The sequence below is a fragment of the Mus musculus genome, chromosome 9, assembly GCF_000001635.26.
Source record: "Mus musculus strain C57BL/6J chromosome 9, GRCm38.p6 C57BL/6J".
Taxonomy (NCBI): domain Eukaryota; kingdom Metazoa; phylum Chordata; class Mammalia; order Rodentia; family Muridae; genus Mus; species Mus musculus.
The window spans coordinates 85,655,895-85,800,073 of NC_000075.6; the positions used below are offsets into that span (position 1 = coordinate 85,655,895).

Genomic DNA, 144,179 nt, shown 5'->3' on the forward strand with positions numbered 1-144,179 from the left:
CATATTATTGTTCCACCTATAGTGTTGCAGACCCCTTTAGCTCCTTGGGTACTTTCTCTAGCTCCTCCATTGGGGGCCCTGTGTTCCATCCAATAGATGACTGTGAGCATCCACTTCTATGCACTCACTGATAAGTGGATATTAGCCCAAAAACTTAGAATACCCAAGATACAATTTGCAAAACACAAGAAAATCAAGAAGAAGAAAGACCAACGTGTGGCTACTTCATTCCTCCTTAGAATAGGGAACAAAACACCCATGGAAGGAGTTACAGAGACAAAGTTTGGAGTGAAGATGAAAGGATGGACCATCCAGAGACTACCCCACCCAGGGATCCATCCCATAATCAGCCACCAAACCCAGACACTATTGCATATGCCAGCAAGAAGTTGTCTTTCAAAGTGACTGTTTTTTTTTTTAACTCCCAAAGCACACAAATGAGAAAAGGTATGTATTAAAATTTTTTTGATACATGGTCCATTGATTCTTGTGGCAGCTATCTTTTCTATAAATTTGGTCCATGCTGGGATAAGTACTGAGCCAAAGCAAAACATTTCACAGCCTCAGGCGATGCTCTTCTTCCTGGAGTCTTCGGACCATAAACAGTCCCACTGACCGAGACTTTGTAAGCCTTTCAGAATCGTGAATATTTGAGTGAATTTGCTGTATTATTAATAATAGAAAACCTAAGCTATTTTTCCATGGCAAAGCAAGCAGCATCTAAGAATTTGCATTAACAGTTCACTGGGGTCACAATCAGTCACCATGTCTGTTTATATATTCATTTGAAGTTACTTTCACTCTGTGAAACAATTTGTTAAAACTGGGTAATCTCTGTGGTTTTATAAAGCATGTTAAGAAATGATTCCTCGTGGATATGTTGGCATTCTTGGTGAATTTACATGATTAATAAAAATTAAAGGCTATTAAAAACAACTTGCATGAAAAATATTAAGTATCCATTGTGCTAATTATTGGCTCTTCCTCAAAGTCATGTGTGTAATGACAGATGCTCTAAAGAGTCTCTCAAACAAAAGAGAGATGTTCACAAAGGGCCTACCTCTTAGTGGAAGCCTCCTTTCAACTACTGATTATAAAGGAATGAATTTCTGATCTCACCTCAGAGTTCCAAGTCATAAAAGAAAGGTTAATAGAAAGCCACCAATCAGAGCTAGGAGAGGCAGGCACTATTTTGGGTTTTAGGCTTCTTCATTCATTTTCCTTTTTATTTTTCCTGTATTTTAGGGTCGGTATTCCAAAAATAAGACATAAATGGTAATGATAGGATAAAAATCAAAGAGAAGGAGATTTGATGATGATGATGAGAATTTTCTCAGAGAATCTAACGCTCACCTTGCTTTTCAAAATGTCAAGTAGAAACACCACACCACGGCATTAGAGCTAAGTCTCTGTTCCTCTGTGTTTAAAAAAGAAAAGAAGAGAAAAGAAAAAGAAAAAGAAGAGAAGAGAAAAGAAAAAGAAAAGAAGAGAAGAGAAAAGAAAAAGAAAAAGAAAAGAAGAGAAGAGAAAAGAAAAAGAAGAGAAGAGAAAAGAAAGAGAGGAGAGGAGAGGAGAGGAGAGGAGAGGAGAGGAGAGGAGAGGAGAGGAGAGGAGAGGAGAGGAGAAGAGAAGAGAAGAGAAGAGAAGAGAAGAGAAGAGAAGAGAAGAGAAGAGAAGAGAAGAGAAGAGAAGAGAAGAGAAGAGAAGAGTAAAGAAAAGAAAAATAGCTACTGTCCCCTTGAGTTCATAGTGCAACCAGAGCTGATTTCTTTCAGCATGCTGAGGACATACTATCCCCACACCCACTAGTTTGCAGTCTGCAAAAAGCCAAGAGGGGAGAGAGGGGACAGGAAACAATGGGAAGGAGATGGAAGAGAAGGGAAAAGGAGGGTGGGTTGAAACGGGAAAGAGCAAGGATAGCAGGCAAAGAGAAGATCAGCGAACTGGAGGTCCCAGGTAGGAACAACCTGATGCAGAAGGGCAGGAGGCAGATAGTGAAGCAGAGGTTCCAAGGGTGGTCCTTCCCTGGGGAATGGTTTCAGCAGGAGGGAGCAGGAGCATGGTTAAAAACAAAAGGAAAATGGGAACAATCAAATTGTTTTGTAGGAGGCTAGGTGTGAGACGCACTATTAAAACATGAGGACCTGAGGTCAGGGTTTGGGGATTCCAAGGACTGACTGACAAACTCCAGATACCATAGGAGATCTTGTCTCAAAAAAATTAGACAGAGGGCCCAAAAAGATGGGTCAGCAGTTAGGAGCTGTAGTTGCTCTTGTGGAGGACTGGGTTTAGTTCCCAGCATTCATGGAACCTTATAGGCATCCATAAGTCCAGTCACGGAAGATCGGTGTCCTCTTCTGGCCTCAGTAGGCACTATACACACCACATGGTGTTATATATTCAGGCAAATTCAGATTATATATTCAGGCAAAAAACAAAGTCCAGAGCAAAAGAAAGACAAAATTAGAAGTCAACCACTAGCCTCCATGGGCTTATTCACAGTTAAGCACACTTTTGTGTATGAACACACACACACACACACACACACACTGGGTTGACATACTCCTCAGACTCTGTTCTCATGACCACACCCTTGACCTTCCTCTTGACTGAGTCTCTAGATGTCAGTCAGGGCATCAGCATTTGTCCTAAGAATGAGAAAGGAAGAGCAGAGGTGCTGACGGAAGCTGAGTAAGCCCTGATCCTTTATAAGAATAATCTCTGTGCATTCTTGCAACTTAGCAACATGTTCCCTTTTTTGTAATCAAATGAATTAAAATATAATGACATTGCTCATGCACACACAGTGTTGCCTGCATATGTATGTTTCTGAACCAAAGGGGTTTGTTCCTGGAGAACATTAATCCTCCCAATCTCTGCCGTTGTTAGTTGCCCATAGGTCTTCATCTAGGCATGAGGATGGTAAGGACCCCCCACTTAGGTTGGAAGTTTGTGCTGGCTAGATTTATGTCAAGTTGATGGAAGCTAGAGTTATCTGAAAGGAGAGAAACTCAATTGGGAAAATGTAAGGAATTTTCTTAATCAGTGATTGATGATGATTGTGGGAGGTACCATCCCTGGGCTGGTGGTGCTGGGTTCCAGAAGAAAGCAGGCTGAGCAAGCTGTGATGAGCAAGGCAGTAAGCAGCACTCTTCCATGGTTTCTGCATCAGCTCCTGTTTGTGTTCCTGTCCTGACTTCCTTCTATGATGGACTAAGATGTGGAAGTGTAAGCCACATAAACCCTTTCCTTCTCAACTTGCTTTTGGTCATAGTGTTTCATCACAGCAATAGAAACCCTAACAAAGACAGATATTAACTGATGTTGGGATTGTTCAGGTCTTGTTTAGGTATCCACGTTGTTGAGATTTCATGGGTGCATCTTCCCTGTCATGGTTAAAAAGCACAATCTCACAGCAGAGTTCCTGGTCCTCTGGCTCCTGCAATCTCTCTGTGCCCTCTTCCTAAACCTCTTCGAGCTTTAGGTATGGGAGTTGTGTTGTAGATAATCATTTAGGGCTGGGTACCCCACAGCCAGTCATTCTCTGCATTTTGACCAGTGTAGTTTTCTATACTTGACTATATCAGTTAAATAAGCTTATTTGATGAGGGATGAGGTCTGTACTTATCTGTGAGCATAAGGATCGATATTTAGAATGCACTTAGAAACTGTACTGCTTCAGGAATGTGGCAGCAATAGTCTCTCCTTTAAGATCCATGGCCTCACTAACCAGAAGCAGTTAACTAGGGTTAAAGTAGCAGGCGCGAGTCCCTCTATTGCCCTGTTATCCAGGAATTGAGTCCAATTACACAGCTATTGGTTAACTCCAGGATATAAGTGTCACTATTGCACCTTTAGGGATATCTTGCCATGCTGTTTATTGTTGGTTCCATAGATGTCACAGCTGGTAGGACTTTCTTTCCTCTTTTACCAGCTTGCATATCCTAGCAATACAATAAAATAGTCCTTACTCGGGGAGGCTTTCCAGCCCATTGTAGCTCAAAGTGCCCCAAAGTACATGGGACATTCAGCAATAGAAACTTACCTTCAAGTTCTGGAAGGCAGCCTTCAGCAGCAGCAATAATATAGATTGGTTTTGGAAGTCTCTTGGACTCCTGTGACCAACAACTTGAAAAGAGGTTTCTCATGCCCAGTACAAGAAATTTTTGTTAGCTAGTTTATGACTCTTGGACTGAATGTTATCACCCCTAGTGGTGATATAAATATGTGTGTGTGTGTATATATATATATATATATATATATATATATATATATATATATACACATATATGTATATGTATATGTATATGTATATGTATATGTATATGTATATGTATATGTATATGTATATATATGCACACATATTTGTGTGTGTGGTTACATTATATGTGTGTATAGTGATATATATATATAATATGTAATGTGACAATATAATAAATATATTAACAATTCCATAAGTGTGCATATGCATGTGTGTGCATTTTAAGCATCTTAATGTTATTGTTCCCTCTTTCCTCCCTATCATTCTGGATTATCCTTCCCTCCTCCCCCATTAAAGTCACACTATTGTAGAAAGTGCTATGAAGGAAAAAAATGGGAATAATTTTTAAAAAGACTTGATTTAAACTCTCCAGCCAAGGCCAGCCACACTTGTTATAATCTGGGCCATTTTTGGTGCCTCAAGTTTACCACTGGGTGAGGTTATGGTTTCCTGAAAACTCTGTATGCAAAATTTTAGCAGAATTGAAAATTAGATGTTTATTTCCATCTTCATATCCAGGGTTCAGTTATGCATTTCTTTCCAGAAATTCCACTCGAGTTGCCCTGAAAGTCAATATCTAATATTTCAATCTTTGATGAAACCCTGAGTCCAGGTTTGCAGCAAATGTATTGTTAGTGTGTATTGTCGCCATTTCAGCAACTGATACAACCCAAGCACAGACCTGCTGAAGCCTGTAACTCATTCGGCATGAATTGGAATATCCAAAAGGGTAGCTCTCCCTGTGCTGGCTAGTGTTTGTCAACCTAAGACGAACTATAGTAACCTGGGAAGAGGGAACCTCAGGTGAGGTATTTCATCCATCTGGCCTACGTATGTCTGTAGAGTGTTTTCTCTACATTCATGTTTTATATAGAAGGGCCTAGCCTACTATAGATGGTGCCACCATTGGGAATGTGGTCCTGGGTGCTATACGAAAGGCTAAGATATTCATAAAGAGTAATTCCAAAAGCCTCTGCTTCAATTTCTGCCTTCAGATTCCTGCCTTAGCTCTCCCTAGTAATGAAGTACTACCTAGAAGTATAAAATAAAATAAACCCTTTCCTCCACAAGTTGCTTTTTGACATGATGTTTTACCATAATAGAAAATAATTAAAATGCCCTTAGAGCTCTCCTTATGAGCATGATACACCTGGAGCCTCATCCTCCATCACTGACCTGTGTGTCCTAAGTTCTAGAAGCACTCACTCTAGCAGGCCAGTCCTGGGCTGCTATGCAATGACTATGGCCACCCTTACTCCAAAACCTACCAACAGCAGCATAGCACTGGGTAAAACCAACTAGACAGACACAACACCCTACAGGCTGCCTTCTGCTGAGGCACGATCATGTCTCAACACTGCTGTGAGCAGCTGCAAGTAATTGTGTCACAAATAAAGGTCAGGTAGAGTAGGGCACATGTCTCTGCCATGCACCAGGGCTCTTCCAGTGACTCTTTTCACAAGCCGGCCTGAAGATAGAGGTCTAAGGATATGTCCTATGTGCGGTTTCACAAGCCCATCACTAAGTTCTGAAGACAGTTCTTGATGATCCTATCATCTTCTACCCAAAATAAAAAGTCTCTCTCTGCACTGTGCTACTTGATTCTAAACTGTGTCACATCTGAATCTCTGAGTCAGTACCTGGACCCTACTAACTGGTGGTAATGCAGTAAAGATCAAAATATAAGCCAGTCTAATTTTGGGTAGAGATCTCCATGCTTACGCTGGGAGCCTGTCTAGAGACTGCATTGTGAGCACTGGCCTTAGGATAACTGTTCTTTGTAAGGCTAGGGGATATGTGGTGTATTCCTTTGGCCACCAAGGCTGGTGCTGAGCTGACTCACACCTGAGGAGGAGGGATGCTCCAGGCTAGAACCAAGCACGGCAATGAATCAGGCTAAAACTTGAGTGAATCCCACAAATATGCAGGTCACTGCCCAATACCAGACAGGTCCTGAAGTTCCATGCATAAAGTTTGCCCTAAGTGTAAAGTCTTTCCATTTCTCTCTGGTCCACCCTCTCATCAGGGAGGGAACTCATGCCTGCTACTGGAAGCCTAGTCAATCTGTGGCTGCAGAGGTCACAAACTCTCAAAGAGAACCTCCTGTTACCATGTTCCTAAATCAATGTAGCTTTGAACTGAATTTTAAATACATACCCTTATACCCACAGGTAAGTGTAGAGGTCCGTCTTCATCAAAGAAGCTTCCTTTTGCAGCAAAGACTATCACAGAGACCAGAATCTGGTAACAAGTGACAGAGGGGTGCCCAGGCTCAGTCGATGTGAGATAACACAAACACTTAAAGGCTCATGGAACATTCCTGGAAGAAGGGGCAGAAAGACTGTCAGAGATAAAATCAAAATGCCTGCCACAAAATATTGTCCTCTTGACATGACAAGGTTGCTGCACTCTTGATATCTCGATAGTGTGGTTGCCTAAAAAAGACCTGCATAATGACCAGAGTTGGATGGGGGAAGTTTTACAAGGCCCCACACATAGAAGAAGAGCAATAGGTAAATCAATGGCTGATAAGAAAGAAAGAGTCTATTTTCCCAGGGGCAAATGTCCTGCTAAGTTATCCAGTTCAAGGAGACAGCCCTAAGTCCTCTCTCTGTCTCTCCTCTCTCTGCCCCTCTCTGTCTCTCTCTCTGTCTCTCTCTGTGTGTCTCTGTCTCTGTCTCTCTGTCTCTCTTTCTCTCTGTCTCTCTGTCTCTGTCTCTGTCTCTGTCTCTCTCTCTCTCTCTCTCTCTCTCTCTCTCTCTCTCTCTCTCTCTCTGTGTGTGTGTGTGTGTGTGTGTGTGTGTGTGAGACAATTATAAAAGGGTCCAATAATCCTAGATGAGGAGAGACACAATAGGAGTTGTAGGATTTGAAAGGAAACAGAAGAGGTAGAAATTATGTAAGACTAGTACTCAAGTGTGAAATTTGCAAAAAAATAAAAATTTAAATACAAAAAAAAAATCACTAAATCTTCTCCTGTCTTCTGCCTAAAACTTCAGATTGTCAGATGAGATGAGGAAGGCGTGTGCACGCGCACACACACACACACACCCCACACATTCTTCTCCCAGAAGGAAGCCGATTATCCGGTTTCCTTCTCTATGCTACCCTTGGTGAGCTTCCTGCATTCCGAATCCCCAGGGGCCGCAGGCCCTGCCTGCTCAAGTATCAGCTCAGTTGGCAGGGTGTCCCTGCCAATGTGTCACCGCAGATAGGCTTGGATGGTTTCATGGGAAGCAAACAGATTCAAACAAATAACAACTTGACTCTCAGCTCTCTCTGAACCAAATACAAAGCCAGTGAGAGGTTTGAAATCCCAGTAGTGAAGCATGGCCTTCGCTTCTTGAGAAAAATGTTTCAGGAGGCTGGTAAGGTGGCACAGCGGGTAAAGGGCTTGCCACCAAACCTATAAAGCTGAGTCTGAACCCTAGAACTCACAAAGGGAAAGGAGACATGTTGCCCTCTGACTGTATAACATTATTATTATATATATTATTACTATATATTATTTAAATCATAAATATAGTTCTTATTCAATTTGTTACAAATTATTCATGTATCTCATATGTATTTCTATAACTTCAAATAACTACATTAATAGGCAGTCATGTTTTAGCTAAGTATCTATAAGATAATTTGAATGTACACTTTTATTCTTTTATGAAGCAGCCTCTGAACACGTTAACTTAAAGACTGTTATTATTCTTAGTTCTGCCAAAGCTTCCTTGGCTGGTGGATAATGGAAATGACCTGGATTTAATAATCAGCCTACTGCCTTGTCTGGCCTCAGTGGGAGAGGATGTGCCTAGTTGCACAGTGATTTGATGTGCCAGGGTGGGTTGGTGCCAATGGGGGTCCTCCCCCTTCTAAGAGGAGAATGGGAGGAGGGGCTGTGTGAGAGGGGACTAGGAGGAGAGGAGGGCTGTGACTGAGATGTAAAGTGAATAAATAAGTAAATAAATAAATGGAGAAAAGTAAACTAAAAAAATTAAGCTCAACTTCACTGCAAAGGAATCAAGCTGATTGAAAAGGCATGTTAAATTAAGTGTCTACTTTTTCTCCAGTAAAGTAAGAACTTTTATTTATAAGGATTATGTTTTTCCTGAGATGAATTACGTAGAGAAAGTCAATGTACTTAAAAGTAAAGGTTTCCATTCCAAAAAAAAAAAAAAAAAAAAGAAGAAAGTCATTATCTTTTGTTCTCATCAGTATTTGAAGGCAGTTCTTTAGGCAAGCCTTGTGTGTGAACCAGATGGCTCTTCAGTGAAGCCACACACCAAAGAAGCTGCAATTTGAGTCCCCAGGTGGCTTTATGCAGAGCAAGTTATTTTTACATTATCTAAAATGAATACAAACACAGTAGTGAATTCACAAAACAATAGCCCACGCTTTCCTCCCCCACATGGTTTCATAATACTCTAATTAGCTTGAATTTATCTGTTAGCTAAAGTCTGCAATTGAATTGTAATGAGAGCCTCCCACTACATTCTAACTAGAAGTCACAACTGATCATCTTGAAATATCATCTAGTTTCTCAACTTGGTGCTCATTATAAAACCATCCAAAGAATTAGAATAGATATTTTACTCATCATCTATTCTAAGAGGAAATGCATTATTTTGTTATAACTTTGGATAAGTGTTATAATTATTTTTCCAACTCTTGACAAAGGTTTTATAATCAAAGAACTTGAGGAAATGTCATAAAAATAGAAAAGGTAATGATGGTGTAAAGGTGAATCCAGATGTAAATTCAGTCATAGTGAATAGATGCTCTGAGCCAAAAGAAAAATAATGAGTGTGTCCTTAGCCTTTCTGTATTGAGGTAAAAAATTTAAACTTTCCTTTTGGCTAAAATTTAATATAATTTGCATCCAGTGTCCTAATCCCTGAACTTGCAGCACAAGGAATAACTGCCATTCCTTCTTCTCCCACCCCGTTTATGCATGGCAAATGTTCACAATAAATTGGTAAAGAAATTTACCAAAAAAAGAAAAAGAAAAAAAGAAAGGGTTTTATAAACTCGTGAAGATAATATGAAATTTCCCAAGATCCTAAAAAAAGACAATTTCTGTTCTATAGAAGGGTAATGATTTAAGGGCTTTTTAAAACAAATGTATATTCATTGAATAGATAAAGGCTTGACTGTAATGTTTTCACACAAGTATATAATGTACTTTGACAATGTCTACCTCCTGTTATTCTCTTCTGACTCCTCCTACTTCTTTCTGGTTTCCCTCCTTTTCACAATTAACCTCTCTTTTATTTTCATGTCTTCTTTTATTATAATATAGATTCTATATATGAGCAACCATGTGGTATTTGTCTGAGACTGGCTTGTTCCACCTAATACAATGAGCTCTAGTTCCATTTTTTTTCTGAAAATGACATAATTTCATTCTTATGTTTGAATAAAATCCATTGTGCATATGTAATACACATTCTTTATCTAGTCATCAGTTGATGAACATCCTTTCCTACATCTTGGCAAAGATGGCTCTTGCATTCATTACTCAGAAAATAAAATAGTTTTCCCTATTTCCCTGTTACCCATGAAGAAAGTCTCTGTCGCTCTGAAAACTGTTATTATTCTTGGGGAACCCAATACAAGGATGACACTTTGGCGATTTTTTCCTATTTCCTTATAATTATTTTTCCTCTGGTTTATTCCATCAGCTCCAAGATAAGCTCACATTGCTCATGGTATCTGCCCCTGACGCCAGTGACATTCAATGCTGTCACTGGGAGATTATCTTCTTTCCATCTCTGTATTCATTCACATTCTTAGGGTCATCCTTAAGGTAGTATCCCTAATACTGAAGAAGTCACTGGCAATTCTAACTCCATATCCACAAACCATGGTGTTCAAAGAGCTTAGGAAGAGTGATTCTGGCAGCTTTCTTGGTGTTCTCAGAAGGGCAAGAAAGACTTCTTTCCTTAGAAGCTCACAGAAAATGAAACTTCAAATATTTTATATGCTGACTATTTTACAGACTTTCTTCTAATCTAAGTCCCTTGAATAAAGCAATGTCATATGAGAATGACTTAAATCTATGTCATGTGAGTCAATGACTGTGATATGACCGAGGAAAGACTATTTAATTAAGACATAACCATGAAACCTGTTAGTCTCTAAGTTGGGAGCCAGAGCCCTCCAAGTGTGACAAGTGCCACCCACGGTGATAAGGAAGAAAGAATGAAGGGAGAGGGAGCCATTACCCTGTACATCCTTTCCAGAACTGTGTGTTTTACATCCCAATGTGAGATGCCCAAACTAGAACTTCTACTCTCCTCTGCCATCTGTTATCTTCTTCAGTATCTCAGGAAAGCCTAATACGTATCACTTCGTTGATGACCAGAATTTAGAGATTCTTTTCCCAGCATCTTGTCCATCAGCGGGGTCTATGAGCCCCATATACCACATCTATACTAAAGCTATTGACTTCCTGATTGCAAGGCTACTGTATGAGGTTTCTACTCTGTAGACTTTACTCTGTTTTCTTGTGTTCTATAAAGAATTTTAGAAAATGTATTCTAACGATCATCGGAATCACTTATGCACACAAACAGCAACAAAACTATAATTGCCAATACAGAGATGAGCAAGCTTTTAATATCATTTCTCACAATGTCAACATAAAATCCACAGATTTACTAATCTCGGTCTTAATTAAGCAAATACAAAGTGTGTTCAAATTATTTTGAATTCAGGAAGAATGAGAGCTTGCTTGTTCCTAGAAATGGAAGCTAGGCTGGCTTAGTAAAACTCTTGTCTGTCTTTTTTTTTTACATGTCACATTTTTTAACATTTTGTTTAAAAAATATTTAGGGATTCCTTAAAATGGTTAAAGTTCTTCAGGTATGAAGCAGTTTAACAATCCTGCTATTTATACATTCTTGATTCATCACGTTATGAAGGTTAGTTGTCATTTGGCTTGCTTCCCCTGGGTAGGGTCCTCTTAAAATTAGGCTTCAGGCAGGGTTGGGTAGGAGCTGAGATGCAGAGACAGATGAACCCATATGTTTGTAGGTAGTCTGGCTTACATAGTAAGGTCCAGACCAGCCAAGGCTACAGAATAAGACCATATCTCAAACAAACAAACAAATAAACAAATAATCAAAATAGCTTCAATTTTATTAGAGTTGAAATTAAAGTGGAATGTGTCTTGAATTCCTTTTGAAAAGAGTTTTTAACTATATGCAGTTGAAATGAATGAAATTCTGTTTGATATGTTTTTTTTTATTATTTATATCCACTGTACAAAGTGATGAGTTCCTTAGACATTTTCAGGCAAGGTATCACATACTTTAACCATATTCAATCCCATGGGCTTAAATTTAAGATAGCCTCTTTAATTATTATTGTTACACACAAATGCTCACACATGTGCACATACACAGACAGACAGACAGAGAAACAGATACAGAGAAAGAAAATATATTTATATATATCTAAAATCAACATATGAGAAAAGTGTATTTTTTTCTTTCTGAATTTTGCTTAAAATAATGATCTCCAGTTCTACTTACTTTACTTCAAATGACATAACTGACTCTTTATCATAACTAATTCAAATACCATTGTGTGTATTTGTGGCACTTTCCTTATCAACCTGATGAATATCAAGTCCGACTTGTAATTTGAGTAGCGCAACAAAAACACAAGCTGGTGCCTCTGTCGTATTTTTAGATTCTTAAGGTTAACTCCCCAAGAGTGATAGACCAGAGTCATATGGTGGCCCTATTTTAGTTTTTACGTTCTTGAGGGAACCTACATATATTGATTGCCATAGTGAATAGATGAATTTACATGGCCCCCAACATCATCTTGACTAGAATTTGATTTTTGGTTTTTGTTTTCTTAATGATAGCCATTGTGAGGGGGTAATAGCAAAAAAAAAAAAAAAAATTAAGAAGAAAAAAAGAAAGAAAGAAAAAAGAAGGAAGGAAGGAAGGAATCAAAACACATCACAGACATTAATGCAAATCCTGAAAGTGAAAATGGTTCGTAAAAATATTTCAAGATCTCCACATAAGCCCTAATTTTCTTAAAGAATGTACAGGAAATAATAAACCAAGTGAAGATGCCTACGGAACGGGAGAGAGCTCTTTCTCAGCTGCATATCTTGACAGAGGTTAAATTTATACCAGATGAAGAACTCAAAGAGCTCCCCAAACCAGAGAGTCAAATTAATAGATCCATAAAAGAAACCTGCTGGCTAGTTTTATGGCAAGTTGACACAGGTAGAGTCATCTGAGAGGAGGGACTATCAGCTGAGTAATTGCTTTCATAAGATCAGGCTGTAGACAAGTCTGTAGTGCCTTTCTTGATTAGTACTTGCTATGGGTGATCCCAGCATATCCTGGGTTTGTGGTCTGGGATTTATAAATAGGCAGACTGAGCAAGCTGGTAAGCAACATCCCTGCCTTCACTTCTGCTCTTACTCTCCTCAGTGATGGCGTGAGACCTGAGAGTTGTACACCCAAATAAACCTTCTCCTCCTCAAGTTACTTTTGACTAGGGTGTTTTGTCACAGCAGTAGAAACCCTTACTAACGAAAAAGTGGACAGATGATTCTCGAAGGGTGAAACACGAATAGAAAAAAAAGAAAAGAAAAATGTTTATTATCCTCAGCTGTCAAGTAAATGCAAGTCAAAACTGCAAGGTGGCACACCATCGACCCCCCAAATAGCCAACACAACTGTAAGCAAGAACAGGTACACTGCTGTATCCTAATCCCCTGGCTTTAAATTACCCTACAGAGCCATAAGAACAAAATAGCATAGGGCTGGCACAAGCTCAGCCTCCTAGACTGATGAAACAGCATCAAAAACCCAGAGATCAACCCACATCACTACACTCATTTGACTGTCACCAAGGAGAAAAGATTCACATTGGAGAAAAGACTGCCTCTTCCATAGTAAATAAACTCTTAACAAAATATAGTCCCATCTAAAAGAAGGAGTAAGAAAAAAAAAAAAAACCTGATCTTTCATCATCTCTAAACTGAATTCCCTGGGACTGAGAAAGTGTTATTTTGGTATTCTTCCCTCTACAAGTGTTCTCAAGTGGAAGTCCCACTCTGGCAAATGACAGTACCATAGAATGTGTGTTCTGAGGTCTCCTGCTTAAAGATAGTTTTATGAGAGGTCGAGGGAAGAAATGGGGAAGAAATAAGGAACACTCCTCCAGAGACCCATAAACATTCAGTCTAACTCATAAGCCCTGCCACCAGCACGGAAGGAGAAAGTCCATCACATCCAAAGCCACTAAGCATCTTACTTTCCTCTCTTTCCTGTGTCAAGAAGAGATTTCTCAGGGGCTTTGTGCCTTTCAAGGCTCCAGGGATGGAAAACAGAAGGCACTAAGGCATCGTCAGATGCCCAGAGCCCGGAAGCCTCGCAGCCTCATATTACGATGGTCGTTTCCTATTTTTGTTCTCAAAAGAGAACAGAGAATTAGGATTATGTCATTAAAACATTAAAACATCGGCTTAACCTTCTATTTGAGGTAGACAAATGGTAGCAATGGAGACAAAGAACGGAGTCGCTGGGATATATTTTGGAAGTAGATTGACATATATTGTGGTTGAAGAAGTAGCAAATAAAAAAAGAACTAAGAATTACTCTGAGGTTTTTTTTTTTTTTTCCTTTCTTTTTTTTTCTTTGAGAAACTGAGTTTCTTTGGATGAATGTCATTATTGGGAAAGAGAAATGTAGTCAAGAGATATGTTTGTGGGATAAGAAATAGAAATTAGAAAGTTCTGATTTGGGCCATTTTAATTGTGCAGTGGTTGGTAGCCATATAAGTGCAGACCCAGGTCCAGCACTAACATCAGGGCTGGCATATACTCATCACATGTACTGCCACTTCTGGTCACCTTGCTTCCAGAGGGGAAACCTCACTGTCATAGTAAGCCATACTTGTATTTCTGTCAAGCTTTTTCTCCCAAATCTATCAAGCTTTCTACATTTCATTGCCCTGACGCTAACTCTGAATTTCCACACCCAGCCCACTTTGTTCACCCCAATTTTACTGCCATGTGTTCTCTGTAATCATTAGAACTAAAAAGACAGGACCGTAAACTTTCTGTTGGCTGTCTCCATCATAATGCATGAAACAACACAACAAATAATAAAACAGTAGTCATCTGTATATGGTACAATTTATGTTTCTGTAAGCAGTTCCTGCTTGTAACCTTCCTACCACACATTGGGACCAGCAGATAACAAGGATTAATGAGTAGTATCAGCCCTATAACATTTGGTTGTCTTGACTGTGGATATAAAGGATGATAACCAGGTAACACTGCAAAGGCATTAACAGAATTCTGGTTAACAAACACTCCAGTTTTAACATTAAAAATAATCCCAAATTCTAAAGCAAGCAAACAAACAAACACCCTCAGTTCACAACAATCTTTCTCCCTCAAGTTTGTTCATCTCAAAACTCCTGTTTTAGCTAATATTTCCTTCATCATTTCTTACTTTGTCCACGCTTAAGACAGTAGAAGTCAAGCCAGGCATGACGGTGCATGTCTTTAATTCCACTGCTCCAGAGGCATTGGCAGGCAGAACTCTGGGTTCAAGGTCAACCTGGTCTACCGAATGAGTTCTGGAACAACCAGGGTTATGTAGAGAAACTCTGTCTCAAAAACAAACAAACAAAAACACAAAAACAACAACAACAAAAAGAAGTCAAAGGAAAACTCAAGGGAAGGAAAGGAAGCTATGTGTAAAAGTATCTTTTATTCGCCTGATGTAATTGTCTTCTCAGAGGCTACTGCCTCAGTCTGCTAAGCTAGGACTGCTCTTGGCAGCTTGTAGCCTCAATACAATCTTACAGAGCCTAGGATGTTTTCAGTCTCTGAGACTTACTGCTGAATAGGCGCACCCCTTCTACTTCTTTCTGGGCTCTGGCTGACTTGTTCAACCTCAGCTGTTCCGATTCAAACTCCTCTCCCAGATGACACATTCAATCTGGCTTTTCTCTTGGCCCCTCAATTGCTCTGCTTGGCCTCAAACTAACTCTAGAAATCGTTTTTTGGTGTTTTTTGGTTGGTTGGTTGGTTGGTTGGTTTTTTGTTTGTTTGTTTGGTTGGTTTTTCGAGACAGCAATCTTTTCTGATCTTCTTCTGGCTCCTACTTACTCTTTTGCTGGTTCTGTCTTTACCTGTGTCTAGCTTGTTCTCTCTTCAATCTATCTCTGTAAAACTCTCCCCAGGTAAAGCTGCCTCCCCCCTCTCTCTGCTGCTCCACTCTCCCTCTCAACTCCACTGCACTGTTCTCCATGAACTTGACAGTAGTCCTGTGCTGTGCTCTCTTCTGAACTGTCTGTAGCCTCCTTTTCCTCTCTCTTCTCATGAGAGCTGAGCATATCCTACGCTGTCAAATCTTTTTCAGATTTATCCCTGTGTCTCCCCCTCAATTTGACATCACTTTCAAAAATGGGTGCTTCCTTCTACAAGCTAACTTTACCTTCGTCATTAAAGATGAGTGCTAAGGGTGTGTCTGTATTCCAGCCCAAGGGATTAAAGGTGTGTGCTAAGGGCTGAGCCACACCCTAACTAGAAACAGATTTAAACATCCTGTAACAGCTGTGGTTTTTATCTCCACCCTCTCAAACTTCATAACACTCTAACCCCAAGTGCTATTTGGAGCCGTCTGATGTTCTAAGAGCAACTGGATGGCTCTCCAGTGAATGCTATGGTGGACTATAGACATAGCTCATGTTGTTTACATGCTGAAAGAGAAGATGTGGGGATGAATAAGTAGGTATTTCTTAGATCTCTTCAGAAAAGGTTCTTGGGAGAAGAGCATTTCCATTGATGTTAGCAAGGGGCATGGAGGCACAAAACATGAAAGGAAAACAGAAATGATGCTACTTAGAAAAAATGCCTTGAAACGAGGCAGCGTAAGTCGGACTTGCAGCTCACAAGGATGCTTGCCTAAGGAGTGGACACTCTGAGGCTCTTATGTTCAACAGAAATCATTAGACTCAGTGAACAGGAATTTGAATTTCACACCTGAGAGATCCTCAGAGCAAGTGTGGTAGTTATTTTTCTGTGGTAAACACCATTACCAAACGCTCCTGGGAGACAAAAGAAGTCCTCACATCTCACAGCTTAAAGTCTGTCATGAAGACTGACAGGGCAGGCACTCAAGCAGAGGCCATGGAGGAAAGCTGATTCTTGGCTTGCTTCCTGTGACTTCCATAACCTACACTTGTATACAAGTTAGGACCAGGAGTCCAGGAGTGGCATCACCCACAGTGGGCTGGGCCCTCCCACATCCATCATTAATCAAGTAAATGCCCCAGACTTGCCTACAGGATAATCTGATGGAGGCAGTTCTCAGTGAAGTTTTCTCTTCCCAGATGACTACAGATTGTGTAAAGTTGACACACACACACACACACACACACACACACAAACCTAAGCAGCACACCAAGTAACACTAGTTCTAAGTGATGCTAATCTGGCTAGCCAGAATCAGAAACACCTCCATGCCTTTCCCCAGTGTGCGCCTCCATAAGAAATTAATTTGTGTTGCACAACTTGGTCTTCTGGTGTAGACAGAAATATTTCGTTTTTTAGAAATTACTTTACTAAAAATATTTACAGCTTGACGAAGCTAATTTAAAACACACAGGAAAAGCATGCCATTTCTCCGGTTCTCTGGGCTGCAGCTGCAGGAATGGCCTCTCATCTCTCAGCAGTGACGGCTCAGGCAGGATCTCTCTGTGGAAGCATTTCTGAACTCAAGATGACCGTTGAGCAGACAACAAGGCCTTTCTGTCCATTGGGTGACTGAGGGGTGACAAGACGAAATTGTCTCCTGTCCCTATTTCCCCTAAACTTTCCAGGCACTTGGGCCTCAGCAGCATCCTACAGTGAGGTGGTTTTTGTTGTTTCTTTGTTTTGTTTTTGTTTTTATGACCCGGAAACATATTTTATAATCTATTTCCTAATGCAGGAAAAGTTGAATCTTACCCCTGCTTTAAAAAAAAAAGCAAAAAACTAACTAAAATTTGTTCTGAAAAATACATGTGATTAAATAAAGCAACTGGAAAAATATTTTCTTTGTTTTGCTGAGAAAACTCAACAGAACCTGAGGACCCCAGCCAGCCTGGCCATTAGGAATCCTGGCCAAGGTAGGAAGGCAGCCATGGTTATCCTCTCCAGCCGAAATAGCCATAAGACATTTCTGGTCTTTTTCTGCTCCTTGGATAGAAGCAACCACTATTATAGCTTCTTTAATAGTTCCAGAGAAGACAAACTCCACCATCCCTCAGCATACTGGAGGAATTATGTTATTTTTTTTTTCTTCTCTCTCTGATGGAACTAGCAATACTTCTTGTGGAAAAACTATTTTGCCATAAATTTTAAAGAGCACACAAGGAGAAGCAATTTGCTAGCTCCAAAATGTACAAAGAAAAAAGAAAAGGAAGAAAATCGAAGGAAGATGAAGGAGAGGAAGGGAGGAGAAGGTGGGGAAGGAAAGGGAAAGAAATGGGTAGGGATGGAAAGGGACGACGGGAAGGGAGGGGAAAGGAAGGGAGGGGAAAGGTGGCTATCAGGAAATGGGAAAATCTACTAATCACATTTGTTCTGAGGACGTGCTAAGCGGATGCTGATTTCACGCTAGGCATTTGAGGCACATATGTCTCTTGATAAAAACCAAAGGGAATGAAATCATAAAGGCTGACAATGTCATCACCATAAAGAGCTCTGAAAGTTATTGTCTTAAAAATAAGTGCCTGGGAGGCCCGAGAGGCCTGGATAGTCTCACCCACACAAAAGCAATTTCTTTTGTCATCTTCTTATTTAACTACGCTAATCCCCAGCGAAGGAAGCTCGGGGCTCTGACGAAGTGCAATGTTGTGAACCCTGACATTTAACAGACGAGCATGCTGTTCCTCCACTGAGCCATTGCTCTGCGACTGGGGGAGCAAAAAAGCCTGAAATGAATCACACGACCAACATACAATGGCACAAGAGATGACTCACCGGGTCCCAAGGAAAATAAGTAGGAATGAGTGGGTTAGAGCTCTCAGGGAACCATGGTCCCAGTGGGCAGTTTATTGGCCTGCATCCCAGTGAGCCTGCAGCTGAAGGGATGCTACAGGAAGTGCTGTGAGGGCCAAGGCGTAAGGGAGATACTCCTTCTGGGATGGTGGTACTGCCATGGCTGCTCGTTTTTCGAGGCAGTCGGGGCCCACTGCAGTAACCCCTCAGAGTGTATGCAGCGGATGATTTATCCAGCAGGCTGCTCATCTGGCATCGGATAAAACATTTGGGATCATTTTACTTGTCTGATACCTAGAGGCGGTGTTCACTCCCTCTCCAATGCGAAATCTAAACCATCCCTGTCATTTCAGACACTTTAATGAAATCTGCTTCTCACAGGATGTCTCAGTCTTGGACATAGTATGTGATTCTCCTACCAAATGGAATCACCTATTTTTATAACTCCTTCTATGGGGGTGGAAAGAGAAAGAAAGATATTCAATTTAAGAAAAAAAAAATCTATGATGCTAGTGATAAGCATGTGCTATCCCGGAGGGTGAGGGTGGGGGCCCACTAGCACTTCCAAATAGCTCACACTAGAGGTGAATGCTCACTGACTCATGAGAAGTCCCAGAGATACTGGCTCCCACAGTTATCCCTTAAGGAAAGAGGGACAGCAAAATGTGGTATGATAATTGTCCCCACAGAATCACAGCTTAAGTGACTACAGGGGAGGCTAGAATTGCCTTTCTAGAGGTTCACTATGCAAGAGTATAAATAAGGTGATAGCCCTTCCTAACAAAAATTAACAGAAAACATTGAAAACCCGTCCTGCACATACACACAAGTCCAAATCCAATGGGAATGTATTGAAGGGCCGTGAGTCTATCCTATTCAATTCTGCAGCGTTAGTCAAATTTACTTCCTGATACAATTTTTAAGAAGCAAAATCAGTATTGTGACTATTACTACCCATATCTCAACTATAGGCTCCAAAACTATTTTAAGAAATTAGAAAGCAAGTTAAAGTAAGTCCCAGGAAGAGTTCCAGTTAGAAGCCCAAACATTAGCACCCTTTGCAATTGGTAAGTGAGCATCTTGCTCACATTCATTATAACCCACAGGCAAACCACATCTTTAACGTTTCCCATATGTCCTGGGTTTGCATGGTGACAATACTGCTGCTTACCACCGTTTTTTCACTTCATCTCGAAATAGCCGAAGAATTGGATGCTATTTCTAGCACGCCAGGAAGGACACCTCGGATTCTGTGCTCACAAGAGTCTACAAATGCAAGAGGGTTAGCACTCCATTTTTTAGGTCTAAATGACCTCCCTTTTGCTTTGCATTGGAGCTTAGAAAACACAGATGATCAAGCTCAAGTTCCTACAGCCCTTCTCTAAGACAGTCGGTGCACAGGTCCCCAGGAGCCCCCATCAGTGGCACCTCAGAAGAACGGAGAAGTCTTTGGTTCTTTTATGTCCAAAGAAGAGGAGCCTTTAAATCATTGAGACTCCAAATGACTCAGGCCACGTGGGCTCTTCAGTTTGAGTGGACTTTTGTCAAACTGCCAAATCTTCTACAAACTCTTTAATGAAATCTGTTTGTCTTAGTCAGGGTTTCTATTCCTGCACAAACATCATGACCAAGAAGTAAGTTGGAGAGGAAAGGGTTTATTCGGCTTACACTTCCATACTGCTGTTCATCACCAAGGAAGTTCAGGACTGGAAACTCAGCAGGTCAGGAAGCAGGAGCTGATGCAGAGGCCATGGAGGGATGTTCCTTACTGGCTTGCTTCCCCTGGCTTGCTCAGCCTGCTCTCTTATAGAACCAAGACTACCAGCCCAGAGATAGTCCCACCCACAAGGGGCCTTTCCCCCTTGATCACTAACTGAGAAAATGCCTTACAGTTGGATCTCATGGAGGCATGTCCTCAACTGAAGCTCCTTTCTCTGTGATAACTCCAGCCTGTGTCAAGTTGACATAAAACTAGCCAGTACTCTGTTTCTCACAGGATGCCTCAGTCTTGGAAATAGTATGTGATTTCCCCTACTAAATGGAATCACCTATTTTTATAACTCCTTCTATAGGAGTTGAGGATGGGGAGGGAAAAAGAGAAAGGGAGAGAAGGGAAGATAGTTCCTCTAAGGAAAACAAAACAAAACAAAACAAAACTCTCGCACAGGAGGCTATGGTATGTAGGTAGCTAGCACTGCTGCCACTTGGTAGTTTATGGAAGGTACCAGAAAGTCATAGAGGAGGATGCTGGTTCTCGGTAGGAGGTCCTGAAGTATTGCATCAGAGATCACTTTAGGTGTCAAAGTTGTCCTCTTCTTAAACTGCAGCATTAATGCTATGGCATAATTAACACAGCAAAAAAAAAAAAAAAAAAAAAAACCACACCCAGTCCTCACTACCAAAACAAAGAACTTTAGTGTTCCTGAGATTCCACTATGTTTTTCTGCCATGTTAAGTATTGCTGAAGCACGTCACCTCCTCAGACCCTTTTTGATGTAGGTTTTTCCATCTAAAGACGCTTTCCGAAGCAGTCAAGCATTTGTTGAAACCTAGTATGTGTGCATTCTGGTGAAGGCAAACTGCTGTTTGCTGTTATGTATTTCATTACCTTGCAGTGGAAGGCAATCGGGGCACAAGATCAACTGCACAAAATCGCCTATGGCATGCAATCACCTCTATGAACAACGAAGATGGTGGTAGGTTACCAAATCAAAGGGTCGCACACTGTCCATCCTAAGAACTGAACGGCTGATTGTAAGCAGTCTGCCAGGTGGGTTTAATCAAGTGAAGTTTATCTCAATGAAGACTCGTTAACAAAGCATCAGCTGTCTGGTTTTTAGACACTTTTTTTTTTTTTTAGATTTACTTTATTCTTACTTATATGTATGTAGTCTGCTTGTGTGTGGATGTCTTTGGAAGCCAAACGAGGGCATCAAATCTCCTGGGGCTGGAGGCACTAGGCAGTCAGCTGTGATACTGGAAATCAAGCTCCAGGCTTCCTCAAAAGCAGCAAGCACTCTTAACCAATGAGCACTTTCCCCAGACCCTTCAAACCTTTATTCACTGTTCAGAACAGCCTGAGTGGGATTTCTTGTTGATTTCCAGAGTGCAAACAGAACTCCTATGTTCTCTTTAGCTAAAACATGCCGTGGCTAGCACAGCCTGACCAGGCATACTCAGCCACTGAGCTACTATAAATGATTTGTAGGCAGGTCATGAAATGGGCCCATGAATGCCAAGCAAAAAACTAGACACCACTCTTAAATATATTCTCTCTCAAGTTAAAAACAAACGAACAACAATTATCTTTTCTATCACTGTGGAAATTTCAGTCTTTCTGACAGCAACTTGCAATACTGGATCACTAGTTAGAAATTAAACTTGCTTCCTTGTGCAGTGATCTTGGCAGGGTAGAGGTGGGCCACTGTGGGAGATGCCTGGATGCTGTGGACTCTGTCTTCAAGAAAGAGATGAATGGCTAACTGCAGAAGTGGCTTTCCTATGTGAGTGGGTTCTTTTCTGGCCCACCCACTCTGTCTTACCTTGTGATGTCCTCAATCATGTTAAGATCCAGTAGGAAGCCCTCACCAGAGGGCATACCCAGAATCCTGGGCTTCTCTGCTTCTAGGACCACGAGGTGGTTAAACTTCTGTTCTTAGTGCCCACTCTTGGGGATTTTATTATGAGAACAGAAATAGACTAAAGCAACCCTGATTCACTATGTGACTCATCAGAATCTTCCTCTGAAATTGAAACTAATTAAAATCCTGGCCTTTATAGTCATCAGTGTCATTGTTAAAATAGATATAGCCATTGTGATATCTATGGTCACAGAATTACATACTAACGGAAATGTTCATGAAATAAATGCCAATTTTAAGACTCCTAAAGTCACCAACAAGTGACTTTCTTCTTAAATCTGCTCACACTGTTTGGCCATTTTGTTCATAGTGTTTAATGCAGAACATGCAGATCGGCAGTGTCCCACATCAACCTAACACGGCGTGGTACTGTCTATGCAGAAGCTAATGGCTACTTCAAGAAAAATGACTGGTAATCAGAGCTTTATCTCCAGGAAGAAAGTGAAATGCCCCACAGCATTTGCACAGCCTGCATCTACTTACAAACTATCCCAATGGGTGCTTTCTGGAAGAGGTAATCGGAATGCATGTTCCGTCCATCTGAGATGGACTTTACAGATGTAGTCTCACCATAGAGAAAAGAGGCAGTTGGAGAATTATAGGATTGCTTCAGGATAGGTTTGCAGGACAGAACTGACTGTCATAACTACTTAGTGGCTCTTATCACTGTGACAGAACAAGAATGCTCCCTGTAGGTCCTGCTCCTGAATTCTCTCCATTCTGTCCTTCCTAGTCACAAAATAGAGACAGAAGTATTAAACATATTTCCTTCTGTGGAAATACTTCTCCTTGACATTCGTGCCATGCAAGGAAGTGGGGCTGGGTCCTAGCTATTCTAGTACTGAAGTCAGGATAGATGTCTGAGTTCCAGCTATATAGAATAATAAAGAGTGTGGTGCGGGCAACGGCAGGGCCATAGAGCTGTTTCTATGTGAGTCCAATGTAGAAAGGAAGGGATTGAATACAGCAATCAACATTTCCTCCCATGCTCACACTTAACGGGGGAGTGAAGGTTCATTCACTAGACACACTAGACACACTTACTCTGCCACTAGTCTCCTGAATCTTGGGATACAGGAAGGGATGAAGACAAAAACGATTCACTCTGCTTTCAGTGTCTAACAAAGGGATAAAAGAGATACTTGGTTAGAAAGAATTTAAGCCCCCATATTTAAATACGTTGGCATAGCTTGGGGTGGGGGGTTACTTGGGGATTGTTTCAAAATCTCTTTCTTCTTGCAACAACAACAACACACACACACTTTACTCACCAGATATGATTTGATCACACCCAAGTATGCCTTTACATTTCTTAGGAAATCAGTAGCTTCGTATATAAAGAAGAACAGAACTTTGCAGTTACATATTAACTGAAAGCATGTGGAAAAGATGCCACGGCAACTTGACACAAGCTAGTTACCTAGGAAGAGGGAACCACAACTAAGAAAGTGTCTCCTTGAGATTGAGCGGAAGGCTAGTCTAGTACATGTTCTTCATTAATGGTATGAGAGAGGCCAGCCACTCTGGGTGGTGCCATCCCTGACAAGTGGCCCTGGGAGGTCTAAGAAAGGTAGCTGAGAAGTAAGCCTGAGAAGTAAGCTGCACTCTGCCATGGCTTCTGCTTCAGTTCCTGCCTCTAGGTCCCTACCTTGAGTTTTTGCCTTAACTTACCTCAGTGAAAGCATAACATGAAATAAGCCCTTTGCTTCCCACATTGCTTTTGGTCATGGCTTTTATGGCTATAATAGAAGCTGAAGACACTGCCTAAGCCCAGGTTCACTCATTTGTTCCTTCAGAGTGGCCTCGTTTTCACCACTGGGGCTCTGCTTAGGTCACCCTGTGATATTTTCCATTGGTTCCCTTGTGCAGTTAAGTTCTCTGCCTACAACGACAGGTTGCCTTTGCCAACTAGTATTAAGAATGATTCCTGTCCCTGGATGCTCTCTTCAAATATACCCCCATGACTGGCTCGAGGATTCCAAGTTCTTAGTCTTTGTATTATATCCTCAAAACCGGAGGGACTATGTACCCCACAAACAAGATGGAACAACAATCATTATTATTTCACTTATTTTTTAAACAACAAACTAAACAACCTCTTAAGTTTGAAATAATTATAGTCTCACAGAAAGATGCAAAATACTACAGTCCCAGACAACCATCCACTAACTTCCTCCGCCAGTAGCATCCTAAGTAGAGCTACAGCATATCACAGATTTTGTGTCTATCGGTGCAAAATCAAACCAGACAAGTGTTATGAGTCTATTAATTGCTTTAATGTCTTCATCTCTAAGCCTATACTCATTTTAGAGCACTTTTGTGTAATACGTATTTCCATGCCACCACCTACTCAACAGAGGCAGAATCATTTCACCTCTTTTCTGTGGTTACTTTGAATTTTGACCCCTGCTGTAACTGACAACTGTCCCCTGGCAGCTACTAATCTGTTATCCTCTACATTTTTATTCTGATAATATTGTATTTAACATATACATACACACAATATTTTTATTGTATACTTTGACTTCCATTTTCAGCAGCCCTACAGCACTTAATGTCTATCGAGGTTGGAGTCATTTATGCCAACAGCTCATATCTTTTTTATGCATCAAAGTTTGCTGAGCAGCTGCTGCGATGCAGAGATTGTTTCCATCTCAGATGTCATTCTCCTCCTCTGGCTACATAAGTAAACAGTAAGAAGGGCTGAAAACAATCCACCCACAGTGCAAGGGGTGTAGGTTGAAGGAGAGCTAGGAGGTAGCTTCCAGTGTTTTCCTAGTACAGCTAATCTAAGAACATCCATGTACAAGTTTTGTGTTATGTGTAAACTTTTTTTTTTCTCTAGGAAAAATACTCAGGTGCAATTGCTGGTTCCGGGGGCGGTTTTCCAGAATGGCTGTATCAGTGTTCATTCCCACCAGCAAATAAGAAACCCAGTTCTTCCAGGGACACTGCAACATTTGATGTTTTCACTGTTCTGTTGTTGTTGTTTGTTTTTTGATTCTTTGTGAGTTTCACATCGTGAACCCCAAACCCACTCATCTCCTCATCCCTCCGTATCTGCCTTCTGCCATTGCAACCTCCCATTCTCATTATTTCTTGGTTTAGTTAGACACGGCCATAGGTATGCAATGATATACCATTGTGGTTTTAATTGTTATTTTTCAACCAGCTAATGAACATGTTTTCATGAACTTACCTGCCAACTCTACTCCCTCATATGGTGAGACAGCAGTTGGGTTTTCCCTATTTTGAAACCAGGTTGTTTTTTATGGATTTGTTGTTTGTTGTTGCTGGTGGTGGTGGTGGTGGTGGTGTGTGTGTGTGAGTGTATTTAGGGCCTGTGGCTTGTTGCTGTTCATACTTAGAATGAAGCCTTTCACTGTCACAATTTTCTATTGGTTGTTTTCTTTCTTTTGGTTTTTAGGTAATTCTTTGATGGGTAGTTGCTCCCTTAGAAGAAACTAAGGACACATCTCTCAGTGCTTGATAAGAGAACTGGAAGGATGCCTTCTGAAGCCACTGGGGAGCAGGTAGACGTGAAGCACATGTGAGCTCAGCAGTACTTTTATGAAAATTAAAGGATAATTATGAACCAAGGCAAGTTTGTGTTCTAATACAAAAGAGGCCAGACTGTGTTCTCTTCCACAGCCGCTGGGCTCTGTGCTCTAACATTCTGCTGTTCTTCCAGGCTTGCTCTGCTGAAGAATTACAGTAGCTACATTTGTAATCTCTGCTTCACCAACTACCATGTCCTTTATATAAATCAGCAGGATTTCATACTCTGGTCAAGTAGGAATTATTATTGTCCATCAAAGGAATTCAAGGACTATTTCTCCGTCTCAGAAGTGACAGTTCTCTGGCTGTGTAAATAAGTGGTAGCAAAGACTGGAAAGCATCACCTACAACATGAGAGATTTAGGCTGAGGGGGAGCTAGGTAACTTCTGGTATTCTTCTATTACAACAGAATCAAAGAACATCCGTGTACACGTTGTGTGTGAGTATAAACTTTTCTTTCTCTAGGAAAAATACTCAAAAGCACCTGCTGGTCACACGAAACACAGACCTTTAAGAGGCAGAAGTATGACTGAAATGGAAGTTTCTGGTAAGCATCCTGTGACCCAGACTCACGTGGTGTTTTGCTGAGGCAAGACCAGTGGACAGACACCTGATGTTTGAAGAGATGAGTATAAACGGGACTCAATGGACAGTGACTGCACGCTTGCATAGCTAGCTTTGCAATGGTTTCCTTGGTCTCGAGTCTTTGCTGATCTTCAGTTTGTTTCCTTGTTGCTCTTACTGATTCATTCCTGCGATTCGGAGGAAGCCTGGCTGTTTCTGCTGGATCATGCCACTGCTGCTGATTTGTGTTTGGTATCCTGACACTACTATACCGGACTGCTGGTATTTTGACAATGGAGATTGGAATTGCCTCCAAAGAACTACTCTAAACAGGTCTACATCCTCTTACCCTATTTACCATCTTTCCCCCCTCCCCCTTCCTTTGGGCAGTGGGAGAGAGGGAGGAGGGGTGAAGCATTTGAAAACCCTTATTTAAAATAGGTTTTTTAAAAATCTAAGCCTACATATTACTAGTTTGACTAGTTTCATAGGCTTCCTATGTAACCCTAATGTTAGGGTGGTCCTGAATAATCTCCCAGAGGGATTCCCCCCAAAATATGCAAATAAAAGGGAGAAATTGCACTGGCATTTTACAGGTTCCAAACAAACCTGAAAACAGAGATCTTTGTTCAGCATCATAATCTGCAGATTAACTTAACCATGGAGCTTTTCAGATAAAATCAGTATTCTTCACAATCAGCAGGTCACTTTAAGGTACAAGCCCTACGCTACACAGACATGGCTGCTTTAAAATGCCTCTGAATTGAAGGGCACTACAGTAGAATTCATGAGAATTCAGTAATAGTGGTTCACTACATGGCACGAGAGCATGTTACTAATGAAAGAAACCCTAATCAAACTTTGTAAAAATTATGCATGCAATCCAGTTACATATATGCATTTTTATGTAATTACTTACATATGTGTTATATATATATTGCATAAAGTACATCGTTGCCTTTGAACTCTGAAGATCATGGAGGGCAAATAATATTAAAGGGAACAAAAAAAAATCTTAATAATCCTGACTTTCACTTTGTACGGCTTACTAGCCTGAAAAGTGAATGACAAAAAAGTGCAAAGTGAATGTTTAACACCTACCTAGGATTTTGCTTTCCTTTACGTCCTAGTGGCCTTCTTTAACTCCGTGTTCACTGTCTGCACAGCCTGAGAGGATGCTCTGTCACTTTCTCCTAAGTCTAATGTGAGCATCAGACCCCACCCCCTTTCCCTGTCCTTGAATCCCACACTCTGTAGAATTTAAATAAAGACCTGTTAGTGACAGCAATAATGACAATTAGCTCAAGAGTATAGATTCGGGCACACATCACTGGGTCCATACTGTAAGCCATTCTTTCCCTAAGAGTTCTCCATTTCTATTACGATTGGACAATGAATCAAGGGCATGGCTCTGTTTCATAGCACAAAAGGCTGAGAAACCCTGAGTGTTTCATGGATTTTCCTCTTTGAAGAAAAAGGAAAATTCACGTTTTCTTTCCAATTTACTACTATTTCCATTTTGCTGTTCTGAAAATAAAAGGAATCATAAACTGGATGTTTCTTACTGGTAAGCAGCTCTAGTAATTTGTTTTAAACTTATTTTCAAAATCCATACAGGACTTACTCAAGGACAGGGACACACACCTTAGAGACAGATTTTTGTCTAAAATGTAAAGTTAACAAAAACCCAATTGACTTAATAACTAAGAGCATCCTGTGATACTGTTAGCAGAACTGTTACTTCTACCTTACAAAGTGCTTTCAAAGGAGCCAGACATCCTGGTGAATGCTTATAATCCCAGCACATGGGAGGCAAAATTCCAGATCTGTCAATCTACACAGTATATACAACCTGGACAGAGACCATGGCTAAAATAAACAAGAACCCAAAGGGCTGAGCTAAAGCATTTAGTAGCGTCAGCCACATGCAGTTTTATGAAGGTGCGTTTCAATTTCATATTTTTTCTTATTTTGTATTATACACTGTGCTTTCTTCTCCTGATTTTTTTTTCTGCTGTTATTTGTTTTTCAGAAGCAGTTCTTTTCAAGTTGCAGGTCCGTGTCTCTGGGCTGTCCTTCTACAGGAGTTAGAGACCACCATGCTGAAGTTCCAGATGTAGCTACACAGAGATCAGGGGCACTGTTTTTGTTCTCAACCTGTGAGTCTCAACCCCTGGAGTGGGGATGGGACAACCCTTTCACGGGGGGGGGGGGGGGGGGGGGAAGGCCATCAGAAAACACAGAAAGTTAACTTATAATTAATAACAGTAGCAAAATTAGTAACGAAGTAGCAGTGGAATTTTATGGTTGAAAACCACTGCCTTAAAGTGATCAACTGGCCAGTCAAGTGGATTTCATTAAGAAACTGAAAATGTTGGCATTTCTCTCTTGGTGTCCTCATGGGACAGTAGACAGTGGAACTCTAGAAGCTTTCTACAAGCTGTCAGAAAACCCTACGCAATGTTCGTCGACACATGGATGCATAATGAAACGGGGTATATCTACACAGCTATTAAGAAAAATAATGGAATTCATAAATAGACAGACCTGGAAATAATCACTCTGAGCGAGGCAACCCAGGTATCCAGAGATAGGCATCACATAGTTTCTCTCACCTGTGGAATTTAATTTTGAATCTTTTGATATATTTGTTTCATTTGGGACGCAATACCCACAGAAGTCAGGAAATTACTAAGAAGTGGTGGACAGGCTTTCAAGGGAGGGGAGATGGAATACACTGGCATAAGAGGTTAAAGGAGGAATTAGTTACAGAGGAGGAAGGGATAAATCGGAGTGGGGGATGGGAGGACAGAGTAGACGAGGGAAACCTGGAGGAATAAGTAACACAGAAGACATCGGAGTCCTAAGAAACCTCCTGATGCAGCAGCTTCCTGAAAATACACTATACATACACACACATAAAGTAGTAAAATGGAGTCATCCTACAACAGCTCAAGAATGTTCCTGCTACACACAAGAAGCTAACAAATAGAAAGTCTAGTTCCAGGAAAGGGTTGCATTTTGGGGGGCTGTTGGCTACTGAGAAGACAAAAGACCGAAGATGTATCTTTTTTCTCTTTTCAATTAGATGCTTTGCAGGACCTGCTTAGCATGCAGTAAGAATTCCAGTTCAGAACATCAGGGAAAAACATCGTCAGACTTTAGCTGAAAAACCACCACAGAACAAGGAAAACAGGTGTCCCGGCACCCAAATGGCTGTTCAGAACCATCTGTAACTCCAGTGCCAGGGCTCTGGTGCCCCCTACTGGCCTTTGTGGGGAACGCAGTGTACAAACCAAACACATTTACAAATAAGTAAACATTGTACAAAGGATGGTAAATGGATGCTAAGACCAAAAGTTTGAGTTTGTTTTGAAGGAGTTAGAGCACAGTAAACACAGTAGGCACAATAAGAAAAACACAGGGAAGACTAAGTAGACAACACGGACAAGAAGGCGGCCGGACAAGAAGGCGGCGTGGACAGATGCTGGAGGACCACCCAGTGTGTGGGATGCATAAACAATGAGGAAAAGGCTAGTCGCGACCCCGGGTTCTGCCTGAGTGATTTGGGCTTTTGGGCGGATGACTACCATACAAGGAAAGAATGGGACTAGGAGGAGCTTGCTTCAACACAAGTCAACAGCTGGCCAGGAGCTTGAGAAACAGCTCAGAAAATGCACAGGCAGATAACCATGTGGAACCTTAAGAGAGGACACCTGGACCGCAACATGTCTCCAATCAGTTTCCAAACTCTGCTTGGAAGATGGCTCTACTTTTTTCCTGAAAACATCTCTGTATTAACAAATCTGAAATATCTGGACTACAAACTTTTTATTCCTATATACAAAAGTAGTCTTTTATATCTCTGTTTCTTGGTAAACTGTTATAGACAAATGACAGTTTCAAAAACAGCCTGCTATAGTTGAAGAAGAACCATACTACGAAGAGAGATGGTATTCCTATTGGTCACTTTCTTCTGTATATAATGGAAAACCAATAGGGTTTCTTTATATCTACAATTTTAAGAAACAGCCATCAACCTCAGTCATTCACACACACACACACACACACACACACAAGTATCTCTCACCATGTCCTTTTTAAAAAAAAAAAAGATTTATTTTTTTAATGTATATGAGTATACTGCAGCTGTACAGATGGTTGTGGGCCTTCATGTGACTGTTGGGAATTGAATTTTAGGACCTCTGCTTGCTCTGGTCAACTCTGCTCACTCCGGTCGGCCCCGCTCCAGCCCGAAGATTTCTTTTTTATTATTATTATACATAAGTATACTGTAGCTGTCTTTAGACCTGTCAGAAGAGGACATAAAATTTCATTATGGGTGGTTGTGAGCCACCATGTGGTTGCTGGGATTTGAACTCAGGACCTTCGGGAGAGCATCCAGGGCTTTTACCCACTGAGCCACCTCACCAGCCCTCACCATGTCCTTCAAAAGAGCTACAAACAAGCTACCCACCCATGGCTGGCCTTCAGACCAGGTTGTTGTTCCCACATAAAGCAGGATTTTCCAAAAAGACATGTTTTAGAATTTAGAGACTTAGTCACCAAATTCTGTCAACAAATTCACCTGTAGTTTCCTTGGTTTCAAATCTTAACACAGTCTCCTGCTGGATCTACCTCATCCAGCATCGCCTTTCTACACAAAAGCTCTGGCCTTGTCTAGGTGATCGTTAAAGGGCCGCGCTAGCCTAGCAATCACACAAATTGATGACTCACAGATTTTCTTCAGTTCTATTGGTTTTCTTGAAGCTATGCAGCTAGAGGTGGATGGGTGACTTCAGGAAGAAGGGACTGTTAGGGGAACTCCCACCACCCTCCTGGGTTTTCAAGGCGACATATCAGCTGTCACCTTCATGGACTCGTTCATGAAAAACTGAAGTTCACGGCGGGGCTTATCTTTCACTTTCCCGCAGAAGCATTTCTTCCCATATGAAAATTTGTAAAGTAGCTCACTACACAAAACAGACCATAAAGGACAGGCAATCTGGTCGTGGTTTATAAAGGAAGGACAAGAGCCCCATGCTGTCAGCCCCAGCTTACACTCCTGTCATCCAACTGCCACAGGGATTCCAGAGGGCACTTCACAGGCAGAATGGAGGACAAGAAGAAAACCGCCATTTACAGTGTCTTCAGAGTATCAACCCTTCCAACAAGTCAAGGACTTTGGAAAGCTTCTTTACTGATATCACAGAGACGTCGTGAAATTCATTTCTTCTCAAATTACTCAAATATATAGAAAAAAATTTATATTCTATAAGTGGAATTTTTAGCAGAGTAAAAATATACAACTGACCATCAGTGTGGCCCATTGGGGAAATAATTACAGATAGCTAGAAATTCTTCCCTCCAGGTGTCTAGTGCTACACATGAAATCAAACACACGCTAGAGGAAGTGGATTGACTTTACTTTTATTGCACGTCTGCTGCTTGTGGGTGGAACTGAACTGAAACACTGAGTTTGTTACTTTCAACAATTTCCCATCAGCTCAAGTCAAGCTGCCAACCTATCGCCATGGATTCTTTCCCAGAACTTAAGCATTCACATTCTCATTTGCTCTACAGACTGAAACACACATTTTAAATTTTTTTTCCTTTAATTTTAAACATTCAAAATCAAACCAAACAGCATACTATAAAGGAATAATCAAAATGTCCATGTATACATATAATGCAGGCTCACAGAAATTCTGATTACACAGACTAAAAAGTAATTATAAACAACCACTGTGGTAAACTCTTCAGTAATCTTACGCTTGTTTGTAGAAACCTTAAGAAACCGATTCTTTCACAATTAGGAATTCAAAGGTCTGTCCTCTCTTGCTACCTTCCCAGCCCAACAAAAGAAAATCTACGAATCCAAATATCCCACAGACGCTATGGCCATAAACTGTCCAGCAACTGTAAAGAGGCCTAAGAAGTTAGCAGCCCAGTGACAAAGCAACAACAGAGACACATCTCCTCAGGCAAACACAACATTCTGGCCATCAGTGATCAGAAGTAATGATTGAGGCTCCTGCCTTAAGTTCATCAACGTCTTATTTAACATAACATCTTATGCGGCAAGCTCTTCTAGAATAATCACCCCACAGTCTCAAGTGAAAAATGTATGTTTCATGAATTATTCCTAAGCTTCATCTTTCACTCACATTTTTCTTAGGTAATTTAGAAGAAACAATCCAACCAACCTTAGCCTAACATTTTTCCTGACACATTTTCACATGAAAGTTCTAAAATCACAATTCTGATAAATTTCTCATTAGTCATACAAACATTATAAACTACAGGAAAAAAAAATCATATCCATTCTTGCTCTGACTACAACAATGTGCTAACAAATCTGTAAGAACGCTTGCACATGCGTTTTCTTCATGTGGGTGGAGCAACCACATTCGGGGAGCAGCACCCTCTCCAGGGAGCTAGCAGCCATGCTTGTTCCACATAGGCACTGCCAGAGGCCCCTGTGGTGCCCTTTCAACGACGACAAACTCCTCGGGGTTGCCAAATGCCTCATAGAAAACCAGCAAGTCTTGTATTGCATGCTCCTCGACCTGGGAGAAAAGAAAAGATTTGCCTCATTTTTAAGTAGAACAGATTATCAGGATACAGTAGTGGTCTTCTGGTTTCCTCTGGAGCAACTGAAATGTCACACAGACACAACACTGCAGAAATGAATCAGAAACCCTTGGCCTTGTTAGAAACCTCGAGCCTGAGCTAGAGTAATCAGACACTTTTTCTCACTTTAATTTGAATCTCTTCTCACAATGTTTATATGCACGTGTGTGTCTGAGTGCATGACTGTGTCCAAAGTCCTTGGAGGCCAGAAGACAATCTCCGAATTCCTAGCACTAAAGATAAAGGTAGTTGTGAGGTAACTTATGTTAGTGTCAAAAAAAACCAAACCCAGGTCCTCTGGAAGAGAATACATGCTCTAAGCTGCGAGCCATCTGCCAGCCCCTCAATTTGAATCTTAAACTTCAGGGAACAGAAACTGTATGGAACGGCAGGGATCTATCCCTGCTAGCAGTCTTACCCTGGGAGGTTTCCCTGCCACTGCACTATCCTCTACATCTTGCTTTTTGCACTCTCCAGTGTATTGAGGCTTGTCTTTCTGAGTCTGTATTCTTTCTTTCGGATATGTCTGAAATCTTCCACCTCTCAAATAAGGCTACTTTTTCCTCAGTTAAAACAAAGAAGGCCTCTGCTGTCTATAATGTAGGAGCTGAAGTGGAAGCTGAGAAGAACAGGAAACACCATCGCACTCTGATTGGCTATTTTTAAAACATCAAAGAGCACAAAGCATTGTCAGTACTAAAAATAGAAACCTGATCACAATGTGCTAGTTCAAATTAATTATCCCAAGTGTCTTCAATTAATTACTTAAGTTAATGGATGGTTCGGTCTAGTTTTACATGCATTTAAATTTTAGTCTACCAGACCCAATCAGCTGCTCTAAGCCAAATAAATAAATAAATAAATAAATAAATAAAATTTCTACAGACCTATGAATAAGCTGGGTGTGGTAATCACACCAATAAGATGTAAGGGTGGGGCTGATGCTAAGGTGCTGTTCCCCAGTTGGTTCTTGATCTGTCAGTAAAGAAGCCATGGTCCAATTACTGGGGGGAAGGAATAGGCGGGACTTCGAGGTCCCTGGAGGAAATCAGCCACAGGGGAGGAGATCACCATGCTTCTGAGAGAGAAAAAGTGACCAGCCATGTGAGATCTGTGGCTGCTCCTACAGGCGGGAGGTTGGAGGTGTTTACCTAGGACTAGATGTAACTGAGCAACAAAAGTTGAGGGCAGGTAGAGAAGTGTGGAGCAAAGATTATGGATACGGGCCACTCCTACAGGTGGGAGATGAGTAGTGTCCAGCAATTGTGCCAAAAGTTAAGTGAATTTGAACTCTGTCTCTCTCTGTGTGTGTGTATGTATGTCTGTGTATGTGTGTGTGTATGTGTGTGTGTGTGTGTGTGTGTGTGTGTGTCTTCATCCAGGGATCTAATATTCTCTGGGAGGGGGCTGGTATCGTGGTCCGTTCCCAGAGTTTAGGCAGGGTAGCAAAGCTACATGCAACAATAATACATTTGGAAGGCAGAGGGAGGAAAGAGTGCCATGAGTTAGAGGTCAACCTGGACTACAAAGTTAGACAGTGCTTCAAAAACCAAGTAACAACAAATCTCAAAGACCCAGAGTTGAAATGTACCACAGTTCTCAGTGCGAGCAGAGCAAGTATGCCATTTACCTGAATGAGAGCCAAGGGTTTCTCCCGGCTTCTGATGAGGGCAGCTTCTTGTTGCCGCTCTTCTTCTACAATGGATGCAAATGTGACTGGAGCAACTGCGGGAGAAGCCGCCAGGGAGGAAGACTGCCAGGGGCTGTAAGAATAGCAATACTGACTTTCACTCATGTCCTCCAGGTTTCGCATGTAAAATTTCCTATGACATATACTTAGCAATGCTGCTTCCCCTACCCAGGGACTATCCCATGAGAGAATGGTGAGCTGAGGACATGGGAAGGGAGAACCATCATTTCACTTGAAAGGTTGAGGTACACGTTTAGAAAAACAGGTGTAGTAGGTTAACTCTTACTTTAGGAAAGAGAATATTCAAACAATACATTCTAGTGACTTCATCTACACAATTATCCATTTCTTCATACGCATTTGTCTCCATGTGATGCACCAGCTTAGGACTCGAGGCCCACAGATAACCAATTAAGCTTACTTACTTGGGACTGTCTAGAAGTGGAAAATCAGAAACATGATTGCTTTCTAATCCTGGAGTTCCATGGGTTGAACATCTGTAAAAAAAAATTCCAAACATCAGAATTAAGGATTTCATCAATATTAGTAAAACTTCTTACTAATAGATACAGCAGAACCGCGAGCTCCTGACTCAGGAGACAAATTACCGTGTGCAGTCAGGCTCAGCTTAAGTACAATCAAACAAAGAAATCTACAGAGACTTGAACCACATGGGGAAAGTATAAGCAGTCCTTTTCTAATGATGTGCGTGTGTCATTATGTATGGTAGTCAGGCATATGTGAGAAGTACAGACGCTGCTGTGAATAATCAGCACTCAGATTTTGTTTGGTTTGGTTTTTCAGACAGGGTTTCTCTGTGTAGCCCTGGCTGTCCTGGAACTCACTTTGTAGACCAGGCTGGCCTCAAACTCAGAAACAGCACTCAGATTTTGTGGGCAACTAACACACTGTGATAGATGCAGATGACAGACAGAACAGAATAGAGTACGGGATGTGTTAGAAGTTTCTCAACTGGAACCGTAAGTCCAAATAAACCCTTCCTTCTGTAAACTGCCATGGCTGTGGCACTCTGTTACAGCAATATAAAAGAAACAAACATGCTAAGTTTGTCCTTTTATTATGTTTTAACACTATAGCAAGCCTCTGGTCTCTAGACCTGGTTTGCAAGACCTTCCCAAAGGACTTTACCAAGAGAAGTTGCATCTGGTCTCTATCCAAGTTAAATACATCAGAATATAGAATACTTTCATTTATGTTACATTTTTGTCTAGATTTAAAGGTTTCAGAGTCCATGATGGCAGAGCAGGGGCAGTATGCTCCGTGGCTAGAACAGCATGCTGAGAGCTCATATCTTCTATCATAAACAGAAAGTATAAAGTGCACTGGAAATGGCCTACATCTCTCTCAAAGTTTGCCTCCACTGACACACTTCCTCTAGCAAGAACAAACTTCATAAGCCTCCACAAACAGTATGCCCACAAGGGGAGCGAGTATTCACATGCTGAATCTATTGGGGGCAGCTCATCAACAGCCACACTTCAGATGCTGAAAATTATCCAGGCTTTCTGGGAAACAACTAGAATGTATCAGTACTTTCAACAATACACAAATACTGTAGAACTGATAACTACTTATTTGTTAGGTAAGAGCAGTTAAGTCCATAGTTACGAATTATTAAAGGGGAAGAAAGCATAGGTATAATCAAAGTATAGAAACGTCACAAAGAAACCTGTTATTTTACACAATTAATATTAGCCAATAAAGGACTGAAAATGGTGTGTTATAGACTAACAAAACTAAATTAACAGTCTTAGGAGGTTTCAAACCCAGGGTCTACTGGATAAATGCAAATTAAAGCTTTAAAAATAACCATTCTATTTTAGGAAGGACTGTGATACAGGAGATCAGAAACAAGCCGCAATGGTTTGTATGACCCTGACTTCATAAATGATGACAGTGAAGAGGGACTTCTATTGAATAATGTTTCACTGAAACATCAAGCTGGGGACGCAGACTTAACACAATGGAGCTTGGCTAGCAAGTCCCAAAAAAAACTTTTTAAATGACAAAAAAGCACAAAAATATGTTTTGTAAGATTATAATCCCACAACTCTTTCCACTAATAATCTTTAATGGATACTTATATTAATCATTTCTTTATCCAAACAACAGGGAGTCATCAAAATTTCATCATAAAGTACAGGAAAGCTACTAAATAAAATAGCTAGAAATTGCCGGGTTGTGGTGGCACACACCTTTAATCCCAGCACTTGGAAGGGAGAGGCAGGTGGATTTCTCAGTTCAAGGACAGCCTGGTCTACAAAGTGAGTTCCAGGACAGCCAGGGCTATACAGAGAAACCGTGTCTTGAAAAACCAAAAAATAAAAAAAGCTAGAATTTTTTAAGAGTTCTAAACTTTCAAATAATATAAACTTATTAAGTTTCAGATTCTAAAAACAAAACCAGACATTCTAATATGTAGTTTGTATACAATTAGTCTTCTGAAAAAGAAAAATATACAAAAACGTTATATGAAGTATTTTTAAAGAATTTTGTTTAAATTGAAAAGTACTGTCAAATTTTGATGTGAAAAGAACTAAGCTATTTTTGCTTAGACAATATCTTTTAATTTATAAGATTTTATACTAGCTTTATTTTAAAATTTTACATAATATTAGAATTAATATAATCATAATAGCAATTTTTTCCAGAAAGAGCTTTTCATGGTGATTAGAAACATGGCTCACATTTCCCAGTCCAGAGCTACAGAGCTACTTAGGTGAAAGGAAAATGAAAAAAACAGACAAGGAACAAAGAACTAAAAGAAAGAGCACAAGTCCTCCGTCCTGCATTTTAGCATCCCCTGACGACACTGCCTTTTCTGCTTGCCCATGCCTTGGGGGTAAAAAAATAATAGTAATAATTTCTTCAGTGACATTTTCTCCAATCAAGACAAAAGTGCATGTTGTATAGACGTTCCTCAGCTGTGTCCTGACCCTTGCACTCTAACCCCAAGGGCAACCAGCACTCCTGTCTTCCTGCTTTTCACCCACTACTTCCTGTTTATGCTTCCCTTTCTCCTAGTTTTTCATTTCTTCTTTAAAATTCTTAGTCCACATTTCAAAGTGTGTGACAACAAGGAGGATCAATAGTGACTGTGCTGTTCCACAGTCACACATTACAACAGGGAGGTCACGGCTGCAGCAGCTGAGGCTGTGTCCAGCACATGACTTCCTTCACACACAGCGAATTTCTCTGCACTGCTCTGACTTGTCATTTCACTCTGGCATTGCCATTCAATATCTGTATACATATTTTCATTTATTAGCAAGACTAATAAATGAATCCACTATGGGCTGAGTCTGCATATTGTATTTTTCCATATGCCCAACAGAAGCCAATACAATGCTATGCTCCTACCAGGTATTCCATTAATTTGGTGCATCTTTTGTTAGCCTATAGTGTTCTATATGTCCTTTTTAAAAACAAATTTACTTGTGAACTACAGGTTTTGTATGATTAAATAAAGCATGAAACATAATCTATGCTTTTTTTCTATATCCTTTTCAATGAGAGCAATCTATTTAAAAATTAGTTCCCATTCTAACCATCGAGCTACTGAGACATGATCTTTCCACTCAGCCTTCCAAAGATATAGGGCCGCATATACTCCTCACAGTTTAGTCCCAATGCGACAGCACACTCTAGTGACCAACTAGCAAACCACAGATCCTTAAGATCTTCTTAGCTCCACGACAAATAGCAACTTAATGAAAAATTAAAAGCCCAATGTATACTGCTAGGATTTAAAATGTAAAATACTATAAAAATAAACTTAATTTTTATACTTTCAAGTTTGTACATCAGAGATACCCAATAAAATTCACTATATTCAAAACAAATATTACCTGAAAAGGAGTTGCAGTAGTAATTTATTTTTTTATTCAGTCAAATACCAAGTACTCATTAAATGCCCATTTCCAGCCTGTGTATGCCATGCCTAGCTACGAGAAACATCATTTTTGCTACAGAGATGCCACATTCTTTCATCTGAGATGAAAACAGATGCAGCACATGTACGAGCGCCAGGTGTGGTTCTCACACCTTTAATCCCAGCCCTGGGGGAGAGGGACACGGATTTCTGAATTTGAGACCAGCCTGGTTTACATAGCAAATTCTAGGCCAGCCAGAACTATACAGTAAAATCCTGTTTAAAACCAACCAACCAACCAAACAAACAAACAAACAAAACCAAAAGAATTACTCTAAGCATGGTACAGAAGCACAACAGAACTATGTCATGACCAGAAACCAACTTACTAAAGGAAGTATGATGTCTCTAAACTATGCAACTGCAAAAACCATGAAAAGTTGGAATAAAAGGTTAAAGCAATAGAAAGGACGAAGGTTCTGAACAAAAAGTCCAAAAAAAATATAATACATGGATAACTTCCTAAGACAAAGGAAAAGAAGTTGACAAAACCCAGGCTATATATCTTGAAGGCCATATTAAGAATTCTAGCGTTTCGGGCTGGCGAGATGGCTCAGCAGATAAGAGCACTGATTGCTCTTCCAAAGGTCCTGAGTTCAAATCCCAGCAACCACATGGTGACTCACAACCACCCGTAATGAGATCTGGTGCCCTCTTCTGGTGCGTCTGAAGACAGCTACAATGTACTTAAGTATAATAATAAATAAATCTTTGGGCCAGAGCAAGCAGGGACTGAGTAAGCAGGGTTGACCAGAGGGAGCAGAGGTCCTAAAAATTCAATTCTCAACAACTACATGAAGGTTCACAACCATCTGTACAGCTACAGTGTATACTCATATACATTAAATAAATAAACAAATCTTAAAAAAAAATTCTAGTTTTTATTCCAAAGGCATAATAAGTCCTGTATTTTTAAAAGAGAATACAAGAGTTTGATGTAGTGAAGCAAGGAAGACAACTAAGCACAGAGCCACTATTATAACTAGAGTAAAAGTCCAGAGGGTATGAGAGGGGGTGAGAGCCTTGGTTACAATGTTTAGTGTATATTTAAACATTCAAGAGCTAAAACTAGCTTTATATCCTCATGACAGTGTGTTACTGAGAAAAACAAGAAACTAGCAAGCACTGCTTAGGAAGGAATGAAGAGCAGGAAGAATGGGTTGTTTATGGAGCATCTGCAGTTTGTTTGACTTTGGGTTTGTGTGTTAATTATGAAGACAACTGGTCCTACCAAGAGGACCACAGATGAAGGTAATCTATTGTATGTTATCTGATAACATATATGAAAATAGTCTATGGGATATTATCTGCTAACAAGACACATGCTCACGATACAGATAGTATAGAAAGTCTAAAAAATAAAATGAGAAAATGACCCACACTTGCAGTTCTAGTAGAGCAGACCCATCACAGGGCACCATTAATGTTAGCCAGTTTAGTAATAGAGCAGAATCCAGAATGGAACCAAGTGGGAACTGATGTCTCTTGTAGGACACATCTCACCCGACTGCGCTTTCAGACCGGTGGGGCCATGATTAGAATAAACACAGCAGAGAAGTGGGAGATCCATTATTCCACCCAGACACACTACAAAGTCCAGGCTGGCATCCACAATCCTCCCCCAGCCTCTCAGACAACAGCATGGCAGGCCTGAGTCACCACACTTACTAGGACTTCTTAAAAATGGGTTTATAGGAAGAAAAAAATTGGAAATAGTGCTTGACATTACATAAAACATTAATCTGGTCACAACTGACACCACCACCCTGCCCCCCCACACACACCCACATACACACACCCACTCTCTCTCTCTCTCAACTTTCTGGAAGGGTATATGTGTGAATCCAACCACCTGAAGTTTTTTTACTAGCCTTCTACCAATCAAGAATGTTCATTTGCAAGTACAATTAAGAAGCCAGGTGTGATGGCACAGGCCTATAATCCCTGTTCTTGGGAGGTGAACGCAGGAAGACAGGAATTCAAGGCCATCTTCAGCTACACACATACTAAGTTTAAGGCCAGCCAACTTGAACTATAAAAGACCCCATCTCAAAAAGAAAAAACAATTACATACCAAATTAGAAAAGACAATTTAATTAAAATGTTGCTACTAAATTATGGATAAATCTTCATGTATTATGTAGGCATTTACAACATGAATTGTCTTTTAAAGTCAGTATAAAAAGTGCCTGAATTAGGTAGTATACACTTGCAATCCAGCACATAGGAAGCTAGGGCTGGAGGATCCTAAGGTCAACCACACCAAAGAAGTCCCAGGCTAGCTTGGGTTATGAGATCCTTACTCAAAAACCAAGAACTGACTAAATAAAATAACTTGAGTTAAAACCAGAAACACTCAAAGTTTAATAACAGATACTTGGAGGTGGGCTGCGGTAGACCAACACCAAGAGATGTGCTTCAGCAAGTTAAGTGGAATCGACTGCTGATACATAACAGCATGGATAGGCTCCAAAATAATGGCAGTAGAAAGGTCAGATGTTATGAAAGGATGCATCCTACATGGTTCAACTGACAGGAAGTCTAAATTATACCAGCCCTCTGTTGTCAAAAATCAATGGGTAATCGGTAGGGAAAGGGGGCACGAGGAAGAGACTCTGGGAGCAGTGACGCTGTCCACTCCTCTGAGTATGTGACCATGTCATGGGTGCACACATACTGAACTGTGGCTTCAATACACCATTTATTATACTCAAATATCTCCAAAACAGTTATCAAAAGGAAAAGTGAAAAGAGAGAAAGGAAATGGACTTGCTAGCTTTTGCTAACATGTACAAGAAGCTATAATATCTGCCTTGTATACTTTTAACATCATTTTAGAACAAGAAACCACCAGAGAATATTTTAAAGTAGAAAACATATTAGTTTTAAATGTATTACCTTGCAACATTTAGGGCTGGAGAGTTTTCAGTTCCTTTAAAACAAACTTTTTTGACATGATCTCCTGAACCATAGCCAGGAACGGGTTTTTTTTCTTCTAGTAAAAAATCCCGGAATGACCTGGATAAAGGTGAGTGCAGAGGTGCCCTGCAGAAGAAAGCAGAGATCATGTTAAAACCCTGTGTACAGGGACATACAAGGAGACAATATATAGCATAAAATTATCAAAGAATGAAAAAAATGTGAAAACTGATCTCATAGATTTCTAAACAAAAACATTTAAAAACAGACCAGCTTCACGCGGTGTGTGTTCTTTCTTTTTTCGTATAATTGTCTACTCCAATAGAGTTTCAGTATGCATGGCTGAACAGGATACGCTATACTCATTATTCTTTTGTCAACTTGGTACAAGCTAAGGTCATCTTGAAAGAGAAAACCTCAACCGACAAAATTCTCCATCAGGCTGGCCTGCAGGAAAATCTGTGAGTTTTCTTGCTGAACAACTGATACACCACGGTCCAGCCCACTGCTGGTTTAAATCATGGGACCAGGCTAGTAAGCAGTTTTCCTTCATGGCCTCTACTTCAGATCTTGCCTTCAGGTTCCTGCCTTGAGTGCTCATATACCAAAGAGATAAATCTAGAGAACAAGCTAAGTGCAGAAAGCCAGAAAATGCACCCAGTTCTCAATTCTACTGAAATTACATATCATATTCTAATTACATATATTCCAATTGCAATGCATTCTAGAATAGTTAAAACTAATTTACCAGCAAAAAAGGAAATTACCAATCACTGGCTCTGGGACAAGAGGGGACAACAATTAAAGAGAATATCCCAGTGAGAATGGTCTAAGAGGACAGTAATATTCAGTAATTTATAGAAACAATATACAATTAAAAATAAATACAATATACAATTAAAAAGAGGAATTTATTCCACGAACACTAAAAACACCCCTAAAAAAGTCCATCAATACAACTCATCATATTAAGATGGCAGGATGGTTTTTTCATGGAAAAATGATATAATGGAGTCAACAGAGGCATCACAAACAAAATAATTAGGAATCCTAATATGTAAGATTTGTACACTGTTGAAAGAAGCCCTAAGAGTTAGTATGCTCACAATTCAGAGCATACTAAACTGTCAATCCTCAAACTGATGTAAAGATTTAAGACAGTTAACAGCAAAACCCCATCAGTCTTTATGTTTTTATAATGTATTTATTTTTGACAAACTTTCTGTAGACATGGAAGGGATGGAAGTACAGAAAAGTCGGAGAAGTTCATCGCTCCTGACTTCAATGCTGACAGACACTCCTCACGCTGCTGCAGCGGAGGCAAGAGCACACCCAGGCCTGAGGGAGCTCGGTATCGAGTCTAGTCAGACCCACATTCACTTCCAGCAGCACGTCCCCTTCCTTCATCAGAAGACCATCTCTACATTTAAGGCCATTTATTCTAAGTAAAATCTCAAGCAGGAGGCAAAACAAAATTCTTTACAAATTTGTATCAGAACCATTAACTATGAAAGAATCTGTGTTAAAAGAACACAAAAATTGAAAGTCCGTCTGGAAGAACCACCTTGGGTTCCTTGGGGCCCTTAACTGAGATAGGGATAGCGGGATGGACAACGATGACGAGTGACTGAGAAGCCTGCTGCAGCTCCTCCTTGAGACAAGCAGCTCGCTTCTCTACAGACAGGAACACTGTAAGGCTGACTAAGAAAGCACAGGCTATTGGCTTCACTTGTGAACTTAGGGATTTCCATATGTAGTAAACGGCATACACCCCGCCAAGTCCTTTCTAGAAAAAAATAGTTCTCTGCTTAGGATAAAACTCCTTAAAATTAATAACAGTTACAGAATAGCTTAACTCGCACACTCATTAGCTGTGCACAGCAACCACCTGTAACGCAGCTAATGCGGCCATCTAAGCAAGCCCTGCCTTTCCACTGGGCGTGCCCAGATTTAAAACAGCGTCTCCTTTTCCACATTTTACTTTCCAAACTTGGGCTTTGGCTATTTTCTACCTTAAAAGCCACAGAAACTTTATGGAGAAATCTCTGCAGACATTTATATCCATACAAAAATTAGTCAGGATTTTGTTCCTTAGCCTCAGCAAATTTAATGAATAAAATTTCTAGGTGAAAAAGGTTAAATAGCTCCAATTATTTTACATAAGCTAGATCAAAGGAATTTACATTCAGACATCAAGCCAAACCACAAAGACCATACATTTTCCACAAGAAGTGAAAAATGTATTTCTCCAAGTAAAACATTTGAAAATGAAATGTGCCCAGATCTCACATATATTCAGTGTTTCACATCACTTTTAAAATTCAACTGGCTGAAACTTCACTCTAATGCAAAGCCCCAGGAGAGCTAGTATTTTCCATTGACACACCTAATTGTAGGTAGTTAGGGTTCAACTCTGTCTTGGGAATGTACATGGAGTTAGTGCATGTGTATGTGAACAGACTAGTAAAAACACTTCTACAACCACAGTGTAAAATCTAGCAGGCTAATTTGTGCTTTAATTAACTGTACATTTAACATTAATACAAAGACAAATATAAAAACATCCACAAATGTAAATTTTCATTACATGATTCTACAAATAAAATATAAGTAGTTAAAAAGAAGCACCATCATAATACATTCTGTAAAGATAGCCTACAAGTTAAAATGCTAATTTTGGATTTTCTCCTTTTCTAAACTAGAATATACATTTTCAGTTACTACGTATACAGAATGATGTCTCAGGGTAGTCAACCTACATTACGTGTGTTCACTGCACAAGTTCTGTATTATATAAAATTATGTATTATGTTAAGTAATGCAATTGTCCTCTTTTAAGTATGCATTCTATACATAACTAATGATTATAATATAAAAGGCATCATATTATCTCTGTTTTTTTGTCTGAAGCTCAATTTAAGCTTTAAATTTATGAGGGAAAACACTCAACAACTAGTAATACTTATTTTAACTTGTATTCAATGTGCCTCAAAGCTCCTAAAAACCAACCATTTACTATTGTATATAATGTATTCCTTAAGTTTCTAAGAAATACTTTCCTGTCTGTGCCAAAAAGTTAAGATAAAATGCATATAACCTCACTGCCCATTATAATCATATACTATGTATATTATTCTATTAGGTATCTAAATATACATCCTTGAAGGTACATCTTAAAAGTTATTTCAGTTTAGTGTTTAATAAGTACGAATAGAAGCAAATATGTATCATAAAGAGTTTCACAAACAGGCAGGTTTGGAGGATCCTGAAGCAGTACTGGATGGAGTGTCGTTCAGTGGTAGACCCTGCCTGGCATACCTAAGGCCCTAGGCTCAATCTCTAACAGAAAAGAAAACAATCTTTAAAATAAAAACATAGTTGAGTCTAAAGTGATAAAAGAACATTAAGCATAAACATTTATTTATTCTTAATTATTAATAAATTATTTCAGATACCACTTCCATTTAGAAGTCAAAATAATCTCTATTTGGTCAGTTATATAAATGATCTTTTGATTAATCACTGATTTGTTTACTCATAAGTTTTTCAGTTGTCTTTTTATAGAAAAGAATGCATAATGAATATCATTTATATTTGATCATGGCATAATTATTTTTCAAAGAAAATATCCTCATGTTTCTGTCAAACTTAATGACATTTTCTCCCCATATTCCTAGAATTCTCCCTAACAAGCAACACTAGGCGCCCTCTGCATTTTAGGAAGGCACTGCTGTCCCCGGAGAGCTTAGCACACGCTGCTAATGATTACTAGGAAAAAGAGTTGGCTAAATTTGAACATCAGAATCTGAGGTTTCAAATACTTGATTACTTTTCCTTAAAATCCCATATAAAGTAAACAGAAAATAACCAGAATAAAGATGTTAAGTCTACAGCTATTAAGTCACAGCAGCCTGAGGTCAGCACGGCTGTGCAGTAGACAGCTACAGGGACAAGTGGTCTGAGTTCCCGGGAAGACAAAACTGGACTGAGAGGACAAGAAGGACCCTGAGAGTCCTATCGGCTGGAGACATGCTAGAGACCAGTCTTCCGGTGGTGTGGCTGCGGTGCCAGAAGTCACCTACCTTAGCTCAAGGGAAAGCTGAAGTCATAAATGGAAAACAGGAGTAAGCTGTGTGCTATGCACCAACACTAACTATGAAATGGTAAACCGTGAAGATCTATCCCGAACATGAACCAAGTACCAGCAGAAACCTCCTCATTCTCATCAGCGTGCAGAATGCCAGCACCTGACCACACAGACCTCGCCAGTGCAAGCAGGAGCTGCTCACTAGAAACCTAACAGCTCTGGAGAGGAGAAGGACCCCAAAGGAATCACCGACGTGGTAGGTGGGGTCCCAGAGGGAGCCTGCAAGGCATGCCTCATCAGTTACACTACACGGGCACACGGGATTGCCAGCCAGAGCAGAAAAGCAAAGTCACCACTGACGGATACTGCAAGACATAGAAATGAACCATAACAGCTACGGACGCAAACAGCAGTGCCAATCAAACGCTAGGTTTTGTGTTTCATGATTTTTTGAACTTCCTTTATCAATATGTCATAAGATACATCTACATGGTCTCCTTACTCTGTAGTATTCATGTTTAAAACATGTTTAGCCATTCATTAATGACAGATAACAAGACTGTATCAAGATTTAGTTATTGAAGTGATGACATTCTTAGTGTGTATACATAGATCGCTGCCGCATACATATCAAGTGGGAGAACATTTACAGAGTAGATTGGTGTATCATAGTATCTGAGTCGTGAACACTATAAAAAGGCACCACAGAAAATGAGAAAGACCAAAGAACACAGGGGCCAAGAAAGACATTGCCAGGAAAGGGCCTGAAACTCCCTTTCCTTGTTTACTGCTAGTAAGCCAACTGACAACACAGTAAAATCCACATTAGTCAGCTCAAAGGATCCTCAAGCGTTTAACTTATCCCCTCAGACTACAGCATCTGGCATGGTCACCCATGCTGCGTTCAGAGAAAAGCCCTCAGCGCTTTAACTGCCCCACACCAGACCTTCAACAGCTCTGAGGGGGCTCCTCCCACTTCCTGTTCCTTCGCTTCCTTGCTCACTGACCATGTTGCGCACCTACTGGTGCTTTGATAGGCAATGACAAAATCAATACTCTGCTATTCTCTTCAAAATAATTTACATTTTCAGGGGTGGGGGAAACAAAACAACATAACAACAACAACAAGTCCTTCACTTTCAGGAACAGAGCAACAGGCACGAACCCTGACAGAACGCCTAGAGCCCTTTGACGCAGGACTCTCCTGCCTTGCACCTCCCACCGTCCATGCACCTTCCTCTTAAACTGTGCTCCAAGCATTAGGGCGTGGGTTTCCACAGAGGCAAGCAAGCATCTCACAGCACTCATCTTCGGAGACGACTCCCACCCTTGCGGCCGCCACGGGAGGACTGCGATGGCACAAACTCCCTCGATGACACCGAGTGGACAGCACTGCCCAGACAACCAAGCATGCACGCAGGAGGACAATGGGAGAAAACACTAAACATCAAGTTTACTTTTGTGAAATTAATTTTAGGGTGTTCATTTCTTATCTTAAAATGAACACTAAATTCTTTCCAACAGAAACTACAGCCTGGCAAGAATGACATCAGAGTAGGAAGTCCACACACACTTGAAACCATGATTGATACCTGTCAGCACATCTAAAATAAATAATAAAACTTTTTTTAAAGGCTGTACTACACAAGTTCCAACATTTAAGTTTAAAGCCAACAAGAGAATGAAATATTTAAAGACTTTAGAAACACAAGCAGGGGAACCTCAGAGGCCAAGAACCACCACTGAAGGCACGGCAAGGCCTCTGTAGTTTTGACAACTAGAGCATACCATGCATTCGCAGGCTTGGGGGACTTGGAAGGAGCTGTCAAAATGGCTTCCATGCTGTTCGTTCCTGAATTGTTTTCTTTGGTGGTCAATGCAATCATTTTCCGTTGCTTCTGAGAAAGTTTGATTCCGTGAGAAATAATCTTTCTAAAAATTAAATTAGAGTAAACCAATTACGTACTGGCTTCACTGTTTCTTAGAAATCTTAGTTTCCTAAGAAATCATTGTACTAGAAACAAATCACTCAGAATTAATCTCTGCTTCAAGTTACCCTAACATGTTTTCTATTAAGTTTCAACAGTTAAAATGTCAGTTGATACTGTTGATCAACAATGGTTAAACATGAGCCCCCAGAATGGAAGTTGTGCATTTCTCAGAAGTAAGCCATCCCAGCAACCACTTCTGTGGTGACTGAACTCCAGCAGTGACACTGTGCGCTAATGCACTAGTGCGTCCGCCTGACCAACCATTAGCACACGGCTAGCAAACAGTACTGATAACTGTTAGCTATCAGAAGGCTCATAACTATTATATCAAATGCAAACAAAAATAACAGATCTACTATATCATCCCCAATTCTGTAGGACTGAAATACAACACAACACGGTCTTTTTTGTTCTGAAGGGTTTTTTCACCAACCCTAAGTTTGACTTTGGTGCTGCGCCATATTTCTGTCTGTTTTCTTCTGTTTCCATGATGGTTCTAAGATCCACAACAGGAGGACTCACAGGACTAAAAGACATAAAAGAAAGTAATAAAGCATTCGTTACCTATAACGCCCAACATCAAACTTAACTGAACCCATAATTACATGTAAGATTGATGAGAACTAATTGATAGTCTAAGTAATAGTTAGATTCATTTTGTTAGCTTCAGCCATCTTCAAAAGAGGCAGCCTGAATGACAGCTGTTCCCATGGATGCATACAACAACTAAAAACTTTAAAGCTCTTCAAGTTAAGTGATACCCTGAAATTATTCTATTAACAAAACAAAAAGCCAGACAACAGGAGTCCTTGGGTCATGTTATGCAAAAGAACTCACCAAGACTCTAACTTCTTATCCTCCCAGATAAATTAAGTTTGACAATCATTTCATTTTTAGAAAACAATAAGATGATCACTACCATCTATTATTAACAAAAATGGGCACTTTTCAGAAAATATGGGGGTGCTCAACAATACTGGAGACCCCAGGAGAAGAGGGCTACAGTGTAAGTATTAAAAAAAAAAGATCTGCCGGGCGTGGTGGCGCACGCCTTTAATCCCAGCACTCGGGAGGCAGAGGCAGGCGGATTTCTGAGTTCAAGGCCAGCCTGGTCTACAGAGGGAGTTCCAGGACAGCCAGGGCTACAAAGAGAAACCCTGTCTCGAAAAACCAAAAAAAAAAAAAAAAATTCTACAGTCCCTGGATATAGTTTCTGTTATGACTGAAATCTATGGTATAACTAAGAATACTTTGCATTACTACATATTAAAGGATGATATATCATTTACTTAATTTCACTAAGAAATTCTGCAGCTTGTCATGGCAGGGAAGCATACCCATGAAATCCTAACACTAAAGTTGTCTTAAGCAAGATCTGCATAAATACTACCAGGAGACATGTCAACACAGATAGAGGGACTTTCAGAAAGCCCCTCCCACAGATGAAGAAGCTATAGGCAATCAATGGCCACAGAGACAAAGAGAATCAGTTTACTCTCTGGACAAGCTCCCTAATAGGCTATCCAATCCCAAATGTTTATTTCTAATCATTTGTACATATGAGGCACACTAAATGAATTCATGTGTATATGTATGTGTGTGTGTGTGTGTGTCTATAGATACATGTAAGTATGAAGCGATAATTACAAATGAAGAGGTCGTGAGTTTGAGGAGAGACAGGAGTTAGCAGGGAGCAGTGGGAACAATGTGACTGTGATTCTCAAAAGAATAACAATATAAATTAAAAATAATTATTATGAAGATATCAGTATTAAAAACTCTTTAGGGAATAAAGTCTATGCACTGTTCTCCTAGACAATGATGTAGAAAATCTGGTGCATACACTAACTTGAGAACACTGTGAAAGCCGAGCACTTTGTGAATGTACACGGAGCTGAAGCAGAACAGCAGCTCACTGGTGACTTTATACCAGCTATTCTTTACATGTTTATCAAAACAATCACAAGATGGTTCTAGGTGTTCACAGAAACTATGTATCACTGATATTACATACAATGAGTTATATCTAGAGGAGGGCCTATTATAGCTGGTTAGCAATTCCTACACATGCAGATAATTTTCTGTGTATTAGGATAGATTTGTATTCTTTATTATAAATATTCATTTGGCTAAAAAAGAATAGTACTTTTTCAGAGACAGAGAAAAAAATGAAAATCCTACCTGCTGGAGTGGCCACACCAGGCTGGGACTCAGGGTGATTTTCACTTTCTTTCCTGACCTCCACTACAAACACCTGATTGGACTTAAGGTCCACTCCATGAGATGGAACCCATGTCTGACAACTATTTGAGAAGCCAAAAACATCAGACAAGAGAGGCCACAGGCTCTGCTGTTCTGCTAAATGAACATAGCAATGACTGCTAATGGCATTCTGCTACACTCCAGATCATCATCTCACTCAGCCATCATCAGAGACACTTCCTCCTGCAGTAGATAGGAATAATACACAGACCCACAGACAGACAGTGTGCAGAGAGGAGACTCTGGCACACAAACCCCTGTCCCCTTCAAGCTGTGAGAAGTATGTGGAGAGGAGGCAGAGATATTTTAAGAGCTCAAGAGGATGGGGGACATTAAAGAAATGGTGTCGTCCGGACACAACAGGACTGATGCACAGATGAGCTCACAGAGACTCTGCAGTACGCACAGGGCTTGCATAGGTCTAAGCCAGATGCGGTCCCAGCACCGAGATAGGGAGGTGGACATGATTTCCCATCCTTAACCCAGATGCCATCTCCAATTTACAACTGCTTACAAAAGAAAAATCCATTTTCTCCAGTGAGGTCACTGGGGAAACAAATCCCTCTTAAGGGTAGACCCCATGCCCAGGCGTATATGACCAACACAGAATGAACTCAATAGCTTTGTCCCGTATTGCTTTGTTGGGGCTTTTTCCCCTGATTTTTTATTTTTATGGGTATGTGTGTATGTGTGTTTGTGTGTGTGTATATGTGTGTCTGTGTGGATCTATGTGTATAGTTCATGTAGGGGGGTTGTTTTTGTTTTAATTCTAGTGATAATTTGTTTGGTTTTTGCCTGTTTGTTTTCTAAAAGAGGAAGAAAGAAATCAGGCATGAAGTTAGACGGGTACAGTGGTGAGGAGGATCCGGGAGGAGAGAAGAAAGGGAAACCATGACCAAAATGTAGTGTATGAAAAAAGATATTTCAATGAAAATAAATTTAAAACAAGAAAAGAATAGCCTACCTGCAAGAGCCGGCAAGCCAACTGGAAGAGGCTGCAGTGTCCACTCTGTTACTGGGGATGAACTGGGGAGCAGACTTAGTTGTTGGTGATTTCTCCCACGGCTTTACATCTTCCCTAGTACATGGAGGAGGTATACCATTCACGTATGGCTTAGCTTTCCCCTGCGAGAAAACAGGAGAGCTAAGTAGCAGTTAACAGCAGGCACTGGGCCTCAGAGCTTAGAGAGGAAGGGCAGTGACGCTCAACCAGGTAGCACTTTCAAGGTCTGCGCCTCCAAGCCCACTGCTTATGCAGCCCCACCCCTAATCACTTACTACCAGCTAGCTACTGTGGACACAGGAAAGGAAATGCACATACTAAACTTCTACTTAGACAAACAGCAAACAAAATTAAAATAAAGGTAGTACATACAAGATATGAGGCAGCAATATTAAAATATGTATTTTAGAAGTAAAATTAACTTTAGATTCAAAAATTTGGTACAAATTTCTTGTAATTCGCTTGGTGATAGAGTATGTTAAATAACGTGGCAGTAAAATACTGTTGACACTTCTAATGGGTCCTAATGTCATTGCTAGCACCAAAGGCTCAGAATGGTTTGAAATGGCATAGGCACTGTGAAGAGAGTCTTCTATTCTCACAGGACATTCATTACACGGCTTCCACCTTCCTTACACCTCCACTGTCATTCAAATTAACCAGATGAAAACAACAAGTTCCCTCAAACTTCTATATTAAACTTGAACTTTCTGTAAGAAGAATAACTTTATAGTCTCAGAAATTGTAGGTATAGCCAGGTGGTCATGGTTCGTGCCTTTAATCCCAGCACTTGGGAGGCAGAGGCAGCAGCACTTTGATCTCTGAGTTTGAGGCCAGCCTAGTCTACGGAGTAAGTTCTAGGGCAGCCAGGGCTACACAGAAAAAAGTCCAGCTTGAAAAACAAAAACTGCAACAAAAAAATGTCTAGCTGCCCCAGTATGCTTTATGAATGCGGCCAAGTCTCAGGGATGATTCCGTTTCTGAACTGCAGCTGCACTCCTTCCTGTGGAGAACAACTTCAGAGCAGGAGCTCAAGGGCACCCAAGGACGCCTCCAGAGCCAAGTGGAGGAGCCCTGCACGTAAGCCAGCCTCACAGTGGAGCAGCTTTCCGGCTGCTTGTGTTCCAATGAACAGGGTGAAAGATACCAGAATTTGAAAGCACTCTTACTTTCAAAATCATTTTTTATGATAAATTTTATCTCATTTTAATAGGCACTTTCTGAAATATTTCTGAAATTTGGCTGCAAATATACTTTTCAATGTCTATTCAATAATACTATATTCTATCAATATATTTAGCATCAATATATTTTACCTGCAAAAAGATTAGAAATGAAGTTCATAAAGGATTCAAACTACATAAAAATTTCTATAATTAGAATAACTATATAACACAGGGGAAAAAAATTAACGTTATACATATTATTTCTTTGTTAACACCAGGGGAGTATTTCAAAGTTTGACAAAATGTAACAAAAATGAAGGTAAAATGTCGGCATCTCTAACCATGAAGGTGAGGGAACAAGGCTTGCAGACCAACCTCGACCTTATCCGAATGGAATCCTGCTGTGAAGTCGGGCGACTGGAGGTCTCTGGGACTCGCCACTCCTGCATAGCTTCCTTCCGAATCTGAGGTCAACAATTCTGGAAGAGACTCCACAGAATTGGTCTTTGCAGACTTTAATAATCCTAAAATATAAAATAAAATAAATACACTTTAGCCACAGACACATTAAGCATATGTGTTACACTCAGTGAGCCAAAGGGAAAGCAAGAAGCTTTATTGATCCAGATGGTAATAAAACTTAAATTTCATAACACCACATCAGCACGCACTATTTAAACTAAGGTGACCTAACCCTAACCCTGATTACTATGAAAGAGATTGTAACTGTTTATTCATCCTAAGTACCTAATAACTAATCAATAAGAACCAATGACACAGAGCTCCATAAGATCGGCTTTGAAGGGAGTGGGGTGGGTAGATGGGGGACACCCTCATAGAAGGAGGGGTAGGGGGGATTCGGCGGGGGTCAGGAAAGGGGATAACATTTGAAATGTAAATAAAGAAAATATCTACTAAAAACAAAAAAATCTGCTTTGAAGAGGTTAACCTCCTTCCTCAGGAAAGATAAGAAGGGAGAAGAGGTGACGGGCTTCATACCAACACTACCCTGCTTGTCCCTTCTCAGAAATCTCCCTGCACAGAAGCCACTGTGCTGTGCAGGGAGGCAATGGCTCCACTGTGAAGGTGAAGCACCCCAGGGTCTCTGGGGTGCGCAGTCAGCCCCATGAGCACACCTCCTACTGACCGCAGCGGAGGGTTGGACAATGTTTTCTGTAAAATCTCTGTAATTTGCGAACTTTATGAGATGACCAAGTATCAGGGTCATCCCACGCATAGTAAACTGACACTTGATTCCAGGTGATAATTCACACATTTCAAATTAATTAGAGCCTACACGAAGTGTCGAAATAACCTTGACGATGTAGACCTTATGTGAGCTGTTATATCTCTATGACTAATTAAAACACATCAAGGGTGCTGTCTCTTATGCACTCAGAAGTATTGTTCTTTTAAGGAAATTGCCATTAGTAAGAATTTGACAGGGCTAGAGAGACGGCTCAGAGGTTAAGAGCACTGACTGCTTTTCCAGAGGTCCTGAGTTCAATTCCCAACAACCACTTCCAATGCCCTCGTCTGAAGACAGCCATAGTGTACTCATATACATAAAATAAAAATAAATCTTAAAACAATCATGGCAATAACATTTAAACTTTTCCTCACTCTCATGTATTTTAACCAAATTTTCATCTCAGATATTGTACTTGAAACTGTGTGCTTTCAAACCCCATTAAAATCAAGAAAATCAAATGAATGATTAGCACAGCAAGCAAATATCAAGTACCTTATTTGTAAAAAAAAATAAATAAATAAATAAAGGAAACAATCCTTTCTTTGCCTTGTATAAAAGCCACCTCTTCCCAAGGGACACAAGGCAGACTGCCTGTGAATGATGTGATAGAAAATACATTGTGTCAGATTGTGTCTAACTGCCATATGCTAACACTTCTACCACTGAAAGCCATACAGTAGTCTCTACAAACAAAAAGCAAGAGAAACTTAGCTAAGAGAAACTAACAAGCAAAGGCAGTGTGAAATCTTCCTAGAGCACCAGGCATCTTAGTGGCTAAAACAAAGCTCTAAAACCACGCTAAGTAGTCCTGGAAATCCGTATACAGAATCTAAGGCTTGATAAAGCTAGCCAACTGTGCCAAACACCTGATACTCATATTGGGTTTAGATGAGAGTGCTAAGAGAGTCATAATATTTATGAGAACATCACATCTGCAAAGTATTCCAAGTGGATCAGCTACAAACAGCTTCGGTCAGTACACCCCCGTATATGTGGAATGTTTAGAGAGCCAAGTAGGCAATAAGCAACTGTGTTTCTAAGAAGACACAACTTGTACAAGCTGTCGCACAGGGAACACTGGCCTGACATGAATGTGGGCCAGGGTCAGTCCTCAGAACCACACAAAGGAAAGTGTGTTACAGAGAAGAAAGAAAATGTGGCAACTAACAGTGACTCTAAATGGATTATAAAGATGCTCATAACGTGTGTATGCACATGTGTGTGCCTGCATGCATCTCATAACGTGTGTATGCACATGTGTGTGCCTGCATGCATCTTTTACAGTTTCAGTAAGTAAGTAAAGATTTTCAAAATAAGACTGAACATGGAGCAGCAATTAAAGGCTCTTGCCACCAAGGACGATGACATGAACTTGATCCCCAGGACCCACATGGTGGTGAAGGAAAGAAATCACTCATCAAAGTTGTCCTCTTGCCCTCCACACAGAGACCAGGAATATGCTAAAACACACTAACCTGCAGACGGTGGACTCTGGATAACATCTGAAAGGGTGTAGCCTCCTGAACTGTCTGAGCGCTTCCGTGGCTTCTTTTTAGCTCTTGTTTTCGCCTTCTTGAACATAGTTTCCCTAGGAAATCAAAGGTAAAATCAACAGATGAAAGAGTTTCATCAAACAGAAACCATGTAAGGCTATGCAGGCACCAGCTATACATACGCCCAGGAAGGGCTGGGCAAATCACTAACCTCACTAGACGATACATCAGTGCAATCTATTCCTTGCTTTAGTGCCAGCATTGTTGTGGAAGTTAAAGAACCTAGTACTGGCTACAATAGTCACTAAAGAGCAGCACTGAGAGTTCTGGGTGACCATGTCACCAAGAGTCACTACAAGGGCTACCAAGTGATAGAGAACACAAACGAGTTGAGTCACACCCACTTCCACAGACACTTCCCCAAGAACACAAGTACACTTGATTTGAGATGTGGGCCTAGTCACATATATACAGCATTCTACAGAGCTGCTCAGGGATTCCAAGGACGGGGAGGGGGGGTGGGGTGGGGGGGTGGTCTTTCAAGTTCATCAAGACAAGAATGAGGACACACATAAAGAGGAAGTGAGAAGGTGAGAAGAGCTGAACAGCATCCTGGCTATGATAAGGAAAACTGCTGTCAAGAAGGGCTGAGCCACCTCTACTCACAATAAAGCCTTTACAAAACAAATGGCAAAACACTGCAGTTACATGAACTATAATCTTCAAATAGAAACACAACCAGTGTGCGTGCATGTGTGTGTGTCTGTGTGTGTGTGTGCGCACGCACATGTGCTCACGCTGTATGCTTGTGAGGGCATCGAGGGTCCTGCTCCATCACCTTCTACCTCATTCACAGGAGACAAGATCTCTCATTAAATCTGAATCTCCCAATGTTTGCTTTTATTACTTCACCCCAACACCCCAGCCTCCTGCCTTGAGCCTGCAGCCTGGCTGGCCAGCAAGCCCCAGAGATCCTCCTATGCCTCACCTCCCAGCACTGCAAGATTACAAGCATATGGCCAGATTTGGTATTTAACAATGAGCTGAGGTCCCACCTCCGCTCCTCATGCTGTAGAGTAGTGTTCATTCCCATGGAGCCATCTTCCCAGCCCTTGTGGTATTTTTTAGAGCATTTGAGTGAATGTTTCATTGCTTGAATTAAGTACTATGAATCAGTAGAGGGAAAGTAGATATCTGTGAGTGGCAACAACTCTCTTATTTTAATGAAATGTCTAACATCTCATTATATACTATATCATACAAGCCAGCTTTGAACACACCATTTTGTGGCAGTTATATGACTTAATTAACTCAATGTTTATAGGTTTTAAAATTTCAATATCATATGTGTTATCCATTTAAGGATATGTCTAAATTCCATTGTTCAAAATAATATCACATATTTTCACATATTTGAAAAAGAGTTTAAAAAGTAATCAAAAGAATATTTCTGGAACTCAAGAATAATTGAGGTATTATTATAGTTGTTTGTCTAGAGTAAATGACCTTCACACCCAAGACTTTACACTGAAAATTATTTGTCCCCCAGAAATAAATAATTGTGTAACTAACTAGTGTGATCCTATAATACCAATTAGGTATTTATTCTATGTAGAGGTTGCTAAAGTTGTTAGGCAACACATTTCGTTGAGGGAATCTCAAATATCACTTTTGGGGTCTAAATATAAAATGGGGATCTGTCCTCCCACAGATTCACATATTCAAAGTGATCCCAGATGGAGCAAGGCGCATAAGCAGGGTCACAGAAAAACCCTGGATAGTAAGGAGTCCAATTTCACCAATGAATTAACAAATTTATGAATGCCCATTGTAATGAGATATTCAGAAGGACAAAGGTCACTGGGGCATTCTTGGAAGCATATCCTGGCCCCTTGAAGGCACGATGCTTCTGTGCTCTGTGTAAGAAGTATCCTTGTGCTACTCCAATGCTGATTTCTCTACCCCAATATCTTATTTCAATCCAGACACCGCATTTTAATGTCAAGAATCTCCTGTCTCAAGTCTGTATACACAATTCTTAACATTTATTCTTTCCTTTGTCAATAAGTGCTGATAATCCAATGGCTGGGCAGAAGAGAGAATAGGGCGGGACTTCTGCCAAGGAGAGGAAGGAGAGAGAGAGAGAGAGAGAGGAAGAAAGATTCAAATCTGCCATGAGGGGTAAGGAGGAAAGAGTTCTTGAGAGTTCAGCAGAGACATGGAAGGCCTAATTTCAAGTATAACTGAGATCATGGCTGGGAGGTAGCCAGATTAGTTTAGGGGATTAAGGCAGACTGCCCGGTATTGAGGTGAAGCTTTAAAATATTAAAAACACCATTTCCCCCTTCTCTCTCCTGGGCCTAAAGAGGTGAGCAGCCCCGCTCTGCCAGCTCTGCTGTGACACTCCGCAAGCAAGCAGCCAGATATGGACAAACTGCAGAAGCTGGCTGTTAAGACCTTCACCTTTACCTTTTTTTCCTCCAGGAATTTTTGTTTGTTGGTTTGTTTTTGCTTTTTTGTTATACCAAAAAGCTAGTGTAGTCACCATCGACTGAAGCAGTCAGGGTCTGTGGAGAGGGCACTAAGAAAATACCAACCCATCTATGGTTACTGCATTCCTCTCTGGATCCTCTCTTGTCCAGTCTCCCAACTACAAACCTGCAGTCTTCAACCAAGACGGCGAGGAGACGATCATTCGGCCGAACAGGACTCCCAAAGGGAACGGAATCCACTTGTCCTAACTGATGTGAGCCTGGCTGCTGTAACTTCCAAGCCCTTCCAGAACTGTTTCAGTTTGTGTGGTCATTATCACAGAGCGGCAGTGTTCCAGCTGCCAACAGCAGCCTCACCTCCTGACCACCTCTGGCACTTTCCTGGTCTTCAGGCTGTAGTGCAGCTGCTTGCTCTTTAAAATGTCTTTACCATAACTTCAGGAGGTCAGAAGACCATGAAGACAAATCCACTTACCTAACCTGTATGTCTCTCTGAAGCTTACAGTATTCTTATACTTAGGTGTTGAACATTTCAGATTTAAAATATCAATTATGTATGATTACTTGGCATTATATCAAAACTAAAACTGCACATTCATACTTCCCATATCAGAACTTCTCAATTTATAATTCTAATGTTAATATAAAAGTATCAGGTGTCCAACAGCGTAACAAGAAAAAGGGGGAAAGAAAAAAGACAATAGAGCTTACGAGTAATTTGGTTCCATGTTTATTTCTTCTTTAAAAAAGACCTCTCCGTCTTCTACTTGCATAGAGCTAATATCTGGCCCATCTTGATACGGTGTAATGACTCTTCTCTCCATTGCTGGAATCTACAGTATGAAAGATAGAACTTTGTCAATACGAGATTTGTAATGACTTCCAAAAACTGATAATACCACTCATGTCAGATAATAGGATGCCTAATGATTCACAAAAAAGAATGGGAAAAGAAAATTTCAAATAGACTAATTAAAAAGCATTATTACAGAAAATTTCTGGGGAAATTTTAATCTGTCTAAGCGCAGACTGATCCATCTCTCAGGTGTCGTGTAAGCCAATGCTCTGGACTGCCCTAACCTTTGCCAAAACTGAATCACAGAGACTTCCATTTTAGAGAAATTTTAAGAGATGGGTTAATTTTACTATGTCTTCAGTCTTGATATTTGCACTTTTCTGTAGCTCTTAATGTTCTAATTTCTAAAAGATAATGCATTTGTATTCATTATGAATTTACTCCATTGTCACTCAGGTCTAATGCCCTGTACTGAGGAATCTGCACTGAGGAAACAAATATCCTACCATTTTTCTGTAGAATATGGAAAGGTCCTTCAAAACATCCTCACTTAAAACATCCAGAGACCTGAAAAACAGGGGGAAAATCTTGCTTAAGACTCAAATGATTTAGCAGCTATCAAGATTTTTAAGCATGTTTATTTCAAACTGTCAAGTAAGTAACAAAGTTCTTTCTCAAGTTTATATATACTAGCTATTAAAATTTCTTTTGGAAATAGATGTAGTTATATTATGTATTTCGGGTAACCAGAAAACATATTCTATAAACATCTTGATAAAACTGAAGCAAGTGCTCATTTCTCAACCTTCATTTTCCACAAACTATAGCACTTGTCTGTACAGGGAGTACTGTAAGGATAGCATCTGGCTTAAGCATCAGCGTATCCAGGTTCCACCTAGCATTACCACAGCTCCAATCAACTCCTGACTGTGAGCAGCTCGCTCTGCTCCTGAGTCTTAACATCTTCAAGTATAAAATGATGTTTGGAATACATCAAGTATCTTCAAGATGTCAGAGGTTCCAACAGGAACTTGAGTCACCAATGAAAATCTAAGACAAGGTTTACATTCATTTTTATATGTGTGTACATATTTACCTATATAGTTGTTTTATACATACAAAGTGTATGTGTATACATGCACATACAAACTGTTGTTTTTGAAGCTATTTCTACAACTAGTAGAAAGCAACTTTCATATTCAAATCTGTATCATATCAGTTTTCAACAACTGTAGCATAATTAATTACATTAGCTTGGAATGCTATGTATATTTTGAGACAGCCTCCTTTTTGTAATATTTACATACATGCTGTTTTCACTCTTAGAAAACATATACCTGATGAAGAATTACATAAAATGTTATGTTTGTCTACTCCTATAAAGCTGTCTCAATAAAAAACAATTTTTAAGACGCTGCTAGAAATATTGAAGTTTCCCTGGTCCCTCAAATCCTAAGGGCCAACTCCTTAGCACTTCTCAACTCCTTCCATCCAGGTAAACACATGATTCCCTTCCATCCAGGTAAACACATGATTTCCTTTTAAGGTCCAAATGCATCTTTTATTTTATATAAAAATCTGCTTGCTCATGTCATACTGCAGAGACACCCAACCCACCTTGCTTCAAGTAAAGCTGCCATATTCAGTCCTATGAACTGTAAACAAGAGAGCTTCAACTGCCCAGCATTGTACAAGGCTGCAAACTCCAGCAGCATCGCAGCATTCTTAAGGGTAACTACAGAAAAAAAAGAGATTTGCAAAATTAGATGGAGGTGAATTACTTTAATAAGTGAAATACTTGCATTTCTAAAGTTACAAGATTTCAACATTTAAAACAAGAAAACAAAAAAATGATTGCTAGGGTAAATGTAGAAATGAGTTTCATTATAGGATGCCAAAGTATTTTAACTGGCTCATTTTGAGGAGACAAAAAAAGCTTGCACAAACAAAAAATTTAGAGAAAACAAAATAGAGAAGGGGAATTCATGTTAGCTGAAAGCTAGTGAAACCTATTGCTGTCCTTCCCAACAGCCCTAAAGAGTTCTCACTTTCATCAGTGAACAACTTTCCCTTTCATTCAGAGAGTAGAGTAGTTAATCTTTCTCTAACTCTGAAAAATAAAGGTGGACAGGGTGGCGTACACCCTGCAATCCCAGCATGCAAGAGGCTGAGGCAGGACTGTGTACATCCCCCGAGTCTAGAATGCACACAAAGACCTTGTTTTGGAACCAACTACAAGAACAAACTAAACCAAGCATTAAGTCTAAGAGAAACTGGTAAATTCATTCTAAATGCTGACTAGTCTGTATATACAAAAATACATGTACATCTTACTGCGGTATTGTCCCTGCTAGTGCATAAGATTATACAAGAGCCCAAGTCTAGTAACGTTAAGTAAGTGTTCTACATGAAGTGCTGTTTTGCTAGAAACCCTCTAAGAATATTCTACCTGCTCATAGCTACAGCTACCTAAAGGTTTCACCATCTTATTCATACAGAGTTTCCAGCCAACAGAAGAACAAAGCTGTCTTGTCCCATTTCTTTTTTCTTTCTCCCCTACACTGTCAAAACTTGCTATTGCAGTCACTATGTCTCTGCCTCCCTCTAAGCTAAAACTGGCAATGATGCTGAAGTCACCTCACAGCACAGAGCAGCTTTCCTCGACCTGCTCAGCTGAGAACGGTGTGTGCAATGCCTCGGTGAGCAGGCTCCCAGGGAACCCTTCTGCGAGGAACGTATTTACCAGTAGACACGACACAGCAAAGCATGAATACCCAGGAGGTCAGCAGAAGCCCTGAGCCAATGGGATACCCAGGCACGGCAAGCTCTCTGCTGCAGCGTCTTCTTGCTTGTGGAAAGAAAAGCTGGGCTGTTTTCCTATTCTAACCAAGGAGCAGACAGTTCACAGCACTCAAGGAAAAAAAAAATGACAGAACTTCTTCCATATTTTCCAATGCAGCCACGAAATGAAAACGTAACACTACTGCATATGCTTACATATCAGGCTATGAAAACTGCAACTTTCATATTAGACTATACAAAGTTATCCAAATGAAAAAAGTAAAAAAGGGCACTTCAAAGTCACTTTGCACTGAAAGGATTAGTTATACAGAGCTCAGTGTGAACACTGACAGCAAGATCCAAATGGTGGAAAATGAAAAACATGTGGCCATTTCCACAGCTTGAAGAATCAGGATGCAACAGGCAAACCACAAGTAAAAATTAATATTCGATTTCTAAGATGTGTTTGGGAAAGCAACTGACTTTAAGAAAAAAAAATCACAGTAAAAGATTTGAAAGAAAAGAGTCCATGCATTTTGTCGAATTAAGCTAAGGGAAGAACTTCATAAAAGTTCCAGCAAATGGAAATAGGTTGGTAAAAAGAAAGGAAAAAAAATGCAACCAAGACCATTCAATACTGAAATCCATAGACACACAAGAATCACCTTCCCTATTTAGGGTTTCATGGCATATTAATAAAAATAGTTGTTAAATCTAAGGTGGATATATTTTCAGTTATTTCTACGGAAAGAATGTGTTCAGAAATGAGAGCATATAATAATCTAAATGTCTTGCTATTTTTGTTTTTGATGCACAATCCCACTATGCAGCTCTGCAACACTAACTATGTAGACCAGGCTAACCTCCAACTCACAAAGATTCACCTGCCTCTGCCTTCCAAGTACTGGGATTGAATGCCATTGAGTGCCAATGCCCAACTGTCTTGACTTTTTTTTAAAGACACACAGACAAAACAATGTTGTTTCACTTTAAATGGAATAATAAAGTTACTACAACAAAGTCAATATACACTCATCGCATTAGGTCAATCTGGAAACACGCCAACACTCTACTCTTAAAGTACTCACGGTTTTCAGTCAATGCTACTTCACAAATCTCCTTTAACCGAGTTATGAGAAGCTGATCAGCCACGACAAGAACACTACAAACAAAGTCCACGTTTTGAGACTCTAAAAAAAGAAAAAGAAAAAAATTCCTCTGTTATTCTATACCCATTATAAGTAGTAAGAACAAACTAAGTTAAGACATCACGGTAAAGAAACTTATGATTCTTTTCTACCTGTCAGAACGACAACTACAACAAACTGTGAACACATCAAAATAAATCCACCTCTTGGCTGGGGAACCAGGAAAAATCCACCGCCAAATCATTAGTATTTAAACTTCTCTTCCTATTACTATGGGGGAAAAAAAACTAAAGCAATTCGGCAAGAAAGGGTGGATTCTGGCTCACAGTTGACTTCATACAATCCAGGACCCAGGCAGGGAGCGGCTCCATCCACAGCAGATGGTTCTTGCACGGTCTTCCTATCTCCACTAACATAATTAGGACAATCTCCACAGTCATGTGTCCAGAGGCCCATCTCCCTCCCAGTTAATTCTAGTTTCTGTCGGGTCTAACCACTCACCATACTGGCTCAGACATTCTCACAATGGGACCATGAAATGATCAACCTGAAGTGAATACACATAATTCTAAAATGAATAATTCAGTGTGACAGAAATGTACCTTTTCTGCTTGAGAACTATTCGTAATAACCTGATACTTATTGTAACTTACACCTCCGGTGACAGTGCACCTCAAAGGAGATGATGGTTCGCGGGGATTGTACCACTCTACTATATATAACCAAACGAGCTCAGCCTCCTTTCATTACCTTTTATCACCACAGCCTCATCAGTGTAGAGGTAGTCCAAAATCACTTTCAGAATCTCAGACTGGATTGGCATTTCCAGAGCTGCACAGCTGGAGGCCTATGAGCACAAAGACAGAATAAACTCATTCATCTGAAGCAATAAAATAGGACAATTTTCTAAGGTGGGTTACTACTACGCAAACTGCAGACAGGAAATCACACCAAAGACCCTTGAAAGATTTATAAAACACAAATCTGAAATGAGACATTTAATTCAATATAACATGAAAAAGGGACACAGAAAATTTCAGAAAACAAGGCATACAGGACAGTACTATTGTGTGTCTCAATAATGGTATGATTGTGAATTTTAATCAGCTTTATAGCGACTACGTTAACTTCCAAATGTTGGTATTTTCTAGCAAACTTGAACACATACACTTTAACACAAATGAATTAAAGAGCTAATGCAATAAAAAGTTCCAATTCTGAATGTCTGAGTGTAGAGCCCCACTCTATGCAGCGGGGCCCATCCACTTTGTCCTTACAGCTCACCTCAATCCACGATCTGCTAAGCATGCTGTGGAAATACTCTGAAAGAAAGACAGTGCGGTCAGAACAGGGAAGCAGAATCGAACAAAGCTCTCAGCAGCAGCGCGCAGATGCCACCTACCAAGTCTCGCACAGAGCACACACTTATGGCAGGAGAACTCCTTTCCATCCACAGACTTCATGGTGACATCATACAGAAACGAACTGGAAAAAAAAAAGAGTTCAATCAAAGATCAGTTTCTTGCATATTTGCAGAGAAGGTAGAAAAACCCAAGGATTTGGCTCAACTTTGATCTTAGTCAAATGCTGGCAAGAGTAAAACTGTGGCTATGCATGCACTCACCTCTCACTACTCATGAAAACAGTAATAGCCAAATACTTTTACATTTTTATTGAAAAGGAAACTGAATCTAAACTTTAAAACCTTCCACTTGATTTTCTTTTGTATTGCGGGCAAGGTAGGAGTGACAGTCAGTAGCATACTCAAAACTCTTTAATTCTCTTATTTGAACAACCTACTGCATGCCAAGCAATCCCCCAAAATCTTCAGTTTCTCCTCCTCCTCCAAGACTGATCACCTATAAAGTATCTACCCAACATGCTAACTATGCACGTCGGTCGAGTACTTATCCTTGGGGAAAGTGCACTAAGCAAACCCTCATCGTCAGGATGAAAACGCACAGTCTGCAGGGGGAGGAGGGCGGCGTGCACTGCCACTTGTAAGATTCAAAACTAAAGCAGCAACGGATAAAATCCTTCTCTTCATCTGAATTAAACAGAGAGAAGGGCCTCCTCCTTCAATGACTTGAGCAGTGACTGCTTTTGCTCAATGGCTCCCATCCCCTCCAAGAGTAGTAGAGGTAATCGGGTGGTGGGTGGCTTCCTTCTCGTGAGGGCTGCAAACAGCTCCACTTCCATCTTGGGAACCAAAGGTCTAACTATGCAAACCTGATCCTCATTTACTAACTTACCATTTTTTCTGACTTAGCTTCAGTTTATTGCCAGTTTTCTTCGCAATAACATTAATTTTTTCATTTTCCAATCTGACTCCTTCTAACCTATCAAGGAAAAATATAAATTAACAAAAGGTGAATAAAGTGCTTTCCTAAGACCCACACACAACAAAATCTGGCAGCTTATAGTTAAACACCGCTACATCACCTCCTAGAAAGGAACAAGAGACCTCATTCCAGGCCACAGGAAAGCATGGTTTTAATTAGAATTTAAAATATGCTTCATACCATTATTGAGAAGGCACAAATGAAAGCTCTAACAGTCTTTTTTTTATTTTCCAATAGGAATCACTGCATACATCCCTTCCTGCTCCCATCTATGACAGGTTATACTAGCACAAGCAGCTTCACGGGGCAGCCTTGTGTGGGAAACGGATACCAACACTGATTCACGATGACAGGGGCAGGGAGACACTTTATATAGCTCCATGGCAAGCCTCTTTCAACAACACAAGTCCCTTCCATACTGAGAAGCTGAGGTCCATAGAGACCTGCCCTGGCCAGGGTGAGCAGAGAAACAAAGCACACACTGTGCAGGTCTGAGACAGAGACCTTTCCAGCACACAGTAGGACTTGCCACTCTTCCCGCACAGCACTGAAACCCAGCAGCAACCTTTCTGATGAGTTTACATGAGGAAGTCCCTCAGTGATAACTGCCAGAAAGCAGCAGTGAGGGAAAGGTCCCATCCATGTACTACTACCCCAGAGGCAGAGAGAGGAAAAGGGAAGCCAGGAGAGTGAAAGGAAACACAAGAGACAACAATGCTTCAAGGGAGGGCTGAGAGGGCTCAGGAGGGCTGAGGCGGGCTCAGGAGGGAGCTCAGGATGAGGAACTGTACCTGCTACTCAAATTACTGAGGCCAAACTTCTTAGCAACACTTTGCAACATCCTTACAGGGTCGTCGTCCCCAACACCTTTTCCCTTCTTAGAAGATTTGGGTTTGCTCTTCTGCCGTTCACTAAGTGTGTGGGCCTGGTTGCTTCTGTACACCTCAAATGCTGACTTCTGTTTATCATCCACATGGCAATTCACAGTGTGCAGATGAGAATCTGGGGAGCCCTCACAGTCTTCTGCCTTTCTCTTCACGATCATTCTTGGTTTGAAGCCATGAGTTAACAAGTCACAGGTATCTGTGTACATGAACTGTAAGAGGTATTCGAACAAGTCAGGATGGACTTTCTCCACCACAAAGAGATGGCAGCCAGCAGCATCTTCGTCTTTCTGGTAAACATCCGTCAGCTCTAAAGAAGAGCCATCTGAAAGAAACAACTTCTGGAAGAAGTCAGAGCGCACGGCCAAAATGTATTTATGTGCGGGGAAGTGTCTATTGCCAACTTGAAAGGTCACATCGTGGAAGCTGTCCATTTCATCTGTCTCCCTCAGGAGCTTGCCAAATTCTTCAAAAAAAGATGATGAAGACACAACTGGAATCTCATAAAGGCTGGAAATGAAGCAAAGATAATTACTACTATGAAGAGAACAAGGAAATATATCAGAAGCTGACGCCCTTGAAAAGAAACGGTTTACTTAAACTAAACTTAGAAACATTCAATTCTGGCATTTTGTAAAATACAAGAATATCACCCAAAAAATGTTAAATATTCTGTCAACCTTTAGTGTGTTTCTATTTGTTTTTGCATAAGGTTAAACAACATACTAAAAACAATAAAAATAAGAATAGTTCCCAAGTTTTTCCTTTCTTACATAATTAATTTTAGAAGTGGAGAAAAAAAAAAGAAACTAAGCAAATAAAACTAAAGTCATAGTTACTCACACAAGTGAAAAAAAAATATATATATATCAATCAGTCTACAAGCCTGAGTGCTCCATACTTGTAACCACACCCTGTCCGTCCATATAACACCCTAGCAAGGGAGGTGATTACTGCTCTCGCTCTGCCTCGGACTTGGGCAAACCAGAATGGATGGTCACCCCACTTCCAGGTCCTCCTCCCTCTCCACCAATGCCACTAATGTTCCTCTTCTCTCTCCCCTAATATATCTCCTAATATATTTTCTGTGACCATACCACCTCTTTTTTGTCAATTATCATATTCAAAAGTCAGAAACTTTTACACACTACCTAAAAAGTATTTATACTACATCCTTCAGAGCCCGGGACTCTCAAGTACAGCATGGGCTAAAGACAGATGCTGTGTGGGCATATGCACCATCTTCAGTGTTTTCAGGTACACACTAGGGGAAGACACACTATCCCAGTGATTGCCCTGTAACATACTCATTTGCTGAACGTCTCTACAGATCTTACTAACAGCTCCTCAATTGAATATGCATCAGGAGCTACTGAAAACAAAAGAAGGTCTAATGATTATTCCTTCTAAAAATAGAATATATTAAAGACAATTATACCTTGTTTTAGGGTCTGACTGTAGGATTGCAAAGTTGCACCCACTTGGATCTGTGCTGACACTAACAGCTCTATGGGCAAAAGGAAGTTTCTCAAGTCGAATTCTTTCATACACACTATTTGTATCAGGGACACAAGACACATCTGATGAGGAATGATGGAGGTTTGGTAAAATGTCTGCTAAAAAGAAAATAAACGAACTATCATTAATCAAGGCTGCAATGAAATTAGAGTAACTGGAATAAAAATTATTTAAAAACATAAAAGTATCTTTCATACACATGAAGTTCTTCTGAAGAATTTAGAACCTCTCCATCTTCAACACAGCATTACGCTCTGTGTACTTACTACATACACAGAGAATTTTCAGTATCAGCCATATCTTCTTCCGACAAACACACCTTCCACACTGCAGCCCAAGTTAACTTTCAGAACGGCATGCCTACCTATATTAACCCTGTATGAACCCAAGTGTCACCACACGCTCCCTCCATTCTCTGCAGGCACGGAGCCCAAATGACCACACTGTGCTACTACTGAGTCAGGGCAAAATGTCCCTATCCTCAAGAAGAGTAATGAGAACATGCAATAAAAATATGACTAATAAATAGTCAAATTCAGTCTATAAAACAAAGTATAAAATGGTTCCAGGTAGATATGGCACCTATAAAAAAAATTTTCTGGCTACAGTAGAAAAATTTTAAATGAGAAAATATACACAAAGACTATTAAGTCAACAGAAATAATAAAGATGGTTTAGATTGGGACTGTTGCAATCAACCAGGAGAAGGGAAAAGGAATGATTTTTAAAAAAAAATTAAGATGGGCTGGAGAGATGGCTCACTGGTGAAGAGCATTGACTGCTCTTCCAGAGGTCCTGAGTTCAATTCCCAGCAACCACATGGTAGCTCCAAACCATCTACAATGGGATCCGATGCCCTCTTCTGTTATGTCTGAAGACAGCGAGAGTGTACTCATATACATAAATTAAGGGAATAAATCTTTAAAATAAATTAAGATAGGAGCAGCACAACATAGCAACTGCTAAAAGTAAGGGACGGTATGGAGTTTAAAGTACAGCCAGTCACTAGGGCAGAAAACACTGAGAATCAGCTCAGGGAGCCTGAGATCGCAAATTCTGTGTCAGACCACTAAGAGAATGATGTCAAACCCTTCAAGACAGACCCATGCTCTGGTTACACTCTCAAATGTAGACTATTTCAGGCTCCTGGACTTCGCTATGCTTCCTCTACCACTCAGTAATTCTAACTCCAATGCTCTTAAGAAACTCATGTGTACTTATAATAGTTATCTGCCTCAGGGAACTTTAAGTAAAAATATCTTTTGGTTCTATAAGCTGTGAGTCCCACATTTTTGCATAGTCAATACACCTTGCATGTTTATAGACTTGAGTCATCTATAAAAATATAAAACACAAGAAACCAATATTATGCAAAACTCTTCATTTTATGTTTTATAATTTTGATGCATTTATAACTCTGAGCAATCATAAATGTTAAGATATGCTGTAAGCATTTAACAGGTAGCTCAGTGACTCAAGAGGACGTAATGAAGGACCACAATGCCAGAGAGTACATTCAATGCTAATGACAGAGAGGGACACCCATGCCTTGTGCCATGAGTGACTTTACAGTCTGTAGCAAACAGGCACTGAACTAAGCACAAAGGCAAACACACAGTTTAGAGGTCAGCCGAGCAGTACCTAACACATCCAAAGCTGACTAGGGTACTAAGGGCAGTCATACTAACTGACCTTTCTTTTCAGAATTCTTTCTTTTGTCTTCAAACCATTTCCCTTTAAATCCTTCCCCATCCTGTGTGACAAACAGAATTTCATTTCTATTTAAAGCAATATCGGAGATTGACACCTGGCGAGGATAGGCCCATCGGCACTGCTTCAGAGAACTGCTGATTGATCTCCAGCAAAACACCTGTGAGGGAAGCAGAGCACAGCACAGCATAAAGCGCACAGCAGAGAGCAAGCACACTCGGAATCAAACAGTACTGTCAGAGTAAGTGCCTGAGCTTGTGTGTTTCCATGACTACTCCTCCACAGAGAAGAGAGATGCTACAAAAATCAAGACGATGTTGGACATACACCTTTTAGGAAAGTAGATTATGCCACATCACGAATTAAAATGTATGTCAGTGGCACTCCTCCGAAGGAGGTGCCGTTTCCTGCATAACTTGCTTGGGGCATATAGTCCTGCTGGAATAATGTAGCACACTAAAATGTTAGAGCCAATACTTTAATGTCAGATAATTACCGAAATCAATCCAACCTACTCTCAAGAATAACAAGAAGATATACTTAATTATAACCAAAACAAAATCTTTTTGTTGTTGTCGTTTTTTTGTTTTGTTTTGTTTTGTTTTTCAAGACAGGGTTTCTCTGTGTAGCCCTGGCTCTCCTGGAACTCACTCTGTAGACCAGGATGGCCTCAAACTCAAAAATCTGCCTGCCTCTGCCTCCCAAGTGTTGGGATTGAAGGCGTGCACCACCACGCCTGGCTACAAAATCTTAAGTAAAGGCCCCAGTGTAAGATTCCCAGCAGCCCTGGGAATGGGATAGGAAGTACTCCTAAGGTGCACAGAGGATGTAAGGGGAGGGTGCTGGGCTGCCCTGTGCAGCTCCATCTACAGCAACAGAGCCTTTGCCTGGGTACCTGTCATGTTCTAAACTTAAAACTGCTTGTGGCTGTTCACTTGTTTTAAGACAGGCACTTTCTATACAGTCCAGGCTGGCCTGAGAATTCATGAGTTCAGCCTCAGTGTCCCGTACTATGGGATTAAAGCAGTGTTCCATCATACCCAGTCAAAACTGATGGTTTCCAAAAGTATGACTCCTCAGAACCATTTTTTTTATTAAGTAAAGCACAAAATAGCACCTGCCAAAGTCATTCACACAGAAAGTCATGCTCTCCCTATGAAAATAATGCCTACAACTTGTACCTAGAAACACACCAGCAGGCGGAGCTTTGCAATTACAACTTGTGTCTGTTTATCTTTGAGGGGTGAGGTTGAAACAGGGTCTTCTAAGCAGCCCAAGATGCAATGTAGTCTACTATGCAGACAGCGCAGCCTCTGCCTCCAGCTAGGACTACAGGGAGCACCACTGTGTAAAGGCTGTGCGGTGTTTCATGAGAAGGGAAGAGGCACTCTAATACAGACAAATATGCCCAGAAGCGATTGTGCAGTTTTTAAAATGTGAAGCATCATATCACTACTTACACCTCACAAAATATTTTATATCATTATAAGAAAACTGTTTTCGGCCAGGCAGTGGTGGCACACGTCTTTAATCCCAGCACTTGGGAGACAGAGGCAGGCAGATTTTTGAGTTCGAGGCCACCCTGGTCTACAGAGTGAGTTCCAGGACAGCCAGGGCTACACAGAGAAACCCTGTCTCCAAAAAAGAAAACTGTTTTTCTAGCCATAGTGTGTAATTTTATCAGCATTACTAAGATATAATACACAGATATAATGTTAAACTTAAATATATTTAAGCCTTACAACACTATTTAAATTTAAGAGACATCTATAATTCATAATTTTGAGCCTGTATTAAGCATATCTTTCTGTAATGTATTGTAGGGCTGGTGAAAGGGGTCCCAGGTACAGCTGCCCGCTGCCCATTGGCAGGGCTCGCATGGAGTAAGAGAGGAGGAGCTCCTTACCCTCCTCGGCGTCCACAGAGCACCCAGCATCTGTGCGCACGTGTGCCTGCGCATGCCCGTGCTCACAGACATATGACTTAGAAATTAAACATACTGAAAACTAGCCATTTTATTAGAGAAATCCATTGATACATTTGCACAAGGAATAAAAATGACATTTAAGAGCTAAAATCTAGAAGCATGCCATTGCTTATACATGTAATATAGAACAAAAGGCATCATAGTCTCTGCACACACATACATTGTATATACACTTATAGAAAACCATAACTGGGGAGAATCCTTTGAATTATGGCCCAAATCTATAAATATTGTCTACTGTTAGAAAAATAACTAAATGACATTTTCTTCTATCTATGCCTTTCAACATTGTTTATCAATATTGAGCTCACACAGGAAATAATTCAAACTTGTTTTCACTTTATGAAGAAATGAACCTTTAGGCTACAGTACTGTACACACCAGTGGGTTAGAGACAGTACCGTGTGTCTCTGCAACCCTAGTTGTCATCTCTGCTCCACTAGATGTCATAGAAGGGTCGGAGCCCCAGCAGCAGCCATCAAAGCCAGGCATTACACTTGGCATTCCCATGGTCCATGTAAGTCACACTACTAGTCTTCAACATAAAGCTCCACTCACCCTTCCAGCTCCATCCATAGCGAGGACACATATTTTCTGACCTCCATTTTCTGTCAAATGTTCAGGATCAACCTTGTATTCCATACAACCTCCAGAGACAAGAACCTTTTTCAAGTTCAGTTGTCTGAGTGAAAAGGAAAAATGATAAATTAACATCCTCTAAAGCACACAAGCTTAATTTTATAGAAATGACCATTCAGACAGTGACTGCACGCGGCCCCTCCCAGGCTGCTCTTTCTTTCCTATGGCCTCAACTCACACATGAGTACCCAGACCCTACCTGCTAAGTACACATTCACTTAGAGTCTCATTCTCTGGACAGCTATCAGCTCCTAAGTATAACTGCATCCTAACAGAAAAAATAAATAAAATAAAATAAAAATGCTTAAAGCTGGCCAGACCTAAGCAGGCACACATGCCTTGAAAGCCGTGGTGGCTGCTAAAATCACTCGACCGTTGTCCACACACTTGCTACTCTCCAACTGTTTTCCCTCTCAGAAAGTTTATTTGCTTTGAAAAAACAAATTTTCAGTTGTTTTTGTAGTACTTTCATCTGTATCAAAACAATTTCTACTGAAAATTTGGAAGGCAGGTATATTTATACAATTTAAAGTGTTCAAAGGGAACTTTAAAATGTTTTATAAATGCTAATTAAAACTACAACTTACATTCCACAAGTCAGCTCACACCTATTTAATTGGATCTAAGAAACATGTGTGGTCACATTTTTATGATTTTGAAACTAAAATGCAACCTGCAACCAATGTCACTAGGGAAGATAGGATGTGGTATGCTGCTGTTGGTTGTGTTCAGATCTAAGCAAGCTTTCATAGTTAACAATGTGATGACATCACCATCGCCTTCACACACCAGCAAGAACATGTCTGCTGCATCCACATTTAAATCCCTAATTGCCTTGTAAATTAGCCACTGTTTCCAAGAGCTAAGTTATCCTTTCAAGGATATTTCCATGCTTGTACTATCTACTCTAATGAATATAATAGAAAGAAACATTGCTCAACACTCTGAAATATCAGCCTGAAAAGAAAAAGATTTACTACAAAAGATAATTACTTTAGAAGGACCTAAAACAATACAATGCTGTCAAATCAGATACAAATTAATCAACTACTAGGGACTGAATGTATCAGAAACACAAGATTACCTCCCCATTATCTTTAAACACCTATACGTTACATCATTCTAAATAAAATCGGAAGTGAAATCCTGAGTTTGTGTGTAAGTACAAGTCAGAGAGCTACAGTTGGCATGTGGACCCATGCCTAAATTTGATTCTGTATTCTTTGATATGCCAAGTAACAGCTAGTCTCCTGCACGTTACTACGGCATGCTAAACACAACGCACTACACGGGACAAGGACAAGTAGCAGCAGTGAGATGTAAAGAGTAAGCCTGGTAGAGTGTTTATGATGCTGATCTTTTTTTAATAACTAGGATATAAGATATCAAAACCTATATTTGAAATAGTGATCATGTTATAAACCAAGAATGAGGGTTAGCCTAATTATGTGACCCACATACATTAAAAAGGAAACTAAACTTTGTGGGACATATTATGTTAAATATGACTCAAAAATATTATTTTACAATTTGCAAACAAAACTTTTATATGTCCATTGGATCCTTGTCCAAAACCAAAAATTAAAGAAAACCATTCTTAGTTTTCCCTTCGATTCTGTCTTCTCACGGAGCCCAGCACACAGCTATCAGTTGATAAGCAGCTAGAGAGATGAATTCTTATTTTTTATAGTGACAGGTTCCAGAAATGCACATACTTAGTTGCCATCTTCTTGCACTGATAGTCTGCAAGTAAGTAAATGTCTCCCCTTGTGGTGACACAGACTGTGGCACCATCACTTGCAGCTACCAAAGACACAGCGATATCCTTGTGATGAAGGGCAGAGACTTGGCGAGGGGTTGTGACACACTTTTCACCATTGGGATCCAGTAAGTGACCTAAAAATTTACACAAGTAAGCAAACCGTCACATACCTATTCTAAGATCATACTGTAGCATTTGAATATTGCCATGAAATATTTCTTACCCAACTGTCCACCATTCAGTCCCAGTGTGTAAACGGCTTCTCGAGTCCACAGCACCGTATGAAACCTGCCCGCTGCTACTCCAATGATAGTCCTTCCTTTCAGATATTTTGCCTGTATCTATTTAAAATGACAAGTAAGACTGTAGTTGACTACATATTTAAAATCTAGTGCAGGTTTCTCTAAGATACAAGTACACCCTCCTCACTGCTACTGCCTTAGCAACTGCTAACGTCTCATGTCATCACTCATGACAAGTCACAAATCTCAGAACACAGTGATGCAGCCACTTCCGGACATCAGCAGTGCAAGTTGTTAATGATGGAGTTTTCTTTTAATAGATGATAAACACACTAGATGTCTTCTTATAAACAGAGAAAAAAACAAATCAGACTTTCCTGGTACGTAATAAGTAATAAACTAAGTTTTTTTTCAATTACCACCAAATTTTAGTAACATAAAAACTAACATTCTAAACCAAAGTAACATTATATAAAACCCAGATCATCAAAATTTTAGCAATAATAAGCAATATATAAAACAACCATTCTTTAAAAACTGGTGATTTTTAAATCTGAAATATCCAGGGTCTCACAATGGTAAGAAGCTTGACAGTCTGGCCCAGATGACTTTCCTCCATGAGGGAATGTCTTATGCATATCTGGACTCTACCCAACAGAGCTGTCACTGGCCTCTCCATCCCACTCCTGCTTAAACTGTCTTCAAACGGTCATGCGACCCCTGCCTAGGAAATCAAAGCTGGTTATCAACTCAGGCTCTTACGGTGGCCATAACTCCACAAAGTTAAATACCCACACGTTGACAGTAAGTTAGAGAACACAGATCTTTTTGAAAATATCCAACTAGACACTCCCCACAAATCTCCTGCAGTAATACTACTGATCCATTAGCAATCCAGAAGAGAAAAGAGGAAGACTTCCATACTTAACTAAGAATGTCAATTCAATAGTAATTCTAGAAACAGGATTGAACTAAAAAGGAATTTCGCATGTAAGACTTCAAGTGTGGTGTCCTGAAACTATCTGCCATAGGTGACAAATCTAACACTTTCATTTGGGGGACTCGGCGTTCATCTGAGTAGTCCAAGGACAAGGCTGCTATATCTGGGGAATGGGCACCTTCTGATGGTGGTCATGGGCTGGAGTGGTGGCCTGAACCACACACCCTCGGGTAAGCAGGTGAGACACCTGAGTAGACACACAGGTAAATAAGCAAAGGCTTTTCTTCTTTTTCTTGTATTTATTTATTTATTTGTAGTACCTTGCTTGTTCAGGTATAATTATATTGATAGATTTCAAAAAAATAACCATTTAAGTTTCAAACTATAAAAATCCAGGGCTGAGGGTAAACTTAGGTAGTAAAAATCTTGTCTAGCTTGTAAGAATCTTGATTTCAATCCCTAGAACCAAAAAGAAAAAGAAAAAGAAAAACGAAAACTCAAACCAGGTTTCATTTCTGCTTCTAAACACTGAAGTTAAACCCACGGCTGGTGAGATGGCTCCTGGGCTAAGATGGAGGCCCTGAGTTCAGTTTACAGCATTGGGTCAGACAGTGCACAACCACCTGTCACTCTAGCTCTAGCCAACACTTCTGACATCCAAAAGTACCTGCCCTCAGTGCACATACACAGAGACACGCACACACAAGTAATTTTTTTAAATCTTTAAAAGTTAGCTCTGTGGTAATCTCTGTGGTAACTAATCCCCAAAATGTACAATCTCGGATATGCTTTCATTTTTAACTCTGAGTGAATGTGAATGTGTACTGTAATTTTCTTATAGAAAAAGAAAAAGAGTAGGAAGCATAGGAGGCCCTGAGTGAGCGAGATCCTCAGCTCGGTGGACTCCAGAGCCATGCAGAGGAGACTAACTCCTCGGCCCCACAGGAGCAGCAGAGCCTTACCTGAGTGAGCCTCTACAGGAAAGGCAAAGCTGTCCTCAGGAGCTGAGTATGGGTGTTCATGAACAGCTGAACCAGTGTGTGCCCACATCAGCAATTGCAGCTGCCTCCTCCTCCTGGATGTTTACAGCCTGAGACTGTAGCCTACAAAGACTTCCCACCAAGACCAGCTAACTCCTCCCCTTTGTTGCCCCTAACAAACAAGCTGAGGCTCTGGGATGCTGATGATAATAGGTGCCCTCGTCAGGGTAAGCACATCACCGCTTGATTCAAGCTTTCCTGTACATATGCCTGTCTCTCCTTTCTTCATTCTCTCACTGCTGCAAGCCAGGGTTCTAGGACCCAAGATGCATGGCTAGTATCAAAAAAGCATGTATCATTGAAGATGAAGTTAACTAAGTAAATAATTACTTGGTAAATTATGTATTTTACATATTTGTCCATGTTTTATAGGAAATCAACACCTAATTGGTTAAAAACAAAAGCTTACCTGTCTGGGTACATTACAACTAGCAGGTGGAGGAATAATTCCTAATTGGTGAAACATGTTGAGACCAAATGTATAGACACATCCATCATCAGTTAACACAACAGTGTGATCCTTAGCAGCTGCCACTTGCGAACAATTGTGACCAGACAGTCCTTCCACAAGCCTGGGAACCTAGGAAACAAAGTTAACTTTATTACAATACAATAGTCTGCAGTGACCATTTATATAAAAATGCACGCAGAACCAAAATGGTATGACTGTACCGTCAAGAGTTTAAGTCTCCATCTCATCTAAGAGCAGGTGAACTCTCACGAACACAATGACCTTACGTTATGTTCGTGGCTTATGAGCAAAATAAATAAAAGACAGTAAGGAACTTCGATAAAATAATTCAAGTGAATTTTAAAAGTTTTAAAATTTTTATTCTCTCTCTCTCTCTCTCTCTCTCTCTCTCTCTCTGTGTGTGTGTGTGTGTGTGTGTGAATCACATGGGACATGTGTGCAGGTCAGAGGAAATTTGTGTATCTCCTTCTGTGAATCTGAATGATCAATCTGATAATGTCAGGCCTAGCAATACCTGCTTAGCCATCCTGTTAAGTCTCAAGTGTATCCCAAATGCAAATTTAGAGGGCATGAATAAGAAAAAAAGGAGCCCTTCACTATTTGGTATTTCAGGGAGGAAAGGAATGAATATAGCCTCCCTTGAAGGAATAAGCAAGCAACATTATCCTGTTTCTCTACACTCAAAGCTCCCCTCAGCTACCCACGAGCTATTTGATTTCAATCAAATTTTAACTTTTTTCCCCTCGTTTTCCTTATTGAGACGCTAAGCAGTCAGTAAATGACTCCTTTCTTACTGTTACTGCAATGCACAAAATGCAGAGAGATACTTGCAGCTCACAGGAGCACTGTGAGACTTACTAAAAGTAACAGCAGTGTACAAAACTCTCAAGCAGTGCACGTTGTTAATGATGGAGCTTTCTTTTAATAGATGATAAACACACTAGAGGTCTTCTTATAAACAGAGAAGAAAAACAAATCAGACTTTCCTGGTATGTAATAAATTAAGGTTTTTTTTCAATTACCACTAAGTTTTAGTAACATAAAAACTAACATTCAAATTATATATCGAATATTGCTCACTTTTTTAGATCATGTATATTTTAACAAAATAGTTTAAGGAAATAAAAGACTAGCTCTCCAGAGAAAGGATCTTATAACTTAAGACAAACCTTTAATTTCAACCCTATAATTTATAATATATGCATGTACATAAATATGTGTATATATACACATAAACATACATATGTGCACATATTATAAATACATATATTTCCTTACTCAGTATTTTCTGTAGGTCAAATATTTTCAAGATACTTTCACTTTATATCTAAGTCTTTAATATGTATGCTATATACTAAGAAACAGATTTCTTAATGCTATTGCTAATTTTGTAGATTATTTTGGTCTTACAGTTGATTAAAAGTCAAGTGATGTTTCTAATTCATCATGGCTTTACTAACATCTATATGCAATGACTCAATTACCAAGCATGTCTGTTCATCTCCATGGCCTAACCGTCCTCCGCGACCATGGCCACAGGTGTAAACCTGCCCTTTCTGGGACAGAAACACCGAATGAAATTTGCAAAGCACCACCTACGGAAAAACAGAATCATGTCATTAAAACAATCTGGAAAACAGTCCTTTTATTTTATTCCTTAAAGTGGAATATCATTCATTTTATAATTTAGGTAGTGGGTTTAGGGGTACTCACTATACTATTCTCTGTACAAGTGTTCTAAAATAAAAATAAAAAATAGAAATGCCTCACTTTATATAATGTCTATCTATCAACATCCACATGGGAAGTAAACAAAAAAATCAGCTGACTAGGAGATTAAACACTAAGCGTGAGCTTGCAGGCCTCAATGACAAAACATAGTTGCCCTTTGTTTTCCAATGTAATGATCTATCAAACAGCAAGAACTGACCAGAGTACAAAATGGAGAACTAAGATTATCATATAGACTCTATGCTATTAATAAAACAGTAGAAACATGGAAAGAGTATTTTCAGGCAGTAGTCATTTGGCTAATGCACAGTTGGGGGAGTAGTGTGTTCTTTTTGGTCTCTGTTTTTATCAACTATAGCTTCCCTATCACTAGACAGCCTTGAAGAATCCCCTGTGTTTTCAGTCTTTCCCTTTCCCACTTCCTTTCTCGGGTCCCAAGGCTCCAGCAGCCGCTGCCACACACACAGAGCACTCATATCCTCCAGAAGCAAGCATACGAACCAGGCAGGCACCATGCCTATACAAGCTCCTATTCCTGGCCTTTGAACCTTTGAAAACTGAACATTCTCTACAATTTCTCTCTCTCTCTCTCTCTCTCTCTCTCTCTCTCTCTCAAGCAAATGAAATTAAGGAGTAGAAAACCCCTCACATTCTAAGCTACTGAGTCTGGATCCTCCCAAGGATGAATAACTATTTAGTTTAAAACAAAGTTATGCCGGGCGGTGGTGGCGCACGCCTTTAATCCCAGTACTTGAGAGGCAGAGACAGGTGGATTTCTGAGTTCAAGGCCAGCCTGGTTTACAGAGTGAGATCCAGGACAGCCAGGGCTATACAGAGAAACCCTGTCTCGAAAACAAACAAACAAACAAACAACAATAACAACAAAAACTCCAAAGTAATAACAAGTAGCAACAAGAACCAGAAGTGATAACTACAAGGGAAAGATCAGTGCTAAGGAATCAAGTTAGATACCGTCCTCACTATCCACGAAAGAGCTAGAAAGAGGCTTGGCAGGGAGAATTATGCTAGAATCTGGCATGTCCTCCAAAGGCCCCTGTGTAAAAAGGCTTGGTTCTCAGGCTGGTGTCACTGGCAGGTGGTAGAAACTTAACAAGGGGGTGGGGGCTAGTAAGAAGTGAAAGATCATTACAGGAATGCCCTCCCCTCAAAGGGGACTATGGGAGACCAGTCTTTCCTTCCCACTGTCTGCTGACTGCTGTCAGGTGAGCAGTGTCCTTCCTCTACCACAGTCTCCAACAGGCTATGCTAGCTCACCAGAGCCAAAACACACAGCCAACTAAACATGGACTCTACAACTTTGATCCAAAATAAATCTTTCCTCCTTTCAATAAATCCCAGGCTTTTAGTTTTTTATGTGTAGCCCTGGCTGTCCTGGAACTCACTCTGTAGACCAGGTTGTCCTGGAACTCGGAAATCCGCCTGCCTCTGCCTCCCAAGTGCTGGGATTAAAGGCGTGCACCACCACTTCCCGGTGCTTTTTTGTTTTTTTTGTTTTGTTTGTTTTGTTTTTGTTTTTTAACAGAAAGATTAACACAGCTCATAAGACAAAGATGAACTTAAATGATGTGATCTGTAAATATTTTAGCATTAAAAATGAGGACAGAGTGAGTAGCAAAACTAAGACTTCGGACTTGTTATGTAAAGGAAGCTGAAGAGAGGAGTAACATTAACGACAGTGAGCACACACACAGAGCAAGCAGGCGCATCCTGACAGTGGCACACTCTGTGCAAGTAAAACCCGTCACTCAGCAAAGCTCCACAGGTTACCGCTCAAAGCGCACACCCACTCACATTCAGGATATCAGGACCATGCACCAAAAATCACAGCAACCTGAAACACATGCACTTGAGAAAAAAAGTGCCCTGGTACCCCTTTCAAACATTTCATACGTCAAGGGTACCTTACAGTCCTGAAATGACTAAAACTAATACAGTAAGGAAAAAGAAACGGAAGTAGGAAATTCCTGATGGATTGCATCATTAGACCTTCAAAAGAGTAAAACTGTGCAAGATCCAAATTATAAAATACAAAGTTTGCCTTATCTCTCAAAGTACACAGACGATCCCTGAAAATACCTGCTTGACATAAACCCCACTCCTGGAGAACAGGTCCAGCAGCTCGGGGTGATGTTTGCTATTCTGGCTTCCGTGGCCCAGAGTGAAGTTTGTGTTATCTCCCCAAGTATAGACTTCTGTGGGATCTGAAATAGAAATTAAGATTTTTTTATACTGTTATGGTTTAAGCAAATTTTAACTTAGCCTAATTATAGATACACAATGAGCATCAGTTTACCTGAAACAATTCAATAGAAACTGATTTAGTTCCCATATTTAGAGCAATTGTAGTAGTATAAATATGAACCTATTAACAGAATATATAATTCTAGGAAACTCTAACACTCAGAACATCACAATCCCAGTTAAAGCCTGACTCTGATGTGAGCAATCACAGCATTCGGTCCTGCCTCGGGCGGGGCCTCACTGAGAGCTAACACGCAACCTCAGTGAGCCACCACCTGCCATGTCTCCCTTGTTTCCAAGAAACTCTGAGTAGAAAACTCCTACTTCTACCTGTGTTTATAAAAGCGAGCACAGCTCCACTGGCACTGCACGTTACTACACAAGCATGAACGCTCCTTAGGGGATCTGAGGGATTGAGACAGGGATTGACAGTGCAGGACAGCCTCTGAGTTCATTATGTAACAGAGCATGGCCTCGCCCTCCTTACTCCAACGCCACCTCACAAGTACTGCACACACAAGCCTAACACTAAATTTCACAGTTCACTCTTGATACATAAAATAACAATGACTAATACAAACTGATACAAAATTTAATCAGAGGTAAGTGTGATAAGTCTTCGTTTTTATTCTGGAAGACTGAAAATACTGTAAGATGAAATTTTGAATTTCATGTAAAAAGCAGTGTGACTGTGGAGTGGGGAGAGCAGGGGGGCGGGGTGAGAACTGTGTTCTCACTTAGCTTAGATACAAACTACACAGCACTCCCATTTAATTCTCTTCTCCTTTCCTATAAATCCACATTTCCAAAACCAAGAGGGCAAGTGACACTACATGTGCAAGTAAGATCGAGGAGATGGTTCACTGGGAAAAAGTGAGTGTCATACAAGTATAAGGGCCTAAGTTCAAATCCCCAGAGTCCATGTAAAAGCCAGACATGGAGTGAGCATCTGTAACCCCAGGACTCCTACAAGGCAATAGGAGTCAAAAGCAAGAAAATCCCAGAAGCTTGTACAACAGTTAATCTGCCAGATGCAGCAGAAATAAGAGGTGCTATCTCAAACAAGGTGAAAGGCCAGGACCAACACCCAGGGCCACCTCTGTCCTCACACATGTACTGTGTGACATAAGCTTGCCCATATTCATACACAAACTCAGACATATACACTCACACACACAGACACTTAAGCTTTAAATGTGTGGATAAAACAGTTACTTCTATTCTTTGTTTTCATTTACTTCAGATGTTGATGTTGTTTCCCAAGTGCACATTATGACTTTAAACTAGTGAAAATTATAAAATGCCAACCCTTTGAGTTGTATTTTAACTCTTACAGACATACAATTTTAAAAAGACAAAAAAAAACTTTGTTAATACACAAATTTAAAAAAACCCAACAGACATGAAAGTAAAAGTTCTTTGTATATATTCAAACAAATAAATGCTCAATATTTTAATGACAATGAAATTCTATTAAGAGTTTCCAGGTGGGGGAACCCTCTAGAATGTACCAGAGACCTGGGAGGTAAGAGACTCTCAGAACTCAAAGGGAGGGACCTTAGATGGAATGTCCATTGGTGGGGAGAGGGAACTTCAGTCCATCTCTAGTAGACAGGCAGGATATCAAGTGGTGGGATGGGGTTGTCATCCCACAGTCAAAAACTCTGACCAGAAATGTTCCTGTCTGAAAGAACTACAGGAACAAAAATGGAGAAGAGCCTGAGGAAAAGGAGGTCCAGTGACAGGCCCAAATTGAGATCTCACTCAGGAGGCCCCAAGGCCTGACACTATAACTGATGCTATGGTGTGCTTACAAACAGGGGCCTATCATGACTGCCCTCTGAAAGGCCCAACAAGCAGCTGAAAGAGTCAGATGCAGATGTTTACACCAATGGGCAGAAGCTGCTGACCCCTGTGGTTAAATTAGGGAAAAGCTGGAAGAAGCTGAGGAGGAGGGTGACCCTGTAGGAGGACCAGCAGTGTCAACTAACCTGGATCCCCAGGATCTCTCAGACACTGAACCACCAACCAGGCACCATACACCAGCTGATATGAGGGCCAACACATATACAGCAGAGGACTGCTGGGTCTGGACTCAGTCAGAGAAGACTGAGTCTTCTCTCAAGAGACTCAGTGAGTGGGGAGGTCTGGTGTGGTGGGGACATCTTCTCAGAAATGGGAAGAAAGGGATATGGAGTGTAAAACAGTTGAAGGATGGACCAGGAGGGGGATAAAGTCTAGACTGTAAAAAAAAAAAAAAAGATTAAATAAATAAATGTGTTTCCAAAGCTGCACCTTGCTAGGCTGTGCTTGTGGAACGGTTCTTACCAGTGTCCTTAAATACAACATGAGTTGGCCTGTCCTTCATAAGAAGATCCAAAGGTGACAATCCTTCTTTATCTTGCATATACAAGCTAACACCATGCTAAGGAAAAAAGTACATATTATCAATTTATGCCAAATCAGTAACATCTACTCTTAAATATCAAAATCAAATGATCAACCCCATAAACACATTGAAAACACAAAATAACCATTATCCCTTATAGCCACAGACATTTTTCTCTGATATACAAAAGAACTAAAAAATATCAAATGCTCAATTATTGGTAGACCAAGAAAGAAATAACATTCTAAAATTTTGGTTTGTTTGTGTGTGTGTGTGTGTGTGTGTGTGTACACAGGTGCCCACTGACACAGAAGTGGACATCAGGTCGCCTAGAACTGGAATTACTGGTCCTGTGAGCCACCCGATGTGGGTGCTGGGAGATGAACTCCCATCCCCTAAAGTGCAGCATGCACTCTCACTGCTGAGCCATCTCTAGCCCTAAAGTAACATTTAAATCAGAAGGAGGCACGACAGATTTTCAAGGTAAATACGTCTCCACTGAGACTCCATCGGTGGCACCGCTGGGAGGTGGAGGAACAGCTGACAGGTAGAGCCGATAGGCTCTCTCCATCACTGTCCTGCACTACTGAAGGAGCCACAGCTACAGAGTTGGCTTCTTCCTCTGTTGCTTTGCAAACACTATGAGGTGAGCAGAGTGCTCCACCGCAGGCTCCAGGCCATGAAGTGCTGTGCTACCACAGACCCCAGGCAATGGGACCAATGAGAAATGGTGTGAAACCTCCAAAAACACACACCAAAATCCAATTTCTTAATCATAAGGTAATGTACCTCAAGTATTTTGTTACAGTGACTTCAAACAAACCAGAAGAGGTACATCTGATGGCCTGGAAGGACATACATCTGTATATATGGAGTAAAGCACATTTACAGACCTACTAACTTTCTAGTCTATTTCATGTCTATACATGAAAGGGTTGCAAAGATTTCACAGCAAAGGCAGCAGTAGTCAGCGTTTGTCTCCTATGACGTGACCACTAGTGCCCTGTTTCCTTCATCTCACCTGCCCTGGTCTTACAAAAGTAAGAGGGGCAGACTGATGGGCATAATATTCCAAACTATACACATGACAAATGAGAACTCGGTAATTCAGAGTACATGTAGCTTGTTATATATCTCTACTAGACCTTACTGACCACATGTATCTGCATAATCCTCTCAACAGAACACAAGACTCTAGACTCTTGTTCTCCAGAACCCATTGAGGACTTCCGTACTTCCTAAAATACTTGAATGCTAAAGGTACATATGTTGAGCAGAGTCTGTGCCACTTGTTTAAGATAATTCTCTCCGTACATATCTCCCAAATGTGTAATTTACAAAATAGTGTTTAAGTGTACAGCAGCCTAAAGAGCCTGAGAATTTTACAATAGTCTCCTATGGGTAACAGATGGACTACATACAGCACTTCATTACAGAGCACTAATGCTACTGAAAACACTAACATCTGTTTTCATCTTAACTGTATAGTCCTAAACACTGTAAGGTAAAAACGATCATTACTAGGATTCAGAGGAAGATAAAATTTCAGATCAATTATTATGTTTATAGTTATTCTATATTGGTTTGAAAAGTAGTTTTTGTTTATAGGTCTAAGGTCACTTGGAAGTCCTGGCTGTCTCTTGTATGGGTGTCTAACATCATCTTAAGATCTTTTTGCTTTATGTTACTACCACTGGTTTCTGTTATGTGCAAACCCCTAACACTACAATATTTTAAAGCTGTTTCCTATTTATATTTAATTATTTTATTTTTGCCTATCTCCCATCTGTAATGTTTCTAATGTTTCTAATGTATCACTCTCTGCCATGTATTTACACTCAAAGATATTTGTTCGAAATACTTTGCAGTTAGTGTGTCATTCAACCCGAATGACTTTGGGATTAGGTTTCCATAGCAGTAAGACAAACCAAAGCAAGTTCTTCCGGATCCATGAGTAAACAGCAGTATAAGTCAATGGCACAAAGGGTCATGACACTTGACTGCAATCCTAGCTAGGAAATAGGATTACAAGTTTGAATTCACCTTGAGCAAAATCCAGTCTCCAAATCTAAAAATGACTAAGTATAGTTCACCATGGAGTTCTGGCCTGTCGTGTGTGAGGCCCTAAGCTCACCCCAATATTACAAATGAAGCAGTTTAAAGTACACTACAACAGATGCAGTAGAATCCTATATGCATAAAGCCTTTGGCATTCCATCACATCGTGGAATAAAGCTGTCAGAGCCATGATACTTAAACTTGCTATCTATATTGTAGCTTTATGTAGGCAGAGTCTCTGCCAAGGTTTTCTGTATTCAGCAATCAAAGACTGACAATATAGGTAGTGTGGGTGTATATTTACTGAGCAACTTATTTTGGCATTTGATGTAAAAATGCTATAGTGCAAGTTTTATCAGATGCAAATTCACTGAGCCTCAATTCATGATTATAGTGTCTTGTTGCCAAAATGTGTCACGTTTAGTACTCTGGTGTACATGAGGAAGCTGACATGAAGCCCCTCAATGAAGCCTCGTCCTACACCCCTTTCTGCTGATAGGAGAATTTCGAGGTCACAGGAAGGGAAATGCTGAGCAGGTATCTTACAACAGGAGAACACTAAACAGTTTTGGAAGAATTTTTTGGTAGAAAAGTTTTAGCAGTGAACTTCACTCACTATTAGTTATCTATCAGTGGTCATTAAGTCTCTAATAATAAGACAGTCTAAGGGCAAGATGCCCAAAACACAATTTCCCAGCTTCTCATAGCCAATGCACACCCACACCACCGTGAAAATCTAAAGCAGGCAAAGTCCAAAATCTCTGCCACATCACAACTGTTTAAACTGAAGCCCTAAATACAGACTTATGACTAGTAAGTAACCTTCAGACAGAGCTCCCTTCTGTAGACATAACTGAAATTTTGGAATTATGTTTGGAAATTATCCAAGATGTCTTAAGTCAGACACTTAAGACAATTTAGCTCCAGAAAATAAATACTGCACTATCAATTCTAGAGAAATTTTAATCCAGTAACATGGCTGCTCTGGCAAGGGATCACATCCAAAGAACGTCTAAGTCTATGTGATCCAGCTGGAATGCAGACATGCTCTGGATTACAGTGTGACCCGTTGGGGATACAGACACCTTTAGTCCCTAAGACTGAAGGTAAGGTTGGTTTGTAGAAAGAAGCAGCCATGTTTGAAAGTGACATCTAATTGAGGGGGTGTGTTGAGTGTATATGGTAGTTTTACCAGGATAGTTTCACAGAGACAAAGAGAGCAGAGAGAACAAATTAGACAAAGGTGAAGACAGAATGAGCCAGAAAATGAGAAGGAACCAGAGATTAGAATATATTGCCAAAGTTAGGACAAGGCCAGGCAAAGCAATTCAGTCAGAAGCCAAGAAAAGCCAGAATCAGTCTTGCAAGATTAGACTGTTCAGAGGCTAGAAGCTTCCGGGTCTAGGCCTAAGTAGGGATGGTTAGAACAGAGAAGGAAACACTCTGGGCTCATGTATTCAAACAGCTTGGGTATGGTCTCACCCCATCCTTTCTTCTGCATAAAAGTGACATTTATAATCAATATATATAGAAATTATTTTGATGAGCATATAGTAAAAAAAAAAATGTAAAAATAAGGTTTTTTAAAAATCAAACAGATGAGGCTAGGGAGATGGCTCAGTGGTTAAGAGAAGTGACTGCTTTTCCAAAGGTCCTGAGTTCAATTCCCAGCAACCACATGGTGGCTTGCAACCATCTGTAAGGGAATCTGATGTGTCTGAAGACAGCTACAGTGTATTCACAGACATAAAATAAACAAATCTTTAAAAAAAATGAAACAGATAGGAATTCTAATGATAAGATTCCTAATTTAGCTACACGTTGCTTAAGGATAGAAAGACTTGTTTTGTGTTTTCTGGGCTGCGCAAACTTGAAAAAATTAATGCCTGTATAAACAAAGTTATACCGGGCGTTGGTGGCGCACACCTTTACTCTCAGCACTTGGGAGGTAAAGGCAGGAGGATTTCTGAGTTCGAGGCCAGCCTGGTCTACAAAGTGAGTTCCAGGACAGCCAGGGCTACACAGAGAAAACCTGTCTCAAAAAACAAAACAAAATAAATAAATAAAATAAATAAATAAATAATAAAAATAAAACAAAGTTATACATTTAGAATGCATGACTCAGTATTCATTAGTCCAATGACACTGGGTATTTCTCAAAACACTTTCTGATTTAGGTATTGACGTAACACACCTGGATAGAATCTACTGAGTGACAAAATTTCATATAAATTAAGCTGATTTTAATTATTGAATTTTTAAACTAAAATCATTTTATTCCAATTAAACAAATTGATGTACTGGAGGAGAAAACCTGAGCCTTGAGAATATGAGGTGAGTATTCTGCCCCTGAGCTACATTCTCACACTGAACCTCTCTGGTTTTAGGTGCTGTCCAATTCATAAATCATTCTTCATTCAAATAAACTCTGTTCAAGGTTCCCTCCATCCCCAGTAGCATATAGTAGTGCCCATAATATAAAATTGCACTATAGCTCATTATATACTGTTACCTTTTATGTATATTTGAAATTTTACATAAAACGTGTAAATAGATATACATGGGATTTTAACTCTAAAGATGAGGTATGACAATAAAAGTATCAAGCAAATATAAACCTCTCTTAGAAAACGCAACGTGAAATAGAGTAAGAAAAGCATAGGCCTAAACTCCAGCCAGGGAAGCAGAGCAGTGCCTGCTCAGCCATCCTTGGAGACACTTCCTCCTGCAGCAGAGAAGAGCAAGTACAGAGACCCACAGCCAGACAATGTGCACACAGAGAGACCTTGGAGCACTCAGTCCTAAACAGGACATCTCTATCAGATCCTAGGGCTCAGGGAACCCCACAGAAGAGGAGGCAGAAAGAATGTGAGAGCCAGAGGTGATGGAGGACACGCATGAAACAAGGCCTCCTAAACACAGCAGACCAAAGCACATGTGAACTCAGAGACTCAGGCAGCACGCACAGGCCTACACAAGAGAGAGTCTGAGAGCTGAAAGGACAAAGGCCCCATCCCTGACCAGAAGCTCTCTCTAATTGATAACCACCTGCAGATGACCACTTAGTTTCTCCAAGGGAGTCTCACTGGGAAAACAAACGACTCTTGAGGGCAAGCCACACACTGAGCAGTAGATGGCCCACAGACACTGTAATCAACAGCAGGACTGGAGGGTCCCCGCCTCAGAGTCACTTGCATCTGCACTTTCTTTAACCTCAATGTGTTACTATTATTCATTTATATTTATATATTTTCTCCTATCTAGATTACAGCTTCCAGTTCAGCATTTTCATAGGATGCCTGAGTGTGTGAATGAGTAGGTCTCTATTTCTTATGCCCTTCCTTGGGCTCTTTCCCTTCTGTTTGTTTTGTCTAATTGCAATGGGTTAGTTTTTATTTTATCTTATTGTATTTTATTTTATGATTATCTCAGAGAAGTGTGTTTGGTTTTCTTCAGACAAAATCTCACTATATAGCCTTGGCTGTCCTGGAACTCACAATGTAGACCATGCTGACCTCAAACTAACAGAGATCCACTTGCCTCTGTCTCCCTGCAAGTGCTGGGATTAAAGGTGGGTCTTGTTTGTCTTCTGATGAGAAACACAAAGGGGGGTGGGGGGTGGATGGGAGAGGAGGAGAGGTGGAGGTGGGAGGAATAAAGAGAGGAGAAACCATAATCAGGATATTATAATGTGAGAAAAAAAAACCTGTTTTCAATAAAAGGAAAAAGAAACGAGAAGAGCACATGCTTAAATAAATAACAGCTTTAAATAAACTAATGATGCCTACCTTCAACAGAGACCAAACACAATCGATATGTCCATAAAAAACGCTTCTGTGCAGTGCTGTCCAGCCGGACTCCTTGTCTTTCACCAGCAAGTCCACTCCTTTCTCAATCAGCCAGTCCAACACTCCTTTCTTCCCGCAGGAGGAAGCCAGGTGGCCGGCGTTCCTGCCAAAGGCATCCTTGACAGTTGCAGCATTGTAGCAGTACCTGGCGAGGAAGGACTTGATCTGGCTCTCACTCCCCTTTGTCACCACAGAAAGGACATCCAGCGCATGCTTCAGGGATCTGCATTTTGACGTGCAGTCGGGGGTGGCAGCATCCATCCTAACTGCTTTATATTGCTTACTCCTTCAGAACAGTCACCGAAGTAAATTTTAAAAGTGAAAAAGCCAAGACGCAAAGGTACTATTCAGGAAGAATTTCAAGAAGAGATGGCCCTTTGGGGGTTATAATTTAAGTAGTCACAACAATTATATAAAACTATATATCTCTGTATAATCTTTTGGCACTTAAATCAAAAATTTATAAATAATTCTATAAAGTTCATATCAAATACAAGTTCTTCATTTAAAAAATAATCCCAGTTTATAAATTATTCCTGGAGTCAAGCACCAAGGGGGAGTGAGGAGGGGAACTCCCCCTCCACACTGTCTGAGCCTTTCAAATAGCCATAATTGCGAGGGTGACCTGCAGGGAGACAAAGTAAAAGGAAAGTTACAAATCTAACTTGTAGTACTTGACAATATAAGGAATCCCACATCTAAATGCCCTTAATTCATTTAAAAAAGAAAAAAAAAAAAAAACAGAAACAAACACCACACACACACACACACACACACACACACATCAACTTTTCATCTAGGCCTCTTTTCTTCCAGACTCTTCATATCTTCATTCATTATTTCCTGTATTTTTACATTCTATATGCTCTGTCCTCAGAAGCTATAAACATATTCAAATTTGTTGTCTTCAGGAGAACCCTCTTCCAAATGTCCACCAACTACAACTGCACCTTAGCCATTACCCAAACAATCAACGCTTCATCTATTACCGCATCATAGGCAATGAGCCTTCTCACCTGAAAGGTCCCTTGTTACAGGGAAAATAACTGAACTAAGGGTATTAGAACAACTCAGAGACAAAGATAAAAAATGAGCTATGAAAACATAAAAGGGTTTATAATCGATGTGTTCAAAAAGTATGAACTGAAATCTCAAAGTATAAAATGATGATGAGACTCAATATAACTCACTGAAGTCAAAAGAAGGAAAACCCTCCCTGATATGTAGTGTGTAAACCTTCCCTTACTATCTGATCTCTGGAAACAAACAAACAAAAGCAATTATAAGACTCTTCAGAGATAGGCACTGTGTATACAGGAGAAAGTTTAGTACACACACATATATATTAGATAATATAATATAAAAGAGTCCAAATATGGTTTTTTCCACTTGAAATCACAATACGTCAGAGGTTAGCATCTAACTAACTTTTTGATACTATTATGATTCGCCTTTTAGAAATGAGATCAATGAAGCAATGAACTACTTGGTTTTTAACTCTTTCTAACTCTAGGCCTGTTTCTGAAAACCTGCAACCTTTAACTGAACACAGACCCACAAAAGCAAACAAGCAAAAATAAAAAAATAAAAATTTTTTAAAAAAGCAAACAAACAAACAAACAAACAAAAAACCAAACAAACAAAACCCCACCCACTTCAAATCATTAACTTGAACCTGAAAGAAAAGAATAAACAGTCTTGGCGTTTAACAAATCATTCACTTTGCTGTTCCAAGCTCTAAAAGCCACACCATTCTTGCTCTTTCCCATCAGGATGGGTTAGATGTTATTAGACAGCCTTTTGTGCTGCAGTGGACAATTCACATTTATGTTCAGACTCTTACAGTGTCAGGATAAGGTAATAATGCAAGACTTCTGGCGTTGGTGATGGGGTAAGAAAAAAAAAAGGTAGAACGGGGCTAAATACTTTGAAAATCAGAAACAGCAACCTATACTAGTTCGAATGAGAATGTCTCCATAGGGTCATAGTTTTGAATACTTGGTCCCCAGCCGTTGGGGACTATTCTGGGAAAGATAATGATGTATGGCCTTGAATAAAACATGTGTCTGGAGGCCAGCTTTCAAGTTTCAAGACTAGCCATTCCCTCTGCTCTTGCTGTCTCCTTGTTGCCACCATACTTTAGCTCTACTGTGGTGATGGACTCTAACATTTTGAAACCCCAGCCCCAAATAAACTCTTTTACAAGTTGTGTCGGTCATCATGTCTTAACACAGCAGTAAAAAAAGAAACTACACAGAAGTCTAAACCAAGGAACAAATAAGTTATAAATAGAATACATGACAGATGTGAAGTGTTGAAGAAAACTGAGCTAAGTATAACTGGCAATGGTTCAACCCCAACTATTGTCCCACCCAGGATTTAGCCAGTCAACACTGAGTTCAAGGGCCTTATAATCATCTGTAGTAAGAATGTAACTCTGTTTTTAAAACAAATCTGATCACCTACTCCCCTAAAATATTTGAATCCCCTTTCGAAAACAACAACAACAACAAAACAATAATCAACAGTCTTACTCAACTGTGAACTTTGTGAATTACAACAACAGTCTGACAAGGTTACACAAATAACAGTTGCACAAATGTCAGAGAAAACACTTTCTGACTGGACTTCAGGCTTGCTCCATAAAACAAAACTCACATCTAGCACCACTATGAGGACCAAGAGCCCATGGTTGGGAAGGTCACAGGCCCTATCTGAGAATCTACTATTATTCTGTTAAATGCGCACAGCATTTAACTGATTTCTAAGGATTTGATAATTTCCATAGATAAGTGCATCTCTCAGCCCTAGACATTGGATGGTGATTAACACAGAGACCCACGACTTGTCAGCATGCAGAATAAGATACTGTGGAGAACCCACCACTAAACAGGGCATCTGGGCTGGTGAGATGGCTCAGTGGGTAAGAGCACCCGACTGCTCTTCCGAAGGTCCGAAGTTCAAATCCCAGCAACCACATGGTGGCTCACAACCATCTGTAATGAGGTCTGATGCCCTCTTCTGGTGCATCTGAAGACAGCTACAGTGTACTTACATATAATAAATAAATAAATAAATGAATAAATCTTAAAAAAAAAAACTATTAAAAAAAAAAAAAAAAAAAAACAGGGCATCTGTATCATACCCTATCCTTCCCAGGTTCCAGAGATTAGTGTGAAAGAAGAGATAAAATAATTTAAGAGCCAAAGGTAGTCTACAGCAAAACAGTGTTCTTCTTAACACAGCAGGGTGCTTGGGCATATGAATTCACAGCCACTCTGATTGCATGCATAAGATCTGAATAAGATAAAGCCAGACAAAATCCTAGCATAGGACAGACAGGGAGGTGGTCAGGAAGTCACTTCCCTAGCAGAAAAACTACTGACAATTGATGGTTAATGGGAGAAAGTTAGTTTTCATCAGGGGTGTGGCTTTTGAGAGGCTACCCACAATCCAGCAGATAGCCCTACACCCAAGTACACATTGGTCACATTAAATGGTCTAAGTGTTTTTTTAAAAAAAGAGAACACATTTAAAGTAGGAGGAAATACTGGTAGAAAGGACAGGAAAGAAATTAGAGGGGAAGAAATGTGGAGTGGGTTTAATGAAACACAGTACATGCAATTTTCAAACAAACAATATATATATATATATTTGAAATATATATATTTGAAATATATTTGAAATATATATATATTTCAAAGCCCAGGTAGAATTTCAGATGGGCTAGCTGGAGAGATGGCTCAGTGGTTAAGAACACTGACTGGTCTTTCAGAGTTCCTGAGTTCAATTCCCAGCAACCACATGGTGGCTCACAACCATCTGTAATGGGATCTGATGCCCTCTTCTTGTGTCTGAAGACAGATAGTGTACTCACATACATTAAATAAATAAATCTTTTTTAAAATCACATTATTTTTTAAAAAAAGTTCCAGATGGGCATGCGTGTTTACAGTGGTATGAATGACAATGGACTCCAAAGGTTCCTATGCTTGAATGCTTGGCCCCCAGTTAGTTCAACTGTTTGGGAAAGACTGGGAGGTATGGCTGTGTGTTGCTGTGACCTTGATAGATGAGGTGTGTCACTGGAGGTGAGCTTTGAAGTTTCAAATGCTCAAACCAGGCCTGGTCAGTCTCAGTCTCTGTTTGTCTCTCTTTCGGATCAGGTGTGAGCTCTCAGCTACTGCTCAGTACCATGACCCAAGTACGTAGCTTCCCTAAGGACCCTGAGCAAACCTCTGAATTTTCTCAAAGCTTCAATATTTTCATTTGTAAAAAGTGAGATTAAGGGCTGGAGAGATGGCTCAGCTGGTAAGAGCACTGACTGCTCTTCTGAATTCAAATCCCAGCAACCACATGGTGGCTCACAACCACCCTTAATGAGATCTGACACCCTCTTCTCGTGCATCTGAAGTCAGGTGCAGTGTACTTATGTATAATAATAAATAAAATCTTTGGGCTGGAGCAGTCAGGGACTGAGTGAGCGAAGTTGAACAGAGCGAGCAGAGCCGACTAGAGCAAGCAGAGGTCCTAAAAATTCAATTCCCAACTGTACAGCTACAGTGTACTCATATGCGTAAAATAAATAAATAAATAAATAAATATTTTTTAAAAAAAAAGGAAGAAAGAAAGAAAGAAGTTTGGGCATACTCATTCAGTCTAGAATTTTATAATCCACAAGCATCTTGAACGTTTAAAATGTAATGAAATCATCACACAAAAATTGGCACACAGAAAAAAAAAATTGGCACACAGAAAGCCCTTCAAACAAGATTTACTAAAAAGAAAAAAAAAAACCGAAGATTAACATATCCAATTGAAAAACTGTAAAGCTGCGATGTGACTCAAGTTTTGCAAAAACTTTTTTAGAAAACACGTTTTAGAAAATAGTTCTGTCCTCAGGTACGGTGAAGCAGGTCTCCAAATCAATAAAAACAAATGAAAGTAACTCCACTGAGAAGTGAGGAACTGATGACGAAAAACACACACACACACACACACACACACACACACACACAAAACGTTTGGTAATTTGCATATGGAGGTAACCACACTAACTATGGGGGGGGGGGGGGAACTACTTCAAATGTTACCTACTTCGAGATAAAGGAAACAGGTGCTACTCAACTTCTCCTCCTTGAAAAATATCCCCTCTGACTAACACGACTCATGTTTTATGACTGTGTTAGATAACAGAGTTAAAGACGGCTTAAATCAGGGTTGGCCATTTCCCCTCGGATCCAAAATGCCTTTGCAACCTGATAGCTACGAACAAAAGGCCCCTCTATCCTGTCTCTGCAGAACAGACCCCAGTCCACTTCCACCCAGCAGCGAATGCTCAGAGCAAGACCTGCTTCTGCAAACTCAGCAAGGCCCGCGGGAACTCAAACTTTGTAAACTCCACCAAGGGTTTAGGGGACATGGGAGCCTCTAGGAAGGGATCCAAGGGAGGTGACACCAGTCAACCCTCGGAACCAGAAAAGCATCGTCGCTGGAGGGCGTGTCGGGCAGCTTGGCGACGTAGCACTTGGCGGGACAAGGCCATTCATTAGCTGGCAGGGGCGGCGGGGCTGCGCTGCCAGGCCACCCGCCCGTGCCACGCGGCGCGAAGCTCGGCAGCCGCCCCCTCCGCGAGTTCCCTCCCCGGGCCCCGCTCCCCTGCCGGGCTGGCAGGACGCCTTCGCCGTCGCCCTCACCAGTCGCTAGATGAAGGTGCGCCGGCGGTCTCCGCGGGGCAGGCGCGCGGCCGCGCAGGGACTCATCCTTAGTGAAAGCTACCGGGGACAACGAAGGGAGCCAGGAGCCGGGACGCCCGAGTCAGCTCCGGGGACGGCTGCACGGAAAGCGACAGCCGCGACTGTCGGCGCCGGGACCGGGTTCGGGGAAACCTGAGCTAGAGCGGGCGGGACTCGGGAATAAGACGGGCGCTGATTGGCCGGAGTTCGTGTATGCCCCACAGTGATTGGTCGGGGCCTGCCCACAAGGCCTAGCGTGGCAGTACCTCAGCTGTGGCCTTTCCCTAGTATCCCAAAGGAGCATGACCCCTGCCGGCCTTGGTGCGGTCGACACTGGCTGCCGCCCTACACTCAGAACCAGTACTGCCCCTCTTGGTGCCAGATGTCACCCTAGGAGATCTGTCTCCCCGCAGGTCGACACTCGGAAAGGAGGTTAAGGCTGGGATGGAGGAAACAAGGAACTGGCTGGATGCCCAAGCACCACTCCGTAGAAACGTGGGCATCTTAGAAAAGTTGCTTCCCGGATCACTCGTAGTGGGATAACTGGAAAACCAGAGGTGTCCTCTCCCCAAGACTGGGCCCTGCTGCTCTGTGCCCCGCCTGTTGTGCCCGGATTGTCTGAGTGTCACTCTCTTTTTGTCAGAAGGCGCCATAGATTTTTCAGATCGCCACTGTGCGACCAGCTGCTGACTTGGGTCACATCTGTCTGCCTGACGCCAGGCTTACAATAGGTTTTCCTCCCTGAACTCTTAAATCTACAAGCCATTTTAAAGGTTGCAAATTGTGTGCCAATAATCAGTCCAGAACGGAAAACATACTCCTGCTGAAGTCTGATACAGAGGCGCCTTAGTAAACATGTGTTCAGGGAGGAGTAGCATGACTCAGAGAAAAACAGCACTTGGAGCCCAGAGTTGTTTGAACCTCGGCCCTGTTTGTGTTGCTGTATGAGCCACTGACACCATCATCTATTAAACGGAGTTAAACTCAATACCCTCTTAGACTGCTTCAGCCCAATTGCCTGTTTTGTAGACTTTGTAGGAAAGTAAGTTGCTAGATCAAACTGAAGGAGAGATGGAAACAGACCTAGCTCCCCAGCTCTCCTCCCAGTGCAAGGACTTAATTTGCTTTCTTACTTCCTACTCTGACCCATTCTGTAATGTATAAACAGTGACTTGGAAGGAAGCTGTGTACACACTCATGAACAAAGACGCTCAGTGATCTGGAAGCTAGTGATGTAAATAAATGTGTTGCCCTGAGTTCACATCTTTTATCTGTCTCTTCTTTGTATTGGGTAAGTCATTTAGGTTTTCTGAAGCCTTAATTTCCTCATCTGCAAAGTGGGAATGGAATACATGTTGCTGTAGTGAAAATGTGTTGATAGACGCCCGCAGCACTTAGCAGAGTGCCAAGCACACAGTAACACCACCTAGAAGTTGCCATGTCTCAAACGCTTGTAAGCATTGGGGGTACAAAATGTCCATACGGCCATAATCATATACACAAAAATTAATTGCAACTTTAACGAATCTGTGAAAGAAAATAAGAGGTTTCATCTGACCCCCCCCCCCAAAAAAAATGACAAACTAGGGAAGAAGTAGAAAATAACTAGGTGAAGCAGAAAAAGAAAGACCAGCATCATGCCAAGGAATGAATGTCTTTGCCGTTGGAGATGGGGGACGAAACTGGTCCTGCTTCAACAAGGATCAGAAAGAGAATATTAGAAAGCTGCTTACAAAGTAAAACTTATCAGCCACAGTTGCCGCGGTGCTGACCAAACTGAGACTCTGACATAACGTTATTTATTATCTATGACACGAACAGCCTGAGTTTTATATTTTTATACACTGTTGGGCTTAAAAGGAATCTAGTTGGTGGCACCAACTGATATCATAAATGCAGTAGTGTTAGGTGGCCACATAAGTTAAAACATTCCGAGCTAATAAAGATTTAATCTTTTACTGTAGAATGAAAGCAAACTGTGCAGCTTTTACCCCAAGGTGAGAATGAAGCACATAACACCAGAGGGTAAATGGTCTGCGTGATCGCTGCTGAGACAGAAGGACCCGGCTTCACCTCCTCATCCTTTTCGTTTCCTCTTCTCCCATTGCTTCTGCTCTCCCCTTTTATGCAGGTTTAGCAATATTGGTGGTTATTATATTTAAGGTTTTTTTCCCCTTCACACCTTTTCTAAAACTTTTATGCATTTTGTTTCAATTCTGGGCAATCTTTTTCTTTTCCTACTTGTTTCTGTGTTCCTTCCTAGTGTACTTTTAGTAATATTTTGGATTTTATCTTATTAGTTGTAAAGAAGCTTATGTCTTCTTTTTTATTTCCCTTATGTTTATCTAATTTATTTTTGAGCCTTCTCGTTATTGAGGAGTTCTTTTCCCTTTCTTGCTAACTGCTTCTTCATTTTTCTTTCCTTCCATAACAGTCTTCTCCACTCCTCTTCTTTTTCCTTTGACTTAACTTTGCTTCTGCTCCAGTTTGCTAAGACCTTGACTCCTTTATCTATTACAATATTAACCATAAGTGACTGTTTATCTCATGCCAGACTCCACATTAGTTTTGCCATTTTCTGTTTTGCATCTTTGGTGATATACCGAGACTTAATTGGCTTTGGTGTATTCTTATATTGCACAGTTTGATGTTGTTGCTGTTACAATAGTTCATTGTTTCCTCTCTGAGTGGTACTTTCTCTGGGAAAGGATTCTTAATGTGAAAATACTCAGATACAGCTAAAATGCATTGAGAGATATTCCACTGAAGAGATGTAAAACTTTAACACACACACACAAACCATAAGAAACATGAAAAGGCACAGCAACATAACTCTCTAAGAACATCCTGTGAAACTGTAATTCCATGATTATTGAATCCAAAGACACTGAAATAGGTACAGTGTCAGCTGAAGGTTTTTAAGGTTTACTAGTAAAATCTAGCTTAAAGAGGATGCAAACAAGCAGATGGATTCAATCTAGGGCATAAAGAAAAAAGTAATGAGCACAGAGGGGGGGAATGTCAGGAAAAAGGATGAGAAAGAAACTTAGATCAAAAAACAAAAAGAACTTTTGAAGAATAATTCTCACCAGTAGACTTAACGGAGCAGAAGAAAGAAATCAGAGATGAAGGACAGGGTAGAGGATATACTACATTCAAGCATCAATAAAACAAAAATAAATAAGCATGAACACAACATTCAAGGGCTCTGAAACATAATCAAGAAACCAATTCTAAGACTCTATTGACAGAAGGAACTGATAGAAAAATTAAGAATCTAGAAAATTTACTCACTGGAATTATAGCGCAGATTCTCCCAATTCTTAAGAAAGTAATGGACTCCCAAACACAAGAGTTCGTTATAGCCGTGAATAGATATGCCCAGAGTAGAACTCCTTCATGACATGTTATAGTCATTCATGTTGAAAACGTAAAGAAAAGAAACAATATTAACAGCAGTTAAGAGATAAACTCTAAATCACCTACAAGGGCAAGCACAGGAGAATCACATCTGCTACCTAATGAGCAGTCCTGATACTCAGGAAAAGGAAACATAGATTCCAAGACCTGGAAGGGAAAACTGTGGACCAAAACTGTTACATTCAGGAAAGCTCTCTTTAAATTGGTAGAGAAGTAAGGATGTATCAGACAAACACGGACGAACATGGCTCTTGATCACCAATCTGCAAAGGCTACTTAAGGAAGTACTATTCATAGAGTAAGAAGATGGACTCAAACACAAAATAAAACAGGAGAGGAGTGACTTAATGAAGAGTCAGAGGGAATATAGCATGTCCAACATCATAACCATCACATTTCTGATGTAAATAGTGTAGAGAGATGGCAGGGGAGGGGCAGAGAAATTATCAAGGCATTAACCAGACAACCCCATAAGAAAGTTATAGGATTCAGTAAATGTCTCTCTATGATAAATTCCAATGTAAATGACCTAACTCATCAACAAAAAGATGCAGACTAGCTGACAGAATTTAAAATAATAATAAAAAACTAATTTCAACTATTTGCTGTCTCTAAGAAATATAAGCCGGGCAGTGGTGACACATGCCTTTAATTCCAGAACTTGGGAGGCAGAGGCAGGCAGATTTCTGAGTTCGAGGTCAGCCTGGTCTACAGAGTGAGTTCCAGGACAACCAGGGCTACAAAGAGAAACCCTGTCTCAAAAAAACAAAAACAAAAAACCAAACCAACCAAACAACAACAACAACAAAACATAACTCACTGGTAAGCCCACCCAGAGAATCTGAGTCAAAGGATGGAAATCAAGGTATCAAGTGAGTGTAAGTTAAAGTCAGCTGGTGTAGCAGTGCTGATACATGATAGAGTAAAATTAAGAAAATTAGATATTTTTAAAGGTCACTATGCATTAATAAAAAGTACAACTCATCAAGGTCTAAACACTCATCTGTATACACGCAGTTAGATGTAGCTTTTACCCCTCACCAAGGAAATCTTGTTTTGCAGCATATGGAGACCATCACAGAGATTCACATGTAGTCAAAATTCAGAGAACAACTATGTGTGCTCATACCCAACTAATACATCCAAACATAGCTCCTACTCTTGAGGCTCAGGGAACATCGTGGGAAAGGGAGAGGAAAGACTGTAAGAACCAGAGAATCAGGGAAATGCTACAAAATAGTGTCTTCTACATATAACAAGGAGTTACACCTTAACAACTGTTATATACAATGTGTTAGGGTTTCTATTGCTGTGAAGAGACAGTAAGGCCATACCCCCTAATAGTGCCACTCCCTATGGGGCCATTTTTCATTCAAACCACCACACCATGAAATGTTAACAACATACTCATTTAAAGAAGACCTGCACAGCGATAATACCAGTTTACATGTCACATGGTCAGGACAGTTCTCACAAGATTCTACCACTAGACGAAGAATTATAATACTTAGTGACTACTGAGGGAAGAATTACCACTCTTCTCCAGAAATGAGTCCAGTGGTCAGTCCTAACAAGTCACACACACATGCACACACACACACACACACACACACACACACACATGTATATATCAATAATAGGAAGAACAAGAGTTTGAGAGGGAGTAGGGAGAGACATGGGAGGAGTAGGAAGGAGAAAGTGTTCTGTAGAAACACAGTACTCTTGTATAAAAATCTGAAAGAAAGCTTAAAAAATAAAATGATATTAAAGAAGAAATAATCATTGGAGTACCTATGTCCCAAACATTGGAGTTCCAAATATCATAAAACGCATTCTCATGAACATAAAAGGCCTGGCAGGTCCTGACACAATAACAGTGGATGACTCCCTTCCCTTGCTTTCATCTCTAGACAGGGCACCCAAACTGAAAGCTCAGCAAAGGGATCTCAGACTTAACTTACATTATCGATCAAATGGGCTCAACAAACGTACACAGAATACTTCATCCAAAAGATGCGGGATACACATTTATCTTGGCAGCTCATGGAATCTCTTCTTAAACAGGCCACACTGTCACCCATAAGTCAGCTCTTAATGAACACAACATAATAGGAAGGGTGGCTTTTGGGTTAGGGGGGGAAGGCTGGTTTGTTTGTTTTGTTTGTTTATTTGTTTTTGGTATTCTATCAGATCATAGTGAAATTAAAAATAGAAACCATAGCAGAGAAGCTATTCAAAGATCAGAGACTGAGCAATGCCCTTTTGAACAGCTAGTGGGTCTTCTAAAGAACCTGGGGTGTGTGGGGATGGTGAACATTCTGAGATCAAATGAAAATGAATACAGAATTGCTGTAGTTACTTTTCAGTGGTGGTGATAGACTACCAGAACCAAGGCATCTTATAAAAGTGAGTTTAATCTGGGACTTGTGGTTTCAGATAGTTAGAGACAGTGGTGGAAGAACAAAAGCAGGGCAGCCTGAATAGCTGACAACTTCCTTCTTGCTCTGCAAGCAGGGTGTAAAGAGAAACACTGGGAACTCAATGTCCAGCCTGGAGGGACACACCTATTCCATCAAGGCCAATTTATCTGAAACAGGTCCACCAACAAGGGACTAAGTATTCAAACATATGAGCCTAATGAAGCCACTCTCATTAAAATAACTCGTGAAAACAACCACAACTTTCCAAACTATTCCAGACACATCTAAAGGAGTTCTAAGGGGGAATGTTTATAGCTACAAGTGTTTACAATAAACAAACAAACAACAAAAAGCCCTACAAAGATATGTCAAATCATCACCCATTGATGTACTCAAGAAAAACAAAGGAGGCAAGGCAAGGTCAAAGGTGGTAGATGGGAAGAAATACTAGACCAAGGCACATATTGGTAAAATGGAGCTTCAAAGAATGACTATGACGCAGGGCGTGGTGGCGCACGCCTTTAATCCCAGCACTTGGGAGGCAGAGGCAGGCGGATTTCTGAGTTCGAGGCCAGCCTGGTCTACAAAGTGAGTTCCAGGACAGCCAGGGCTATACAGAGAAACCCTGTCTCAAAAACACCAAAAAAAAAAGAAAGAAAGAAAGAAAGAAAGAAAGAAAGAAAGAAAGAAAGAAAGAAAGAAAGAAAGGAAGGAAGGAAGGAAGGAAGGAAGGAAGGAAGGAAGAAAGGAAGACAGACAGAAAGAAAGAAAGAAAGAAAGAAAGAAAGAAAGAAAGAAAGAAAGAAAGAAAGAAAGAAAGAAAGAAAGGAAGGATGACTATGAAGCTCAGCCAAAGTTCACTTGCAAAACATAAATAAGATTTTAAAAAAGCTAACCACAGTTAAAATAGAAAAAGAACTGAAGACCTAAATTAATAAGTCAGAAATGTAAAGGGGGAAGTTATTGAGTTATTAACACCCAAAGAATTGTTTGGGGGTGGAATTTTGAAATTTAAATTTCAGGAAAACTGAAAGATCAGCTTAGCAGTGATGGTGCACACCTTTAATTCCAGCACTCAGGAGGCAACTTCTCTGAGTGTGAAGCCAACCTTGTTTACGGAGCTAATTCTAGGACAGCCAGGCTACACAAAGAAACTCTATCTCAAAAAGGGAAGAGAGGGGAGGAGAGGAGAGGAGAGGAGAGGAGAGGAGAGGAGAGGAGAGGAGAGGAGAGGAGAGGAGAGGAGAGGAGAGGAGAGGAAAGGAGGAGGAGGAGAGAAGAGAAGAGAAGAGAAGAGAAGAGAAGAGAAGAGAAGAGAAGAGAAGAGAAGAGAAGAGAAGAGAAGAGAGAAGGAAGGAAGGAAGGAAGGAAGGAAGGAAGGAAGGAAGGAAGGAAGGAAGGAAGGAAAAGGAAACAAAAATTAGATGAAATAAATTTTCAGTGCATATGATTCACCAAAACTAAATTAAAAAGGCTATAAGCAACATGAATCAACAATAAAAAGCCTCCTAACAAACAAGAGATGATGGATTCCGGTCCAGTTCTACCAAGTCTCTAAGGAAGGCTAACACCAAAGCCCCTGAAATCATCCCAACAATGGAAAGGGGAGGTGCACTACCAAATTCATTCTCTGCTGTCAGCTTCATCCTGCATCCCACTGGGACACACACACAACAGAAAACGAAATCTATGGACCAATTTCCTTCCTGATCGTAGACTCAAAAACTCTAAATAAGATTTTTATAAACTTAATTCAGAAATACAAGAAGACCCAATGCCACGATCAAGTTGTTTTCGTACCAGAGAGGCAAGGACAATTTAACTTAGCAAAATCAATGTAATATAGACTCCTGACAACACAAATATCACAGGACCATCTCAACTGATGCAGAAAAGACTTAACAAAATTGAACATCTTTTAATGATAAAATCCCTAAGAAACTAAGAAGAAAAGAAACATATCTTAATGTAGTGAAGACTACTCGACAAAGTTGAGACCAACTAACTTTACACTGGGCGAGAGAAACATGGGCATTTCCTTTAAAATCAGGAAATGAGGCAAGTGTGCTGGGATAGTTACATTTAGTTTTTAATTTCACATGTTGTAGAATCACCTGGGAAGAGAATCTCAGTGGGGAACTATGTCAATCAGTTTGGCCTTTAGCTATGTGTAGGGATTACCTACAGTAATCCAATTATGTGTAGGAAAACCCTGCGAAAAGTTGGGTAGGGCCGGGGCATCATTCCTGCTTGGCCCTTTACTGTAGAAAAGTAGAGAAAGGCCCTGATTGTGTGTACATCTGGCCTGTTCTGCTTTTGACTGTGATGGGACTAGAAGTTTGGAGCCTCAGCCTTGACTACCTTACAATAAATGGATTGTAAGGCCAAACCAAACCAAACCCCTTGCTACCCAGAATTCCTTTCAGTCCAGATCCATTATCACAGCAACAGAAAGAAAACTAGAAGAGGCACCCATCTCTGCTCTTATTCAATACAGTGCTCAAAGCCTTAACTAAAATAAAAATAAAAGAGAAAGAAGTGAAAGGCATACACATAGGAAATGAAGAGGTCAATCATCCCTAACTGCGACTCGATCCTAGACTTAAAAGATGGGAAGAGTCCATCAGAAGACTCGCAGAACTAATAAACACTTTCAGCAAAGCAGCAAGATATAAAATCAACATTTAGAAAGCAATAGATTTTCTGTATGCCAATAGCCAACTTGTAGAGAATGAAATCAAGAAACATCGTATTGCAACACTTTCCAAGTATTATAAACATTAATAGTAAAATAAAAACTGCACCAGTAGGTAGTTATTTGGCATATCTGTTCTGTTTTTTTAATGTTGCTATAAACTTAGCCAAGGAGGAAGACTCCTGTACACTGGTCATTTTGAGACTTTGAAGAAGAGCTGAAGAGATAGCCCAGTGGTTAAAAGCACTTACTGCTCTTCCAGAAGACCCTAGGTTGGTTTTGAGTACTGTGTTGGCTTAAATAAGAATGGCCCCTATAGGTTTATATATTTGAATGCTTAGTCAGTCATCAGAGGGTAGCACTATTTGAGGAGGATTAGGAAGCGTGGCCTTGTTGAAGGAAGCCTTTCTTGGGCAGGACTTTGATGTTTCAGAATCCCACAACAGACCCACTGATTCTCTCTACCTATGCATCAGAATGGTGCTCTTTCATACTGCTCCAGGACTTACCTGCATGCTGCCATGCTCCTCTCCAGGATTATAATGGCTTAAACTTCTAGAACTATAAGCAAGGTCCCAATTAAATGCTTTCTTCCATAAGAGTCGCCTTACTCTTGATGTCTCTTCACAGACTAGGACAGTGACTAAGACAAGTACCTACATGGTGACTGAAAACCATCTGGCGTCCGAGGGCATCAGGCATGCATGTGTTACACATACATATATTCAAGCAAAATGTCCACACACATAAAGTAAGTCTTTGTCTTAAAAACTCTAAAGAAGATAAAATGAACACAGTTGACGATGAATACCTCACATGCTCTCGGGAAGTTTCTCAAAAAGCTAAAGCCAGAACTATCATATAAGTCTCTGTACTATCCAGTTCTTGGGTATGTACCCAAATGATTCTAACTGAGCATACTCTAGAGGTACTTGCATATTCATGTACATTACTAACTTTAAACATTAAGACTGAACTACTAAAGGATGATTTCAAAGTGGTAAACGTTATGAACTGAGTAAAAAATTTTATGGCATCTATTTAAGGCAACCATGCTAAAGGACAGGGGATACCTACAGCTTTCTATGAAATGCAGCTAGAAAACCAAGAGGGATAAGAGAATAAGTAGACGGACAAGTGCTAAAGTATGTTTAAGTGCTTATGGTGTAATCTTGATGGGGAGCCAGTTGTATATTGTAGCATTCTAAATTTCCTCTGTGTTTCAAAATGTTTAACATAGAAAGAATAAAAATGGAAGTAAATTTTAATGTATGGATATCCTTTGAATTGATTTGGACCCATCAAGTGTAAATTATTTTTAATTTGTGGGATGCAGTGAGTATGCTTGCCAGCTCATTACTTGTAGGCCTGTGTGGGAGATGCTGTTCCTTCCTTCCCAGGCACCACCACCTTCATCTTCCACTTGAGAGTGGGCTACTCTGAGCTCAGTCACTCCCAGACGAATTTCCTTCCCAGAAGGCATTCTCTTGGCCCATGAGTTCCCCAGGGCCCAGACCCTTTCATTCAAGCCTCACTTCCCCTTCTGTCCAGAACTGTTTCGACTCCTTTCTCTCCTTTCTCTGTCTCTGTCTCTGTCTGTCTGTCTGTCTGTCTCTCTCATTCTTTCTTTCTTTTGGTTATTTTATTTACTTACTTTTCAAATGTCCCCCTTCAGGTTTTTCCTTCCACAAACCCCCATTCCATCCCACTCCCCATGCCTCTATGAGGTGCTCCCCACCCACCCGCTCTCACCCCACCACTCCAGTATCCCCCTACGCTGGGGCATCGAGCCTCCACAGGACTAAGGGCCTCCTCTCCCATTGATGCCAGAGAAGGCCATTCTCTGCTACATATGCAGCTGATGCCATGGGTTCCTCCATGTGTACTCTTTGGTTGGTGGTTAGTCCCTGGAAGCTCTGGGGAATATGGTTAGTTGATATTGTTGTTCTTCCTATGGAATTGCAAAGCCCTTCAGCAACTTCAGTCCTTCCCCTAACTCTTCCATTGGGGGTGGGAGGGAACCCATGATCAGTCTGATGGTTGGCTGTGAGCCAACCAACTGTATCTGTATCTGTATCTGTATCTGTATCTGTATCTGTATCTGTATCTGTATCTGTATCTGTATCTGTATCTGTATCTGTATCTGTATCGGTCAGGGATTGGCAGAACCTCTCAGGGGACAGCTATACCAGGCTCCGGTCAGCAAGCACTTCTTGGCATCAGCAATACTGTCTGGGTTTGGTGTGTCTGCAGATGGAATGGATCCCTAAGTGGGCAGTCTCTGGATGGCCTTTCCTTCAGTCTCTGCTCCACTCTTTGTCCTTGCGTTTCCTTTAGGTAGGAACAATTCTGGGTCAAATTTTATAAGATGGGTGGGTGGCCCCATCCCTCAACGGGGGACTAGATATGGTCTCTACAGGTCCTATCTCCCCTTTGTTGGGTATTTCAGTTAATGTCATCCCTGTTGGGTCCTGGGAACCTCTTGCTTCTCTGGCATCTTGGACTTTCTAGTGGCTACCTCCAATTCCCCATACCCCACTGCTACACACCTCTGTTCAATTTCCTGACCCTCTGTCCTTCTCCCCCATCTCCTCCCACAACTGATCCTGCTCCCCCCTCTTTCCCACCTCCTCCTTTCTCCCTCCAAGGTCCCTCCCTCCCTCTACCTCCTGTGATTATTTTGTTCCCCCTTCCAAGTAGGACTGAAGCATCCACACTTTGGTCTTCCTTCTTCTTGAGCTTCATACGGTGTGTGAGTTTTTATCGTGGGTATTCTGAGCTTTTGGGCTGATATCCACTTATCAGTGAGTACATACCGTGTGTTCTATTGTGACTGGGTTACCTCACTCAGGCTGATATTTTCTTTTTATATATATATTTTTTATTACATATTTTCCTCAATTACATTTCCAATGCTATCCCCATAGTCCCCTATACCCTCCCCCCCCCACTTCCCTACCCACCCATTCCCTTTTTTTTTTTTTTTTTTTTTTTTTGGCCCTGGCGTTCCCCTGTACTGGGGCATATAAAGTTTGCGTGTCCAATGGGCCTCTCTTTCCAGTGATGGTCGACTAGGCCATCTTTTGGTACATATGCAGTTAGAGTCAAGAGCTCAGGGGTACTGGTTAGTTCATAATGTTGTTCCACCTATAGGGTTGCAGATCCCTTTAGCTCCTTGGGTACTTTCTCTAGCTCCTCCATTGGGAGCCCTGTGATCCATCCACTAGCTGACTGTGAGCATCCACTTCTGTATTTGCTAGGCCCCGGCATAGTCTCACAAGAGACAGCTATATCTGGGTCCTTTCAGCAAATTCTTGCTAGTGTATGCAATGGTGAGGCTGATATTTTCTAATTCCATCCATTTGCCTGAGAATTTCATGTAGTCATTGTTTTTAATAGCTGAGTAGTACTCCAATGTGTAAATGTACCACATTTTCTGTATCCATTCCTTCATTGCGGAACATCTGGATTGTTTCCAGTTTCTGGCTATTATAAATAAGGCTGCTATAAACACAGTGTAGTATGTGTCTTTGTTATATGTTGGAGCATCTTTTGGCTATGTGCCCAGTAGTAGTATGTAGCTGGGTCTTCAGGTAGAACTATTTCCAGTTTTCTGAGGAACCTCCAGACTGATTTCCAGAGTGGTTGTACCAGCTTGCAATCCCACCAGCAGTGGTGAGTTTTTGATCTTAGCCATTCTGACTGGTGTGAGGTGGAATCTCAGGGTTGTTTTGATTTGCATTTCCCTGATGACTAAGGATGTTGACTCCTTTCTAATGACTGTTGGCATCAAGCCTTTTCCTTGTTCCCCTGTCTCAAGAAAGACAAAGTATGGAATGGATATAATGGAATTTAGTTTTTTTTTTTTTCCTGGTTTTTCGAGACAGGGTTTCTCTGTATAGCCCTGGCTGTCCTGGAACTCACTTTGTAGACCAGGCTGGCCTCGAACTCAGAAATTCGCCTGCCTCTACCTCCCGAGTGCTGGGATTAAAGGCGTGCGCCACCACGCCTGGCTTAGTTATTTTTTTTTTTAAGACTTTAGTTTTTGAAGTTATACACTGTAATGTTCACAAATAAAATTGTACTATCTGGCTATTTGCCTCAAAATACAAGAGTTGGTAGGGAAGAGTGGGTGGAGGTATATAGAAAAACAGCCACAGATGGTGAGACTCACCGAAACTCATTATGTACCTCTGTCCACTCTTTATATGTGAGAAGAGTTACCCACAATGACTTAGGTACCAAAGATGACAAAAGATTCATTTAGCAAAGCCATTGCTGCTTGGGCTCTGCTGAGCAACTCAGTCAAGGAAGACACTGATTTTAAAAACTTTACAAGGCTGTGTGTTCCAGCCTGCCTATAAGTCCTGCACTTAGGAGACTGAGGCAGTAGCATCAGGAGATCAAAGCCAGTCTTGCCTACATAGGGAGTTCAAAGCCAGCTGGGGCTATGTAAGGAGTCACTGTCTCTTAAGAGAAGAAAATCTCCCAGAATGGGACAACACTAAAAGCTGGGCAGAGAGGGGAAGGGAGGGGAGAAAGAGAACGTGACTATAAAGGAAGAGGATGGAGGAGAGAGAACAATACAGCAATGGAGCTGTGTGGTATCCTGATTGTGTTGTGGATTTTTGAACCTATGCAGTTACACAGAACTGTACCCATGCATATACACCAACACAACTTTTCTTCTTTTATATCTGTACCATATTTGTGTAAGATGAAACCACTAGTGGGCAGGTTGAAAGGATGTCTCCGAACTATTTTTGCAACTTCCTGGGAATCTGCACTCATTTCAAAGTACACAGTAAAGCAGTGCATGTGGTTTTCAAAGACCTCTGAATGTAACTGCCCCATGAACCCAGTGTTGCAAAAGTGAGGGTGAAATCCTCACTTCCCCTTTCTAGAAGCAGGGGTGGAGAGCTCCACCCAAAGCCTCTAGCCACTCATTAGAGGCCTTCTACCTTCTGTGAGGCTCTCTTGGAAATGTGCTAAGTGTCTCACATCTTAATTAGTTACTTATCTGCTTAAGCTAGACAATGTGGTGTCTTGTCTGCTGATTTGAATGCTGACTAATTTTTATTCTGATAGCTTCAATTAGCTGTCATTATCTCCTAAGAGATTTGGGACAGCGATAAGGAAAACTAATTTATCTTCATACACTGAAGCCACTGATGAAGTTGATACAAGAAAGGAATTAATTAATGGATAGTTAATATGGCTCAGGAACGTCTTTTCTATGAGCCTAATTATAGCAGAATTGTTAACACTAGCAGCCAAGTGGACAGGAGCCTATATTGTCTTCTGGTTATTGATGGTCCTCATTCTGTCAGCCTTTTGTGTTATTCTGAAATCCTTAGGAAACTGGAATGTTTGTGTGTATATCTGTGCCAAGGTCAATGATATTTTTTGTCTTTTTGTTTTCACTAATGTGATGATAAACAGCATTGTCCTAACCTCATCCTCATTCTTGGTAGTAGATGAAGACTCTATGGACAGTTCTGATAGGACAGGGGAGTGCTGAATACAGCATTACACTTGCCCTTGGCAGTATGAGGAGGAGGAGGAGTGGTCCTCAGAACAGGCAAAATAGTAGGAGAGAAGGCAATAAGAAAAGATGAAACATGTAATTTAAAAAGGGAATAGGATTTGTACAAATTATTTTCGGGTAAGTTAAGAAAGTCAGAGTAGTATCTTAGAGGGCACCCAATCCACATTTTACTGATTTCCTTTATTATTACTTTGTACTAAATGTTTATGGAGGTAGGAATCTGTCTTAGTTACAGTTCTGTTGTTGTGACAAAACATTCCAAACACAAGAAACATTGGGAAGAAAGTGTTTATTTGGCTTACAATTTTAAGTAAGACTATCATTTGGAAGGCATTTGTTAAGGCAGAAAGGAAAGCATGGAGTCAAATCACATCCTTAGTCAACAACAGAATGAGAACAAACACACACTTTCTTACTTACTCTCAGCTAGCTTTCTCCTCTCGTGTTCAAGATACCCTGTGTAGAGAATGGGGCCGCCCACAATGGGCTAAGTCAATTAACAATCAAGACAGACAGACTTCCCCACAGACTTGCTTACAGGCCAACCTGGACTAGATAATTCCTCACTAAGAATGTCTTTCCAGGTGTTTCTACAGTGTGTCAAGTTGAAAATAAAAACTATCCAGCACAGAGTCTGTGTTGCTGTTGTTACTTTATGCCACATGAACTTAGATTACAACTATGGAGACATTAATAAACTTTACAAAAATAGAAAGACAGACACATAGAACTTAATGTTGACCCATGTAAAGTGCCTTATTTTTCCTTTCTCTTGGTCCTAGTTTTGTGTTTGTAAAATGTGTCTAGATATGCTCTCCCAAAAGCCATACATAATTGCTTCAAAGGAGCTGTGTAGTACAAGAACAATTTAAGTTTATCTCCCAACTAGCTTACAAATAAGTGAGACTCAGACTATGTTTTTGTTTTGTTTTTATTTTTGTTTTTTGGGTTTTTGTTTTGTTTTGTTTTGTTTTTTGTTTTTCAAGACAGGGTTTTTCTGTGTAGCCCTGGCTGTCCTAAAACTCACTCTGTAGACTGGGCTGGCCTGGAACTCAAGAAATCCACCTGCCTCTGCCTCCCAATTTCTTGGATTAAAGACGTGCACCACCACTGCCTGGCTAGACTGGTTATTTTATTTGGCTTTGACAATTATTGGGTGTCGCCCCTATCTACTCTTCTAACTGCTGGCCTGGCTTCCTTCCCGTTAGCGTTCCCCATATACTTGCTGTTTCTCCTGGACAGGTGCTCATTGCCCCTTTCCCTTCATTGAGCCTTCCTCCTCCTCTTCCTCCTTCTCCCTCCCCCCCACCTCTCCTACTCCATCCAGGTCACTCCAAACCCACCTACCTTTAATCCCTCCAGCAATTGGCTGTCACCAATTTTATTTAAACACTTTAAAATCAAGGAACAAGGTTTGCACAACAAAAGTCTGTAAACTTGAGAAGTCACTCCTAGGCTCAACTTTGGGTATAAAATTTAACATTACAATATATATAACAATAGACTAAACCTCTGCGGGGATGCCCGAAAATGGAGTTAGGGAAGGGGCTGCTAGATCAAGGGTAGGCACACTGTTTTTGTCTTTTCTCTATTTTTTCAAAGTTTCTACCATGGGGTATTTAAATTTTTTTGAAAAAAGACAGAGAAGTTGAAGCAACTCCCTGTCAACCAAAGGCCAATATTGGCTATGATTCTAGGTTTCTCCTAAGTGCTTTCCAGTTATGAGCTGCTTGAATTCCTGTTTTCTGTTTATGGGTATGGTTTTCTATAACAACTATGGGGAAGAAATTTAGCTTTAAAATATTTTGAAGAGAATTTAAACAATGTGAGTCATCATGGGAACTCCAGCTTTCTCCTTTTCACTGAAATTGCTTTGACCATTCAGCATTCATGTTTTGTTTTGTTTTGTTTTTTTAAGTGAAAGATGATTCTTAAATTTTTTATTGAAGAAAATTGTTAGTCTTTTGATGGGAATTCCATTGAACCTATAAATCATTGTATGTGATATGGACATTTTCAAAATGTAAAGCCATCATACATAAAACAGCATGCATCTGGAATAAAAACCAGCATGTGGATCAAATGGATGGACCAGAGAACCTGGAAATAAGCCCAAACAGCTATACTTCCCTGACCTGTGACAGTCACACACACACACACACACACACACACACACACACAGCAGCAACAACAACAACAACAAAAACATGCATTGGAGGATAGTCTTGTCAATAAACAGCACTGGGAGAAATGGATATAAAGATACAACTCAAAGTGGACTGAAGCACCATGGGTAAGACTTAAGACTATGAAACCAATATGATAAAACACAGAGAACACTTCAATTATAACTATAAGTAAACCTGATTTTACAAGATCATAAAAGCAAAATTGTGGGGAGCCTTTGTGAGGCTGCTTGGCAGGAATCTGACATTGGCCAAAGGACAAGAACATGGGCTTCACGGAGGAATCTGACATTAGGCCATGACAAGGAAGTAAGCACAGGCAGGAATCTAATTTTAGATGAGAACAGGGAAGTAAGTTCAGGCAGGAATCTTAATTTTAGGGTGGAACAAAAGAAGCAGGCTTCAGGCAAGCATCTGATTTTGGGCTTGGACAGGGAAGTAGGCTCAGATATCTTGGTCATCCTGATAAGCCCTAGAAACAGTGACCCCCGGAGCGATCACTGTGACCACAGGGCTTTGCCTATTGCCTTGCTTGTTCCTTGTTATTTGTGGTTTTTGTACTGCTTGCCCTTATTGCTTGCATGTAATTAAAATGGTATAAAAGCAGATTGGGAGAAAATAAACCTGTCTTCAGTCTCAGAATTGCCTGGGGTCATGCTACCATGTTGTCTAATTGTCTTTTTTTCTTTTTAATCCTCACTCCTGCTCTGGAGAACCTGTTGACTGTCTGAACAGGCTTGGTCACAAAATTATCATCATCACCACCAGCAATACTACCACCATCATCATCATCATCATCACCACCATCAAATCATCATGTGCTCAGGAGCCAAGACGGGAGGGTTCTGAGTTCCTGCCTGGGCCATCTATAGTGGCATGCTGTCTCTCAAGGGGAAAAAGTAGAAAATGGAGAATGAAAGGAGGGCAGGAGGGCAAACAGACAAATGGAATTACATTGAAACAAGATCATGCATGACAAATGAAATAACACAGAGTGCAAAGACAATCTACAGAATGGGAGAAAGCGTTTGCCAACTATTCATGTTACCAAATGGTTAATATACTGAATATATAAGGGATCCAAAATCTGAGAATCAGTAAAAAGTAACTTAACTAAAACCAAGTAAATGACTGAAATAGACATCTCCTCCAAAGAAGACACAAGCAGCCAACAGGTATATGCAAAAAATTCTCAGCGTTAGTAATTGCTAGGAAAAGGCAAATCAAAATCTTAAAAAGATGGCACCTCACCCGCTTAATAACCTACTTAAAAAAATACGCAAAACAATAGGTGCTAGTGAGAATGTGGGGAAAGGTAGATTTTCATAAAGCATTGGTAGGAATATAAACACATATGTAAGTGTGCAGATCCTGCAATGGAAAACAGAAATGCTATACAATCCTTGAGAAGGCAGGGAAATCACTGAATCAAAGATACTTTCATCTATGTTTATTGAAGTACTATTCACAGTAGTACAGCCAACCAAGGTGATAGGTACTGATATTTCTTATTTATCCACGAAAGACTGAAATCCAATAATTTGCAGCAACATGGACTGAAGAACTGACCATAGTGGTAAGTGAAATAAAGCAGGGTCCAGGTACAAATATTGCAACTTCTCCCTCCCCTCTGCAATCTGCAAAGGTCCCTTTCATGGAAAAGAAGAGACATCTCTAGATACTAGGGAATGAAGAAGGGAAGGGGACAGAGGGAGGTTGTATAAAAGATACCAAAACAGACAGAGTTAAGTTCAAATGTTATCTCTAGTCATCGAGGTGACTAGAGATAACAATAATTTATTACATTAATGTGAGGGAACAGTACTGTGTATCACTTAAATCTTAGAATAAAAATAATTTAAATGAGAAAGGTGAAGTTTCAAGAGGTTAAATGACTTGTTCATCAGGTCACAGAGATAGAAATGCTCCTAGCTCCCCTGTCAGAAGCAGCAAGCCCATTGCCCTCTCTAACACAAGCAGATTAACAGAGAAAAAGAAAGAGCCCTAGGGAATTTTCTGTAATTGCTCCATATTAGCTGACTGGCAAATTGCCTTCTACCTCACAAACCCCATTGCATTTGCCATCTGACAAATTCACTTAGGCTTTCCTTAATCAGTTTACTATGTACATAGAGGAGGGAGAGAGGGACAGAGAGAGAGAGAGAGAGAGAGAGAGCGCATTTCTGGTTACATAAGTAAAAGTCGAGATACCATCTCATAAATTTATTTTGAAATGGACTAGTGTTCTTAATTTTAAATTAAGTAAGTTATATGATAGCAAGGTAAGTAAGACTTTGACCTTCAAAAGATTCAAAACATCTTATCTGTCTCCTGCTGGTGGACACCTTGGTTGATTCTGTCATTTAGGGACATAGGCCAGGCACTCTGCTGTCTGTTATGTCTGGCACCATTATCCTAATCATTCCTTTTTACTATGCTTCATTTATTTCATCTTATCTTCGAGGCTTCGTGCATGCAAGTGTGCATGAGTACATGCATATGGAGGCCAGAGGTCATCTTTCAACTGGCTCTTCTTCCATCAAGTAGGTCCCAGGGATTTAACTCAGGTCTCCAGGCTTGGCAACAGTCACCTCTACTCACTCCATACAGTGATTACTTTAGAGACAACGATATAAACCATGGAATAGTGAACTTAGATTTCTTTTTTAGTAAAATGTAATTATAGTGAATATCCAAAAGTTAAAATTGTCTTCAAGTGAGTTCTAATCTTCCAGATCAAATAATGTGAACAACAGGAGATTTCACTTGGCTTTCTCTCTAGGCGTTGGCTTGCTTTCATACCAGGCCATGATGGTCTCAAAATGCCCTAACAAATTATTCTTTATTCACAATGAAGAGGAAAATGCAAACAGAATGTTCTAATAGTCAAAGTCAAGGTCATAGGTCATGGGTCCACCAGTGAACTAATTTTTATGGTGATGAAAGTAAACTGGGACTCACTCAGTCTTACACTAGTATAGGAGCTAAAAGGGAATAATTTCCTGGTCATCAGATGGATCTCATCATTTCAGTAGCCACTGGGCAGACTGAAACGATGCTGTAGCTAAGTAGCACATTCCATTGGCTTCCTTGTATCTTAGTCAGTGCACATTAAAGGAAGGCATCAAACAGGATATGGAGTGTTCCAATGAAGTCATCTTCAACAGGGTCAGTCCTACTCGAGTGATCTCTCCCTCTCGCTTCCACTCTCACTTTGGTGTTTTTCCTCAGCTGATTAATTTGATCAAATATTCTATAATAATAAAAATCAATAGAAAATTTCATGGAATCATTGTCTTTGGATTGCTATCTCACTTACACACAGCTGAACATTCCATGTCTTTATACAACATAAATCATGATAAAATGGGTCCAAAAAAAGGTTCACTATACACTCACAAAAATGAACCCAGACCCTATCCAGCTAATAGATGTAAGATTTATTGAGATTCCCAAACATAGAATTGCCCCATTGAAGAAGTCCATGTCCTTTAATGTCCCAAATTACTCAAAACGAATAAGTTCCTTTTACTACTCCTTAGTCCCTCATGACAAGAAGCCTCCCTGTTGCAATGAACAATGAAAACAACTTGTTCAACTAAAGGTATATTCTTGGTGTGTGTTTTTGCCAGAAAGCATTACCTTAGTCCTTACTCAATCTATGTTCTCTCTGAAATCCGTAGCTGTGTCCTTCACTCCTTTTCTGAATTACTCAAATATTTATAAAATGGTTTTCCTCTTACCCAGATTTATTTCCTGCAAGCCATGTCCTAGAGTCCTTGCCAGAACTCTGAGACTCAGACCTGATAGCATCATCTCACGCCCAAACGGCCTCAGAATACACTCTTGCCTGTGTGAGTTTCTGGTTTGTTCTCCAGATCTTCATCTCCCTATCCCCAGTTTCACTGATTAGTTCCAAGGAGTTTGCCTGGGACTCTTCCAAACCATTTATCTGAACCTCCGTTTATCTTTTAGCCGTTTCTGAGTCTGGAAACCTTTGACTACATATTATTTGTTCTTCAAGACTTGACACAGTTTCTTGCTCGAGTATTTCTTCTTCTCCATTTTGAAATCTTTGTGAGTCAGTGGCCTTTCCTGCAGACTGTCTTACATCACCCCGGCAGAGTGTTTACTTACTCTCTGTCCCCGACGAGGTTCCTGAGTTAAGAATCTTGTTTTCCTCACCCCCACAGTAGTGGACCTTACCCAGTGCTCCTCTGCAGTGCTGGGAAATGCAAATTGTGGAGTGAATTGTTTTGCAAGAAAGTGGGGCAAAGGGGCCAGGTTGTTTGGGACCTGATTAATTAGTATTTTGCGGAGGACCCCGTGGATAATCCACGTTTGTGTCATGGTGGTGGGGCACAGAGTCCCCTTTCAGGTCTTTATCTCCATGAAGAATATAAGAAGAGACAAAGAAGGAAACCCAAAAGCAATTTATTAGACAGAAAAACAAAACAAAACAAAACAAAAACAAACAAACAAACAAACAAACAACCAGCAAGGACTACAGAACAAGCTCGAGATACCTGCAGGTTCTAGGTGGAAGGAGATGGGAAGCTGACACAAAAGCACAGATAAAAGTGGAAGCAAGTGCAGGAATAGAAAAACAAAAGGACACCCAGGGACGTTGTCCTCTGTAGTTCATATTGAAGGAGGCCAGTTGTTGTCTTCTGGCACTTGGGTCTTGAGTTGCACCCTATTCCTCTGGATCCATGAAGTGGGGCATGATTTACCCTGGTAGTGTTTGGCCTGGTTGTTAGCTAGAAGTTGCTCCCTACAATTCAAGGATAATAACTAACTAGTTCTAGGTTTACTGTTGCCAGCCTATCTTCTAGTTCTGTTATCGCTGGGTCAGCTTAAGGCCCTGTTTACCTTCCATGCTGCCCCTTCTTATTTGCAGCTTGCAGGTTTTTGTCACTCATTCACCATCCAGGGCTGCTCTCCTTATTGTTGATGAAGGCCAGAGCGTGGAAAGGTGTTACCAGCAGCTTGGAGATTGTCCTTTGTAGTATTTAAACTTGGATTGCCTTTTAAACTTTTACATTTCCTATTCACAGTATATCACTAGCCAACGATCCGATCCTGCATTTTGTCTCAGAAGGAGCTGACATGTTAATGACCACAGGTCTCAGCTGGGGCCAGGAAAGGAGACAGCCCAAGACTGCTCCTCAACTCATCTTCTTCCTGTATCATGTATCATCTTGAAAGGTAGCATATCGTTGAATACCAAGGATTCTCATGTTCAAAATACCAGCATCACACCCATTGAAAGACCAATGGGTTCTCAATAGTGGCTTGTTTAGGAATGAATAAAATTCTAAAAATTAGTAAGTCTAATAAAGAAAAAAAACATTAAAAATTGTGAATAGATAAATGGGGAAAATCAGTCCAAACATTACTGTCTTAGTCAGGGTTTGTATTCCTGCACAAAACATCATGACCAAGAAGCAAGTTGGGGAGGAAAGGGTTTATTCAGCCTGCATTTCCACATTGCTGTTCATCACCAAAAGAAGTCAGGTCAGGAGCACACACAGGGCAGGAACTTGGAGGCAGGAGCAGATGCAGAGGCCATGGAGGGGTGCTGCTTACAGGATTGCTTCCCCTGGCTTACTCAGCTTGTTTTCTTATAGAACCCAAGACCACCAGCCCACAGATGGCACCACCCATGATGGGCCCTCCCACCCTTGATCACTAATTGAGAAAATGCCTTACTGCTGGATCTCATGGAAGACTCTCCTCAAGGGAGGCTCCTTTCTCTGTGATAACTCCAGTTTGTGTCAAGTTAACTCACAAACTCAGCCAGTACAACTGTACTTGGAGAATCAAAATATAACTTAAAGGGGGGGGGGTGGAGCACAATCAGTGGGAAGTCCATGTTTTTGCAATGCCAAAATATCTGTTTCCATCCTCTCCTGGAGATGCTGTGAACACCAAATCTTAGCTACAAGAACTCCAGTACAAGTCTCCATGATGAGACCAGGGGTGGGGGCTGTGAATCAGGCTATGGGATGGGAGAAGACTTTCTACCAGGCTTCTCAGGCCTTGTGACCCACGACATTCACCTCACCTTTTGTCAAGGCACCTTTTATCCCAGTTCTGACTTGAGCTTTATGCTCTACCATGTAACCTAAGGCCCATTACTTGCAGTCTATCATTGCTGCAAATTAAAATCCCCAGGAAGCAGATCAGCACCGTGGTTTTATTGGCTGATGAAAGTACAGAGTGACTCACTGAAGATCTGCCCTTCAGGGAAATCTGAGGGAGAAAAAACTTTTCCGGTGCTCAACTTTTCCTGGAATAACTTTGTCATTAAAGAGATAGCCATTGAATCAAAAGCTAATTGGCTCAAACTGTGAATAATTTAACCTGGGATTCTAGACCCCCACTTACTGCACAGATAATTGACACCACACATCTTTTAGGCAGGGGTGCCAAGTAATTCTAAGTTCCAACACGCTCATTTCTAGTTCTGAAGAAAATCAATTCCTCCTGTCTATTTGCATTGCTAATGATATCAAGAAAACATCAATGTAGGGGTAGGGAGGTGGCTCTGTGGGTAATAGCACTTGCTTTTCTTCCTTTTTCTTTTCTTTCTTTCTTTCTTTCTTTCTTTCTTTCTTTCTTTCTTTCTTTTTTCTTTCTTTCTTTCTTTCTTTCTTTCTTTCTTTCTTTCTTCCTTTCTTCCTTTCTTCCTTTCTTCCTTTCTTCCTTTCTTTCTTCTTTTCTTTTCTTTCTTTTTTCTTTTTTTGTTTTTGTTTTGTGTTCCGAGACAGGGTTTCTCTGTATAGCCCTGGCTGTCCTGGAACTCACTCTGTAGACCAGGCTGTGCTCCAATTAAAAAATCCGCCTGCCTCTGCCACCCAAGTGCTGGGATTAAAGACTGTGCCACCACTGCCCGGCTTTTTCTCCCAGGCATGTTTTAGTCTGGCCTGCTGCTCTACAGCAAACTGCATCGCTGTGAGGCCAGCTTCAGGGTGCTCTTCCCGCTTTATGACCAGCAAGACCAGCGTGGAGATCAGACGGGAAAGGGAAACCGGAGGGTAAGCAGCACCTTTTCTGATGAGTCAGGCACACCCCGGGTGGAGCCTAGACTAACTGCCAACGTTAAGCCCTGTTGGGGGTAAGGAGAAGAAGACTGCTAGGGGTTGCAGGCCAGTGGGTCAAGCCAAAAGAGCAAGCTTCGGCTTCAGTCTCAAGGGAGTAAGATGGAAAGCGATAGAGCAAGATACTCGGAATTCTCTTCACAGCTCTCAACATTCAACATTCTCCTCAGGCCTCCGAGCACACGAAGGTGCACGCACTTGTGCACTCAGACGCACGCGCCATGCACACACACACACACACACACACACACACACACACACTCACTCACACAGGGGAGAGGGATTTCAGTGTAATTCCAACCCACACCTGATAGTTTATGCTCAAGATCGAAACTGTGTTTCAGAACATAAGGACATCCTTACAATCAGGCTTAAAAAAATTAAATACAGGGGCTGACAGTTAAAAAGCTCTGCAGTTAAAAGGGCTTGTAGCTCTTCCGGGAGACCTGAGTTTTAATCCCCAGTAAACGCATTAGGTAGCTCATAAGGATCTGATGCCTTCTTCTAACCTCTGTGGACACCTACACACATGTGGAACACACACACACACACACACACACACACACACACACACACACACACACAAATAAAAACAAAGATAACTTTTAATTGTACTGGTTTTTAAATCTATCTATATTTAATCAAAATATAATTACATCATTTTCTCCTCTTCTCCTCCTCTCAAGTACCCTGCCTCTATTTTCTGTGACCTTCATCGCTGTCAATTTGGTAGCCTCTTCTTTCCCAGTTATCATGTCATTCATACACACACACACAAACATACTCCCCTACAACTTGTAAATCTTTTTGTTTTTGTGTGTATATGGTTTCAGGGCTGACCACATTGTATTAGATAACCAACTAGGGGTCTCCTTCCCTCTCTTACCAGTCAGCAGTTACCTATGTTTTCTTGTCCTGGGGCGTGACCCTGTGAGATGATTAGCCCTGCCAAGTCAGCACGTCTAGCAATATTGCCATTGTTTAACTCTCATTGTGTAGCTATTTCTGTGAGAAAATGTTTCACAGGAGGCTTCCTGGTACTCTGGCAGTGTCTTCAGCCACTAAGAGGCAACCAAAGGCAACAGCCATAGTCGATAGATATTGTAAGTCACCTGAACTATTCGAATCAATCTTCCTAAGAGACTTTTCGTACCTCGTACTGGAGGGGTTTTTGTTAGCCTATACTTGTGGGGAAAGCATTGTCAGTCCTAGTGATAAAACCCCTTTGCACTATAGGTATATGTATTTGCATGCATATGTACATATATATTAATACACCTACATGAATTTGGATGGTTTTTTTCCACATTTTTTATTAGATAAAAAATGACATTTCATTTCAAATGCTATCCCAAAAGTCCCCTATACCCTCCCCCCACCCTGCTCCCCTACCCACTCACTCCAACTTCTTGGCCCTGGCGTTCCCCTGTACTGGGGCATATATAAAGTTTGCTAGACCAAGGGGCCTCTCTTTCCAGTGATGGCCAACTAGGCCATCTTCTGCTACATATGCAGCTAGAGACACAAGCTCTGGGGGACTGATTAGTTCATATTGTTGTTCCACCTATAGGGTTGCAGACCCCTTCAGCTCTTGGGTACTTTCTCTAGCTCCTATATTGGGGGCCCTGTGTTCCATCCTATAGATGACTGTGAGCATCCACTTCTGTATTTGCCAGGCACTGGCAAAGCCTCACAGGAGACAGCTATATCGGTCCCTTCAGCAAAATCTTGCTGGCGTATGCAATAGTGTCTGCGTTTGGTGGCTGATTATGGGATGGATCCCCAGGTGGGGCAGTCTCTGGATGGTCCATCCTTTCGTCTTAGCTCCAAACTTTGTCTCTGCAACTCCTTCCATGGATATGTTATTTCGTATTCTAGGGAGGAATGAAGTATCCACGTGTTGATCTAATTTGGATGATTTTTAAGGTAAATATAAAGTGATAAGATTCCTCGAGGCTTCATCCATCAGCTTTGGTGTTGTTTGTCCCACCCCCTCCTTTCCCTTTGGTATTTATGTCCCTCTCTATTTCCCAATTGGATCCCTCCTCCCCATTTTCCCATTTCCAGCTTCATGTCACCAGAATCCTACAATTGCTCTTTTATTCCCCCCCCATCCTTTATAATTTATAATTTACTGGTTCTTGTGGTTGGTCCATGTTGTATATTCATACCTGGATATTTGGAGCTAGGAACTGCAGATAAAAGAGAGCAGAGAGAGCTCAGCCACTCTGGAAATCACTATGGAGAATTCTCAAACAACTAAAAATCAATTTCCCATATGTCCTAGCTATATCATTCCTTGGCATATGCCGGGAAGACTCAACATCCCACTCCATAGATACTTGCTCAGCTGCGTTCCATTGGTGTTCTATTCACAATAGCTTGGAAACGGAACAACCTCAATGTCTTTCAGCAGATAAATGAATAGTGAAAATGTAGAACAAATGCACAATGGAATGCTAGTCATTGTAAAGAAAAATGAAATCATGAAGCTTGCAGGTAAATGGTTAGATAGTAGGTGAGGTAACGCGGGCACAGAAAACCAAATGTCATATGTTGTCTTTAATAAATTTAATATGTGGTTATCAATGATTACTTTATTCTAAACTTACTCCATGGAGCAAATACTATAAATGATATTTCACTAAAGACCGCAAGGAACTTTGTTCATTTTACTTGCTGATAATACAGCACACACTCAAGTCCAAGTGTTCTGCTTCTTCGTTTCATCTTTCAAAGAAGATTCTGCTTCCTTTCCTTCACTGTTGTTCTCTTGGACCTATCAAGCTGGCCCATTTCTGGATGCTGAAATTAACAGTGGCTAACGGTTAGTGATGCTCTCATCTAACCCCTTTCTAATGATGCTGTGATTCTCAAAATTCACTTGTAAATTTTGGGAGGTGGGGGAGGGCGAAGTGTAGAGTGTTTAGAGAATACAGTAGATCTCAAGCAAATATTGCACAAAGTTGGAATTTATATGAATGTGGAGGAAGGAATTCCAAGATCTCCTGAGTGGGGAGCTAGTATATTTATCTGCAAACAAAGCTCATGCCAAATAACTGGATTAATATGGCTGACAATAAGTTAAATGAAACTTATCCATTGAGCACATACATAGGAACTCTGACAACCAGTGCAAAGCATCACAAGGCCACTTTAATTTCTCAATATGGAATAAGACTGATGCATAAGTATATCACAGATAGCAAAGTAAAACATTCCCATAGATGACAACGGAGTTATCAAGTGATGATCATAGTCCGCTGAGGGCGGTTGGAGAAAGTTTCTAATTGGAGTCATTTGTAAATAACTGGGGCTTGAAAGGATTTTTTGAGCATCTGAAACCAATCTATAATTTCAATATCTTCAACACAGAGAAAACGATTTAAAAGATTTAAATTGTTAACAATTCAACCTTGAACTGGACCAAAATGATAACTAGATAACTACAAAGGAAAACCAGGTGGTTCTCCTGATTCTTTGAGGTCACTCGTCTTTCATGATCATGAAGCTACTTTACAGCTCTACAAATTGCAGAAACTGTAGAAGACTGAGTAGTTCTGATGGTTAGCAACTCTAGTTGATCAGTGAGAACATTACATTACATTTTAGGTGGAAGTATGACTGGTTTCTCTACCTATCTTTCCTTACCTAACATCATAGTCTGTTTTGTGATTCCAGGATAGCAGAGTACTGATACTAAGTAACTTATAAAAGTTAAGAATGAATTTCTTGTGGCCAGGGGGAGGTGGCTCATGCCTTTAATCCCAACACATGGGAGGCAGAGGCAGGTGGATCTCTGTGAGTCTAAGGCCAGTCTGCTCAGTAGAGCTAGTTCCAGGACAGCCAAGACTACATTTAAAAAATGTATTTTTTTATAAGTCTAGGGGCTGACAAGCCATGAATCAAGGGAGTCTTCATGTGGTAAGGGGTTTCTTATTGTGTTATCTGATAAGGAAAGAGGGAGGAGGGTTGGAGAGATGGCGCAGCGGTTAAGAGCACTGACTGCTCTTCCAAAGGTCCTGAGTTCAAATCCCAGCAACCACATGGTGGCTCACAACCATCTGTAATGAGTGATATCTGATGCCCTCTTCTGGTGTGTCTGGTGTGCTTACATGTAATAAATAAATCTTAAAAAAAAAAAAAAAAGAGGGAGGAGAGGAAGAGAGGGGAGAGGGAGGGGGAGAGACAGAAATTCACCTTTATAACAAATCCACTAATCTAGTCTCCTGGTACACAATGCTGACATAATGGCATAAATCCATCACTAACGGCAGCAGCCTAATCACCTGATCATTCTTGAGCTTTTACCTCTCAATGCTCTGGACACTGTTGTATTAGTGAGAGTTAGGTTTCTGTCTTAGTCACTGCTCCATTGTGTTAAGAGACACCATGGCCAAGACAACTCTCATAAAAGACAACATTTAATTGGGGGCTTCCTTACAGTTCTGAAGGGTTAATCCATGATCTTTGTGGCAGGAAGCAGACAGCTGAGAGGGGGGACATTTTGGGGGAGGTGTGAAAGGAATTGGGGATGGGAAGGGGGAAGTGAATATGTGATTGTCCCAAATATTTCTGGCTTGTATAGAACTGACAAAAACTAACCAGCACAATATCTTATAGGTTCCTGTAAAGGCCCAGAACTAGACAACCTGAAACAACAAAGGAGAAAGTCCCTTTCTCTTAAAAAAAAAAAAAGGTTCCCTGGGAAAAATTTAAGTGAATGACCACTCAAATAGGAGAGATGCCAACAAAGAATTATAGATTATGTATTACTTTAAATAAATAAATTTCTGTATGTAAAGTGTGTGTGTACAAGCGTGAGTATGAGAGGGAGAAGGAGAGGGAGAGAGAGAAGAGAGAGTTTTTGCCATAGTTAAGGTTGTAAGATAGTGTATTCATCACGATCTTGTATCATAACAGGAAGGATCTAGTTATGCAATTAAAATTAATTAAACTGCCTTCAGATCTTGATGTGAAAATTAAATGATTACATTCTAGAAATCTGCTGCTTAATGCTGTTCCATTTCTAACATAAAATAAACTTGGCACCACCAGAGAAGGTTGGAAGTGAACACTGCCTGGCGTTCTTCCACCAAACTTCCTGCTGTGGAAGATTGGTCCTTTCAAATAACACCGAGTACTGAACTGGTGCTTAATTTAAAAATCTTTAATCAACGAGGATCCCAACAACCACTTAAACTGTGCTGCCTGTCAGTTCTAACCGCTCATTATGAAATCACCGCTAATGCCATATACAGAATAGAGCCTTGGAGTTAAGAGTCTGGGAGTGGTGTTGGAAGAGATCAAGAGCTCCCCAGGCTACTTCAGAAAGAAGAATGCTGTAGTGGTTTCGTTGAAATGAAGCACAAGGTGTGGGAGTCCTTTTAAGCAGAAACATCTCTGTACTCAACACAATGAACCGGTTTAAACATCTGCCACTCTGAAAGAGAATACTCATGTTTGTTTCTTGGTGATGAAAAGACAAAGAATTCTTTTCCTGAGTGTCAAGGAACCCTGAGGAGACTATTAAACCCGACTGTTATTCCTGAGGAGGAATCTAGCTGATGGGTTATACTAGGAAATTCAGCAGATATCATACGAAGTCTAAAAGTTATATCTTTAATTTTCTCCAATGAGTCAGAAACATTTGAAACTTTTCTCAGCATGTTTTGTGCTTTAATTTGCTTTCACGTCTACCTGCTCATCCCCAAGATGGCTACACAATGTAAGAAAGGCACAAGGTGAAAGCGATCCTGAAGAAGTCTAGCCCTCCACAGGTAAAGGGGCTCCACCAGCAGAGGGGGGGGCGGGGCGGGAGGTGGTGATTGACACTTTCCGATTTGGAGGGCTGGTGAGAACCCAGTGAAGAGAGGCCCTGGGAAACGTGGAAGGACATTGGAAACCCCGCAGCTGGAGAGGTGGGAACAGGAGAGAGACCCCCATCCTAGAAATACAACGTAGTGGAAGCAAAGCCGCCTCCAAGGACAAGATAGATGTCTCTGAAAGAGTAAATGCATTCTGAGAAGCACAAATCATACAAATCAGAAGTTTCAGCTCTGAGAAGGATCTTCGAAGTTTTCTTTCCATGTGGACAGAGGGAAGGTTGTTAACATTTTTCAATCTTCCTAAAAGGGAGCTGGCTCCTAAACCTAGATTCCATCCTCACAGATGTATCTCTTCAATGAGTGCAATTAAGACACCTTTTAAAGACTCCCATGCATGAAAACATTAAGGACAGATTTAAGTCAGAGAGTTTAAAAAGGACAGCAGTGCTCCGATGGTATTGGTTTTGTTGGATTACTCACACTTCCCTATGAGAGGCCAAACCTACTCCATCTTGGGACCGGCCCAAGGACCAGAAAGGACCCCATGGCTTGTCCTTGGCCAGAATTACCCCTTAGCTACTTCCTAGCAACAGTTAATCAGATTGTTTCAGATGTGCTTTCAGACCCTTTGTGATTGTATATGGTCTGGCTTCAGAGTACTCACCTGTCTGTTTACAATAGACATTTAGTAAGATACGTGTCAGGATGGACGCCCCCTTACTTACTTCCATTTCCTATAAAACCTTGTTCTGCTGAGGGTTCAAGGCTGCTTCGCCTTCCCTCCCAATCCTGCCCTGTCAGAGTTGGGTTGTAGAAGATCCCAAGCCAGAGCTTGTAATAAAGAGACCCTAATGCTATTTATTATTGCATTGGAAACATCTCCTTGGTGGTCTTTTGGGGTTCACGAACGCTTCCTGGCATAACACCTAATCTCAGCAGCAAAGTATGTTTTTTTTATTTTATTGTGACAGGCAGGGGTAAAAGAGTATAAAAAAGTCCAAAGTTTAAACGCAATAATCCCTCTAAATAATAAAATAGACTGTAGCCTTTTCTGTGCTCCAAAAAACAAATTAGATTTTCAAACTCCTGACATCAACAAGAAACTCCAGGATGGGAGAGAAAAGTGAAAACCAATCTCCACAAAAACAAATGACCAAACCAACCAAACCAAACCAGTCAAATAGACAAAATCCTTGGGATTCCAAAGACTTGTTATTAATACCTGGCGATTCTAAATCTGACCCAACGACACGGGGTTTTTAAATGTATCTGTCACTAGATGGCACTGTATAAACACAAATAACTAGGCAAGGCACTCCAGTTCATCTCTGAAATTGGTGGTTTATTACTATAAATAAGCCTTTAATGATAAACCTAACCATCTTACAAGGCAACACATCAATACTTTACATCTCTATCAATAAATGCTGACTGGTTCTGAGAATGGTTCAAAGGCAGCTTTAGGGTTGTTACACGACAGACAGGAAATTGAATTTTAAAAAAGGTAAGAAAGTTAGCAATATAGGAGAGGGGAGACAGGAAAGAGAAATAAATTCATGAGAGAATGCATAATTTGAATTTCCTTTGGTTCCCATTAGGGCTGCCGGAGCCTGGGAAGATCGTGGGCTTAGTGTTCTATCAGTAACATATAACTCATTCCTTTGCTACATCAGGAGGATTGGAGCTGAAAAGCCAGTGCTGGCAGAAGACAAGGACGGATTACACATGCAAATAATCCCATAGCTCTTGGACTAAAGGAGACAGTTCGTCTTGTAATATTTCTTTTAAGTGACACACAGAAAGCTTTGGCGGGTTGCTATTAAAAAGCAACATTATAAGATTAAAAAGCACAGAGAAAGAAAGGATGTTTGAAAGGGGCACTGCAAAACTGTGAGGAAAAATCAGAATATGGATAACTACAGAGTCTGTATTATTCCACTTTTTTAAGTTAAGAGAAAGGTCAGGAATTTAGAACAGTTTAGGAAAGAAAGGTTAACTGTATTTGGAGCCTCGGGAATTGAGAACATCTGGTTATAATCACACAGAAAAATATGGTTGAGACTTGATGGTGGGTAGGGATAACCCAGACCATCTGACTGTGTGCACTCCACTCTTCAGGAACACTGGGGCTGTATTCCACACAGGTGGTGTGCCACCAACTGCTATCTCTCTGCACCACTTCTCCAGAAAGGGAATGTGCGCGCGCACACACACACACACACACACACACACACACAATTTTAGGATGTCAAATGTCAAAGAAGTGAAGAAGGCCATCTCCATTCCTGCAGTGGCCAGTATGACCAGTCTAACAATGCCAGGGAGGAATGGAGAAATGTGAAGAACACTGGTTTATTGAGCTTTCCTCTTGCACACATCCACCCAGTAAACTCTCTCCTCTTCCTATGTGTTTCAGCCTACAAACACTGTGTCCTTTCTGACAGAATGTGTGTCTCTCAGCAGCGGGGAATACCTTGGTACCCAGAGCACCTATTAAGAGGGGCAGAAAGAAAACCAAAACAAAAGATGGATTAACCTCCACCCTTATTTTTGATGACAAGAACTTAAATTTTACTTCCCATTTGCAACAATTCTGTTCCAAAGATACATTTACATTAGGAAAGGGCTTCATAGTCATTTGAGTTGCTTTAGAGAAAACATGGCGGCCATTAAAGCTGTGGTCAGAGTCCATGATGGAAAAACAGAGCGCAATGTTTATTTGTTTTTTTCTCTCGCTAATTAAGACAGAATCTAATACAGAATGCTGAATTTCAGAGATCGGGGAATTGTGTTTTTACCCACAGTAAAACATGAGGTTACTACTTTAGAAAGGCTTTCGGCTCATTAATCTTGACGCTAGTATTTAAAATAATTTAGTTTCCTTGGTAAATGGTCTGTAGATTCTTGAAAGTGCTGTTAGCTAAAATATTATTAATGTGAAAATGCACTCAACATGTCTCATAATTTTGCTGAGAAATGAGACGTGAATGATGCGTTTTATGGTAGGGCGAGCTGGGTGTGGGGGAGAGAACATGACTGAGATGTGTGACTCAATTTATGAGAGTTCTGAGTGACACGAAGGAGGCAGATCACCAGATCCACACACAGTTTCAACTCTGCTACGGATTCCCACTCAGCTCATTATCCTACCCACTTCTCTTCACTGTGACAAAACACCAAGATCAGGGCAACTTGGAAAAGGAAGTGTGTGATTGGGCTTATGGTTTCAGAGGGTCAGAGTCCATGGTGGTGGCGCAAAGGCATCACTGCAGGAGCAGCCAGGGCTCACATTGGACAGTAAGCAGGAGGCTGAGAGGGGAATGCTGGGAACAGTGAGAATCTTTGGAAGTGTCATCACCCTCCCCCAGAACTCTCCCTTCTCCTAACCTTTCCCCAAACAGTTCCACCAACTGGGGGCCAATTTTCTTTTTTCTTTTTTTTTTGTTTTAATTTTGTAATTATATTTATGTACAGAAAACTTAGGAGTATTCATTTAACCCAATTTAGTGGCAAGTTCTTTAGCCTTTGCTTTTTCCAGCTTGGCAATTCGAGCCACAGACTTAGGACCCAGGACGCTGCCTCTCCAGTGGCGACGGATCTCGTCATATCTGTCATTATAATTGGTCCTAATAGCTTCCACCAGCTTAGCCAGAGCACCCTTGTCTTCCGAGTTAACCTGTGTGAAGGCAACGGTGGTGCATGTCTTCCTGTGGACCAGGTGCCCCAGCCTGGCCTTTCCCTTGATGATGCAGTAGGGCACCCCCATCTTTCGACACAGGGCAGGTAGGAAAACCACCAGCTCAATGGGGTCTACGTCATGGGCAATCACCACCAGCTGAGCCTTCTTGTTCTCCACCAAGGTGGTGACTGTATTGACTCCTGCTCGGAGGACAGGTGGCCTCTTAGTTGGGACGTCGCCTTTGCCAGCAGCTTTCTTCTCAGCACGGGCCAGCAGCCTTTGCTTCTTCTCTTGCTTTGTCTCTGGCCTGTACTTGTGGGCAAGCTTAAGCAGCTGAGTAGCTGTCTGCCTGTCCAGGGCTTGGGTGAACTGGTTAATGGCAGGAGGGACTTTGAGCCGCTTGTAGAGGATAGCTCTTTGCCGCTGCAGCCTGATGTAGCGGGGCCATTTGACGAAGCGCGTTAAATCTCTTTTGGGCTGGATGTCCTGTCCAATGCCGAAGTTCTTGGGCCTCTTCTCGAACAGAGGGTTGACCACCTTCTTGGCCTCCTGCTTCTTGACGACGGCGGGGGCCGGGGCCACCTTCTTCCCCTTGGCCTTCTTCCCTTTGGGCATCTTGCTCAGCTGCTGGAGCTGGGGGCCAATTTTCATGGGGGCCGTTCTCACGCAAACCTCCACACTTATGAAAATCAATGTTGTGGAGAGTGAACTCCCTGATGATGGTTGCTAACGTGTTTATGACCATCTCAGCTAGTGCTAGCACCGTGGAGACCCAGGGCAACTAAAGAAAGAGCTAGTCACTCTAACTACAAAGAAAGAGAAGTAGAGCCACGGTTGAACTGACTCCAGCTGGGGATAAGGATTTTTTTTTTCTTTCTATAGAATCCCAGGAAAAATATTTGGTGAAAGTGAAATTTTGAGGGAGAAAGAGTCAAACTGGAGGAATGATTCACTCTGCATCATAATTTTAGCTGTTCTGCCAGAGGGTGAGGTGCCAGGTGTATTTTCTGCTTGCCTCCCGCAGAGCAGGGTTGGCTTTCTAACAGAATCTTTCTCTGCAACTTCCTGAGAGTCTCCTTCACTTTTCTCCCAGTTATTCACCCCGTAAAATCATTCCCAAGGTCTTCGAGAACTCCTTCCCTCAGGCCAGCCCCGAAACATCCTGCTCTGAATCCGCCCCCCCCCCCCCTCCCGGATCGTTACCTGACTGCTCTCGGGTTGCTCTATGGTTTACTTGACAAAGAGGTGTGCGTTCAGCCATATTTCTTATTGAAATGGAACATCCCCATAGGCAGTAACCTTGTCAGCCTTCTCTCTCCATATAACAAACGCCCAGGTAGACTTGCAGCACTTCATCGCCATACAGCTCTAGGAACCGAGTTTTACATGCACCACGGAGCTTCCTAAACTCGCTGGGAAACCAAGTCCCCACTTAACGCGTGCTGCCAGTGTCTTCATTGAAGATCTCAGTTAAGTTTCTGCTATCACAGGTTGCATTGGCTAGCCCACACTATGTCCCAGAGCTAGGGCGGTCACTTGTCTTGTTTTTAAAGAAATGACAAGTTCCAAGGAAGGATTTTTTTTTCAGGAGCACACACCACGGAAAAGAAGTTCATTGTTCACTCCGCCCTTTCTCTTCCATTCTCCATACGTACACCGTACACCACTGTCAGAGTTCTCCAAAGTATAGTGTGCTCTTCGATTTTCTTGTTTATCCTGCTTGGTGGAACAGTGGTTCTCAACCTGTGGGTCATGACCCCTTTTGGGGGGGGGTGTCACATATCAGATATCCTGCATATCAGATATCTACATGATGATTTATGTAGCAAAATGACAATAATGAAGTAGCAATGAAATAATTTTATGGTGGTGGTGGTGCGTCACCACGACATGAGAAACTGCATTAAAGGGCTGTAGCATTGGGAAGGTTGAGAACCACTGCTATAGTGTCTTGTCTCTCTGTGTACCCAGTGACTAGTATTCTTTTCTACAATACAAGTCTTTCTGTCTTCCTGTCCTTCCTTCCTTCCTTTTCTTTCTTCCTTCCTTTTTTTTTTTTTTTTAAATTTTCTTCCTTCCTTCCTTTCTCTACCTGGTGACTAGTGCTCTTTTGCACAATACAAGTCCTTCTTTCTTACTTTCTTTTTCTTTTTTAGAAGGCTCCTTTCACTTACTCTTATTTTGGGTCAAGTGATTTCCTGTAAACCTGCTTCCCACCTTAATTTGTAAAATAAAGGAGAGCTGATGATTGGGCAGATAAAAGGGGAGCTGGAGCGGAAGGTGGGGAGAGAGAGAAGAAGGAGAAAATGGAAGAGGGAGAGGATATAGAGGAGGAGGAAGAAGAAGAAAAGCAGAGCAGAAGCATGTGGCCTGGAGAAACTGCAAGTTCTAAGGGGTCTCATAGATGGGGAAGATGGTAGTATAGGGGTAGATCTGCCCAATCTAGGCGCACAGCATGGATTCATATTAACTGAGTTGTATTTGCCGGGGCACATTTGGGTTGGAGATTTACCGCAACACAGAGTAAATGGCTACTGGGCTTCTATAGCCTTTGCTTTCTCAGTTGCTCTGAGGGCAGTTTGAACACTTGCTATTTCATTCATTTCTGGATGATGGAATTCTTGTCTGGTCTATTGGAGGTGATTAATAAGGGAATAAAGGAACCTGTTGGAATTTACTCCCAAGCATCCCGCAAGCCACATGCAGCCCTGAGAAGGGATCTAAGAAGCTCTTGTTCCTTACAGCGCCTGCGAGGCAGTGAGTCTCCACCCTACCTTCAGTATTTTACTTAGTCTTCCCAGCAAACTTCAAGATTTGATCATCTCCATTTCATGAAGCAGAAAATTAAAGGTCAGAAAGACGAGTTATTGGTCAAGGTCACATTTTTCGCATGTGATATTGACTAGTTCTTCTGCACACCCTCTTTCCTTTGGCTCAGCAGAATCTCTGGATTTTATAACTTGGACAGTGAGAGCCTTTCAAGGGGAAAAACAGTGACTTGGAGACTTATTTGTAAGTCTGTATTGAGATGGCGAGGCAGTGAACAGGACTGCTTGCTACTAAACTGTCAGCAGAATGATTTCCCCAAATGCTCACTTTCTCAGACATACTAGGTTTGAGATTCATAGAAAGGACATGCTACTACACAGGCTTAATTTTCTGTTTATATTTAATATCTGTGTGTGTGTGTGTGTGTGTGTGTGTGTGTGAATATGATCACATGGTCTATAAGGACTCAGGAGAGAAACTTCTCATCTCAGATTACATCTGAAACTCAAGATAATTCACTTATTTAGATAGTTACAGAGTCCTTTCTGGGCTCGCAAGGTAGTTCAGTGGGCAAAAGCACTGACTGCTCTTCCGAAGGTCCTGAGTTCAAATCCCAGCAACCACATGGTGGCTCACAACCCCCCCCCCCCCCATAATGAGATCTGACGCCCTCTTCTGGTGCATCTGAAGACAGCTACAGTGTACTTATGAATATAATAAATCTTTGGCAGGAATAAGCAGGACTGAGTGGGCAGAGTTGACCAGAGCGAGTGGGGCCAACTGGAGCGATCAGCGTTGACTGAAATAGGGAGAAGTCCTAAAAATTCAATTCCCAATGATCACATGAAGGCTCACAACCATCTGTACAGCTACAGTGTACTCATATACATAAAATAAATAAATAAATCTTAAAAAAAAGAGTCCTCTCCGTGTGGTTGTTATCTATCTTTTGCTCACTGTCTGCCTGAGAACTGTGTTTAGGAAAGAGAGGAGAACCCTAATATGGGCTATAATATCATACACATAAACATACATATGTAATATGCACACATGGCACATACATACACACAATTTTATTTGAAATAACATGTGATTTAGCTAGTTGTGATTTTTTTTTAAACAGAGAAAGAATGGGAGCCTGTAAGTAGTCTATAGACTTTGATTCACTGCCATAGACTGCATGGTTTTTATTTCTTTAGAGAAACTTTGAAAGATGAAAGAGACATCTTACTTTGGTAGGCTTTAGAATAATTGTGAAAGTTTTAGTTGTTTCAACAAACAATGCTCAATTTCACGTAGAGTCTATGCCTTTCACACTTTCCACAAAAGCTTCTCTGACAATGAGATCACCGCTCCAGGGATTAAAGAAAAATTAGCCTTGCACACTTGACGATTACATAGCGATGTGCAGTTAATCAGTGGAGCAATGTTTAATACTGCTTTTATATTTTGTCTGTTCTGGAATGAATTACTATGAACTAAAGACAGCTATCAACTTAATTAAGCTGTAATGTTGCTGATTTTTTTAATAGTAACATTATCTGGGCATCGATATTTTGGGCATATATGTTTAATTTTCATTGATATTAGAAAAAAATCATATATATATATTTATACTTGTGATTCTCCAGAAGCCATTTAATATGCAAAAGTAAGATAATTCAAAATTGTACAGAAATCATCCATTGTAAAAGGACTAAATGTACAGAGACCTGGCTAACTCCAGAGATACTGAGCCACACTGTATGGAGCAGGCTAACTCAACCCATTCCTTCTCTGTACTTTTCTTGGTTGCTGATTTATTCTGCTGCTGGCATAATTAATACACTAATTTTTAAAATTTTATCTTCCAAGAGAAAGTTGGCTAGATCACCTTTCTTAGAACCAGGGAGATTTTTGTGGGAGCTGCCTGTCAAGTTCTAAGTAAATTGTAGCAAACAGTTCCCCTTTCTCAGAATCCCTTCAAGTCTCCTGCTGACCTCAGTCACTTTACAATAGATCACCAAAAAAGGGACAGACTCTTCCATGCTTTCAATCAGCCTGTTTGGGTTCGTGGCGTAAGACAGGGTAGACACTAACTTGGTAAATCGCAGAGAGCTTTTACCTCCTTTCCTACTTTTCTGCACCCTGGTCTTGATTCATCATCTACAGTCAGAGGAAGACTGAGGGTGGAGAGAAGACAACAAGAAAGGAGATTTGGGGGATTGGGATAATCTCTGCAACGGACAGTGATCTTGAGTCACTGGGAAGATGAAAAGTGAAGAAAGGACATTGGAAGACCCAGTGGCGAGGGACACCACTGTGCCCTAGGTAAGAATATTCTTATTGTCATAGAAACAGAATGGTGATCACTGCTGAACTGACTAACTTCCCTTCTTAGCAACAGTAGGAGAGAGAAAGAAACACACACACACACACACACACACACACACACACACACACACGACAGAGAGACAGAGATAAACAGAGAAAATCAGTTCTCCTCATGCTTGGATTCCACAGGAACCCTTTCTCTTGCGCAGAAGCATTCTGGAAGGTAAGTCAGAGTTCCTTGAGAGCAAAAGCCTCCAGAGCTATTTTCTTGGCCAGTTTCAAGATCCATACATAAAGGAAAGTCCTAGAAAACCACAGATGGCCGAATACAAAAGTATGGCAAACCCAGGTCTATCCCAGAGTCTCAGGAAGAGAGCACATATGTCAAAAAAAATGGCTGCAGCAATGGGTTTCCCAGGGTAGAGGCTTCTAGGGGTTCTGAGATCTCCAGGCAGGATCATTTCTGTATTGGACAGATGCACTATACAGAGGTCCCTATTGATTAAGCCTCTTAATCTATTTCCATGAGAAAAAGCTCCTGTGTCGAGATCAAATCTGCCTTGGTCTGTGAAAGGCAAAGAACAGGGGAGCGGCTCTGACTGCCCCTGGATGAAATGAATTGCCCGCAAGCAATTGATCAAAGGTTGATAATAAGGATGATTGTCCCCACCCAGGTTACTGACTTTCTCCCTGTTCTTCACTAATTGTGAGTCTAGTTATTGATCCAGTTAGCATTTCAGCCCAGGATGTGATCATCTCTAAAGGTTTTGCTTTTGTATTAAACGAAGATCGGCTCTCAGTCTCTCCTGCTCTCTTTTAGCCTCATAAAACACCTTTACCATTTAATAAGCCACAGGTATTTTTTTTTCTGGCGAGATATTTTGTTTTATTCCTGAGAGAATTACAATGTTGCCAATAATTATGGTTAATAGCAAGTAAATAGAGCTATACGCAGAGATATGGGCGCGGACGTGATAGAGATAAACACATGAACGGAGCTCGACAAACTCATAATTGGGCTAAGTGATGGGGGCTCAGAATGAGTATGTCTAAAAATATTTTAGAATTTGTTGTCTTACAAATATATTACTGCAGAACACAGGAGGTTAGCAAGGAATAATTGGAGGAAAATACAAGAGAGTAGTGTTCTTCTCTAATAATCAGGGTGTTAGAATTCATGGATGCCTCCCCTCATTCCCACCCCGGCTGGAAGGGTTTCGCCATGCATTTTTCTCAATAGTAGGAGAATATTTGAATGCTTCCTGAGATAAATGTATTCATCATCTCTTTTAATCCTCAAAGGATCACATTTTATAGATAGAAAAAAGTCAGAAGAAGAATTTTTTCTCTGCTCACTAAAATGTTAGGCAGTAGACCCCGTGTGGTGAATTTAAAGCATGCTCCCTTCCCTTGGAAGTGAGCTGACCTGAGTGACTCGCTAACAGACTCCACTGGGAGGGGCTCCTGGAACCCAGGCAGGAAAGGTCAGGCAGTTCCCACCTTGCTCTTTGTGGTGCCTTTTCTAGCAGAATCAAATGGGTGTGGGGATGCACTGTATCTACTTTAGACCTCTATTCAGGCAAGCCACATGTACAGACACTGGTCAAGAGTTCAGCATCAGCGATCAGTCATGGCAGTGAGGAGGCAGTCACAAGTCTAACACTAGGAGTCGTCAGGGGCTGTAGTTCCATGTCTGATTGCAATGACATGAGAAACTTTTTTCTGTTGTTTTTGATATTTTTTCTTTTTGCAAAAAGTTATTCTTTCCTGATATACACACAAACACACACACACACACACACACACACACACACACACAAACACACACACACACTGTTCTTAATAATCCAAGCTCTCACCGGGCAGTCGTGGCGCACGCCTTTAATCCCAGCACTTGGGAGGCAGAGGCAGGCAGATTTCTGAGTTCGAGGCCAGCCTAGTCTACAGAGTGAGTTCCAGGACAGCCAGGGCTACACAGAGAAACCGTTTCTGTCTCGAAACAAAACAAAACAAAACAAAACACCCAAGCTCTCATTTCTTTCTCCCTCCCACCAAATCCAGTCTTCTTTCCCAATCCATGTCTTACTTTCATGTCTATTTTGTGTGTGTATGTATAGCTCACAGTATTTAAGCATGAGTCAGAGATTATTTACATAAATAAAGGTAATGTACCAGAGGCTACACAACTGAGGAATATGGCTTCTGCCCTTTCAGCCATCAGTAGGTGCCTATAACTCCTCAGGGAGGGTGGAGCCTTATAAGCCCCTCCTCCTTTATCCAAGATGAAATTGATAGGACCAGTCTTGTCCAGGTAGACTCTGCTCCTATACATGTTAAGAATGGTAGAGTTTTATGACATTCCTTCACATCCTCCAATTTTTTTTTAAAGTTGTCATCAACAGCCCAGTAAGGCTGAACATTTATTAGACCTATTTAACAGATGAGAAAATGGAGGCAAGCAAAACCAAAGTCAGCCCTGGCAAGTAACAGAAGCTGGAGATGGCAGAGTTAGTGGGAAGCCTAGGCTAATGTCAGGTATGTCCTGTTGGCTTCTGAACCTAAAGATGTGTGATCCCGAAGGGCCCAACAAACTGCAGTAATCTCTTCTGGTGGTATCTTCTTCTGGTTTAGGACTGGCAGGCATGAGGCACTGAGTCTCTCCTTCAGCAGACAGTTTGAGGGGAAAATCCAGGCCTGGAGAAGCCTGGGTCAGCATTCCCAATGGCATGATGTCAATGTGTGTTCCACAGACCTGGTGGAGGTTGCTCAGTGTGATGTCCCCACTGGCTTCCACAGTCACCCTGGGGAATTTGGCTTTAAGTGCAGCTACTGTGGGGTGCAGCTCCTTAGGTTTGAAGCTGCCCAGCAGGTCAGTCCCAGCCTCTGCTCCTGCAAGGCCTCCTTTAGGCTGCTACATTCCATCTCTACCTTCAGGGAGATATGGCTGCCTGGGGCGTCTTCAGCACTGCCTTTTTCATGCCGCAGGCTGCCACCAAGTAAGTGGTGGTTGTCCTTCTCCATTACCAACCCATCCTGGTCTTAGTGGTGACACTCAGCCCCACCTACTAGGAGCCCATACGTCTCTACCAGTTGGAACCCTGGCATGGTCTTCCTGGTGCCCGCCACGCATCCTGTCCAATCAGTGCTCCTGGCTACCTCCACAGCTGTCGCTGCTGTGCTGGCAATCCCACTGCAGTTCCCCCAGCAGCAGGTGGTGGGCAGGTCCCTTGACCTCTGCCACCTTGACCATAGGTATCTCCCTCCAGGAGGCACCAGGACACTAGGCAGTTGAGTGAAGATGGCATCAAAGGTCACCCAGTCAGTATCCTGGGAGATTTGGCTCACAGTGCAGCCTTCGAGGGGGCTGACTCGGTACTCCTCTTTCAGCCAGCTGTTCACCAGGGCCGTAGGGGCAACAGGAGCTACAGACCTTCATGGTTCATGGTGACTTGGAGAAGCCAGGCGGCCAGTGTGTCCACCATTGTTCAGATTGGATGTCGAATGTTCCCATTCTCCAAATCTTACACTCTTTGTGCTGTCTCTCTCTCTCTCTCTCTCTCTCTCTCTCTCTCTCTCAAAGATGTATTTATTATTATATCTAAGTACACTGTAGCTGTCTTCAGATGCACCAGAAGAGGGCATCAGATCTCATTACGGATGGTTGTGAGTCACAATGTGGTTGCTGGGATTTGAACTCAGGACCTGTGGAAGAACAGTTGGTGTTCTTAACCACTGAGCCATCTCTCCAGCCCCTCATGCTCTCTCTTTTGTGATCTTTCCTGAGCCTTATTGGTGAGAGAGGAGGCTTCAGAGCCCTACTAAGGGACAAGTAATTAACGGTCACTTATTCTTAGCACATTGGATCAGTTTTTGGGTCTATGCACCAACTATTGCCTATGGGAAACAGGTTTCTCTGATCAGGGCTGAGAAGAGCATTCATCTATGTATCTTAAATATAAATACTTAGAGGCAAATCTGACATCATTCCAATGAACAAAACAATAGTAGTTTTGTTGGCCCTGAGGGTCTATGACATCCAAAGCCATGGTCTTTCACTAAGTTCTGCATGGTGGGCCTCAAATCTAGTCAGGAAGTGGTTGTTCCTTCCACATAGCTCATCAATGTTGCACTAGCTGGCAAGTCTGGCCTGATGGGTTGCTATTACGGTTGAGTTTTCGCCCTCGGCAGTTCCCGTAGCACTTTCCAGCGCTATGAAAGCTAGCATCGGAAGAGGAAGCTACCGGTCTAGTTCCAGCTTGATTTCTCTGCATACAAGTGCAGGAAGGAGTTCAGTGAGTGAATTCACTGTGTAGCAGCAACAGCCAGAAGAGCTAACAATAGAACCCGGCTCTGTTAGACTCCAACACTCACCTAAATGTATGCCTTTTATGCCTCCTTAAACGTGTGATTTTGTCACTTCATACCAAACTCGAGTAGGAGAATCATTTGAGTACGTGATTATATATTGCAACCTTAACTTTGGCATGTCCATGGTACTTTGTTGGCAGCCGGGCGCCTAAAAGATGGAGCCTGCCTCTGGTACACCGTCTCTGTAAACAATGCCACTGCGCAGGCGCTAGTCCGAATCTGGCGCCAACCCCTCCCAAGCGGGTGCATACAAATGAAAGTGCCGGCTGACTGACCAATCCCAGGAGGACACATAGCTCTCCCCAGTGCTGGGGTGTATATAAGCAGTCCTCCCTGGGTTCCCGGAGTTCCTGTAGCATCGAGGTGTTCCTGAAATATAAAAGGCTGTTGAGAAGAATCCGACCGTGTTGCGTTTTTTCTCGCTGGACGAGGTGAGCGCAACAGTACTTTGAGTTTTACAAATGGTTTTCTGGATTCCATTGTCTTGACTCTTACCAAATCAGAGAATTACCATTTTATCAATATAATAATAATAATAATAATAATAATAATAATAATAATAATGATGATGATGATGATGATGATGATAAATAATGTTTTCATTCACTCAGTCAATATTTATTGATCACCACTATATGTTAAACAGCTAAGAGCTCCCATCAACACGTAAATACAGCAAATAGAAGCTTAAGCACATGGCTCCTGATAGAAGGACGGATGAAAATGAGGAAACACACTGAAATACATTAGATACAATGTAAGAAGAGTTCTCCACTAGGAAAAGAGTACAGAGAAGTCTTCTGGGGAGAGTTAAAAGCTTGGTTTTTTAGGCAATTAGAAGAAGAAGGGAAGAAGAACAGAAAAGAATAAGCCCTCCTCTGGGCTACTTTGTCAATAGCCCTAACTTCAAGTTCTTAATACAAGTCAGCTGTTCACACAAGTCAGAGCGAGGAGGCTGCAGGGAAGAGAAGATGACTCTAGATGAGGAGTGGTCCTCTTGGGAGGCATGTCAGTAGATGATGTCAGGAGAGATTCCAAGTTGAAGACTGTTTTCAATCCATCAGACTTGTTTCAGATAAGAACAGTTCATCTTCTTTTCCCCCTATAAGAATGGCTCTTATGCTTAAGATAATTTCTATTTTCAGAGTGAAGCAATGGTTTTGTACACTCATACTTTCCTTGCTAAAAAGAAGAAAAGAAAATGCTTTAGGGGAAGAAGTTATTATTCCAGTAGTATTGATCTACACTTTAAGCTAAATATTTCTTTGTCCAAGTAGTGTGGTCCTCTTGAAAGGGTTATTTTTAATAACATATTGTGTTTCCTGGGCTAGCCAACAAGAGGACTGCACTTTCCCTAAATAGTACATAATCCAAAATTGAGCACGTGATCCGAGATAAAAAAAAAAAACACTCTCTTTTAAGAATTGGTGTGATGTCAGGCAGTTGGTAGTGGACTTTAATCCCAGCACTTGGAGGCAGAGGCAGGTGGATCTCTCTGAGTTCAAAGCCAGCCTGGTCTACAGAGTGAGTTCCAGAACTGCCACTGCTCCACGCTACACATAGAGACCCTTAAAAAACAGAAGAACAAACAAGCACACAAAAATAAAAAGGAATTGGTGTAAAGAAGGTTCCTTAGCTGAGGTCATGAACTACAAAGATTATAATAGTAATTACAAGATGAGAAGAATTATCATCTTCATCATGGACACAGCCAGCCTATGTAAATAAAATACCAAGCTAGACTGGTTCTATTCTAGAAGCTACCAACTTTTTAAATAGTAAATAAGCCAATAAATTATTATTTTTCCTGCCTGGCTTAATCTAGTTTAATTTGAGTTTTTGTTACTAGTTAACATTCCTGCCTAGTTAAATCCTTTGTCATATGTGAATTCCTAACGGTGGGAACATGTTTCAGGGTCCACATGATCTAACATATCTCTGCCCTCCTTCTCACACCCCCTCGTACTTTCTCAGGCAAAGGTGGTTGTTAGGAGCACTGGCTTTGGCGTCAGACAGGACTGACTTGTGCTAGTGACTCTGCCAAGTACAGGCTGTGTCATTCTAATCTGTGCTGTTCTCTAGACACATCTTCACTATGAAATGGGGTTACTGTAGTTTACATCTTTAGATTTGTTTTGAGATGAGTCATATACAGCATTGAGCTCAGTCCTTCATGGACTTTTAGGATCTAGATAAATATGATTCATAAATCCTTTTAATATTTCCTCTACAGGTGTTCTTGGGCACCAAGAATGTGAAGCAAAGACTTGGAAAGCAGGTATATTCAAGGATGGTATACATACATATGTATATAAACACATACAAACATATCTTACCTATATATAAATCCTACCAAATTGCATGACTTTATCTATTAAGAAGTTAGTGTGTGCATGGATATGTATGTGATATTTGTGTATGCATGTGTAGTGTGTATAATGTGTAGATTTGTACACATGTATGTATATTTTGGGGGATTCACTCACCTATGTGCATGAAGGAAGTAGACAGAATAATGTATATACATATATGTATATATGAAGAAGGGGGACAGAATCATATATACGTATGCATATATAAGTATGTATATATATGTATGTATGTTATATGTTACATTGATTTATCATGTATTCTGAGGAAGGTGAACACATGTCATGGTCCCTGTGGGGAGAACAGCAGACAACTTTGTCCCGAGCTAGTGTCACACTAGCAAGAACACACACTCGGACAACCGGATTCTTCTACAGCAAAGCTTTACTGCTTCATCAGAAGGAAGACCCCGAACCCAGAAAATGGTGCTGCTTATATACCCCTCCACGTGGCATGTCAGCACCTGATTTGTTGCTCGCCCATCACCTCATTGCTACACCCCGGGATGGGCAGTGACTTGGCACAAATTTACTCTTGTACCTGCGCACATTACTTGTTTACCAGTTAGGCACAGCGGAGGCCAGCGCCATCTTGTAATGTCGATTGCTCACGGCTCTCCACACAACTTCTAACAGTCAGTCCTCTACCATGAGGACTGAACTCAGGTCATCATGATTGTCAGCCAGCAGCAAGAGCCTTTCACCACTTAGCTGTCTTATAGGACAAATAGAAAAATACTCCTTTATTTTACTCTAAATCTGATTGTTAGGACAGATAGATGTGCTAAAAGAAAAAGAGTCCACAATAACCTAAATTTAATTATAAGGACCACAGGCCTGGAGGACATGAGGCAATAAAGATGATGGTGTTGCTTGTGTGTGCCTCTGCTTGGAGCTGAATCTTTGAGACTGGATAACCTATCAGGGGCCTTGTCCTTAGACAAAACTGATTCTTCCTGGGAGAGAGGAGTTTTGTTTTTGATTTTGTTTTCACTTGAGATTTTCCTCTTTTTTTCTTCAAAGACCTCTTTCAAATCATTTTCATAGTTTTAGTTGATATGCGAACTGCATTGCAACCCAAAATGAAGTATGGTTTCAAAAACTAAAGTTATGGTTTATATTAAAACCTCGACTTAAGCTTCACCATGACTTACCACCAAGACCACATCACACAATCTGGAAAGATCTGTCTATACATCTATCCTACCAAAATTGCATCACTTTATCTATTAATAAGTTAGTGTGTGCATGGACGTGTCTGTGGATTTGTGTGTGTAGTGTGTATATGTATACATGTTGGATACATGTCTGTGTATTTGTGTGGCTTCACTCACCTTTTGTGCACGAAGAAGGGGGCAGAATCAACACACAATATTCTCCACTACCATTCTCCACTTTTTGAGAATGAAGGTCTCTCTGAACCTAGTGCTCAGCAGTTTGGGCAGGCTGATGACTGTGAGGCCTTGGGATTTGCCTGTCTCTCTCTCTCTCTCGCAAGTGATGGGGTTGGTTGGAGCCACCATGTCTGACTTATGTGCCCACTGAGAATCTGAACTCAGGCCACAAAAGGGGTGTGTGCTCACTGAGCCATCTCCCCAGTCTGAGAAGTGAGTTATTAATGGAGGTTTCTGTTTGGACAGTAAAACATTATGAGTACATAATTATTTTGTGCCTGGTCCCATTCTAAAAACTTATACAGAATTACTTATTTGGTTGTGTAAATGCCAACACTTTTTGTTGTTGTTGCTTTCAAAATCCTTTGGAAAAAAAATGCAGACCTGATGGTTGATCACAAAGCTGTCACAAGTTGTTACCAACTGATGAAGAATTTTACCCCTTTCTATCATGTATGTATGTTTGTGTAGAAGGCACAATGATGCCCCATGAAGCTTCCAAGATCGTCATTATAAAAACATAAAATGCCCATATAGTCATGGTGACAAAAAAAATGTGTTTTTTTTTTTTTTTCAGGGAGTGATCTAGCCTAAACATTCCAGAAGAGTAGCTGCATGCAAAGCAAAACAAAGCAAATTTGAGCAAAACACCAACCATAGCAGGAACTTATTTGAATTCACTAACAGGTTTATGTCTATGCTTCGGAAAATCTTTAGAAATCTTAAATTTATCTCATGTTCTTCAGTTTTTTTTTTCCTCTGCCTCTCTAGGAATACTGTTTTATCATTCATAGGGTATAACCTCAACTTCTTTTCTGACATTGAACATCACAGAAAACCCAAGCTAGAAAAACACATATCTGTGGTGCAGTGGCTGCAAGGGATGTTTGCATAAGCGGCCCTCATTGCCATAGCGACCATAGAGAGTGGAGTCTGTAAGGACCATGCATCCCAGGTGGGAGATGCTGGTGATGAAGGACATTCTCTAGGAGCTTCTTCCTTTCTGACCTAAGTTTCCAGCCACTTGCTTCTTTCTCATTTGGTATGAGAGGGTGGAGTTCTAGTTAGCTTTACCTGTCAACAACACAGCTTAGAGTCCTTGAGAAGGGAGACCCATGGGCATATCTGTATAGATTTATCTTGACTACTGATGGATGACAGAGGGCCCAGGCTCTGTGAGTGAGCTATGGTGTCCGTTGTAGTTCCTTGGCTATGAGTTCCTTGGTAAGAGAACATTGTATGGAATAGCAAGCAGGTGTGCCTGCTGGTGCCTTTTTGAAGGTCCTGCCCTGCCTTCTCTTCAGTGATGGACTGTGACCAGGAAGCTTAAATAAGTTCTTTTCTCTCCTTAGCTGCTTTGTTCTGTTCAGAGGATTTTTTTTTATCACAGCAACAGAGAAGAAATCAGAATTATTTGACTATTACATTTTTTCTATCTCTTTCCCTCTTCAAAGACTTATTTTCACTTCTCAATTTTTTTTTAAGCCTCAGGGGAAACAGGTATCGCTAAGAAATTCACTGCACACCCACTCCCCACCACACACACACAAACACACACACACACACACACACACACACACACACACACACTTTTTTTTGTTTTGTTTTGTTTTTCGAGACAGGGTTTCTATGTGTAGCCCTGGCTGTCCTGGAACTCACTCTATAGACCAGGCTGGCCTCGAACTCAGAATCCGCCTGTGTCTGCCTCCTAAGTGCTGGGATTAAAGGCGTGCGCCACCACTGCCTGGCCACATACTTTTTTAAAATTGAAAAAAAATAATGTTGTATATTTATGGGGTTCGTTGTGATATCTCGATGTGTGTGCACATTCTAGAATGATCAAACTAAGTTAACTAACATGGTCACACACTTGTTATTTCTTCGTGAGATGAACCAGAATCTATTACTTAGCTATCGTAACTGCAGTCTCACTGCTGGGCAAGGAAAACACCATAACTTGTCCCTCATTTCTTCTGGAAACTTTGTGCCCTTTGACTAACATCTCTCCTTTCTCCATCCATCCCACCCAGACTCTGGCAGACCGGCTTTTGATTTTATTCCCTCTGTAGGTGAGTTCCTGCAATGTTTGTTTCTCTCCACCTGACTCGTCCCTGTTAGCACAACGTTCTCTAAGTTAATCCATAGTGTCACGGATGGCAAAATTCCCTGCTTTTTTCAAAGCGTGAATATAATCCACAGTGTGTACCTCATTTTAAAAAGTCAACGCATTTGCTGATGCACGTTCAGCAGGGGTCTCCATAGTTTGGCTATTCTGAATAGGGCTGCGATGCAACACAAGACATCTTCTCTTTGATATGCTGATTTCAGATCCTTTAAATACACACCTAGAAGTAGAATCACGGGTGGGGGGGCATGGTAGTTCTATTTTAAATTTTGTGTGTGGGTGTGGGGGGAGAACCTCAATACTGTTTTTTAAAATGGCTGAATTAATTTTCAATAGTATCATCAGTGTATAAGGCTTTCCTGTTTCCCACTTCTTGCCAACACTCAACCTTTCATTGTGTATGTGTGTGGAGAGGGGTGGTGGTGGTGGGGAGAAAGAGACAGAGAGAGAGACAGCGAGAGGGATGTAGCATATGTTCATGTGTGGGTGTGAGCACATATTCGTTTCTATGTGGAGGCCAAATGTCAGGTATCCAGCTGTGTTGCTTTCTGTTTAGTTCTCTTCGGAAAGAATTTCTCCCTGAACTTGGAGCCAGCCGTCAGCAGCTTCCACAGTTCTCTTGCCTATGTTTTCCATGGTTCCCGGTGACAAACAAGTACAGCTGTGACATTTTACATGGGTGCTTGAGATTTGAACTCAGGTCCTCAGGTTTGCATAGCAAGTGTTTTAGCCCCATCCATCTCTCCTGTCTCTTCTCTTTGACAGTAGTCAATCTAATAAGTGTGAGGTGATTTCTCATTATAGTCTTAATGCCCATTTTTCTCAAGACCAGAGAGACTGAGCATCCTTCCAGGTATCCTTTGATCACGCGTCTTCTTTTTAGAAATGTCCCTGGCTACACACATCCTGGAATCTTTACTTCTATTCAAGCTTTTGATTTAGTAGGATGAGCAGTGTCTTAACCACTGTGCCACCTTGTTTCTTATCAGGAATGACAGTCTCAGGTTTGAGAGTGTCTTAAGGGTTTTATTGAAATGAAGAGACACCGTGACCAAGGCAACTCTTATAAAGGACAACATTGAATTGGGGCTGGCTTACAGCTTCAGAGGTCCAGTCCATTGTCATCATGGTGGGAAGCATGGCAGCATGCAGGAAAACATGGTTCTGGAAAGGAGCTGAGAGTTCTACATCCTGATCTGTAAGTGGCAGAGGGAGACTGGGTACCACACTGGATATAGCTTGATCACAGGAGACCTCAAAACTCATCCCTACAGTGACACACTTCCTCCAACAAGGCCATACTTATTTCAACAAGGCAGCACCTCCTAAGAGTGTCACTCCTTATGGGCCAAGTATTTAAACACAAGTCTATGGTAGCCATACCTCTTCAAATCACGGCATTTCACTCCCTGGTCCCTATAGGCTTATAGCTATAACATAATGCAAAATGTATTTAGTCCAGCTTCAAAAATCCCCATATTCTATTACAGTCTCAATAATGTTTAAAAGTTTAAAGTTCAAAGGCAATCTTCTAACTATATATAGTTCCGTATAATATCAAAATTAAAAACAGATCACATATTTCCAACATACAATTGCACAAGATATACATTATTGTTCTAAAACATAGGTAAAGGGGACAAAGGGGAAGAAATACTGGACCAAAGCAAGACTGAAAACCAGTTAGGCAAACTCCAAATTCTGCATTTCCACATCTGATATCAAACCGTTCTTTAGATCTCCACCTCCTTTCCATTTTTGTTGACTACCGCACACCTCTTTCTCTTGGACTGTTTCCACTTCCTGTTAACAGCTGTTCCTGGCAGGTATCCCACTGCTCTGGCATCTCTATTATTTGGTTGGAGTCTCCAAGGCAAAATAGGCTTCACCTTCACAGCACACAATGGTCTTTCTAGGATTCCATGCAAAGATATTTCTGCCACACACCTGGCACACCTGACTTTAGTGACATTCCTTTGTCATCAAAGCCAGAACCATGTGGCCGCAGCAGCCAAACTTTGCTGCTTGCTGGGGCTGGAAGATGGCCAGCTTGTTCAGTTCCTTCTTTGCCAACTTTCTGTTTTTCATGGTTTCCTTCACTGCCTAAGACTGACTGTTCTGGAACTTGCTCTGTAGACCAGACTGGCCTTGGATTCAGAGATCTGCACACCTCTGTCTCCTGAGTGTTGGGATTAAAGATCTGAACCTAAGCTTTTCTCTAATTGTTCCTTTTCACAAGATGGAAGCTTAGCTGAGTGGAATCTTTCCCTGAGGTCACCACTCCCTAAATTCTATTTAATATCTTTAATCTGTTTATCTCCTTGAACATAGGATTTAGCTTCATTCCACTTCTGGGTGTCCCTTTAATCCATGAGCCATACATTTTTTTCCCTTGCTCAGCTTACTCCATTTCATCAAAACGTAAGAGTTAACATTAGTTACCACATGACAGAGACTACACTCGGCTATTTTGAGATTTCTTTTACCCAACACAGTTAATCAAAAAACTCTTCACTTTAACCTCAGGCAAACTTTTCCAACAAGGGCAAAAAGCAGCCATTTCCCCCCTCCCCCCAAATATCATAAGAACAGTCTCTAGGCTATATACTAACATGCTTCCCTTCTGAAACCTCTTGTACCAGGCCCTCACAGTTCAAATCACCTTCAGCACCACTTTCTTTCATGTC

General features: G+C 41.0%; 1 protein-coding gene, 1 non-coding gene and 2 pseudogenes across 4 annotated transcripts; all 4 read right to left on the bottom strand.

Annotated features, from left to right (window-relative positions):
• Nucleotides 1-31,464: 31,464 nt before the first annotated feature.
• On the bottom strand, nt 31,465-94,809 carry Ibtk (inhibitor of Bruton agammaglobulinemia tyrosine kinase). Of its 3 annotated transcripts, none has more exons than XM_006510765.4 (29): nt 93,237-94,809; nt 87,481-88,165; nt 81,574-81,670; nt 79,081-79,205; nt 76,737-76,847; nt 75,190-75,360; nt 72,782-72,899; nt 72,512-72,692; nt 70,716-70,839; nt 68,153-68,330; nt 66,381-66,555; nt 64,850-65,452; nt 63,969-64,055; nt 63,119-63,201; nt 63,001-63,038; nt 62,467-62,563; nt 61,657-61,758; nt 59,405-59,522; nt 58,294-58,354; nt 57,703-57,824; nt 54,482-54,594; nt 52,130-52,278; nt 50,550-50,710; nt 47,757-47,849; nt 47,121-47,264; nt 41,225-41,371; nt 34,800-34,871; nt 34,315-34,447; nt 31,465-32,620 (listed from the first exon to the last, which is right to left on the bottom strand). In XM_006510765.4, the coding sequence occupies exons 2-29, from the start codon at nt 87,799-87,801 to the stop codon at nt 32,489-32,491; spliced, it is 4,056 nt and encodes a 1,351-aa protein (XP_006510828.1). In that variant the 5' UTR covers nt 87,802-88,165; nt 93,237-94,809; the 3' UTR covers nt 31,465-32,488. The 3 variants fall into 3 exon arrangements, with proteins under 3 accessions (XP_006510828.1, NP_001074751.1, NP_780580.2); NM_001081282.2 differs by having other exon boundaries at nt 31,466-32,620; nt 66,381-66,558; nt 93,237-93,440; NM_175371.3 differs by lacking the exon at nt 66,381-66,555 and having other exon boundaries at nt 31,466-32,620; nt 93,237-93,440.
• Nucleotides 94,810-116,456: 21,647 nt separating this feature from the next.
• Nucleotides 116,457-116,586, bottom strand: Gm22830. Its single transcript, XR_003948471.1, has one exon. It is a non-coding gene; the product is annotated as a small nucleolar RNA SNORA61 (small nucleolar RNA).
• On the bottom strand, nt 125,924-126,787 carry Gm5619 (predicted gene 5619; annotated as a pseudogene).
• Gm18766 (predicted gene, 18766) lies at nt 133,876-134,679 on the bottom strand (annotated as a pseudogene).

Excerpts from the sequence above, each read along its gene's own strand:
- Ibtk (NM_001081282.2), bottom strand. The coding sequence starts at position 87,801 with ATGGATGCTGCCACCCCCGACTGCACGTCAAAATGCAGATCCCTGAAG. Across the intron at positions 50,711-52,129 it reads TCCATTCGGATAAGGTCGAG|GGGAAAGCTAAGCCATACGT; the intron begins GTTGGTCTGCAA and ends GTTTTCTCGCAG. Across the intron at positions 32,621-34,314 it reads AACCCTTGGCTCTCATTCAG|GTCGAGGAGCATGCAATACA; the intron begins GTAAATGGCATA and ends CTTTTCTCCCAG.